The following is a 136,580-nucleotide window of genomic DNA, read 5'->3' on the forward strand; positions in this document are numbered from 1 at the left end:
TCCCACATGAGGGAAAAAAGTCACTTTTTGTGAGGAAGAAGTCCCTTTTTGTGAAGAAAATGTCCCTTTGGGGAGGAAAAAGTCACTTTTGGGAGGAAAAAGTTCCCTTTCTATGAGAAAAAAAAAAATCACTTGTAAGGAAAAAGTCACCTACAGTGAGGGAAAAGTTCCTGGTTTTGAAGAAAAAGTCTCTTTTTGTGACAAAAAAATCACTATTTGTGAGGGGAAAGTTCATTTTTATGAAGAAAAGTCCAATTTTGGAAAGAAAAAAATCACTTTTGTGACAAAAACATCACTTAATATGAGGAAAATACCAATTTTGTGAGGGAAAAGTTCCTTCTTGTGAGGAAAAGGTGTTTTTGTTTTTTTTTTCCTGTGAAATAAAATGTCCTGATGAAAAGGCTTTTGTGAGTAAAAAGTTACTTTTTGGAGGTGAAAAGTTGCCTTTGGGGGAAAGAGGCCACTTCTGGGAGAAGAAAAGTTACTTTTTAAAGGGAAAAGTTACTTTTTGGGGAGTAAAAGTTACTTTTCTGGGACAAAAGACACTTTTTCTGGGGAAAAAAAGCTACTTTTTTGATGGGGGGGAGTATTCTTTGTGGGGAAAAATCAATTTTAGGAGAGTAAGGATAATTTGGGGAGGAGAAAACTTGATTTTTGTGGTGGAAAGTTCCTTTTTTTATGGGCAAGTTGCTTTTTTGGGGGGAGAAAAATCAGTTTGGGGGGGACAAAAGACACTTTTGGGTGATGAAAAGTTGTTTTTTAGGGGGACAAAAAGTTGCTTTTTGGGGAGAAAAGACGGATTTTTGGGGGGGAAAAGCCTTTTTTTTTTTTTGGAGAGTGGTTGCTTTTTAGAGTAAAGTTGTTTTGGGCGAGAAGTAGCTCTTGGGAGGGGAAGTTTTGGGAAGAAAAGTGAATTTCGGAGGGGGGAAAAAGTCACTTTTTTTTTGCGGGGAGGTGCCATTGCTCGCAGAGGGAAGAAATCACATTTCGGCGGGGGGATGAGGTGGATTTCGAGGGGGGAAAAAACCAAAAAAAGGTTTTTTTTTAATGAGAAAGAAGCCTCCCGGCCGCACACAAAGAGCCGGGCGCTGGGCCGCATCCCGGCTCCCTCCGCGTGAGGGACCACCCAGCCCGAGCCGAAGGGAAAAAAATCTAAAAAAAAAAAAAAAAAAAAAACTAAAAACCCAACCCCCCCCCCCCCAAAAAAAAACCAAAACTCCACCCACGGGTTTGCGACAGCTCCGAGAGGCCGGGCCAGGCCCCTCAGCCGCTTTCCCCACCTCGTTTCGGGGGTGTCACGGCAGCACCGGGCCGCGGCGCGGCCTCCGTCCGTCCCCAGAGCCACCGCGCTGTGCCCGGCGCTCCGAGCGGCCGGCCTCGTGTCTTTGTGGCCCGGGAAAGGCAAAAAAAGGGCACAGCCCGGCACCCCCTCGTGTCTTTATGGCCCGGGAAAGCCAAGGAAAAGGCACAGCCTGGCACCCCCTCGTGTCTTTATGGCCCAGGAAAGCCAAGGAAAAGGCACAGCCTGGCACCACCTCGTGTCTTTATGGCCCGGGAAAGCCAAAAAAAGGGCACAGCCTGGCACCTCCTCGTGTATTTATGGCCCGGGAAAGCCAAAAAAAAGGCACAGCCTGGAACCCCCTCGTGTCTTTATGGCCCGGGAAAGACAAAAAAAGGGCACAGCCTGGCACCCCCTCGTGTCTTTATGGCCCGGGAAAGCCAAGGAAAGGGCACAGCCTGGCACCCCCTCGTGTCTTTATGGCCCGGGAAAGCCAAGGAAAGGGCACAGCCTGGTACCCCCTCGTGTCTTTATGGCCCGGGAAAGCCAAGGAAAGGGCACAGCCTGGCACCACCTCGTGTCTTTATGGCCCGGGAAAGCCAAGGAAAGGGCACAGCCTGGCACCCCCTCGTGTCTTTATGGCCCGGGAAAGCCAAGGAAAGGGCACAGCCTGGTACCCCCTCGTGTCTTTATGGCCCGGGAAAGCCAAGGAAAGGGCACAGCCTGGCACCCCCTCGTGTCTTTATGGTCCTGGAAAGACAAAAAAAGGGCACAGCCTGGCACCCCCTCGTGTCTTTATGGCCCGGGAAAGCCAAGGAAAGGGCACAGCCTGGCACCCCCTCGTGTCTTTATGGCCCGGGAAAGCCAAGGAAAGGGCACAGCCTGGCACCCCCTCGTGTCTTTATGGTCCGGGAAAGACAAAAAAAGGGCACAGCCTGGCACCCCCTCGTGTCTTTATGGCCCGGGAAAGCCAAGGAAAGGGCACAGCCTGGCACCCCGTCCCACGGGTCAGCCCCGCTGTGCCCTCGGCTGTCCCCACGGCCAGCGACACCGAGATGGACACCCGGCCATGGGGGCAACGTCCCTGGCCCCGCAGCCCGGCCTGGGCCAAGGAAGGCAGCTCGGTGCACGGACACACAGACGGACAGACAGACAGACAGACAGACAAACTGGGCTCAGGACCAGGGGTCTGCCCGGTGCTGCTGGTTGTAGAGCTGCAGCTTGATCTGGTCGCGGATCTGGTTGATGAGGAGCCGCGCCAGGACGATGCCCACCAGCTGGAGGGGAGGGAAACGAGACAGGGAGGGAGTGGGGAAAAGGGAAGGGATGGGGAGAGGAAAGGGGGATAGATAAGGAGACGGAGGGGAGAGGAGAAGGGGGAGATGGAGGAGAGGGACGGGAAAGGGGAAGTGAGATAAAGGGAAGGCAAAAGGGGAAGGAGAAGGGGGCAGGAAGAAGAAGGGGAGAGGAAGAGGGAGGAGAAGGGAAGAGGAAGGGGAACAGGGAAGGAAATGAGAGAGGAAGGGGGAAGGGAAGAGGAAGCAGGGAGAGAAAGGGAGAGGGAGGGAAGGAAGGGGAAGAGGGAAGTGGGAGAGGAAGGAGAGAAAAGCGAGAGAAAGGGAGAGAAAGAGCAAGAGGGACAGGAACGGGGAGGAAGAGGAAGGAGAGAGGGATGTACTGAGCGACGCCAGGCAGCGTCACCCCACGCCCCCTGTCCTGACATTTGCGTTACTCCCCCACCCCAAATCCCATCCCAACTCCCCCATGTCACAAGCAGCCACCATTAAGGTGGCTCCCCAAGAAAAGCCCACAAAGCAGAGCTTTGGGGCGGCCCTTGTCCCCCAGCCCCGTACCTGGGGCAGGGCCAGCCCCAGGGTGATGCCCCCCAGCAGGAAGAGGTTGCTGTGGGTCCAGTTGACCAGCTTGTCGATGCAGCCGTTGGTGTGGATGAAGGCGCTGGCCTCCAGGTAGCCCCTGGCCTGCATCCCGTGGCCACACATGGTGTTGATGACGGCCTGGGAGAGGGGACAGAGCGCAGAGGGGCTGGGGACGGAACACGCTGGGCTCCCTGCTCTTGGGGGCAGCCGTGGAGTGACCAGGAGCTCTGGCTCCTGCCTTGCTGGGGTGTCCCTTCCTCGGTGTCCCCGCGCCAGCCCTCCAGAGCCACCTGGCCCCAAAGAGCCAATTCCAGCTCTGCAGAGGGAGAATTCTCCCCCACCTCACCACAGCATTTCCACCCAGGAGTCCCCAAACCCAAAGGCTGGGATGGGGGAACCATACCCGGAGGGTGGAATTGGGGACACAAACCCAGAGGGTGGATTTGGGGACACAAACCTGGAAGGTGGGATGGGGAACCCAAACCCAGAGGGTGGGATGGGGAATCCAGACCCTGAGTGTGGGATGGGGAACCCAAAGGCAGAGTGGGGGAGGGGGGAAGCCAAACCTGGAAAGAGGGATGGGGAACCCAAACCCAGAGTGTGGGACAGGGAAACCCAAATCCTGAGGGTGGGATGGGGAACCCAAAGCCACAGTGGGGGATGAGGAACCCAAACCCAGAGGGTGGGATGAGGGAACCCAATCCCAGAGTATGGGATGGGGGAACCCAAATCCTGAGGGTGGGATGAGGAACCCAAAGCCAGAGTGTGGAACTGTGGACACAAACCCAGAGGGTGGGATGAGGAACCCAAACCCAGAGTGTGGGACAGGCAACCCAAAGGCAGAGTGGGGGATGAAGAACCCAATCCCAGAGGGTGGGATGGGGAACCCAAAGGCAGAATGGGGGATGAGGAACCCAAACCCAGAGTGTGGGATGGGGAATCCAGACCCAGAGTGTGGGACAGGCAACCCAAACCCAGAGGGTGGGATGAGGAACCCAAAGCCAGAGTGTGGAACTGGGGACACAAACCCAGAGGGTGGGATGAAGAACCCAAACCCAGAGTGTGGGATGGGGAACCCAAACCCAGAGTGTGGGATGGGGAACCCAAACCCAGAGTGTGGGATGGGGAATCCAGACCCAGAGTGTGGGATGGGGAATCCAGACCCAGAGTGTGGGATGGGGAATCCAGACCCAGACTGTGGGACAGGCAACCCAAACCCAGAGGGTGGGATGAGGAACCCAAAGCCAGAGTGGGGGATGAGGAACCCAAAGCCAGAGTGTGGAACTGGGGACACAAACCCAGAGTGTGGGATGGGGAACCCAAACCCAGAGGGTGGGATAAGGGAACCCAAACTCAGAGTGTGGGATGGGGGAACCCAAACCCAGAGGGTGGGATGAGGGAACCCAATCCCAGAGGGTGGGATGAGGAACCCAAACCCAGAGGGTGGGATGGGGAACCCAAACCCAGAGTGTGGGATGGGGAACCCAAAGCCACAGTGTGGGATGGGCTCCGTACGTTGCCATCATGCTGTTCCCTCCCCTCGGGCAGGGCTCCAGGCCCAGCACAGCCCCAGGGGAAGGGAGGACGGGCACAGGGCAGGGTCCCCTGAGGCCACCCCAGGACAGACCTGCTCGGCGTCGTGCAGGCAGCAGGAGAAGGGCACGGAGCAGCGCTCGCGGCTGGGGTTGGAGGCCGTGCAGTTGAAGTACATGTTCTGGGACCAGTCCTTGTAGGAGACACCCCCGCAGCAGCTGAACTGCGGGCAGGGCACGGCGCTCAGCGGGGAGGGGACCCCAGCCCACGGCAGGGGACGGGACACTCAGGGCTCTTTGTGTCCCCAGCCCTCCCCAGCCTCCCCCTGCCCGGGCAGGACATCACCATGAACATCTTGGAAGAGCCATCCGACGTCCCCAGCCTGTGCTACCCCACAGATTTAAGCCTGACACTGAAGTGGGGACATGTCCTCAAGCACTGGAGGGACACCCCGACCCCGCAGACCCCCCCCAGTCACCTCCTTCTGCCCGAAATCGATGAGGTTCTGCAGGTCCAGGTCATCCCGGTAATGCACGATGGCCCCGTTGATGATCTCGCTGACCTTCCCGCGGGCCTGGGGGACAAAGGGGGGCACGGCAGCGACGCTGCCACCCAGCAGGACAGAACTGGGGTCACCCAGCACCCCCTCTGCCCTCCCTTACCAGTACCTCATCAGAGAACACGAAGCCCAGCACGCCGGCCGCCAGCTGCAGGAGGAAGATGACGGTCAGGCAGACGGAGAACTGCGGGAAGAAGAAGGTGACGGTGAGGGGAAGAGGAAATGTGACAGCGAGGGGACCACCGAGGTGCCACCCCTGGCGGGACTCACCGTCTGCAGCAGGCAGATGTTCTCCCGCAGGGAGCCGACGCAGCCGCAGAAGGTGATGAGGAAGGTGAGGACGCCCACTGTGACGAGGAGGATGGCAGGGTCCACCGCCAGGCACGCCATGGCCGCCTCTGTCACCATGGGCGGGCTGTCACCAGCACTGCCAGCACCCCCAGGACCCCACGTGCCACCCCCACCCCCTCCCCGGCTCGGAACCAGCAGGGCTGGGGAGCCCCCGAGCTCACCTGCGTGCTTCAGCAGCCGGGCGTACACCCCCACGGCCACCATCACCATGGAGATCACCTGCAGAGGGACACGGGTGTCCCCTCAGGTGTCACCACCCCCCCTGCCACCTGCACACCTCCCCCCTGCAGCCCCCCAAAGTCAGGGATGCACCACAGCTGCAGCCGCTGCCTCAGTTTCCCCCCCGTGTCACACGGTGTCCCCTCCTACGGGGAAGTCACATCTGTCCCCTCCTCCTGGGAGGTCACACCTGTCCCCTCCCCCGGGGAGGTCACACCTGTCCCCACCTCCCGGGAGGTCACACCTGTCCCCACCTCCCGGGGAGGTCACACCTGTCCCCACCTCCCGGGAGGTCACTGGCCAGCCAGTGCTGTTCCTCTACGGGTGGCTGGACACAGGGACGTGGATTATAGGAAGTGAGAAACTTCCTCAAAAATAGGGTTGCAAACACGGAAATAACCCGCAAAAAAAAAAAAAAAAAAAAAAAAAACCCAAAAAAACCCAAAACAAAACAAAACAAAAAAACTGCAAAAAAAAAACCCACAAAAGCATTAAGAAACCCCCAAACATAAAAAAAAACAAACCCCAAACCTTCCAAGCAGTACAAAAACCTCCAAAACGTTTTTAAAAAGTTGCTGAAACATTAAAAAAATTCTCAATACATAAGACTTTTCAAAAACATAAAAAATCTCTCAAAACGTTAAAAAAAAAAAAAATCAAAACCAGCTCCCAAACATGGAAAACTGTGGCTTCCCTACAGGAGATTCCCCGGCAGTGGGCTGGGGACAAGAGGGGCCTCTGTCCCCCTCTCTGGGGAGTTGTCACCTGTGTGGGGCCAGGAAGGTGAAGTGGTGGGGACCCCAAAACCCCTCGGGGAATGGGGAAACCCCTTCTGCAGGTTCTGGAATGGGGGATCCCAGCGGGGTCCCGGGATGGGGACGCTCCCAGGGGCCAGGAATCCCTCAGGAATGAGGGGTCACGGTGGGGTACTGGGGTTGGGGGGCTCCAGGGATCCCGAGGAGAGCGGATTCCGGTGGGGACCAGGGGTGGGGACAGCTCCAGAGCCAAGGGGTTCCCAGTGGGGTCGTGGGGATGGGGGATCCCGGGAATGTGGGGTCCCAAAAAGGTCCAGGGGTGGAGAGAGGACTGGGGGTCCCTGGGAAGGGGGGATCCCAAAAGAATTCAGGGATGGAAATATTCCCAAGGCTGGGGGTCCCTGGGAATGGGGGATCCCAATGGGGATCAGGGATCAAGGGCTGGGGGTCCCTGGGAAGGGGGGATCCCAATCTGGATCAGGGATGGAGACATTCCCAAGGGCTGGGGGTCCCTGGGAAGGGGGGATCCCAATGGGGATCAGGGATGGAGACATTCCCAAGGGCTGGGGGTCCCTGTGGATGGGGGATCCCAATGGGGATCAGGGATCAAGGGCTGGGGGTCCCTGGGAATGGGGGATCCCACTGGGGATCAGGGATCAAGGGCTGGGGGTCCCTGGGGATGGGGGATTCCAAAAGGATTCAGGGATGGAGACATTCCCAAGGGCTGGGGGTCCCTGTGGATGGGGGATCCCAATGGGGATCAGGGATCAAGGGCTGGGGGTCCCTGGGAATGGGGGATCCCACTGGGGATCAGGGATCAAGGGCTGGGGGTCCCTGGGGATGGGGGATTCCAAAAGGATTCAGGGATGGAGACATTCCCAAGGGCTGGGGGTCCCTGTGGATGGGGGATCCCAATGGGGATCAGGGATCAAGGGCTGGGGGTCCCTGGGAAGGGGGGATCCCAATGGGGATCAGGGATGGAGACATTCCCAAGGCTGGGGATGCCGGTGGGATCCCAGGGCTGGAGGGTCCCGGTGGGGTGCAGGGATGGGGACAGCCGCGGGGTCCTCCGCGAACGGGGCGTCGCGGTGTCCCCGCACTCACCCAGAAGAGCAGGTTGAAGAAGAAGAGCACGTACTTGGCCACCGGGCTCACGAAGGAGAAATCGTCCCCGAGTGGCCCGGCGGCGACCGCCGCTCGCCTCGCCATGGCCGAGCGGTGCCGAGCGGGGCCGAGCGGGGCCGAACGGAGCCGAGCGGGGCCGAGCGGGGCCGAGCGGAGCCGAACCGGACCGGTCCCCGCTTCGCCCCGCTGCCAGCGCCACCGAGCCCCGCCCCCGCTCCCCTTCCGCCCGCTCATTGGCTGGCCTCTCCACACCCTGCCTTTCTATTGGGCAAACGCCCCGTCACTCATCCCCGCCGGGCCCGCCCCCGCGCGCCGCCGCACCTGTCCGTGATTTAAAGGGCCAGCGCAGCCCGTCCCCATCCCGTGCGGGGCCCAAATCCCGCCCGGGCCACCCCGGAACTGCCCGAACCCCACAAAACCCCTCTGTCCGTGCCCCAGAGAGCCCCGCGCCTTGGGGGGGGTTGCGGAATTTTATAACTCGTCATTGGTTTCTGCCCCGGTGACAGCGCTTGGAGGGACGCAGGGACACCGGGGAGTTCTCATCCCAGCTCCAGCTGAGGTGGTTCGGGGTTTTCCTGAAAGGACGTGGCGGGGTGTCTGACGCAAATTTGCTGAAATCAGCCCTGCAGCGCTGACTCTGTGTCCTAGGTGACCTCTCCAGCCCAGGGAAATGGGAGCCCGAACCGCACCCGCGCCCCTCTGCTGCCAAAACTGGGACACTTCGGTGACTCCCGGGACACCAGGAAGCACCAGGTCCCTTCCCCAGCAGGATCCAACCCTCAAATCCCATTTTCGGGATGAATTTTGCCCTATTTTTTTGGCCTCGCATTTCAGTTTTAGCTGGTGCGGGCAGAGCTGTCACCTTGTCCCATCACCCTTCGCTCGGCGGGAGCAGCTCTAATTTCATTTATTACCATTCCATCTTTTATCATTTCTCCCCTACGCCTGGGCTGGAAATCCCCCGGGAGCAGATGCTGGCACGGCCCTTTCCGGAGCAACGCGAGAGCTTCAGACAGAGGAACCAAAACCAAAAACCCCCTTTGTGCTTTTAGGGTCACGCAGGAGCCTGTCCCACCGCCAGAACGGCAATTTCCCTGGGGGCAGGAGCCCCCGTGACCCCCCCCAAAATGCTGGTGGGGTCCCTCAGACAGCCCACGAGGTCTTGGTGGGGTTGAACCTCACAAAAGAATTCCTGTCCCTACAATGAAGTGCCCACGGATGCCAGACTTGGATGTCCACCCTTCGGATCCACCCATCAGGTCTGTGCTCCCCAAAAATTCCATCTGTGCACCCATCAGATCTGCATTCCCCAAAAGTTCCACCTGTGCACCCCTGAGGTTTGGGTGCTCCCCAAAAATTCCACCTGTGCACCCATCAGGTTTGGGTATTCCCCAAAAATTCCACCTGTGCACCCATCAGGTTTGTGCATTCCCCAAAAATTCCACGTGTGCACCCATCAGATCTGTGTTCCCCAAAAATTCTAGGTGTGCACCCCTGAGGTTTGGGTATTCCCCAAAAATTCCATCAGGGCACCCATCAGATCTCTGTTTCCCAAAAAATCCACCTGTGCAGCCCTCAGGTTTGTGTGCTCCCCAAAAATTCCACGTGTGCACCCCTGAGGTTTGTGTGCTCCCCAAAAATCCAGGTGTGCACCCCTCAGGTTGGCGTGCCCACCCACCAGGTCCCCTCTGCCGGGGCCGTGTCCCCACCCTGTGTCCCCACGGTTGAGGTGGCCCCAGCTGACCCCACGGTGGTCACCACCCCCAGACCCCGGTGGCTCTGTCTGTCCCCGGCCCGTGGTGGCCGTGTGGCCCGCGGTGGCCATGTGGCCCATGGTGTCCGTGTCCCCAAACCCCGAGGATGGGGTGGGATCCGTGGGATCCACGGGGTGGGATGGGATGGGAATGGGGTGGGATCCATGGGACAGGATGAGAATGGGATGGGATGGGATGGGATGGGATGGGATGGGATGGGATGGGATGGGATGGGATCCATGGGATGCAATGGGATCTATGAGATGGGATGGGATCTACAGGGTGGGATCCGTGGAATGGAATGGGAGGGGATGTATGGGATGGGATTTGTAGAATGGGATCCATAGGATGGAATCGTAGGGGATGGGATGGGATCCATGTGATGGGATTTATGAGATGGGATCCATGGAATGGGATGGGATTTATGGGATGGGATCTACGGGATGGGATGGGATCCATGGGATCCATGGGTTGGGATCCATGGGATGGGATCCATGGGATGGGAAGGGATTTATGGGATGGGATCCATGGGATGGGATAGGATCTATGGGATGTGATGGGATCCATGGGATCCATGGGTTGGGATGCAATTCATGGGATGGGATGGGTTGGGATGGGATGGGATGGGATGGGACCCATGGGATGAAGAGGAGGGCACAGGGAAGGAGAAGGGAGGCTCTGGTGGCCCCCTGAGCCGCAGCGGTCGCCCCGGGAGGAGGAGGGGAGGGGGAGCAGCAGCCCGAGGAGCCCCGCGGAGCCCCCGGGATGCTGCGGGATCCCAAATATCCCAAATTTCCCGCCCGGCGCCTTTGGAACACCGCCGGGACAAGGGGCGTGGCCGTGGGCGAGGGGGCGTGGCCACGGGATGACTCGAACCGGCACATGACCATATATGGTGTGGTGGGGTCAGTGGGCGGGGCCAGCCTGGCCCCCCCCTCCGCCGACAGCGCCGCCCAGCGGCCGTGAGGGAACGAGCGCGCTTGGGGACCCCCGGGACCCCACAGCCACCCCTAAAGGGGGACACCCCCGTGACCCCACAGCCTGTCCCTAAACGGGGACATCCCCGTGATCCCACAGCCTGTCCCTAAATGGGGACACCCCCACAGCCACCCCTGAACGGGGACACCCCCGGGACCCCCACAGCCACCCCTAAACGGGGACACCCCCGGGACCCCACAGCCACCCCTAAAGGGGGACATCCCCATGACCCCACAGCCTGTCCCTAAACGGGGACATCCCCTTGATCCCACAGCCTGTCCCTAAACGGGGACATCCCCGGGACCCCACAGCCACCCCTAAAGGGGGACAGCCCGGTGACCCCACAGCCTGTTCCTAAACGGGGACACCCCCGGGACCCCGGGACCCCACAGCCACCCCTAAAGGGGGACACTCCCGGGACCCCACAGCCTGTCCCTAAACGGGGACATCCCCGTGATCCCACAGCCTGTCCCTAAATGGGGACACCCCCACAGCCACCCCTAAACGGGGACACCCCCGGGACCCCACAGCCTGTCCCTAAACGGGGACACCCCCGTGACCCCCACGGCTACCCCTAAAGGGGGACACCGCCACAGCCTGTCCCTAAAGGGGGACACCCCCGTGATCCCAGAGCCTGTTCCTAAACGGGGACACCCCCACAGCTGTCCCTAAACAGGGACACCCCTGTGACCCCCACAGCCACCCCTAAACGGGGACACCCCTGTGACCCCCACAGCCACCCCTAAACGGGGACACCCCTGTGACCCCCACAGCCACCCCTAAAGGGGGACACCCCCGGGACCCCACAGCCTGTCCCTAAATGGGGACACCCTGTCACCCTCACCTCACCCTCACCCTCACACCCCAGCCCTAAAGGTACCCCCCGTACCCCACATCCCAGCCCCCAAGCCCCCCTGACCCCTCGCGGGTGGGAAGGAGGGGTCACCCCACTTTGGGGTCTCAGGTATTTGTCTGTCCCACCCCCCCCCCCCCCAGCCATGGGGGGTTTGGGTGTCCCCTGGAGGGCGGGGGGACCCTGAGCTGTCCCCTGCCCATCCCTGGGGGTCCCAGCAGAGCCCCCCGCCCCAAACCCATCCTGCACCCCCACCCCGGAGCATTGCCCAGCCCTGTCCCCGCCATGGGGGCAGCCGGGGCCCCGTCCCGCCCCGGTGTCACTCGCGGACCTGTCCTGGCTGGGGGTGGCCTCAGGTGTTGGGACTCCCGAGGTCACCCGAGGCCACCTCTCCTTTTTGCGCTGGGCCCCGCGCTGAGGGGACAGCGGGTGGGGACACGGGACAAGCCTGGCCCCACACAGAGCTGTCCCCATCCTCGCCCCGCCACCATCTACACCCTTGTCCTCTTCCCTGCCCTCTCTTCATCACCATCCCATTCCCTCCTCATCCTCACCCCCATCCCGTCCCCTCCTCACCCCCATGCTCATCCCACCCTGTCCCATCCCATTCCACCCTCAGCCTCCTCCTCCTCCTCATCCCATCCCAGGGATCCCATCCCAGGGATCCCATCCCATCCCAACACCACAAGGGAGCTGGAAACCCCCTCCCCACACAGAATCCCATCCCCAGTGGACCAGGGGGTCTCCAACTGGCCCCATCCTACGGAATCTATGGGATGGGATGGGATCCATGGGATGGGATGGGAATGGGATAGCATTTATGGGATGGGATCTACAGGATGGAATCCGTGGGATGGAATGGGAGGGGATGTATGGGATGGGATTTATAGGAGGGGATCCATGGGATGGGATGGGAATGGGACCCCTCCTTTGTGCCCCCAGAACCACCTTTGGTTTATATACATAAATTTTAATATATAAATAAATTTTACTTATATATTGTTCCCCCCAGCACCCCCTTTGTGCCCCCAGCACCCACCTTTGTTTTATATACATAAATTGTAATATATAAATAAATTTTACTTATATATTGTTCCCCCCAGCACCCCCTTTGTTTTATATACATAAATTGTAATATATAAATAAATTTTACTTACATATTGTCCCCCCAGCACCCCCTTTGTGCCCCCAGCAGTGGCCCTGGCCACGGGCACACATCAGCACCCCGATGGCCACCACGGTGAAGACGGCCGTGAGGACACGAAGCACCCTGAACACGTCCGGCCCCGCGGCCCTGGGGACCTCTGAGGGGTGACACCGGCACGTGGGGACAGCAGCCGGGCCACCCCCTGCTCCCTGTGCCGTGCCAGGCAGGGGGAACCCCCAAACTGCCCCGGGGGAGCAGCCGGGGACAGACAGACACGCCAGGGACAAGGGACAGACACGCCGGGGACAAGGGACACGTCAGGGCATGTGGGGACCCCAAAGAGGGCAGGGGAACAGGACAGGGACACCTGGCACTGCTCAGGTGACACAAGGGACACGTCAGGGCATGTGGGGACCCCAAACAGGACAGGGGAACAGGGCAGGGACACCTGGCACTGCTCAGGTGACACAAGGGACAGACACCTTGTGGGGACCCCAAATAGGACAGGGGAACAGGGCAGGGACACCTGGCACTGCTCAGGTGACACAAGGGACACGTCAGGGCATGTGGGGACCCCAAATAGGGCAGGGGAACAGGACAGGGACACCTGGCACTGCTCAGGTGACACAAGGGACACGTCAGGGCATGTGGGGACCCCAAATAGGGCAGGGGAACAGGACAGGGACACCTGGCACTGCTCAGGTGACACAAGGGACACGTCAGGGCATGTGGGGACCCCAAACAGGACAGGGGAACAGGGCAGGGACACCTGACATCACCCAGATGGGGACAGAGCTGGAGGAGGTGACAGATGCGTCAGGGAACTGGGGACAGCCACCAAATTCTGGCACCATCCAGATGGGGACAGGGCTGGAGGAAGCGACAGATGTGTCAGGGAATGTGGGGACCCCAAACTGGGGTGAAGAGTGTGGGGGCACCACCCAGATGGGGACAGGGATGGAGCAGGGGACATCACAGGTGACAGACACACCAGGAAATGGGGACAACGCTGAATTCTGGCACCACCCAGACCGGGACAACACTGGACGCAGCAGAAAACTGGGGACACCCCCAAATTCTGGCATCGCCCAGATGGGGACAGGGCTGGGCCGGGGGACAGAGCAGGTGACAGGCACAGCAGGGAACTGGGGACACCCCCAAATTCTGGCACCACGCAGATGGGGACAGGGCTGGACAGAGCAGGGAATGAGCGGGACCCCGAAAGGGACAGTGCCACCCCCGCCCCACTCACCTGCCACCGCGGGCTGCAGCGCCAGGGAGCAGAGGAGCCGCGGGGCCGCGTAGCGGGAATAATTCCCGAGATGGGGATCGCTGGTGTCCCTCAGCAGCAGGGACACGCCGCTGTCCCCTGTCCCCTGAGCCCCTAAAGCGGCTGTGGGGCCGCACGGGCGGCTGCCAGCCCGGCTCGGGGCGCGGCCGGTGCCAGCCCAGGGTGGGTGGGTGCTGGTGGGTGCTGGTGGGTGCAGCTGAGGGTGGCCCCGCGCAGGTGCCGCAGGGCAGGCAGGCGTCCTGGCCGATGGCCGCTGTCACCGTGACGGTGACAGGAGGATGGTCTGGGAGGGGACACAGCGGGGTCACGGCGCGGTGACACCAGGGATGGGGTACCGCGGGCTAGAGGGGCCACCCCCGGGACAAGGGGGCTCTGCTGGGTCGGGGACAGGGGACATCTGTGGGGACACGGGCGGTGGCGTCAGCACCGAGGGCTCGGAGGTGCCAGGACCGTGTTCGGTGATGCCAGGTCCTGGTGCCAGCACCGAGGGTTTGGCGATGCCAGGACCATGTTCGGTGATGCCAGGTCCTGGTGCCAGCACCGAGGGCTCGGTGGTGCCAGGACCATATTCAGTGGTGACAGGTTCTGCTGCCAGCACCGAGGGCTCGGTGGTGCCAGCACCGAGGGTTCGGCGATGCCAGGAACGTATATGGTGATGCCAGGTCCTGGTGCCAGCACCGAGGGCTCGGTGGTGCCAGGTCCTGGTGCCAGCACCGAGGGCTCGGTGGTGCCAGCACCGAGGGTTTGGCGATGCCAGGACCGTGTTCGGTGATGCCAGGTCCTGGTGCCAACACCGAGGACTCGGTGGTGCCAAGCAGCCGCCCCCTGAGTCACGGCCCCGCCGGGAGCGGCTCCCCCGCCCTCCCCTCAGGGTCCCCGCCGCGGTCTCCGCTCAGGGGAGGAACGGGAGGGTTGGGAAGGGGGTCCCCGGGAAGCGGGGGCTCTGCCCGGACCCCCCACCCCGCTGCCGGTGGGTACCTGCCCGGGCGAGGAGGGGGCACAGCGACGGGGACCAGCGCCATCCTGCCGGCATCCGGAGCCGGGCAGCTCCTGGGGGACGGCACCCTCAACAGCGGGGCACCCCAAAACCCTGGGGGCGCCCCAAACACAGCCCCCCCACGGCGAGGGAGGGACCCCGGGCGTATCCAACCCCCCCACACCCGGAGAGAGCGAGAGGGGTTATGGGGCTGGGCAGGTGTAGGGCAGGGGGTGGGGGATTATGCGGCTGGGGACTGGGCAGTTATGGGGCGAAGAGCGGGGGGATTATGGGGCTGGGGGCGGGGGTTTATGGGGCTGGGCAGTTATGGGGCAGGGGGTGGGGGATTATGGGGCTGGGCAGTTATAGGGCATGGGGATTTTGGGGCTGGGGGCTGGGCAGGTATAGGGCATGGGGATTTTGGGGCTGGGGGCTGGGCAGTTATGGGACAGAGGGCGGGGGTTTTATGGGTCTGGGCAGGTATAGGGCAGGGGGCGTGGGGATTCTGCGGCTGGGGGCTGGGCAGTTATGGGGCAGGTGGGAGCCCCGGCCGCCCCCCGCCCGTCGCCGGCTCCGCCCCCAGCCCGGCGGTTCCAAGATTCCACCGCTCTGTGACATCACTGCGGCCCGGTGGCACCGGAGGTGACAGCTCTGCCCCGGCTCTGCCACCTGCGCTGGCACCGATGGCTTTGCTGGCGCTGCTCGTCCTGCTGGCCCTGGCCGGGCCCGTCTGGGCCACCTGGGACACCTGCAGGTCGGTGGCCCCGGGGGGCTCGGGGACGCTCGGGGGCTTCCCTGGCACAGCCCGGGCACAGAGGAGCCCCTCGGGGTCCCTGTCCCCGCTGTCCCCGAGCAGGGCAGTGATGGCTCTGTGCTTCCAGAGGCACCTGCGGGCTCCGGCCCTTGGCCTTTGACCACAGCTCGCTGGTTCGGGACTACGACCCCACAGACGGCGACTACGCCACCTTGGGCTCTTCTGATGTCACCTCCCTGGTCATGGACGGCCCCGGCGTCCCCTCAGGGACCTGGCCCGGCATCGTCAGCGTCCAGGCCACCCTGGAGAACGGCACGTGGCACATGTGCTCGGGGGCACTCATCCACCCCCAGTGGGTGCTCACGGTGGCCCAGTGCTTCGCCAGGGCCGGGTAAGGGGGAGCAGGGACAGGGGTGTCCCCTCAGCAGGGACAGGGGTGTCCCCACAGCAGGGTCAGGAGTGTACCCCCAAAAGGGAGAGGGGTGTACCCCCAAAACGGACAGGGGTGTCCCCTCAGTAGGGACAGGGGTGTACCCCCAAAAGGGTCACGGGTGTCCCCTCAGCAGGGTCAGGAGTGTACCCCCAAAAGGGAGAGGGGTGTCCCCTCAGCAGGGACAGGGGTGTACCCCCAAAAGGAACAGCGGTGTCCCCTCAGCAGGGACAGGGGTGTCCCCCCAAAAGGGTCAGGGGCGTCCCCTCAGCAGGGATAGGGACAGTCCCCAGAACAGGGTCAGGGTTGTCCCCACAGCAGGGTCAGCTGCTGGGCTGCCACATCCCGTGGCTCTGCTCCCTGTCACCCCTCTCTTCATCTGCTGCTCCTCAGGGACATCTCCATTTACGAGGTGGTGATGGGGACCGCGGATGTGGCCCAGCCGGGCCCCGAGGCTGCGGTGAGACGCATCCAGAGGCTCCTGGTGCACCAGAACTACGTGGCTGCCACGGCCAGGAACAACATCGCGCTGCTGGAGCTGGACCAGCCCGTGGAGTGCAGCGACTACATCCAGCTGGGCTGCGTGCCCGACAGCTCCCTGGCCGTGCCCGAGCTGAAGACCTGCTACATGGCGGGCTGGAGAGCCACCCCGGACAGCGGTCAGTGCCCGCCCGGGGCGCGGCCCGGGCCACGGACACGGCGGGCCGGGGGCTCCGCGGGGGCTCGGCCCGGGCCCGGCGCGGGGGATCGGCCCCGCGGGGCCCCGGGGGTCGCCGCTGAGCGCCCTCTGTGCCCGCAGCCCCCGGCCCGCGCCTGGTGCTGCAGGAGGCCAAGGTGCGGCTCATCGACGTCCAGCTGTGCAACAGCAGCCGCTGGTACGGGGGGGGCCGTGCACCCCCAGGACCTGTGCGCGGGGTACCCGCGGGGCGGCATCGACACCTGCCAGGTGGGGCTGGGCCGGGGCTGGGCACAGCGACCCTGAGCCAGCCACGGCCCCGTGGGACCCCCAGAGCCAGCACAGGGACCCTGAGCCCCAACACGGCCCCGTGGGACCCCCAGAGCCAGCACAGGGACCCTGAGCCAGCCACGGACCCGTGGGACCCCCAGAGCCAGTACAGGGACCCTGAGCCCAACCCTGGCCTGGCACCCTCTGGACCTGGCCCGGTGCCCTGCCATCCCTGTGTCCCCACCACTGACAGGTGTCCCTCGCCCATCCCTGTATCCCTGTCCTGTCCCATGTCCCCGGGCTGTCCTGCCCTTCCCCAGTTCCCAGGTCCCTCTCCTGTGCCTCTGTGCTGCCCTTCCCTTCCCCTTCCACCACTGAGTCCCCTCAGGCCCGGCCCAGGCTGGGACAGCCCCTGTGCCACCCCTGTCACTGCTCCCTGCCCGTCCCCATCCCCATGTCCCTGTCCTTGTCCCTGCCCCATGTCCAGGGGCTCCTGGTCCCTTTCCCATCCATGGATCCCTGTCCCATGTCCCAGGGCTGCTGCTCCCCGTCTGTGCCTCCCTGTCCCCGTGTCCCCAAATGCCATCCCGTGTCCCCATAACCCCGAGGTGTTATGACCCTGACCCCTCTCTCCTGGCGCAGGGGGACAGCGGGGGTCCCCTCGTCTGCAAGGACCACGTTGGTGACTACTTCTGGCTGGTGGGACTGGCCAGCTGGGGCAAGGGCTGCACCGGAGAGAAACGACCCGGGGTGTTCACCTCCACCCAGCACTTCCGTGGATGGATCCAAGTCCAGATGGGAATGGTCCCAGCAGACCCCACCCCTACACCGACAGAGCCCGCCCCGACCCCAGCCCCGAGCCCGATCCTGTCCCCGACCCCGCCTCTGACCCTGACTGTCATCGAGAAGCCACCAGAGCCGGAATCGCAGCCGTTCGTAACGATTTCATTCCCCAAAGCCATCCTGCTGAGCTTCCTGGGGAGTCTGCAGAGGTTCCTGGAGTTCCTGCGGGACAAACTGCGTTGAGCAGCGGATCCAGTCCTGGCTGCAGAGCATCTCCGGCAGCCCCGGGCGGGGCCGTGGCTGCGGGGCCAGGCCAGCGCCGGTGCCCGGGGCTGCTGTGCCCTGCCCACGCTCAGCCCTGCGCCCGCCCCGGCGCTGAATCCAGCCTGTGCTTGAATTAGAGTTGTTCCACTTCCCAGCCAGCCGCCTTGTCCAGTTCGCTCTCCCGGGGAAAACAAGGGTGGCACAATCTGGGGGAGAAGGGCGGGCTTGGGACTGGTTTGGGGGGACAGCCAGGGAGGGGAGGATGGGCCTGGAGGTGGAGAGAGGGAGAAACTTCTCCAGGCCAGGCTCCCCCGGCAGAGCCTCAGCTGTGCCGGCGCCGGGAAAAGCCCTCGAGAGGGACGGGAACGGGCACAGCTGGAGCTGCCACCCCGGAGCCCTGGGGAGGTGCTGGAGGTGCCACCCTGAGCTGCTGCTGCCACCCGCGGCTGTCCCCTCTGCCACCAGCTCGTGTCTCTGAGCCCCCCGTGCCACTCGCCCCGCTGTGCCCTCGGTGCCAGCTGGGATCCCTGGATCCGGGACGTTCCCTCTGCTCCAGAGGGATCCCAAAGGTCCCTTCGGCCCAAACCCTGCCCGGGCTCAGAGCTCTGCGCTGCCTCTGCCCCCAAACCACCCGAGGCCACCGTGCCTCGCACGTGGAACCGACCCTCTGTGACATCACCCCGGCCCGGTGGCACCGCGGGCACCGCCAGGGCCGTGGGTGGCACCGGAGGTGACAGCTCTGCCCCGGCTCTGCCACCTGCGCTGGCACCGATGGCTTTGCTGGCGCTGCTCGTCCTGCTGGCCCTGGCCGGGCCCGTCTGGGCCACCTGGGACACCTGCAGGTCGGTGGCCCCGGGGGGCTCGGGGACGCTCGGGGGCTTCCCTGGCACAGCCCGGGCACAGAGGAGCCCCTCGGGGTCCCTGTCCCCGCTGTCCCCGAGCAGGGCAGTGATGGCTCTGTGCTTCCAGAGGCACCTGCGGGCTCCGGCCCTTGGCCTTTGACCACAGCTCGCTGGTTCGGGACTACGACCCCACAGACGGCGACTACGCCACCTTGGGCTCTTCTGATGTCACCTCCCTGGTCATGGACGGCCCCGGCGTCCCCTCAGGGACCTGGCCCGGCATCGTCAGCGTCCAGGCCACCCTGGAGAACGGCACGTGGCACATGTGCTCGGGGGCACTCATCCACCCCCAGTGGGTGCTCACGGTGGCCCAGTGCTTCGCCAGGGCCGGGTAAGGGGGAGCAGGGACAGGGGTGTCCCCCCAGCAGGGACAGGGGTGTCCCCTCAGTAGGGACAGGGGTGTCCCCTCAGTAGGGTCAGGGGTGTCCCCCCAGCAGGGACAGGGGTGTCCCCTCAGTAGGGACAGGGGTGTACCCCCAAAAGGGTCAGGGTTGTCCCCTCAGCAGGGTCACGGGTGTCCCCACAGCAGGGTCACGGGTGTCCCCCCAGCAGGGACAGGGGTGTACCCCCAAAAGGGACAGGGAAGTCCCCACAGCAGGGCCGGGGTTGTACCCCCAAAAGGGACAGGGAAGTCCCCACAGCAGGGCCAGGGTTGTCCCCACAGCACAGGGAGGTGCCCTGAGCAGGAAGGGCGTTGTGCTGCCGCAGCCCCCGGCTCTGTCCCATCAGTTCTTCCTCCCTCTCCTGCTCCCCAGGGACACCTCCAGCTGGGAGGTGCTGATCGGGGCCACGGATCTGAGCCAGCCGGGCCCCGAGGCCGAGCAGCGCCGCATCGACAGGGTCGTGATGCACCAGGACTACGACGCCGACTCGGAGAGCAACAACATCGCGCTGCTGGAGCTGGACCAGCCCGTGGAGTGCAGCGACTACATCCAGCTGGGCTGCGTGCCCGACAGCTCCCTGGCCGTGCCCGAGCTGAAGACCTGCTACATGGCGGGCTGGAGAGCCACCCCGGACAGCGGTCAGTGCCCGCCCGGGGCTGGGGACAAGCTGGGGGCAACAGCGACGTGGCTGGGCTGGCCCAGGGCAGCGGCCAAAGCTGCAGGAGCCAAAGCTGCAGAGCTCTGGGCTGGGACACGGCGGGACAGGGGCACAGCCCGGGCCGGGGGCTCTGCCCTGCGAGGTGCCGGGTGCTCAGTGCCCTCTGTGCCCGCAGCCCCCGGCCCGCGCCTGGTGCTGCAGGAGGCCAAGGTGCGGCTCATCGACGTCCAGCTGTGCAACAGCAGCCGCTGGTACGGGGGGGCCGTGCACCCCCAGGACCTGTGCGCGGGGTACCCGCGGGGCGGCATCGACACCTGCCAGGTGGGGCTGGGCCGGGGCTGGGCACAGCGACCCTGAGCCAGCCACGGCCCCGTGGGACCCCCAGAGCCAGCACAGGGACCCTGAGCCCCAAAATGTCCCCGTGGGACCCCCAGAGCCAGCACAGGGACCCTGAGCCCCAAAATGGCCCTGTGGGACCCCCAGAGCCAGCACAGGGACCCTGAGCCCCAACACGGCCCCGTGGGACCCTCAGAGCCAGCACAGGGACCCTGAGCCAGCCACGGCCCCGTGGGACCCCCAGAGCCAGCACAGGGACCCTGAGCCCCAAAATGGCCCCATGGGACCCTCAGAGCCAGCACAGGGACCCTGAGCCCCAAAATGGCCCCATGGGACCCCCAGAGCCAGCACAGGGACCCTGAGCCAGCCACGGCCCTCCCTGTCCTTTATCCCTGCTTTATTCCCTTTCCCATCCATGGATCCCCAGCCCCGTGTCCTAGGGCTGCCACTCCCCATCCGTGGGTCCCTGTCCCCGTGTCCCCGTGTCCCCAGATCCCATCCCGTGTCCCCATAACCCCGAGGTGTGGCTGCGACCCTGGCGCAGCCCCTGACCCCTCTCTCCTGGCGCAGGGGGACAGCGGGGGTCCCCTGGTCTGCAAGGACAACGCCGGTGACTACTTCTGGCTGGTGGGACTGGCCAGCTGGGGCAAGGGCTGCGCCGGTGACAAGCGGCCCGGGGTGTTCACCTCCACCCAGCACTTCCACACCTGGATCCAGGTGCAGATGGGATTGGTCCCGCCGCAAACGGAGGCTCCACCGCCCGAGCCACCCGCCCCCACCACTGAGGAAGAGCCGCCAGAACTGGAACCCGAAGCAGAACTGGAACCAGAGCCTGAAGCAGAACCGGAGTCAGAACCCGAACCGGTACCAATACCGGTACCGATACCAGAACCGGAACCCATACCAGAACCAGAAGAAGAGGAGGAAGAAGAAGAACCAGAACCAGAGAAGTTTATAACAATTTCCTTCCCAAAAGCCATCCTGCTGAGGCTCTTCACGAATCTGCAGGAGTTCCTGGAGTTCCTGCGGGACAAACTGGATTGAGCAGGAGGGGGAGCAGATCCAGGGCTGTGCCCAAGCCGCCCCTGGTGCCCGGGTCTGCCCTGTCCTGCTCATTATCCCCCTTCCGCCCACCCTGGAGATGAACTTCAGTTTGTTCTTGAAATAGAGTTGTTCCCCATTACCCTCATTTTCAGTCTGCTGGGCACAACGAGGACGGGACAATCCGGGGAAAAAAGGGTGGGGTTGGCTCCTGGTTTGGGGGGGGATGAGGGGAGGATGAGCCTGGGTGTAACTGAGGGTTCTCCAGCACCTCCGGCACCTTCTGAGGAACTCCTGGGGTCAGAACTCCCACGCTGAGGGGCCATCCCTGCTCGTGGGCCACCAGGGATTCCAGAAATACCCGATAACTCACGGGGTTCCATCAGCCCACCGCGGAACTCCTCGCCCCGGGGGAGGTTCTGGACATTCCTGCCAGGACTTTAGGGGATGTCATCGCAAGGTTTGGGGATTTGGGACACAAACACCATCAGTGGACGCCTGGAGGAGGAGCAGACCAGCAGGGCCACTTCAACAGCGCTGCCACCACTGCTGGTCCTGACTGTGCCACCCACGGGCTGTCAGCTGCGCTCTGACTTTGTGGTTTTGAGCTAATTTTTTCTGTACTCAGTGCATTTATTGGACCCTCCCCTTCAAATTTCAACTCTGACTTCCAAACCCCCTGCACGGTGCGTGGGGTTCTGCGGGGAGGGGAATTCCTCCTGCGGGTTTCGCTCCGATCCAGCACAGCCTGGAGGTGGAGAGAGGGAGAAACTTCTCCAGGCCAGGCTCCCCCGGCAGAGCCTCAGCTGTGCCGGCGCCGGGAAAAGCCCTTGAGAGGGACGGGAACGGGCACAGCTGGAGCTGCCACCCCGGAGCCCTGGGGAGGTGCTGGAGGTGCCACCCTGAGCTGCTGCTGCCACCCGCGGCTGTCCCCTCTGCCACCAGCTCGTGTCTCTGAGCCCCCCGTGCCACTCGCCCCGCTGTGCCCTCGGTGCCAGCTGGGATCCCTGGATCCGGGACGTTCCCTCTGCTCCAGAGGGATCCCGAAGGTCCCTTTGGCCCAAACCCTGCCCGGGCTCAGAGCTCTGTGCTGCCACCGCCCCCAAACCACCCGAGGCCACCGTGCCCCGCACGTGGAACCGACCCTCTGTGACATCACCCCGGCCCGGTGGCACCGCGGGCACCGCCAGGGCCGTGGGTGGCACCAGAGGTGACAGCTCTGCCCCGGCTCTGCCACCTGCGCTGGCACCGATGGCTTTGCTGGCGCTGCTCGTCCTGCTGGCCCTGGCCGGGCCCGTCTGGGCCACCTGGGACACCTGCAGGTCGGTGGCCCCGGGGGGCTCGGGGACGCTCGGGGGCTTCCCTGGCACAGCCCGGGCACAGAGGAGCCCCTCGGGGTCCCTGTCCCCGCTGTCCCCGAGCAGGGCAGTGATGGCTCTGTGCTTCCAGAGGCACCTGCGGGCTCTGGCCCATGGTTTTGAACGAGAGCTCCGCCATTCCCGAGTTCGGATCCTCGCATTCTGCCGAGGGCACAACCCTCGATGTCAACCCGGGGGCCTGGCCCGGCATCGCCAGCATCCAGGTCACCCTGGAGAACGGCACGTGGCACATGTGCTCGGGGGCACTCGTCAGCCACCGCTGGGTCCTCACAGCCGCCAGCTGCTTCATCACGGCCGGGTAAGGGGGAGCAGGGACAGCGGTGTCCCCACAGCCAGGACAGAGATGTCCCCACAGCAGGGACAGGGTGTCCCCACAGCAGGGACAGGGTGTCCCCACAGCAGGGTTACAGGTGTCCCCATAACAGGGACAGGGTGTCCCCACAGCAGGGACAGTGGTGTCCCCACAGCAGGGACAGCAGTGTCCCCACAAGAGGATCAGTGTGGGCAGGGACATCCCCACAGCAGGGTCAGGGTTTTCCCCATAGCAAGGACAGAGATGTCCTCACAGCAAGGACAGAGATGTCCCCGCAGCAGGATTACAGGTGTCCCCACAGCAGGGACAAGGATGTCCCCACAGCAGGGACAGGGGTGTCCCCTCAGCAGAGGCAGGGATGTTCTCTCAGGAGGATCAGGGATGTTCCCACAGCAGGGATCCCCCAGGGATGTTCCCCAGCAGGGTCAGGGTCAAGGTCAGGGTGTCCCCACAAGAGGATCAGGGTGGTCAGGGACATCTCCACAGCAGGGTCAGGGTGTCCCCACAGCAGGGTCTGGGGTATCCCCACAGCAAGGACAGAGATGTCCCCAGAGCAGGGTTACAGGTGTCCCCACAGCAGGGACAGAAATGTCCCCTCAGCAGAGGCAGGGACGTTCTCTCAGGAGGATCAGGGATGTTCCCACAGCAGGGTCGGGGGATCCCTACAGCAGGGTCAGGGTGTCCCCACAAGAGGATCAGGGTGGTCAGGGACATCTCCACAGCAGGGTCTGGGGTATCCCCACAGCAAGGACAGAGATGTCCCCACAGCAGGGTCTGGGGTATCCCCACAGCAGGGACAAGGATGCACCCACAGCAGGGACAGGGATGTCCCCACAGCACCGAAGTCCCCTTGGCAGGGTCAGGGAGGTGCCCCATCATGGTCAGGGATGTTCCCTCGGCAATGCCAGGGATGTCCCCAGAGCAGGGCCAGGTGCCAGGCCTGCCACCACCACGTGCTGCCCCATTGCTGTCCCTGCTCCCTGCTGTGGCAAGCAGAGGCCCGGGAGCTGCAGGGCCGTGCCAGCCCTGTCACTGCTCCCTGCCACTCTCCACGGCCTCCAGGGATGTCCTCAAGTGGAAGGTGGTGGTGGGGGCCACGGATCTGGCCCAGCCGGGCCCCCAGGCCGAGGCGTTCCAGATCAAGCAGCTCCTGAAGCACCAGGACTACGACCCCGCCACGGCCAGGAACAACATCGCGCTGCTGGAGCTGGACCAGCCCGTGGAGTGCAGCGACTACATCCAGCTGGGCTGCGTGCCCGACAGCTCCCTGGCCGTGCCCGAGCTGAAGACCTGCTACATGGCGGGCTGGAGAGCCACCCCGGACAGCGGTCAGTGCCCGCCCGGGGCTGGGGACGAGCTGGGGGCAACAGCGACGTGGCTGGGCTGGCCCAGGGCAGAGGCCAAGGCTGCAGGAGCCGGGCCCTCGGTGCCCAGAGTTCTGGGCAGGGACACGGCGGGACAGGGGCACAGCCCGGGCCGGGGGCTCTGCCCTGGGAGGTGCCGGGTGCTCAGTGCCCTCTGTGCCCGCAGCCCCCGGCCCGCGCCTGGTGCTGCAGGAGGCCAAGGTGCGGCTCATCGACGTCCAGCTGTGCAACAGCAGCCGCTGGTACGGGGGGGCCGTGCACCCCCAGGACCTGTGCGCGGGGTACCCGCGGGGCGGCATCGACACCTGCCAGGTGGGGCTGGGCCGGGGCTGGGCACAGCGACCCTGAGCCAGCCACGGCCCCGTGGGACCCCCAGAGCCAGCACAGGGACCCTGAGCCCCAAAATGCCCCCGTGGGACCCCCAGAGCCAGCACAGGGACCCTGAGCCCCAAAATGGCCCCGTGGGACCCCGAGAGCCAGCACAGGGACCCTGAGCCCCAAAACGGCCCCGTGGGACCCCCAGAGCCAGCACAGGGACCCTGAGCCCCAAAATGGCCCCGTGGGACCCCCAGAGCCAGCACAGGGACCCTGAGCCCCAAAATGTCCCCGTGGGACCCTCAGAGCCAGCACAGGGACCCTGAGCCAGCCACGGCCCCGTGGGACCCCCAGAGCCAGCACAGGGACCCTGAGCCCCAAAATGGCCCCGTGGGACCCCCAGAGCCAGCACAGGGACCCTGAGCCCCAAAATGGCCCCGTGGGACCCCCAGAGCCAGCACAGGGACCCTGAGCCCCCAAAATGGCCCCGTGGGACCCTCAGAGCCAGCACAGGGACCCTGAGCCCCCAAAATGGCCCCGTGGGACCCCCAGAGCCAGCACAGGGACCCTGAGCCCCATCCCTGCCCTGGCACCGTCCGCTGCCCCCCCAGCCCCGTGTCCCCAGCACTGAGGGGTGTCCCTTTCCCCATCCCCGTGTCCCTGCCCAGCGTCCCCTCGTCCCCAAGGCTGGCCCCGTGCCCACAGCGCCCACCCAGCGCTCCCGGCAGCCCCAGGTGTGGCTGTCCCGGCCCTGCCCTTCCCTGCCCGGCCCTGCTGCCCACCCTGAGCCGGCCCCATCCTGCTCCCAGTGAGGTCTGGAGGCTCCAGCAGAGCTGGGAACGTGGGTCGGGCAGGGGCTGGGAGAGAGCATCCAACCCTGGCGCAGCCCCTGACCCCTCTCTCCTGGCGCAGGGGGACATCGGGGGTCCCCTGGTCTGCAAGGACAACGCCGGTGACTACTTCTGGCTGGTGGGACTGGCCAGCTGGGGCAAGGGCTGCACCAGGGCCAGGAGGCCTGGCATCTTCACCTCCACCCAGCACTTCTACTCCTGGATCCGTGCCCACGCCGGCCCCGGCCCGACAGGGCCACCACCAGCACCAAAGGCCACCCTGAACTCGCCGGAGCCTCCAGAACCGGAGCCACCAGAACCGGAGCCACCAGAACCAGAGAGCAGCGAGCCGGTCACGGACATTTCCTTCCCAAAGGAGACCCTGACAGGATTCCTCAGGAGGCTGCACGAGGTGTTGGAGCTCCTGAAGGACAGGACAGGGTGAGCAGGAGGGGCAGCGGATCCAGTTCTGGCTGCAGAGGATCTCCAGCAGCCCCTGGCTGGGGCCGTGGCTTTGGCCCAGGTCATTCCCGGTGCCCAGGGCTGCTGTGCCCTGCCCCTGCTCCCGCCCTGAGCCCACCTCACGGATGCTCAGATCGATTTAATCCTTGGATTAAAGTTGTGTTGCCCGTGGCGGGGGTCTAGGGGTGGAATTCTCCAGTTTAGGGATCCTAAAACCAAGCCCGCGCTCCTGCCCCTTCCACAAAAGGCAAAGATCAGGGGTTAGAAACAATTTACTGCACACAGCCACGAGATGAGGAATCAGACAATTATTTGCAGCAATGTTAATTGGAAAAGGTGTAAGACAAAGCAGTGATTTACATGGAAACCCTCTGAGAACACCCCACCGTGTTTTATCCCGGAAATAATCCCCTTGTCCATGGAAGTGAGAGGGGGGCACAGTGCCAGTGTCGTTGCCCTGGGTCCTGGACATGCCCCACTCCCAGCTGCTGCAAAAAAAATGATCCCCGTGGCCAAAATCACACACCCCTTATCCACATTTTTGCTCTCCCGGGGAAAACAAGGGTGGCACAATCTGGGGGAGAAGGGCGGGCTTGGGACTGGTTTGGGGGGACAGCTGGGGAGGGGAGGATGGGCCTGGAGGTGGAGAGAGGGAGAAACTTCTCCAGGCCAGGCTCCCCCGGCAGAGCCTCAGCTGTGCCGGCGCCGGGAAAAGCCCTTGAGAGGGACGGGAAGGGGCACAGCTGGAGCTGCCACCCCGGAGCCCTGGGGAGGTGCTGGAGGTGCCACCCTGAGCTGCTGCTGCCACCCGCGGCTGTCCCCTCTGCCACCAGCTCGTGTCTCTGAGCCCCCCGTGCCACTCGCCCCGCTGTGCCCTCGGTGCCAGCTGGGATCCCTGGATCTGGGACGTTCCCTCTGCTCCAGAGGGATCCCAGGAGCTGTCCTGGCTCTGGGGGAGGTGCTGGAGCGTGGTGACCCTCCTGGAATGGGTCAGGGATCCTGGAACGGGTCAGGGATCCTGGAACGGGTCAGGGATCCTGGAATGGGTCAGGGATCCTGGAATGGTTCAGGATACTGGAATGGGTCAGGAATCCTGGAATGGGTCAGGGATCCTGGAATGGGTCAGGGATCCTGGAATGGGTCAGGGATTCTGGAATGGATCAGGATACTGGAATGGGTCAGGGATCCTGGAAGGGGTCATGGATCCTGGAACGGATCAGAGATCCTGGAATAGGTCAGAGATCCTGGAACTGGTCAGGGATTCTGGAATGGTTCAGGATCCTGGAACGCATCAGGGATCCTGGAACAGGCCAGGGATCCTGGAATGGGTCAGGATCCTGCCCAAGGCTTCCCCTGGAACGTCCCACACGGATCATGGAGCATCGCTTTTTTGGGGTCTCCCTGCTCCTCTTCCACCGCAGCTCCCCGTGAATCCCAGGGGTCCCCGAGCCGTGGGGCAGCCCCGAGGCTGAGCCGGGTCATTTGGGACGGGGCCGGGCGCCTTTGGGGCGTCACTGCGGGGAGCAGCGGCAGCAGGAAGGTTTGGGGCTGCAGTTGGGGGCGCAGCAGGGCTGCAGCGCGGGGTCCTGGCCCTTCCCGATCTGGCTCTCCCCGAACTGCAGGCGCTGCTCCAGCAGCACCTTCTGCAGGGTGATGTCCTTGAGCGCCTGCAGCACCTCGGGGCCCGGCCGGCCCTGCAGCAGGTCGTAGTTCTCCGCGGGGTCCGCCTCCAGGTCGAAGAGCAGCGGGGGCAGGTGCGGGGTCAGCGGGGTCAGCCCGTGGCACGCCTGGTCCGGGGTGGTGTCGCTGTGGAAGGAACCTGAGCCACGCCGGCAGGCTGAGCTCGCACCCTGCTCCCGGAGCTCCGCGCAGCCGGAGCCCTTCCCCAAAACCCCCCGTTAAAAAAATCCCCCCCCAAAAAACCCCCCCAAAGGCAAGCGCTGACCTTGGGTGAAGTAGTGCGCCTTGTACTTGCCCAGGCGGACGGCGAAGGGGCCGTACAGGGGGTCGGGGGCCGGCGGGAAGAAGAACACGGCGCGGCGGGGGCTCTGCGGACAGCGGGGTCAGCGCCGCCGGCAGCCCCGGCGGACCCGGTAGCCCCGGCAGTGCTGGCAGCCCCGGCAGTGCTGGCAGCTCCGGTAGCCCCGGCAGTGCTGGCAGCTCCGGTAGCCCCGGTAGCCCCGGCAGTGCTGGCAGCTCCGGTAGCTCCGGTACCTCCGGCAGTGCCGGCAGCTCCGGTAGCCCCGGCAGTGCTGGCAGCCCCGGTAGCCCCGGCAGTGCTGGCAGCTCCGGTAGCTCCGGTACCTCCGGTAGTGCTGGCAGCTCCGGCAGCTCCGGTAGCCCCGGCAGTGCTGGCAGCTCCGGCAGTGCTGGCAGCCCCGGTAGCCCCGGTAGCCCCGGCAGTGCTGGCAGCCCCGGCAGTGCTGGCAGCTCCGGTAGCCCCGGCAGTGCTGGCAGCTCCGGTAGCCCCGGTAGCCCCGGCAGTGCTGGCAGCTCCGGTAGCCCCGGCTGGACCCGGCCACAGCCCCGACACCGCGGCCGGGACCGGGCTGGCAGCGGACACGGAGCCCGGGCACGGCTGGAGGAGCTGCCAGCCCCGGGTGCGCCCCGTCCCGGCTGCTGCTGCTCCTCCAGGTTATGTTATATCGTGATATATTGTATCGTATATCGTATGATGTGATATATATAATATAATATAATATAATATAATATAATATAATATAATATAATATAATATAATATAATATAATATAATATAATATAATATACAATATGGTATGATATATAATATTATATAATATGGTACAATATGGTATAATATGGTATAATATAATATTATATAATATAATACGATATGATATAGTATGATATGAGATGATAAAATACGATATTATTATATTATATTATATTATATTATATTATATTATATTATATTATATTATATTATATTATATTATATTATATTATATTATTTTTAATTGATTTTAAATATACTACTAAAAATCAGCTTTTCTGCACGGAAAAAAGGGAGTTTTATTATTATTATTATCATTATTATCATTATTATTATTATTTAAAATTTTATTAATTATTTTAAAAAATATTATTCTATATTATATATTATATATTATATCTTAATTAAATATTTTTATTTATTATTAATTATTAATTATTTTTAATTATTTTAAAATTATTATTGTTATTATTATTATTATTACTATTATTACTATTACTATTACTATTACTATTATTATTATTTAGCTATTATAATTACTCACAATTTAAATACATTTAAATTTCTCGCGCTAGCTGTAGTTGAGCAGCCAAGCGGCCGCCTTTGTGCACTGCACAGGACTCACCTTGGCCTGGCCGAGGAGCAGCGGGCTCAGGTCGAAGCCGTCCAGGGCCACCTGGGGCAGGGCAGCGCCGGCCAGCGCGGCCAGCGTGGGCAGGATGTCCAGCGTGCTGGCCAGCTCGTGCGTCACCCCTGCCGCGGGGACAGCGTCACCCGCTGGCCCGCCTTTGGCACGGGGCTGGCACGGCTTTGCAACGGGTTTGTCATGGGTTTGGCCTGGGTCTGGCCCGGGTTTGTCCCTGGGTTTGGCCCTGGGTCTGGCACGGGTTTGGCCTGGGTTTGGCCCTGGGTCTGGCCCAGGTTTGTCCCTGGGTCTGGCCCGGGTTTGTCCCTGGGTTTGTCCCTGGGTCTGGCACGGGTTTGGCCCGGGTTTGGCCCTGGGTCTGGCCCAGGTTTGTCCCTGGGTCTGGCCCGGGTTTGTCATGGGTTTGGCCCTGGGTCTGGCACGGGTTTGGCCCGGGTTTGGCCCTGGGTCTGGCCCAGGTTTGTCCCTGGGTCTGGCCCGGGTTTGTCCCTGGGTTTGGCCCTGGGTCTGGCACGGGTTTGGCCCGGGTTTGGCCCTGGGTCTGGCCCAGGTTTGTCCCTGGGTCTGGCCCGGGTTTGTCATGGGTTTGGCCCTGGGTCTGGCCCGGGTTTGGCCTGGGTTTGGCCCTGGGTCTGGCCCGGGTTTGGCCTGGGTTTGGCCCTGGGTCTGGCCCAGGTTTGGCCTGGGTTTGGCCCAGGTTTGTACCAGGTTTGTCCCAAATTTATTCCGGGTTTGTCCCGGGTTTGGCCCTGGATTTGGCCCTGGGTTTGTCCCGGGTTTGTCATGGGTTTGTCCCAGGTTTGTCCCTGGGTCTGGCCTGGGTTTGTCATGGGTTTGGCCCAGGTTTGTCCCTGGGTCTGGCCTGGGTTTGGCCCGGGTTTGGCCCTGGGTCTGGCCCAGGTTTGTCCCTGGGTCTGGCCTGGGTTTGTCATGGGTTTGGCCCAGGTTTGTCCCTGGGTCTGGCCTGGGTTTGTCCCTGGGTTTGGCCCTGGGTCTGGCCCAGGTTTGTCCCTGGGTCTGGCCCGGGTTTGTCATGGGTTTGGCCCTGGGTCTGGCCCGGGTTTGTCATGGGTTTGGCCCTGGGTCTGGCCCAGGTTTGTCCCTGGGTCTGGCCCAGGTTTGGCCTGGGTTTGGCCCAGGTTTGTACCAGGTTTGTCCCAAATTTATTCCGGGTTTGTCCTGGGTTTGTCCCGGGTTTGGCCCTGGGTTTGTCCCAGGTTTGTCATGGGTTTGGCCCAGGTTTGTCCCTGGGTCTGGCCTGGGTTTGGCCCGGGCTTGGCCCTGGGTCTGGCCCAGGTTTGTCCCTGGGTCTCGCCCGGGTTTGGCCCTGGGTCTGGCCCAGGTTTGTCCCTGGGTCTGGCCCGGGTTTGTCATGGGTTTGGCCCAGGTTTGTCCCGGGTTTGTCCCCAGTGTATCCTGGATTTGTCCCAGGTTTATCCTGGATTTGTCCCAGGTTTGTCCTGGGTTTATCCCCAGTTTATCCTGGATTTAGCCCAGGTTTATCCTGGATTTGTCCCAGGTTTATTCCCAGTTTGTCCCCAGTTTATCCTGGATTTAGCCCAGGTTTATCCTGGATTTGACCCGGGTTTATCCCAGATTTGCCCCGTTTGTCCCGGGTCTATCCCGGCTCTGTCCCGGCCCAGCGCGGCTCACCTGGCGCGATCCTGCCGGGCCAGTACGCCAGGGCGGGCTCCCTCATGCCCCCCTCGTAGGTCGTGCCCTTGCCACACCTGAGGTGGCCGGCGCTGCCCCCGCGTGCCATGCGCAGGGTGGAGGGGCTGGGGACAAGGACACGCCGTCACCGCGCGCCAGGGCCAGCTGGGGGTGGCACCCTGGTGACCCAGACCTCCGGGGACATCTGGGGTGTCACACACCTGACCCAAACCTCCGGGGACATTTGGGGGGGTCACACGCCTGGCACAACCCCTGGGTGACATTTGGGGGTGCCACCATGGTGACCCAAACCTCCGGGGACATTTGGGGGTGTCACATGCCTGGCACAACCCCTGGGTGACATTTGGGGGTGTCACACTGGTGACCCAGACCTCCGGGGACATCTGGGGGTGCCACCCTGGGGACCCAGACCTCCGGGGACATCTGGGGGTGCCACCCTGGTGACCCAGACCTCCGGGGACATCTGGGGGTGCCACCCTGGGGACCCAAACCTCCGGGGACATCTGGGGGTGCCACCCTGGTGAGCCAAACCTCCGGGGACATTTGGGGTGTCACCCAGGTGAGCCAAACCTCCGGGGACATCTGGGGGTGGCACCCTGGTGACCCAGACCTCCGGGGACATCTGGGGGTGTCACACACCTGACCCAAACCTCCGGGGACATTTGGGGGGGTCACACGCCTGGCACAACCCCTGGGTGACATTTGGGGGTGTCACACTGGTGACCCAGCCCCAGGGTGACATTTGGGGGTGTCACACACCTGACCCAAACCTCTGGGGACATTTGGGGGCGTCACTTTGGTGGAACAACCCCTGGAGGAAATTTGGGGGTATCACATTGGTGACCCAACCCCTGGGTGCCATTTGGGAGTGTCACACTGGTGACCCTAACCCGGGGGGGACATTTGGGGGTGTCACACACCTGACCCAACCCCTGTGACATTTGGGGGTGTCACACACCTGACCCAACCCCAGGGTGACATTTGGGGGTGTCACACACCTGACCCAACCCCAGGGTGACATTTGGGGGTGTCACACACCTGACCCAACCCCTGTGACATTTGGGGGGTGTCACACACCTGACCCAGCCCCAGGGTGACATTTGGGGGGTGTCACACTGGTGACCCAACCCCTGGGTGACATTTAGGGTGTGTCACACACCTGACCCAACCCCAGGGTGACATTTGGGGGTGTCACACACCTGACCCAACCCCTGGGTGACATTTGGGGTGTGTCACACACCTGACCCAACCCCAGGGTGACATTTGGGGTGTGTCACACACCTGACCCAACCCCTGTGCCGTTTGTGTCCCACAGCACCGAGCTCACACCCCGTGTCCCCTCCAGAGCAGCAGCGGGGGTGACAGCGGGCGGTGCCACACGGGTGCCCCGCGCCCCCCCTGCCCCGTGCCAGCCCCTCACCCGTTGTCAGAGGTGACGAAGACCAGCGTGGAGTTCTCCAGGCCGTTGTCCTGCAGGGCCTGCAGCAGCTGTCCCACCGCGCCGTCGAACTCGGCCAGCGCGTCCCCGAAGGGTCCCCGGCGCGTGGCGCCCGCGAACTCCCGGCTGGCAAACTGCGGGTAGTGCGTGTGCTGCCAAAGGGACGGGGCACCCGGGTCAGCCAGCCCCGCGGGGACAGCCAGCACCCCGGGAGGTGACAAAAGCCACCGGCCGAGAGGAGGTTTTGTCCCCGAGTCTCAGCGGTGGCGCAGCGGGGAGGTTTTCCCCCGGGCATGGCGCAGGGAAGGGGGGAAAGGTCCAGGGAGCAGCAGCTTGGAGGCACCGTCCCAACAGGATTGGGAGTAGCAAGCCCAGGTCACCCAGGAGCAGATTTTGGGGTGGCAGGAGGGGAGATGCTTCCCTGTTCTCCCCATGGGACTTGGGCTCCCTCCCTTTTCCCGCTCCCCTTTTCCCTCCCCTTCCCTTTTCCCTTCCCCTTTCCCTCTCCCTTTTCCCTTCCCATTTCCCATTTCCCTTTTCCCTTTCCCCTTCTCCCTTTCCCTCTCCCTTTTCCCTTTTCCCTTCCCCTTTCCCATTTCCCTTTTCCCTTTCCCTTTCCCCTTGCCCCTTCCCTCTCCCTTTTCCCTTTCCCCTTCCCTTTTCCCTTCCCATTTCTCTTTTCCCTTCCCATTTCCCTTTTCCCATTTCCCTTTTCCCTTTCCCCTTTCCCCTTCTCCCTTTCCCTTTCCCCTTTCCCCTTTCCCTTTCCCCTTCCCCTTTCCCTCTCCCTTTCCCCTTTCCCCTTCCCCTCTCCCTTTCCCCTTCTCCCTTTCCCTTTCCCCTTTCCCCTTTCCCTTTCCCCTTCCCCTTTCCCTCTCCCTTTCCCCTTCTCCCTTTCCCTTTCCCTTTTCCCTTTCCATTTCCCATTTCCCCTTCCCTCTCCCTTTCCCCTTCCCCTTCCCCTCTCCCTTTCCCCTTTTCCCTTTCCCTTTCCCCTTCCCCTTCCCCTCTCCCTTTCCCCTTTTCCCTTCTCCCTTTCCATTTCCCCTTTCCCTCTCCCTTTCCCCTTTCCCCTTTCCCCTTTCCCTTTCCCCTTTTCCCCTTCCCCTCTCCCTGTCCCTCTCCCCGCCGCTCCGCACGTGTGACGCGTAGTAGAGCAGGAAGGGCCGGCGCAGGCGGGCGCAGCGGGCGATGAAGTCGCGGCAGAAGCGGCCGTAGAGCGGCGCCAGCGCGGGCAGGGACACGGGCTGCTGCACGATCCCGCGGCCGCGCAGCAGCGGCACGGCCACCGCGCCCTGCTCGCACGTCCCGAAGCACTTGGTGTCCGGCGGGAAGCACGTCAGGTTCTGGCACGGGCCCTGCGGGACGCGGCGCTGAGTGCGCGCCCCGCCTGCGGCTCCTTAGCGCGCAGGGGCGGATTTAGCGCAGGGCGAGGGGGAGCGCGGCGGGCTGAGTGCTTGTGTGCTTACTTTGGAACGCGAGCTACATTAATCGGGTATTGTTAGATTAAAATCATGGTGATATATTGTTGATGTAATAGATATAATATATATAGCACATTATAGAAGATATAAGTTATAATATACATTTTATATATAAAATAGATTATATATAACATAGATTATATATAATATAGATTATATATAATAAATATAATATAATATAATATAATATAATATAATATAATATAATATAATATAATATAATATAATATAATATAATATAATGTATAATATACCAATAATGTTTTAATTATATATATTATATAATGTATAATATATTATATTATTATAATACTATTATATTATATTACTATTATATTATATTGTATTATATTATATTGTATTATAATATATATTATATTGTATTATAATACTATTATATTATATTATATTATATTATATTATATTATATTATGTTTTTTCTTTTTAAAAATATTTTGCCTTTTAAATATGTTTTATATTAATATTTAAAATATTAATTTATTTTCATATAATGTCTAATTAATATTTAATAATATATATTATATATCTTATATGTATTATATGTAATATACAGAATATATTATATATTATAGATATTATACGTATTATACACAATATATCATAGATCGTATAATATACAATATACAATATCATATATTTTTTATTATATATTATATATTATATATTATATATTATATATTATATATTATATATTATATTTATATGTTATAATAGAATATATTATATAATATTACATATTATATTATATCCATATACATATAATATATTATATTACATAATATATAATATATAATATATAATATATAATATATAATATATTATATATTATATATTATATATTATATATTATATATTATATATATCATATGCGCATTTTAATAATATTTATAACATTTCATTTATATATAGTTCATCTCTAACATTATTTATTTATTTACTTAATTTATTCATTTTTTTAAACATTAGGCGTCTCACATCCAATCCAAGTTAAACATTTCGCAATGTATCAATATCGAATATTAAAATTTCTCCGCCCCCCCGAGGGCGCCGTGCCCCCCGCAGCCCCTGGGGCCGTGCCCCCCGAATCCGCGCTCACCTGGTCGTGGGAGTAGGGCACCCCCAGGAAGTCATCGAAGCCCTGGTGCACGGGCAGGAAGGAGCCGTTGTTGCCGTAGCCCAGGTGCCACTTGCCCACCATGGCCGTGGCGTAGCCCCGAGCCTTGAGCAGCTCGGCCAGCGTGACCTCGGCCAGCGGGAGCCCGCCCCGCGAGCCCGGCTCGAACACGCCCGGGTAGATCCCGGAGCGCACCGGCAGCCGGCCGGTCAGCAGCGCGGCCCTGCGGAGCGGCGACACGGGCACGCTCAGCGGGGCGTGCCGGGCACCGCGGGGACACCGCGGGGACACCGCGGGGACAGCACCGCCCCTTTATCCCGGGACACCGCGGGGACACCGCGGGGACAGCACCGCCCCTTTATCCCGGGACACCGCGGGGACACCGCGGGGACACCGCGGGGACAGCACCGCCCCTTTATCCCGGGACACCGCGGGGACACCGCGGGGACACCGCGGGGACAGCACCGCCCCTTTATCCCGGGACACCGCGGGGACACCGCGGGGACAGCACCGCCCCTTTATCCCGGGACACCGCGGGGACACCGCGGGGACACCGCGGGGGCAGCACCGCCCCTTTATCCCGGGACACCGCCCGTCCATCCCGGGACACCGCGGGGACACCCCGGACACCGCGGGGCAGCACCGCCCCTTTATCCCGGGACACCGCCCGTCCATTCCGGGCACCGCGGGGACACCGCGGGGACACCTCGGGCTCCGCCCGTCCATCCCGGGACACTGTGGGGAGATCCCGGACACCGCGGGGACATCCCGGGACACCGCCCCTTTATCCCGGGACACCGCGGGGACACCGCGGGCACCGTGGGGACAGCACCGCCCCTTTATCCCGGGACACCGCGGGGACACCCCGGGCACCGCGGGGACATCCCGAGGCACTGTGGGGACATCCCGGACACCGCGGGGACACCCCGGGCTCTGCCCGTCCATCCCGGGACACCGCGGGGAGATCCCGGGACACCGCGGGAACACCCCGGGCACCGCGGGGACAGCACCGCCCCTTTATCCCGGGACACCGCGGGGACAGCCCGGACACCGCCAGTCCGTCCCGGGGCACCGCGGGAACATCCCGGGACACTGTGGGGACATCCCGGGCACCGCGGGGACATCCCGGGACACCGCCCGTCCATCCCGGGACACCGCGGGGAGATCCCGGGACACCGCGGGAACACCCCGGGCACCGCGGGGACAGCACCGCCCCTTTATCCCGGGACACCGCGGGGACATCCCGAGGCACTGTGGGGACATCCCGAGACACCGCGGGAACATCCCGGGACACCGCCGGTCCGTCCCGGGGCACCGCGGGAACATCCCGAGACACTGTGGGGACATCCCGGGACACCGCGGGGACAGCACCGCCCCTTTATCCCGGGACACCGCGGGGACACCCCGGGACACCGCCCGTCCGTCCCGGGATACCGCGGGGAGATCCCGGGACACCGTGGGGACATCCCGGGACACCGCGGGGGCAGCACCGCCCGTCCGTCCCGGGACACGGAGGGTTTATCCCTCCGTCTCTCCCGGGCCACGGCGCGGTCATCACTGCCCGTCCTTGCCGGGACACGGTGGGTTCCCTCCATCTATCCCGGGACACCGCAGGTCCATCACTGCCGGTTTATGCCGGGATACGGCGGGTTCATCACCACCCGTCTATCCCGGGACACCGCAGATTCACCCCTTTGTCCCGGGACACGGTGGCTTTATCCCCTTGCCTCTCCCGGGACACGGAGGTTTGTCCCCCCATCCCTCCCGGGACACGGCGGGTCCATCACCGCCCGTTTATCCCGGGACACCGCGCGTCCATCCCCGCCCGTTTATCCCGGGACACCCCAGCTCCGTCCCCGCCCGTTTATCCCGGGACACCTCAGCTCCAACCCCGCCCGTTTATCCCGGGACACCGCGCGTCCATCCCCGCCCGTTTATCCCGGGACACCGCAGCTCGGTCCCCGCCCGTTTATCCCGGGACACCCCAGCTCCATCCCCGCCCGTTTATCCCGGGACACCGCAGCTCGGTCCCCGCCCGTTTATCCCGGGACACCCCAGCTCGGTCCCCGCCCGTTTATCCCGGGACACCCCAGCTCGGTCCCCGCCCGTCCCCGCCGCAGGGGCCGTACCGGGACGGGCTGCAGACGGCGGCGCTGCTGTAGAAGTCGGTGAAGCGCAGCCCGCGGGCCGCCAGCCGGTCCAGGTGCGGCGTGGCGGACGAGGGGTGCCCGTAGCTGCCCAGGTCCCCGAAGCCCAGATCGTCCGCCAGCACCAGCACGAAGTTGGGCCGGGCGGCGGCGGCGGCGGCGGCGGCGGCGGCGCGCACGGGCGGCAGCGGCAGCAGCGGCGGCAGCAGCAGGAGCAGCAGGCAGGGGCGGTGCCGGCCGTGCGGCCCCATGGCGCTGTCCTGGCCGTGTCGCCCCGTGTCCCGGTGCTGTCCCGGTGCTGTCCCGGCGCTGTCCCGGTGCCGTCCCGGGGCGGTGCCGGCAGTGCCCGAGCCGCTCACGTGATGCACATGGCGGCCGCGCGGCCGCGGGGCGTGCCGGGAGTTGTAGTCCCCGAGCGGCCGCGCCATGCGCGGCGTGGGGCAGCTGGGAATGGGGCGCGGCAGGGAGGGACGTGGCAGAGCGCGGGGTGGCCTCGGGGCAGCTCGGGGACATCCCCAGGGAGGAGGCTCCACCCCGCTCTGGGCTCCGCTCAGGGCCGGGCACTGCCCGGGGCAGTTCTGCCTCCTGGCATCTGTCCCTGCCCGTTCCTCCGGTGGCACCGCCGGGACCGCCGGGGCAGAGCCCGGGTCCTGCTCCTACAGCAGGAGCAGCGGGAGGGGTCCCGGCAGCTTCAGAGACACGAGCTGGTGGCAGAGGGGACAGCCGCGGGTGGCAGCAGCAGCTCAGGGTGGCACCTCCAGCACCTCCCCAGGGCTCCGGGGTGGCAGCTCCAGCTGTGCCCCTTCCCGTCCCTCTCAAGGGCTTTTCCCGGCGCCGGCACAGCTGAGGCTCTGCCGGGGGAGCCTGGCCTGGAGAAGTTTCTCCCTCTCTCCACCTCCAGGCCCATCCTCCCCTCCCCGGCTGTCCCCCCAAACCAGTCCCAAGCCCGCCCTTCTCCCCCAAATTGTGCCAGCCTTGTTTTCCCCGGGAGAGCGAACTGGACAAGGCGGCTGGCTGGGAAGTGGAACAACTCTAATTCAAGCACAGGCTGGATTCAGCGCCGGGGCGGGCGCAGGGCTGAGCGTGGGCAGGGCACAGCAGCCCCGGGCACCGGCGCTGGCCTGGCCCCGCAGCCACGGCCCCGGCAAGGAAAGGTGGCCACAACTGGATCAGCTCATCCCGCTGCTCAGGCTTTGTCTCCCTTCAGGAAATGCAGGAGCTCCAGCAGCAGGTTCAGGAATTTCCCCAGGATCTGCTGTTGGAATGAAATCCCCGTGTAATCCTCCGAGTCGTCGGGGTTGGGATTCACCTCACGGCCCGAGTCCGCCTCGGGCTCTTCCTCTGGGCTCGGGAAGGGCTCGGGTGCAGGAGCGTCAGCTTCTGGTGGCAGCAGCCCCATCTGCACCTGGATCCAGGTGTGGAAGTGCTGGGTGGAGGTGAACACCCCGGGCCGCTTGGCCCCGGCGCAGCCCTTGCCCCAGCTGGCCAGTCCCACCAGCCAGAAGTAGTCACCGGCGTTGTCCTTGCAGACCAGGGGACCCCCGATGTCCCCCTGCGCCAGGAGAGAGGGGTCAGGGGCTGCGCCAGGCCGGGCCTGGCCCTGCCCATCCCGACCCCTCCAGAGCTCCATTCCTGGGGGCATTCCCATGGCAAGGCCCCCGCTCCGGGGCTGGGGGCTCCGGGCTGGCAGCGGCTCAGGGTGGGCAGCAGGGCCGGGCAGGGAAGGGCAGGGCCGGGACAGCCACTCCTGGGGCTGCCGGGAGCGCTGGGTGGGCGCTGTGGGCACGGGGCCAGCCTTGGGGACGAGGGGACGCTGGGCAGGGACACGGGGATGGGGAAAGGGACACCCCTCAGTGCTGGGGACACGGGGCTGGGGGGGCAGCGGACGGTGCCAGGGCAGGGATGGGGCTCAGGGTCCCTGTGCTGGCTCTGGGGGTCCCACGGGGCCGTGGCTGGCTCAGGGTCCCTGTGCTGGCTCTGGGGGTCCCACGGGGGCATTTTGGGGCTCAGGGTCCCTGTGCTGGCTCTGGGGGTCCCACGGGGGCATTTTGGGGCTCAGGGTCCCTGTGCTGGCTCTGGGGGTCCCACGGGGCCGTGGCTGGCTCAGGGTCCCTGTGCTGGCTCTGGGGGTCCCACGGGGGCATTTTGGGGCTCAGGGTCCCTGTGCTGGCTCTGGGGGTCCCACGGGGCCATTTTGGGGCTCAGGGTCCCTGTGCTGGCTCTGGGGGTCCCACGGGGCCGTGGCTGGCTCAGGGTCGCTGTGCCCAGCCCCGGCCCAGCCCCACCTGGCAGGTGTCGATGCCGCCCCGCGGGTACCCCGCGCACAGGTCCTGGGGGTGCACGGCCCCCCCGTACCAGCGGCTGCTGTTGCACAGCTGGACGTCGATGAGCCGCACCTTGGCCTCCTGCAGCACCAGGCGCGGGCCGGGGGCTGCGGGCACAGAGGGCGCTCAGCGGCGACCCCCGGGGCCCCGCGGGGCCGATCCCCCGCGCCGGGCCCGGGCCGAGCCCCCGCGGAGCCCCCGGCCCGCCGTGTCCGTGCCCGGGGCCGCGCCCCGGGCGGGCACTGACCGCTGTCCGGGGTGGCTCTCCAGCCCGCCATGTAGCAGGTCTTCAGCTCGGGCACGGCCAGGGAGCTGTCGGGCACGCAGCCCAGCTGGATGTAGTCGCTGCACTCCACGGGCTGGTCCAGCTCCAGCAGCGCGATGTTGTTCCTGGCCGTGGCGGGGTCGTAATATTGGTGCACCAGGAGGGTCTGGATGTGGCGCAGCTCGGCCTCAGGGCCCGGCTGGCTCAGATCCGTGGCTCCGATCACCACTTCCCACCTGGAGATGTCCCTGAGGAGCAGGAGATGGGGAGAGGGGTGACAGGGAGCAGAGCCGGGGGCTGCGGCAGCACAACGCCCTTCCTGCTCAGGGCACCTCCCTGTACTGTGGGGACAACCCTGGCCCTGCTGTGGGGACATCCCTGATCCTCCTGAGGGGACACCCCTGTCCCTTTTGGGGGTACAACCCTATCCCTGCTGAGGGGACATCCCTGACCCTGCTGAGGGGACACCCCTGCCCCACTGAGGGGATACCCCTGTCCCTTTTGGGGGTACAATCCTGTCCCTGCTGTAGGGACACCCCTGTCCCTGCTGAGGGGACATCCCTGTCCCTTTTGGGGGTACACCCCTATCCCTGCTGTAGGGACACCCCTGTCCCTGCTGAGGGGACATCCCTGATCCTCCTGAGGGGACATCCCTGATCCTCCTGAGGGGACACCCCTATCCCTGCTGTAGGGACACCCCTGTCCCTGCTGAGGGGACATCCCTGTCCCTTTTGGGGGTACACCCCTGACCCTGCTGAGGGGACACCCCTGTCCCTGCTGAGGGGACACCCCTGACCCTGCTGAGGGGACACCCCTGTCCCTGCTGTGGGGACACCCCTGACCCTGCTGAGGGGACACCCCTGTCCCTGCTGTGGGTACACCCCTGACCCTGCTGAGGGGACACCGCTGTCCCTTTAGGGGGTAAACCCCTGTCTCTGCTGAGGGGACACCCCTGTCCCTGCTGGGGGGACACCCCTGTCCCTGCTCCCCCTTACCCGGCCCTGGCGAAGCACTGGGCCACCGTGAGCACCCACTGGGGGTGGATGAGTGCCCCCGAGCACATGTGCCACGTGCCGTTCTCCAGGGTGGCCTGGACGCTGATGACACCGGGCCAGGCCCCCGGGTGGACCCCGGCGCCACCCTTGTCCAGGGAGGCGCCATCGGAAGAATCCAAGGGCTCGTAGTCGCTGTCCTGGGAGTATTCGGCAGCCACGGAGCTGTGGTCGAAGGCCATGGGCCGGAGCCCGCAGGTGCCTCTGGAAGCACAGAGCCATCACTGCCCTGCTCGGGGACAGCGGGGACAGGGACCCCGAGGGGCTCCTCTGTGCCCGGGCTGTGCCAGGGAAGCCCCCGAGCGTCCCCGAGCCCCCCGGGGCCACCGACCTGCAGGTGTCCCAGGTGGCCCAGACGGGCCCGGCCAGGGCCAGCAGGACGAGCAGCGCCAGCAAAGCCATCGGTGCCAGCGCAGGTGGCAGAGCCGGGGCAGAGCTGTCACCTCCGGTGCCACCGGGCCGCGGTGATGTCACAGAGCGGTGGAACCTTGGAACGGTTGGGGCGGGGCAGGGACCGCAGCGAGCGCGCGGTGCCACCCGCGCCGCGGGCAGGGCCACCTCCCGCCGTGCCCGGGCCACCCCAGGTGGCCAGCGGCGATTCCCGGGATGGGGCAGGCGCAGCTCCCCTGGAATTGGGGCGTTTCCAGCAGGAGGGATCAGGGAAGAGCGGCCATGGAGGGGCTGTGTCCCTTTGGGACCGCTCCGGTGTCACCGCCTCTGCCTGATCCCAGCTCTGATCCCGAAGATTTGTGTCCCCTCAGGGGCAGCTCCATCGTCACCGCCGCTCCCCGGATCCCAGCTCCGATCCCAAATCCTTCCCCGCCTCCCGCAGGGGGCCGGGCAGAGCCGGGATCGCTCCCCACGGGAAGCTCCGGGGCTGGGGGCGGTTCTGGGCAGGCTGCGGGTGACAGATGGCTCCGGGATGTCCCCGCGCAGCCGCCGCCACCCCGCAGGCGCCAGCTGGAGCTGTCCCCGGGCGTGTTCCCGACGCCACTTCCCACAGACAGCGTCTGCTCCGCTCCATCTGCGCCTCGGGCGGCGCCAGCGGCACGGGGAGGATGCGGGGACGCTCCGGGAGCGGCAGGAATTGGCCCGGGATCACCGGGGCTTCAGGCTGGAGCTCGCCCGGGCCAATCCCGGGGGCAGCTCGGACCCCTGAATCCCGGGATAGCCCCATCCAGCTGGGATAACCCCATACAGCAGTTCCCATAAATCCCGGGATAACCCCATACAGCTGCCCCCTAAATCCCGGGATAACCCCATACAGCTGCCCCCTGAATCCCGGGATAGCCCCATCCAGCTGGGATAACCCCATCCAGCTGCACCCCAAAATGCCAGGATAACCCCATCCAGCTGCACCCCTAAATCCTGGGATAACCCCATACAGCTACACCCATAAATTCCGGGATAACCCCATCCAGCTGCACCCCTAAATCCTGGGATAGCCCCATACAGCTGTCCCCTAAATCCCGGGTTAACCCCATCCAGCTGGGATAACCCCATCCAGCTGCCCCCTAAATCCCGGGATAACCCCATCCAGCAGGGATAACCCTATCCAACTACCCCCTAAATCCCGGGATAACCCCATCCAGCTGCCCCCTAAATCCCGGGATAACCCCATCCAGCTGCCCCCTAAATCCCGCACGAGCAGGATTTTGGCTATTCCCGAGGATTTTGAATATCCCACCATTTCTCTGTGTGCCTGTACTGATTTCTTGTGTTGCTGGTGGTGTTTTGGGGTGGATTTTTTTTTTTTTTTAATTTTGGGGCGGTTTATTTTAACTTCTGCCACCACTGGGCAGCGCTGAGAAGAATTTTTCCCTCTTTTCCCATCCTGCTATCTACGGCTAAAATCCCCCTGAGCCTCCTCTCCCCCGGGGCCGACCGTTCCCACCTCCTCCCAGGAGGGATTTTGGCGGATCCTCTCCCGCATTTCCAGGTTTTCCTTGCCCAGGGAAGCCTGGGGCGGGCACGGCATCCCTTGTGCCGGGAGTTTGGTGGCGGCCAGAATTCCCAAATCCCTTTGGGAAGAGCCGCTTTCCATCCCGATAATTCCCGGCGCTGGGAGGTTTTTCCTGCCCGGGTGCGGGGCTTGGAATTCCCTGAACTTCCCGAGGTTCCCGCTCCGGTGCCCGCTCTAGGGGGCAGCAAATCCATGGCTGGGCGCGTTCCTCCTCCCCGTTTTGGGGCAGAATCCCGGGATTTCGGAAATGCCGAGCTGGAAGGACCTGAGAGGATCAGAATCCAACTCCCGGCCCTGCGCAGACACCCCGAAATCCCGCCTGGAGCTCTGGCAGCCTTGGGAATGTCGCCATTCCCTGGGGAACCCGGGCAGCGCCCCCGGGGGAAAATCCAGCCCGGGATCCAGGGGAGCGGCTGGATGGGGTTATCCCGGGATTTTGGGGTGCAGATGGATGGGGTTATCCCAGCTGGATGGGGTTATCCCGGGATTTAGGGGGCAGCTGGATAGGGTTGTCCCAGCTGGATGGGGTTTTCCCGGGATTTAGGGGTGCAGCTGGATGGGGTTATCCCGGGATTTATGGGTGCAGCTGGATAGGGTTATCCTGGGATTTATGGGAGCAGCTAGATTGGTTTATCCCAGGATTTAGGGTGCAGCTGGATGGGGTTATCCCAGCTGGATGGGTTTATCCCGTGATTTAGAGGGGCAGTTGAATGGGGTTTTCCCGGAATTTAGGGGGGCAGCTAGATTGGTTTATCCCGGGATTTAGGGGTGCAGCTGGATGGGTTTGTCTCAGCTGGATGGGGTTATCCCGGGATTTAGGGGGCAGCTGGATGGGGTTATCCCGGGATTTATGGGAGCAGCTAGATTGGTTTATCCCAGGATTTATGGTTACAGCTGCATGGGGTTATCCTGAGATTTAGAGTGCAGCTGGATGGGGTTATCCCAGGATTTAGGGGTGCAGCTGGATGGGGTTATCCCAGGATTTAGGGGTGCAGCTGGATGGGGTTATCCCAGGATTTAGAGTGCAGCTGCATGGGGTTATACTGAGATTTAGAGTGCAGCTGGATGGGGTTATCCCGGGATTTAGGGGTGCAGGTGGATGGGGTTATCCCAGGATTTATGGGAGTGGCTAGATGGGGTTTTCCCGGTATTCCCGGCATTCAGGGCAGTGCGGGGCTGCCCGTGAAGGGACACGGGCTCTGTCCCCGTGTGTCACCTGGTGAGGGCCACCTGCGTGGGGACAGCCTGAGCCAGCCCTGCACGGGTTGGTGGCAACCTGAGCCGAGCCTGCCTGGATCTTCCCTGGGTCCTGCCCCAAACCCTGCCTGGATCTTTCCCAAATCCTGACCAAACCTTGTCCAAACCCTGTCCCAAACCCTGCCTGGATCTTTCCCAAATCCTGACCAAACCTGTCCCATACCCTGTCCCAAACCCTGCCTGGATCTTTCCTGGATCTTTCCTCAATCCTGACCAAACCTGTCCCAGACCCTTCCCAGAACCTGCCTGGATCTTTCCTGAATCCTTCCCAGAACCTGCCTGGATCTTTCCTGGATCCTTCCCAGAACCTGCCTGGATCTTTCCTGAATCCTTCCCAGAACCTGCCTGGATCTTTCCTGGATCCTTCCCAGAACCTGCCTGGATCTTTCCCGAATCCTGACCAAACCCTGTCCCAGAACCTGCCTGGATCTTTCCCAAATCCTGACCAAACCCTGTCCCAGAACCTGCCTGGATCTTTCCTGGATCCTTCCCAGAACCTGCCTGGATCTTTCCTGAATCCTTCCCAGAACCTGCCTGGATCTTTCCTGAATCCTGACCAAACCCTGTCCCAGAACCTGCCAGGATCTTTCCTGGATCCTTCCCAGAACCTGCCTGGATCTTTCCCAAATCCTGCTCAGGTCCTGCGCAGACACTTCCCAGAACCTGTGCGGACTCTGCCCAAATCCTGCCTGGATTTTTCCCAGATCCTGCCTGGACCCTTCCCGGCCCTTTTCCAGCCAGGCAACAAGGGAACGCCAGGAATTCTCCAGAACAGGAGCTGGGAACTTGGGATATGGGCATGGAAGGGGGATTTTCCTGGGAGCTGCCAGCCCTGTCTGCGTGCCCGGGCAAGATCCAGGCGGGATCAGAGAGATGCCCAGTGGGATCAGAGGGATCCCAGTGGGATCAGAGGAATGCCCAGCAGGATCAGAGGGATCCCAGCAGGTTCCAGGTGGGATCAGAGGGATCCCAGTGGGATCAGAGGAATGCCCAGCAGGATCAGAGGGATCCCAGCAGGTTCCAGGTGGGATCAGAGGGATTCCAGTGGGATCAGAGGAATGCCCAGCAGGATCAGAGGGATCCCAGAGGAATCCAGGCAGGATCAGAGGGATCCCAGCAGGTTCCAGGTGGGATCAGAGGGATTCCAGTGGGATCAGAGGAATGCCCAGCAGGATCAGAGGGATCCCAGAGGAATCCAGGCAGGATCAGAGGGATTCCCAGCAGGTTCCAGGTGGGATCAGAGGAATGCCCAGCAGGATCAGAGGGATCCCAGAGGAATCCAGGCAGGATCAGAGGGATTCCCAGCAGGTTCCAGGTGGGATCAGAGGGATTCCAGTGGGATCCATGCTCCCAGCAAAGCCCTGGCTGCCAGCCGGGAAGGATCCAACATTCCCGATCCCACAGCAGCTGCTCCGGCACCAGGAGCTCCAGGAGGAGGCGGCTGCACCTCCTGCTGGGGGAACACCGGAGCCCAGCCTGGTGTGGCCACTTCAGGGCTGGTTTGGGCCACCAGGTGGGTGCTGGATGTGCAGGAATGGCCATGGAGGGACAGCAGGGATGCAGGATGTGGAACGGGCAGGGAATCCTGGAAAACATCCAGGTTTTCCTATGGACAGCCAAGTGGGATTGGGTGCAGAGGTGTGAAATGATGGCTCCAAGGAGATCCCAAATCCGGGCCCTGATCCCAGCTGGGCTCATCCCAGCTCTGTCCTCCTGTCCCCATATCCCGCTGGATTTTGGGATCCTCCTTCTCTGCCAGGGCCATCCTGGCTCCTCCTTTCCATGGGCTGAGCGCCTGTGGAGCCCCCTTGGCTCCGTTCCTGAATTTGGGATATCCTGGTGTTCCAAGGAGAAACCTCCCCCGGCTCCGGGCGGCTCTGGCTCCTTTCCCACTTCCCTGGCCGTGCCTGGGGGACTCCCAGGAAGTCAGAGATCCTGCCTTTGGGATTTTCCAGCGGGATGGGATGGGCTGGAAGGAGCAGCTGGCATCATCCCATATTCCTGGCGCTGCCCCATATCCCTCTTTTCCTCTTCTATCCCATTCCCTCCCCGTTGGGCTGTTTTCCCAAGCAGGAATTCCCAGGGCTGGGAGCCACTCCTGATCCCATTCCCGATCCCATTCCCGGTCCCGTTCCCGATCTTGCTCCTGATCCCATTCCTGGTCTCATTCCCGATCCTATTCTCAATCCTGTTCCTGATCTCACTCCCAATCCTGTTCTCCATTCCCACTCCCAATCCCGTTCCTGATCCCGTTCCCGATCTCACTCTCAATCCCATTCCCACTCCCAATCTCATTCCCAATCCCATCCCTGATCTCATTCTTGATCCTGATCCCGTTCCCGATCTCACACCCCATCCCATTCCCACTCCCATTCCTGTTCCTGATCCCAATCCCACGTGAGGGTCTGGCCCCGTTCCCACCATCCCAGCGGGATTTGTTCCCAGCGCCGTGGGGCCGCTGGAATTGTCCCGGCTCCTTGGAGAACTCCTGGAATTTGGGGGACAGGGCAGCCTGCGGAGAACGGCGCCTCCTCGGCCCTCCCGAAGGAAATCCGGGACATTTCCCCTCCGCGAGGTAAGAAATCCCAAAAAAAATCCCAACGAAATCTCCGGATCCAAACCAGGCCAAAGGACAAACCCGGGCGCTGTTCCTGAGCCCGGGGGTGACAACGGTGACACGGACAGAGGAGGAAGGGACACAAATCCCCGGGAATGCTGGAGAGCTGTCCCAGGGGTGGACGTGTCCCCTCTGTCCCCGAGCCCCGGGACAGCTCCGGTGACAGGAGAGGGGACAAGTGTCAGGCAGGGCTGGGGCGGGAGGGAGGGTGGGTGGGGACAGGCATGGGGACACGCAAGAGGGACAGGGACACGTATGGGGACAGGATGGGGGGACAGGGACACACATGGGGACACGCAAGAGGGACAGGGACACGCATGGGGACACGCAAAAGGGACAGGGACAGGCATGGGGACACGCAAGAGGGACAGGGACACATATGGGGACAGGATGGGGGGACAGGGACACACATGGGGACATGGAAGAGGGACAGGGACACACATGGGGACACGCAAGAGGGACAGGGACACGCATGGGGACATGGAAGAGGGACAGGGACACACATGGGGACAGGGTAGGGGGAGAGGGACAGGCATGGGGACAGGGTGGAGGTGATGGGGACACAGAGGGGGGACAGGGACACACGTGGGGACAGGGGAAGGGCGCAGACATGTGAGGATATTGTGGGGGACAGGGACACACATGGGGACAATGTGGAGGGGATGGGGACACACATGGGGAAGGGGAGGGGCACAGGAACACAAATGGGGACATGATAGGTGACAGGGACACATGGGGGGGGAGCAGGAACAGGAGGTGTGGGGACACGTGAGGGGGCAGGGGACAGCTGGAGGGGCACACCAGGGCAGGGAGGGCTTGGGGACATCGGAGACGGCAGGAAAAGGGAATGGGGACAGGAAAAGGGGGGATGGGGACATCCAGGGGGGACAGGAAAAGGGGGATGGGGACAGGAAAAGGGGGATGGGGACAGCCAAGGAGGGCAGCTGGAGGGGTCTGGGGACACGCAGGGGACAGGGGGAGGGGACACGCGGGGCGGGCAGCGGTGTGGGAGGGGGCGAGTCCCTCCTTCCGTGCCAAGGGTGACAGCGCCGTGAGCTGGCCCCGTGCCCGGCAGGAGCTGTGACCTTGTCCCCTTGTCCCCGCCCAGCTCCGGCACTGCCCCATTGTGTCCCCAGCCACGCCTGGCCGGGGCAGTGCCACGGCGAGCGCCACAGCCAGGGCACCGCCTGGCCCCGTGTCCCTCTGGCCCCGTGTCCCTCTGTCCCCGCCGTGCTGTCGGGTTTGTCCCCGTGCCGGGTCCCGCAGGAAGGGACAATCCCGGTCCCGCCAAGGTGTTTCCTGCACTCCCGATAGGGCCGGGCAGCGCGTCCGGAGCTGGGAGTGACCCCGGAGCCGGGCACTGACCCCAAAGCTGGGCACTGACCCCGGAGCTGGACACTGACCCCAAAGCTGGGCACTGACCCCGGAGCCGGGCACCGACCCCAAAGCTGGGCACTGACCCCAAAGCTGGGCACTGACCCCACAGACCCCAGAGCCGAGCACCGACCCCAAAGCTGGGCACCGATCCCAGAGCCGAGCACCGACCCCAAAGCTGGGCACCGATCCCAGAGCCGGGCACTGACCCCAAAGCTGGGCACTGACCCCAAAGCTGGGCACTGACCCCACAGACCCCAGAGCCGGGCACTGACCCCATTGACCCCAAAGCTGGGCACCGACCCCAAAGCTGGGCACCGACCCCAAAGCCGGGCACCGACCCCAAAGCTGGGCACTGACCCCACAGACCCCAGAGCCGGGCACTGACCCCATTGACCCCAAAGCCGGGCACCGACCCCAAAGCCGGGCACCGACCCCAAAGCTGGGCACTGACCCCACAGACCCCAAAGCTGGGCACCGACCCCAAAGCTGGGCACTGACCCCAAAGCTGGGCACTGACCCCACCGACCCCAAAGCTGGGCACTGACCCCGGAGCTGGACACGCCACCTCCCCCCTGTCACCCGCAGTCGCCTGTGCCCCCCTGTGCCCACTGGCTGTGCCCCGCGGCCGGGGGACGTCCCGGGCTGTCCCCCTGGGTCTTGGTGGGAGCTCCGGACTGTCCCGGTGGGTGTCCCTGGCTGTGCTCGGGATGTCACCCCTGTCCGGGTGGGTGCCCCGGGTGTCCCGGGCTGTCCCGCTGTCCCCTGGGTGCCCAGGCTGTCCCCGCTGTCCCCTGGGTGGCCGGGCTGTCCCTGGGTGCCCTGGGTGGCCGTGCTGTCCCCTGGGTGTCCGGGCTGTCCCCGCTGTCCTCTGGGTGGCCGGGCTGTCCCCTGGGTGTCCCCGCTGTCCCCTGGGTCCCCTGGCTGTCCCCTGGGTCCCCTGCCTGTCCCCGGTGTCCCCTGGGTGGCCGGGCTGTCCCCGCTGTCCCCTGGGTGCCCGGGCTGTCCCCGCTGTCCCCGGGGTGCCCGGGCTGTCCCTGGCTGTCCCCGCTGTCCCCTGGGTGCCCGGGCTGTCCCGCCGGCCGGGCAGGACGCGGCCGGGGGCGGTGGCCGGCGGGGCCGGGTGTCCCTTCCTGGCAGGAAAGGGGCCGAGCGGAGCCGGGAGTTTCCTGCGGGATCCGGCCCCGCGGGCGCCAGCAGCGGAGCGGCCGCCGGCCGAGCAGGGGCACCGAGCCAGGTAACGGCACCGGGCCGGCCCGGGGCGGGGGAGGGTGGGGGTCCGGCCGCCCCCCGAGCGCGGGGCTGGGGCTGCCCCGCTCCCCACCGCGGCTCTGGGGCCGGGACCAGCGGGGCAAGAGCGCCCGGTGCCCCCCGAGGGGCCGGGGCGGTGCCGGTGCCTCGCCCCGGGGTCACCGGGCGGGTCGGCCCCGGGGTTCGGGGGGGTTCGGGGGGCACCGAGGGAGGGAGCGGCGCTGCTCTCGCCGCCCGGCGCGGGGGTCGGCGCTGCCCCCCCCGCCCCCGCGGCTCATCCCGGGGTGGGGAGGGGGGGAGAGAACCCCGCTGGCCGGGGGGGTGCCGGGGGACAGCGAGAAACGGGGGGTCCGGGATCGGCTGCGCAAGAACCGGCGGGGGGGAAGGGGAGGGGGGGGAAAGCGGCGGGAGCTCGGGGGGGGGGGGGGGGGGGGGTACCGGGACCCCCGCGGAGCCGCCGAAGTTTTCCGTGCGCCCGCCCCTTCCGCGCGCACCGGGCTGGCCGTTGCCATGGCGACTCCTAAAACTGAGCCCCGCTGCCGGCGGCGGGGGCCGAGCCCGCGGGGGATCCGCCGTGCGCGCCGCTCCCCGCCCGGCCCCGCCGCCGCCCCCGCCCCGCAACGCTCCCGCAACGCTCCCGCCCCGCTCCGCCGCCGGCGGCCGCCGCGGCGATGGTGGCTCGGGCCCGCAGCCCCGCAGGTACCGGGAAGGCACCGCGGGGGCGGCGGCGGGGGAGGCGGCCGGCGCACGATGCGCGGCCCCCGGGGCTCGGGGGCGGCGGCGCGGGGGATGCTGCGGGACGCGCGGGGGCGGGGAGGGCGCGGGGGCCGCGGGCCGTGGGTGCCCCCCGGGTGCGGGGCCGGCCCCGGGAGCGGCGGGGACGGGCGGGGGCCGCGGGCTGGAGGCCGAGGCTCGGCGTTGCGGGGGGCTGCGATGTGCCCGGCGCGCGTGGGCTGGTTTTTTTTTTTTTTGGGGGGGAGGAAAGCGGGGAACGGGGTTGGCAGCCACGGGCTCGTGCCGGGATTTTGGGAGAGGGGGGGAGCGGATTTTGCCGGGAGCCGGCGGCAGGCAGGGAGGGTGCGGCGGGAGAGTTTGGGGTGGCGGCGGTGGTGGTGGGGGGGTTTCTGGCCGAGGCCTGGTGTTGGTTTTGTGGCTCCCCCCCGTTGCGGTTTGGGCGGAATTGAGTGGATCTCCCCTCAAAAAAAAAAAAAAAAAAAAAAAACGAGAAAAAAATCCGATTTTCCGGGTGTGGGAGTTCTGCCCGGCCAGGCTGGGACGGGTCAGGAGCTGTTCCCGGCACTCGGGGGGTGCTGGACAAGCCCCGAGCAGGGCGTTTATGGGATTTGTGGGGCTCTGTTCCTTTCTGGGCCTCAGCCGGTAAATTTGCCTTGGGAAAAGTGAATTCACCCCTCTCTGCTCCTCCCAGCCCGGGTTCGAGGAGGGAGATTCCAGAGCTGAGCAGGTGCAGGGCCCCTCTGGGTTTCCCCTGGATAAACTTCCCTAAAAACTTCTGTCCTTCTGTCCAGCGGGGGATGGAGGCAGCAGATTCCCAAAATTCCTCCTCAGAGCTGCTCTTACATAACTCGGGGGGCTCCCTGTGCTTCCTGCACCTGCACGGGAGCCCTGGCCGAGGCCAAAGGGGCAAAAAAAAGGCGCCGAGGAGGGGCCTTTTATTCCCGGACAATTATCCTGGAATGCTTTGGGTGGAGTTTAAAGCTCATCCCGATCCGTGGGCACTTTTCACTCTCCCAGGTTGCTCCAGCCTGGCCTTGGGCGCTCCCAGGGATGGGGCACCGCTGTGATTTGGGTTTTTTTTTTTTGGTGTCGCTGAGCAGCCTGCAAGCCCTAAATATCCCGGCTCACGGATAATTCCTGAATATTCTCAATATCGCGGGAATGCTGGCCGCGTTTGGTGCCGCGCTGCCCGTTCTGGGGAGGGGGGGGGGGGGGGGGGGGGACGACACAAAACCACCCAAAACCACCCGAACAGCCCCAAAACCGCTCACGAGCACTCCCAGAGCCCAGCAGCCGGAGCAGCCTTACACTACGGAACGTTCTGCCGAGATTTCCAGCCCCTAAAAATTCCCAGCGCTGCCTCCCCCGCGCGGCACCACGTGCGGGCGGCGAGGCACGTGTGGAGCGCGAGTGCGGGGAGGGGACGCGGCCGGGGGGGGAACACGGCCTCCTCTTCCTCCCTCCTGCATTCCAGGGATGCGGCCCGGGCTCCTCTTCCCATCTCCTGCATCCCAGGGATGCAGCCCGGGCTCCTTTTCCCATCTCCTGCATCCCAGGGATGCAGCCCGGGCTCCTCTTCCTCCCTCCTGCATTCCAGGGATGCGGCCCGGGCTGCTTTTCCCATCTCCTGCATTCCAGGGATGCAGCCCGGGCTCCTCTTCCCATCTCTCAGTGTTCCAGGGATGCAGCCCGGGCTCCTCTTCCCATCTCTCGGTGTTCCAGGGATGCAGCCCAGGCTCCTTTTCCCATCTCTCAGTATTCCAGGGATGCAGCCCGGGCTCCTCTTCCCGTCTCCCGCATTCCAGGGATGCAGCCTGGGCTCCTTTCCCCATCTCTCGGTGTTCCAGGGATGCAGCCCGGGCTCCTTTTCCCATCTCCCGCATTCCAGGGATGCAGCCCGGGCTCCTTTTCCCATCTCTCAGTATTCCAGGGAAGCAGCCTGTGCTTCCCTTTTCCCTCTCTCAGTGTTCCAGGGATGCAGCCCAGGCTCCTTTTCCCTCTCTCAGTATTCCAGGGATGCAGCCCGGGCTCCTTTTCCCATCTCCTGCATTCCAGGGATGCAGCCCAGGCTCCTTTTCCCATCTCCTGCATTCCAGGGATGCAGCCCAGGCTCCTTTTCCCATCTCTCAGTATTCCAGGGAAGCAGCCCGGGCTCCTTTTCCCATCTCCCGCATTCCAGGGATGCAGCCCGGGCTCCTTTTCCCATCTCTCAGTATTCCAGGGAAGCAGCCTGGGTTCTTTCCATGTTCCAGGGAGCAGCCTGGGTTCCCTTTTCCCTCTCCCAGGGTTCCAAGGGAGCAGCTTGGACTCCCCTTCTCCTCTCACAGTTTCCAGGGAAGCAGCCCAGGCTCCTTTTCCCATCTCTCAGTATTCCAGGGAGCCATCCTGTGCTTCCCTTTTCCCTGTCTCAGCGTTCCAGGCTCCTCTTCCCTCCTCTCCTGCATCCCAAGGGAACAGCCTGAACTCCCCTTCCCCTCTCACATTCCGGGGAATCAGCCTGAGCTTCCCCTTCTCCTCTCACAGTTTCCAGGGAGCCATCCTGTGCTTCCCTTTCCTTTCCCAGTGTTCCAGGCTCCTCTTCCCTCCTCTCCCGCATCCCAAGGGAACAGCCTGAACTCCCCTTCCCCTCTCCCGTGTTCCAGGGAGCAGCCTGGGCTCTCCCAGTGTTCCCAGGAGCAGCTGGTGCTTCCCTCTCTCCTCCCTCAGTGTTCCTGGGAGCCATCCAGGGCTCCTTTTCCCATCTCTCAGTGTTCCAGGGAAGCATCCTGGGCTCCTTTTCCCTTTTTCCATGTTCCAGGGAAGCATCCTGGGCTTCCCTTCCTCCTCCCTCAGTGTTCCAGGGAAGCATCCTGGGCTCCTTTTCCCTTTTTCCATGTTCCAGGGAAGCATCCTGGGCTTCCCTTCCTCCTCCCTCAGTGTTCCAGGGAAGCATCCTGGGCTCCTTTTCCCTTTTTCCATGTTCCAGGGAAGCATCCTGGGCTCTTTCCATGTTCCAGGGAAGCAGCCCGGGCTCCTTTTCCCATCTCTCAATGTTCCAGGGAGCCATCCTGTGCTTCCCTTTCCTTTCCCAGTGTTCCAGGCTCCTCTTCCCTCCTCTCCCGCATCCCAAGGGAACAGCCTGAACTCCCCTTTCTCCTCTCCCGTGTTCCAGGGGGAAATCCTGGGCTCCCTTTCCCATTTTTTGGTGTTCCAGGAAAAACCTGGGCTCCCTTTCCCATCTTTTGGTGTTCCAGGGGGAAATCCTGGGCTCCCTTTCCCATCTCTCGGTGTTCCAGGGAAATCCTGGGCTCCCTTTCCCATCTCTCAGTGTTCCAGGCTCCTTTTCCCTTCTCTCCTGCATTCCCGGGATGCAGCCTGGGCTCCCCCTCCCCTCTCCTGTATTCCAGAGGGGAATTCTGTTCTTCCCCTCTCCCACCGTGATGGGATTTGGGGTGGAGCTCAGCCGGGACAGGGATTTGTGTGCAGTGCTCCTGGATTTTCCAGGGAAAAGCCGTGGCTGGAGGGTCCTTGGAGCTCTCCGGGCCCTCTTGGCACGGGAGGTGAGGAAAATTGGGAATTGGGATGAGCAGAGCCGGGGAACAGGGACAGGGTCCCGTCCTCTTCCCGCTCCGTGCCCGGGTGGGATGTGCTGCTCCAGCTCTTCCCAGCTGGAGCTCTGGGGTTCAGTGGGGACCCGTGGGGTGGAATCCCCTGAAATCCTGAATCCCCACATTCCCTGAATCTTTTGAATCCCCTGAATCTCCCGAATTCCTGAACCCCCCAAATTCCCTGACTCCCTAAATCCTCTGAATTCCCCAAATACCCTGAATCCTCAAATCCCCTGAATCCCCCAAATCCCCTGGATCCCCTGACTCCCTCAGTCCTCTGAATCCCCTGACTCCCTGAATCCCCCAAATTCCCTGAATTCCCTGAATTCCCCAAATCCCCTGAATCTCCCAAATCCCCTAACTTCCCTGACTCCCCCAAATTCCCTGAATCCCTGAATTCCCCAAATCCCCTGAATTCCCTGACTCACTGAATCCCCTGACTCCCCCAAATTCCCTGAATCCCTGAATTCCCCAAATTCCCTGAATTCCCTGACTCCCCCGAATCTCTGAATCCCCCAAATTCCCTGAATCCCTGAATTCCCCAAATCCCCTGAATTCCCTGACTCCCTGAATCCCCTGACTCCCCCGAATCTCTGAATCCCCCAAATGCCCTGAATCCCTGAATTCCCTCGGAGCTGGAGCACAGGGACAGGGTCCCATCCTATTCCTGCTCCGTGCCCGGTGGGATGTGCTGCTCCAGCTCTTCCCGGGCTCCAGGACCACCAGGAGCTGTGGGATGGAATTCCCTGAATCCCCCGAATTCCCTGAATCCTCAATTTCCCTGACTGCCCTGCATCTCTGAACTTCCATAATCCTTGGATCCCCCGAATCCCCCAAATTCCCTGAATCCCTCAATCCCCAAATTGCCCGAATCCCTCAATCTCCAAATTCCCCAACTCCCCCAAATCCCCGAATTCCTTGATTTCCCCACATCCCCGAATTCCCTGACTCCCCATAATCCCCAATTCCCCTGACTCCTCTGATTTCCCTGAATCCCTCAATCTCCAAATTCCCTGACTCCCCTGAATCCCTGATTTCCCGAATCCCCAAATTCCCAAATTCCATGATTTCCCCAAATCCCCAAATTCCCTGAATTCTCAACTCCCCCGAATCCCTGAATCCCTGAATTCCTTGATTTCCCAAATCCCTGAATTCCCCGAATTCCCTGAATTCCTGACTCCCCCGAATCCCTAAATCCCCAAATTATCTGAATTCCCTGAATCCCCGAATTCCCTAAATCCCCGAATTCCCTGATTTCCCCAAATCCCCGAATCCCCAAATTCCCGAATTCCCGACTCCCCTGAATTCCCCGAATCCCCAAATTCCCTGACTCCCCCGACTCCCCTGAATTCCCGACTCCCCTGAATTCCCGACTCCCCCGAATCCCTAAATCCCCGAATTTCTGAATTCCCTGACTCCCCTGAATTCCCGACTCCCCTGAATCGAATTCCCTGAATTCCCGACTCCCCCGAATCCCTAAATCCCCGAATTCCCTAATTCCCGACTCCCCTGAATCCCCGACTCCCCCGACTCCCCTGAATCCCCGACTCCCCTGAATCCCCGACTCCCCTGAATCCCCGAATTCCCTGAATTCCCGACTCCCCCGAATCCCTAAATCTCCGAATTTCCGAATTCCCTGACTCCCCTGAACCCCCGAATTCCCTGCATTCCCGACTCCCCCGAATCCCTGAATCCCCGAATTCCCTAATTCCCGACTCCCCTGAATCCCCGACTCCCCTGCATCCCCGAATTCCCTGCATTCCCGAATTCCCTGCATTCCCGACTCCCCGCGTTGCCGCCCCCCCGGGCAGGGCGGAGCGGGAGCGGGGAGGCCGCAGCTAAAAGGAGCACAAAGAGTAAATTGCCACCATCCCACTCCCGCGGGCTGGCACCGCTGGCACCGCTGTCACCGTGACAACGGGCACGGCTCGGGGCCCGCGTGGGCCGGGCGGGCGGTGCCACCGCCGTGCCAGTCCCTCCGCGCGGCCAGGGGGACAGCGGGGGACAGCGGGTGCCAGGCCTGGTGGCAGAGGGTGGCACTGGCCAGGCCTGGGGACAGCGGGGGGGCAGTGGTGGCAGCAGGTGGCAAAGTGGCCGTGGGTGGCAGAATGTGGCAGTGGGTGGCAGTGGCTGCCAGGCCAGGTGGCAGCAGGTGACAGAGAGTGGCAGAGGATGGCACTGCCAGGCCTGGTGGCAGTGGGTGGCAGTGGGTGGCAGAGGGTGGCAGAGGTTGGTACTGGCCAGACTTGGTGGCAGTGGCTGACGGAGGCTGGCAATGGGTGGCAGTGGCCAGGCCTGGTGACAGCGTGTGGCAGAGGTTGGCACTGGCCAGGCCGGGTGGCGAGGGTGGCCGTGCCAGGCCTGGTGGCAGTGGGTGGCAGTGGGTGGCAGAGGATGGCAGTGGCCAGGTTGGGTGTCAGCAAGTGACAGAGGGTGGCAGTGGGTGACAGCGTGTGGCAGAGGTTGGCACTGGCCAGGCCGGGTGGCAGAGGGTGGCCGTGCCAGGCCTGGTGGCAGTGGGTGGCAGCAGGTGGCAAAGTGGCCGTGGGTGGCAGAATGTAGCAGTGAGTGGCAGTGGCTGCCAGGCCAGGTGGCAGCCGGTGACAGAGAGTGGCAGAGGATGGCACTGGCCAGGCCTGGTGGCAGTGGTGGCAGCAGGTGACAGAGGGTTTCAGAGGGTGGCAGCAGGTGGCACTGCCAGGCCTGGTGGCAGCAGGTGGCAGAGGGTGGCAGTGGGTGACAGCGGGTGGCAGAGGTTGGTACTGGCCAGACTTGGTGGCAGTGGCTGACAGAGGCTGGCAATGGGTGGCAGTGGCCAGGCCTGGTGACAGCGGGTGGCAGAGGATGGCACTGGCCAGGCCGGGTGGCAGAGGGTGGCCATGCCAGGCCGGGTGGCAGTGGTGGCAGCAGGTGGCAAAGTGGCCGTGGGTGGCAGAATGTGGCAGTGGGTGGCAGTGGCTGCCAGGCCAGGTGGCAGCCGGTGACAGAGAGTGGCAGAGGATGGCACTGGCCAGGCCTGGTGGCAGTGGGTGGCAGAGGGTGGCAGTGGGTGGCAGAGGGTGGCAGAGGTTGGTACTGGCCAGACTTGGTGGCAGTGGCTGACGGAGGCTGGCAATGGGTGGCAGTGGCCAGGCCTGGTGACAGCGGGTGGCAGAGGATGGCACTGGCCAGGCCGGGTGGCAGAGGGTGGCTGTGCCAGGCCTGGTGGCAGTGGTGGCAGCAGGTGGCAAAGTGGCCGTGGGTGGCAGAATGTGGCAGTGGGTGGCAGTGGCTGCCAGGCCAGGTGTCAGCAGGTGACAGAGAGTGGCAGAGGATGGCAGTGGCCAGGCCGGGTGGCAGTGGTGGCAGCAGGTGACAGAGGGTTTCAGAGGGTGGCAGCAGGTGGCACTGCCAGGCCTGGTGGCAGTGGGTGGCAGTGGGTGGCAGAGGGTGGCAGTGGCCAGGCTGGGTGTCAGCAAGTGACAGAGGGTGGCAGAGGTTGGTACTGGCCAGACTTGGTGGCAGTGGCTGACAGAGGCTGGCAATGGGTGGCAGTGGCCAGGCCTGGTGACAGCGTGTGGCAGAGGATGGCACTGGCCAGGCCGGGTGGCAGCGGGTGGCCGTGCCAGGCCGGGTGGCAGTGGTGGCAGCGGGTGGCCGTGCCAGGCCGGGTGGCAGTGGTGGCAGCGGGTGGCCGTGCCAGGCCGGGTGGCAGCGGGTGGCCGTGCCAGGCCGGGTGGCAGTGGTGGCAGCGGGTGGCCGTGCCAGGCCGCCCGGCCGGCGCTGGGGACAGCAGGGACGCGCTCCGGGGTAACCCGAGCAGGGAGCGGCCGATTCCTCTCTCATGAAATATTGAGGCCGCGGCGGCTCGGTGACACCGGGGTGGCCCCGGCGCGTGACTCGGGGACAAACGGGGCCCTGCGGGGCCCGGGGGTGGCAGGGCAGTGCCAGCAGGGCTGGGCCCCGGGGGGGCACCCCACAGACCCCCCCTGCACCCCACAGACCCCCCTGCACCCCACAGACCCCCCCTGCACCCCACAGACCCTCCCTGCACCCCACAGACCCCCCTTGCACCCCACAGACCCCTCTGCACCCCACAGACCCCCCTGCACCCCACAGACCGCCCTGCACCCCACAGACCGCCCCTGCACCCCACAGACCCTCCCTGCACCCCACAGACCGCCCCTGCACCCCACAGACCCTCCCTGCACCCCACAGACCCCCCCCTGCACCCCACAGACCCTCCCTGCACCCCAAAGATACCCCCTGCACCCCACAGACCGCCCTGCACCCCACAGACCCCCCCCTGCACCCCACAGACCGCCCCTACACCCCACAGACCCCCCCCTGCACCCCACAGACGCCCCTGCACCCCACAGACCCCCCCTGCACCCCACAGACCTCCCTGCACCCCACAGACCGCCCCTGCACCCCACAGACCCCCCTGCACCCCACAGACCCCCCTGCACCCCACAGACCCTCCCTGCACCCCAAAGATACCCCCTGCACCCCACAGACCGCCCCTGCACCCCACAGACCCCCCCCTGCACCCCACAGACCCCCCCCTGCACCCCACAGACCGCCCCTACACCCCACAGACCGCCCCTACACCCCACAGACCCCCCCCTGAACCCCACAGACGCCCCTGCACCCCACAGACCCCCCCTGCACCCCACAGACCTCCCTGCACCCCACAGACCGCCCTGCACCCCAAAGATACCCCCTGCACCCCACAGACCGCCCCTGCACCCCACAGACCCCCCTGCACCCCACAGACCCCCCTGCACCCCACAGACCCTCCCTGCACCCCAAAGATACCCCCTGCACCCCACAGACCGCCCTGCACCCCACAGACCCCCCCCTGCACCCCACAGACCGCCCCTACACCCCACAGACCGCCCCTACACCCCACAGACCCCCCCCTGCACCCCACAGACGCCCCTGCACCCCACAGACCCCCCCCTGCACCCCACAGACCTCCCTGCACCCCACAGACCCTCCCTGCACCCCACAGACCCCCCCTGCACCCCACAGACCCCCCCCTGCACCCCACAGACCGCCCCTGCACCCCACAGACCCCCCCTGCACCCCACAACAGGGCTGAGGGGGTCACGGTCCCGCACAGCCCTGGCTGGGAGGGGATGGTTCCAGGAATCCCAGAATCCCCAAATCCCAGAATCCCCAAATCCCAGAATCCAGGGTTTCAGAATCCCAGCACTCAGAATCCCAGAAATCCAAATGCCAGAGCCCCATAATCTCAGAGCCTGAGAATCCTGGAATCCTCAGATCCTAAAATCCCAGAATCCAGGATTCCGGAACCCCAGATTCCCAGAATTTCAGAATCCAAAATCCCAGGTTCCATATTCCCAGAATCCCACAGTCCAAAACCCCAGAACCCTGTAATCCCATAATCCAGAACCCTAGATTTGAGAACCCCAGAATCCCAAAATCCCAGAATCCCACAGTCCAAAACCCCAGAACCCTGTAATCCCATAATCCAGAACCCTAGATTTGAGAACCCCAGAATCCCAAAATCCCTGAACCCCAGCATCCCAAAATCTCCGAATGCAAAATCCCGTATTCCCACAGTGCAAAATCCCATAATCCCACAATCCAGAACCCCAGATCCCAGAATTATTTATGTTGGAAAAACCCTCCAAGGTCACCGAGCCCGACCCGTGCCCGGTCCCCACCTTGTCCCCATCCCAGACCCCCGAGTGCCACATCCAGGAATTCCCAGGGGTGGGGACTCCAAACTTCCCTGGGAATCCCATCCCAAATTCCAATGGAATTTTCACGCCGGGATTAGAAGAACCAAGAGAACCCGATGGGTTTGGGTTCGGTGCCGGGCACCAAAAACCCCAAAAGCGGAGTTTGGGGTCTGAGCTGGCTCCCGCCTCGCCCCTTGGGAAGGGCTGGCATTCCTGCTTTATTTTTTTGGGAATGATTTCATCTTCCAGGCCTGGATCACTCTGCTTTTTCTGGAAACCCTCCGGGGAGCGGCAAGAATGGCCGGAAGCGCCGTCGTTCCCTCCCGGAGGAAACGGCCCTTCCCGGCCCCGCAGCCGTGTCCTTGGAATGTTTCCCGGCTGGAAAAGGGACCGCAGCTCCCGGAGCGCCCGGGAATCCGGGATGAGGCCTATGGGGCCCTTCCCGATCCTTCGGAGGATCCCGTTGGGATGGGAGATCCCGGAGCTCTCCCCAGTGTCACCGGCAGCCCGAGGTGACCTTGGGGACAGTGGGACGGCAGCGGGAGGTGACGATTGTTCCGCATCCGCGGATGAGTTTGGTTTTCCCAGAAAAACTGGGCCTGGTTTGGGCTTGTTTTTTCCCCCTGGGAATTTCCTGGGAAAATGTTAGGGTTGGGATGGGAACGAGAATCCCAAAACCCAGAATCCTCGGGGATGTGAAGGTTGGATTGGGAACAAGAATCCCAGGATCCTTTGGGAATGTGAGGGTTGGGATGGGAACAAGAATCCCAAAACCCAGAATCCTTTGGGATTTGAGGGTTGGGATGGGAACAAGAATCCCAGGATCCAGAATCCTTGGGAATGTGAGATTTAGGATGGGAACGAGAATCCCAAAACCCAGAATCCTTTGGGATTTGAGGGTTGGGATGGGAACGAGAATCCCAAAACCCAGAAACCTCGTGAATGTGAAGGTTGGATTGGGAACAAGAATCCCCGGATCCTTTGGGAATATGAGGGTTCAGATGGTAACAAGAATCCCAGGATCCAGAATCCTTGGGAATGTGAGATTTGGGATGGGAACAAGAATCCCAAAACCCAGAATCCTTTGGGATTTGAGGGTTGGGATGGGAACAAGAATCCCAGGATCCTCAAGAATGTCAGGGGTGGGATGGGAACAAGAATTCCAGGATGCTCGGGAACGTCAGAGTTGGGATGGGAACAAAAATCCCAGAATCCTTGGGAATGTGAGGGTTGGGATGGGAACGAGAATCCCAGGATCCAGAATCCTTGGGAATGTGAAGGTTGGATTGGGAACAAGAATCCCAGAATCCTTTGGGATTTGAGGGTTGGGATGGGAACAAGAATCCCAAAACCCAGAAACCTCGTGAATGTGAAGGTTGGATTGGGAACAAGAATCCCAGGATCCTTTGGGATTTGAGGGTTGGGATGGGAACAAGAATCCCAGGATCCAGAATCCTTGGGAATGTGAGATTTGGGATGGGAACGAGAATCCCAAAACCCAGAATCCTTTGGGATTTGAGGGTTGGGATGGGAACAAGAATCCCAAAACCCAGAATCCTTTGGGATTTGAGGGCTGGGATGGGAACAAGAAATCCAAAACCCAGAATCCTTTGGGATTTGAGGGTTGGGATGGGAACAAGAATCCCAGGATCCTCAAGAATGTCAGAGTTGGGATGGGAACAAAAATCCCAGAATCCTTTGGGATTTGAGGGTTGGGATGGGAACTAGAATCCCAGGATCCAGAATCCTCGGGAATGTCAGGGTTGGGATCCTGCCGGCCCCAAACATCCCGGATCACCGGCACAATTCATCCCCTGGGCCGAGTTGAATTTCTTGGGGCGGATGAAAAAACTCTGGAATCTTCTCCTGCCCGTTCCCAGGAGGAGAATCTCCTCCCTGCCGCGTCCCATTTCTCTTCCGGCGCCTCTGGAATCGCTGGACGCGCATTCCCAGGGCTGGAATTCCAGCTGGGCCTCACCTGAGCCCTGAAGAAGGGCTGGAGAGCAGGAAAATCCCTCCCGGAGCCACCCGGGAGCGCCTCCCCCTCCGGAACCTCTGGATCCGGCTGGGAATTCTCTCCTTGGCGCTTCCTGCCAGGCAGGGAAGCGTTTCCTCCCCTTTAGCGCCGGATCCCACGGGATTTTCCGCTCCCGCTCAGGATGTCACGGCTCTTATCTCTCTCCTCTCTCCTTTCCCGAGTCCCGAGGTGGCGATTCCGCCTTTTCCTCCCCCTTCCCGCGAGTTTTCCTCGCCCTTTGGCCGCTCTTCCCTCCCGTGTCGGGTTTTCCTGGGATTTTGTGTTTTACGGGAAGCTCAGCCTGGCAAGGCCTGGGCTGCTCCCAGCCTTCGCCTGGCTCTGGAGCAGCCAAAATCCGGGATTTTGGGGATGTTCCCGGTGGGAGGGAGCCTGTGGGGGGTGTTTTGCCTCATCCCAAAAGCAGGATCCGCGCGGGGAGCTTGGCTGTCCCTGCAGGCGGAGCATTCCCTGGATATCCCCGGGAACCCCAGCGCCGCTTCCCCGTCCCCAGCAGCGTCCCCTGAGCTGGCCCGGGAGGTGACAGCGGCAGCCGCGGCCGCTCCGGCCCCTCGGGAATTCCGCCAGCGCCGTTTTCCACGCACGAGCCGCGACTCCTCCAGGTGCAGGGAAGGAGGAGACCTTGGGAAACATTCCCAGGATTCCGGCCAGGCACCTGCGCGGCGCTCCAGGAGTTTTGGGGCACAAAGGGCGCCCTGGGCGCGGCCTTTTCCCCCCCCCCCCCCTTTTTTTTCCCCCCCTTTTTTTCCCCCCTTTTTTCCCCCCCCCCTTCCCGGCTCCCAGCAGCTGCGGCGCTGGGAGAATTCCCAAGCCATGCATTTTTAATTCCCTAAGAAGCAGCAGCCATTTCAGCGCCCGCCCGGAGCGCGGCTTTGGCGGCGGCGAGCGGTGCCAGAGGCTCCCTGGATGTTCCCATGGCCTGGATGCCCTTCCCGAATTTCCGGGCTGGAGGTGGGCGCTGGCCCCGAGGAGGAAGGAAAAGGGGTGACCCCGACCCCCCACCCCCGAGTGGGGACGTTTAGGGCTGGTGGCACTGAGGGGAGGGTGGGAATGAGCCGGGAGAGGATCCCGCTGATCCGGGGTGGGAAAAGCGGAGGATCCTGCTGATCCGGGGTGGGAAAAGGAGAGGATCCCGCTGATCCGGGGTGGGAAAAGTGCTGGAGAATCCCGCTGATCCGGGGTGGGAAAAGTGCTGGAGAATCCCGCTGATCCGGGGTGGGAAAAGCAGAGGATCCCGCTGATCCAGGGTGGGAAAAGTGCTGGAGAATCCCACTGATCTGGGTTGGGAAAAGTGCTGGAGAATCCTACTGATCTGGGGTGGGAAAAGGAGAGGATCCCACTGATCCGGGGTGGGAAAACTGCAGGGAAAATCCCATTGATCCAGAGTGGGATTGGTGCTGGAGAATCCCACTGATCTGGGGTGGGATTGGTGCTGGAGAATCCCATTGATCCAGGGTGGGAAAAGCAGAGGATCCTGCTGATCTGGGGTGGGAAAAGTGTGGGAAGAGCCCCATTGATCCATGGTGGGATCAGTGCTGGAAGATCCCGCTGATGCAGGGTGGGAAAAGTGGAGAATCCCGCTGGTGTGAGGTGGGAAAAGTGCTGGAGAATCCTACTGATCCAAGGTGGGAAAAGGAGAGGATCCCGCTGATCCGGGGTGGGAAAACTGCAGGGAAAATCCCATTGATCCAGAGTGGGATTGGTGCTGGAGAATCCCACTGATCTGGGGTGGGATTGGTGCTGGAGAATCCCATTGATCCAGGGTGAGAAAAGCAGAGGATCCCGCTGATCCGAGGTGGGAAAAGTGCTGGAGAATCCCATTGATCCAGGGTGGGAAAAGCAGAGGATCCCGCTGATCCAGGGTGGGAAAAGCAGTGGTTCCCTCTGATCCAGGGTGGGAAACGTGCAGGGAAAACCGCATTGATCCAGAGTGGGATTGGTCCTGGAGGATCCCATGGATCCAGGGTGGGAAAAGCAGAGGATCCCACTGATCTGGGGTGGGAAAAGCGGAGGATCCCACTGATCCGGGGTGGAAAAAGTGCTGGAGAATCCTACTGATCCAGGGTGGGAAAAGGAGAGGATCCCGTTGATCCAGGGTGGGAAAATTGCAGGGAAAATCCCATTGATCCAGAGTGGGATTGGTGCTGGAGAATCCCACTGATCCAGGGTGGGATTGGTGCTGGAGAATCCCACGGATCTGGGATGGGAAAAGCAGAGGATCCCGCTGATCCAGGGTGGGAAAAGTGCTGGAGAATCCCACTGATCCAGGGTGGGAGAGGTGGAGGATCCCACTGATCTGGAGTGGAATTGGTACTGGAGGATCCCGCTGATCTGGGGTGGGAAAAGTGGAGGATCCCGCTGATCCAGGGTGGGAGAAGCATCCATGGTTCCCGCTGGGCCAGGGTTCCTGCATCCTCCATCCCTCTCCATGATCCCTGGGATGTTCCCTGGGGCTCTCACTGGGACAGCACGGAATAGGGATGGGCTCCTATGATGGGAATTCTCGGGAAAAGGATGAATTCCTGTGGCAGGAATTCTTGGGATAAGGATGGGCTCCTATGATGGGAATTCTCGGGAAAAGGATGAATTCCTGTGGCAGGAATTCTTGGGATAAGGATGGGCTCCTATGATGGGAATTCTCGGGAAAAGGATGAATTCCTGTGGCAGGAATTCTTGGGATAAGGATGGGTTTGTGTGTCAGGAGTTCTTGGGATAAGGATGAGTTCCTGTGGCAGGAATTCTCGGGATAAGGATGAGTTCCTGTGCCAGGAATTCTCGGGATAAGGATGGGTTCCTATGATGGGAATTTTCGGGATAAGGATGAGTTCCTGTGGCAGGAATTCTCAGGAAAAGGATGGGTTTGTGTGCCAGGAATTCTCGGGATAAGGATGAGTTCCTGTGGCAGGAATTGTCGGGAAAACGACGGGTTTGTGTGCCAGGAATTCTCGGGATAAGGATGAGTTCCTGTGGCAGGAATTGTCGGGAAAAGGACGGGTTTGTGTGCCAGGAATTCTCGGGATAAGGATGAGTTCCTGTGGCAGGAATTCTCGGGATAAGGACGGGTTTGTGTGCCAGGAATTCTCAGAGCACGGAATTTTGACTTCCCTGTGACACCAGAGGTGCCCTTCCCTGTCCCTGCTGTGCCTTTTCTGGGAATTCTCCCATTCCCGCCCTCCTGCCGCCCCAGGGTGCCCACGGATGCATTCCCAGCGTTCCCATTCCCGGGAATGCTCTGACGTGTCCCCTCTGTCCCCCCGCAGGTGGATGAGGAGGGAGCGCTGTGAGCCCGGCCCGTGACTCTCCTGCCAGGTGAGCCTTTCCCTGGGATCCAGCCGGGAATGTGGGCTGGGAGGTGGAGGATCCAGCCGGGAATGGCCCTGGGATGGGGAATCCAGCCGGGAATGTGGGCTGGGAATGGCCCTGGAGTGGGGAATCCAGCCGGGAATGTGGGCTGGGATGTGGAGGATCCAGCCGGGAATAGCCCTGGGATGGGAGATCCAGCTGGGAATGTGGGCTGGGATGTGGAGGATCCAGCCGGGAATGGCCCTGGGATGGGAGATCCAGCCGGGAATGTGGGCTGGGATGTGGAGGATCCAGCCGGGAATGTGGGCTGGGAGGGGGAATCCAGCCGGGAATGCAGGCTGGGAATGGCGCTGCAGCCCCTGGAATAGCTTGGGATGGGGAATCCAGCTGGGAATGCGGGCTGGGAATGGCCCTGGAGTGGGGAATCCAGCTGGGAATGCAGGCTGGGAATGGCCCTGGAGTGGGGAATCCAGCCGGGAATGAGGGCTGGGAATGGCCCTGCAGCCCCCGGAGTGGGGAATCCAGCCGGGAAACTCCTCTTGGGATCAGGGGTGTGGAGACGAGGGCGGGAATGGGAATGGGAAAAGCTGGGAAAGGCTCAGACTGGTCCCTGCAGGCAGGAACGGGAATGGGAGAAGTTGGGAAAGGCTGGGAAAACCAGAAAAACTGGGAATGGTTGGGAAAGGCTGGGAAGAACTGGGAAAAGCTGGAAAAGATTGGGATCAGAGCGGTCCCTGCAGGCAGGAACAGGAATGGGAAAAGTTGGGAAAAGCTGGGAAAACTGGGAAAGGGTGGGAAAGGCGGGCAGGGCTCAGAGTGATCCTGGCTCAGGTGTGGAGAGCTGAGGGCAGGAATGGGAATGGGAAAAGTTGGGAAAAGCTGGAAAAGACTGGCCAGGCTCAGAGCAGTCCCTGCGGGCAGGAATGGGAATGGGAAAAGGCTGGAAAAGTTGGGAAAAATTGGGAAAGGCTGGAAAAGACTGGCAGGGCTCAGAGTGGTCCCATTCCAGGAATGGGAATGGGAAAAGTGGAAAAACTGGGAAAAACTGGCAGGGCTCAGAGCAGTCCCTGTGGGCAGGACTGGGAGTGGGAAAAGCTGGGAAAGGCTGGGAAAACTGGGAAAGGCTGGGAAAGACTGGCAGGGCTCAGAGTGGTCCCATTCCAGGAATGGGAATGGGAAAAGGCTGGAAAATTGGGAAAAACTGGGAAAGGCTGGAAAAGACTGGCAGGGCTCAGTGCAGTCCTGTGGGCAGGACTGGGAGTGGGAAAAGCTGGGAAAACTGGGAAAGGCTGGGAAAGGCTGGGAAAGGCTCAGAGCAGTCCCTGCAGGCAGGAACAGGAATGGGAAAGGCTGGGAAAACTGGGAAAGGCTGGAAAGGCTCCCAGGAGCGGCTGTGGCTCTGGGATGTGCCAGGAAAATCCCATGGGAATGTGGCTGGGCAGGTCCCCCCGCAGCCCTGGGGCTTCTCCCGGACCCTTTGGAAGCGCCGGCTGTGCCCGGCACCGGGATGGGGACAGGGATGGGGACGGGTGTCCCATGGAGGTGACAAAGGAAAAGTGTCCGGATCCTCCTGATCCAAACCTCCCTCCAGCGGCTTTTTCCTTGGGATTTTCCCAATCTCTGCCCCGACCTCTTCCCGTGGCCCTCAGAGCTCCTCTGTTCCTGGCAAAGATCCCGATCCCAGTCCTGATCCCAATTCCAGTTCCAGTTCCAATCCCAATACCAGTCTGGATCCCAATCCCAATCCCAATCCTGATCCTGATTCCAATCCCAATCCTGATCCCAATTCCAATTCCAGTTCCAATCCCAATACCAGTCTGGATCCCAATCCTGATCCCAATTCCAGTTCCAATCCCAATACCAGTCTGGATCTCAATCCCAATCCCAATCCTGATCCTGATCCCAATCCCAATCCTGATCCCAATTCCAGTTCCAATCCCAATACCAATCTGGATCCCAATCCCTATCCTCATCCCAATTCCAGTTCCAATCCCAATACCAGTCTGGGTCCCAATCCCAATCCTGATCCTGATTCCAATCCCAATCCTGATTCCAATTCCAGTTCCAATCCCAATCTAGATCCCAATCCCAATCCTGATCCCAGTCCCAATCCCAATCCCAAACCAGCCCCAGGCCCTGCTGCTGTTCCCACCTGGATCCGTTCCTGGTGCTGGGAACCATCAGGATTTGGGATTCCAGCTCCTGTCCCTGGGCTGATCCCATCCCATCCAGGGATGAGCCGGGAATTCCCACAGGGACACCCCAGGAGCTCCCGGCCCCTTCCCTGCCCGTGCCAGGCTTTGGGATGAAATCCTGGGAACCGGGGATGAAACCAAGGAATGGGAATTCCGGCGGAGCCCAAGGGGCTTCTCCCAGCTCCAGCCTCATCCCAGAACCCCTGGAATGTGCTTCCAGTGCTTTATTCCCGGCCATTCCCAAACCCTTCCCAAACCCTTCCCAAACCCTTCCCAAACCATTCCCAGACCATTCCAAACCATTCCCAAACCATTCCCAAACCATTCCCAGACCATTCCCAAACCATTCCCAGCCATTCCCAAACCATTCCCAAACCATTCCCAGACCATTCCAGGCCATTCCCAACCATTCCAAGCCATTCCCAGGCCATTCCCAAACCATTCCCAGCCATTCCCAAACCATTCCCATACCATTCCAGGCCATTCCCAAACCATTCTCAAACCATTCCAGGCCATTTTCAACCATTCCAGGCTATTCCCCAACCATTCCAGGCTATTCCCAAACCATTCCAGGCCATTCCCAAACCATTCCCAAACCATTCCCAGCCATTCCCAAACCATTCCAGGCCATTCCCAACCATTCCAGGTCATTCTCAGACCATTCCCAAACCATTCCAAGCCATTCCCAACCATTCCAAACCATTCCCAGACCATTCCAGGCCATTCCCAACCATTCCAGGCCATTCCCAGACCATTCCCAGACCATTCCCAGACCATTCCCAAACCCTTCCAGGCCATTCCCAGACCATTCCCAACCATTCTAGGCCATTCCCAAACCCTTCCAGGCCATTCCCAAGCCATTCCCAAACCCTTCCAGGCCATTCCCAGACCATTCCCAACCATTCCAGGCCATTCCCAGCCATTCCAAACCATTCCCAGCCATTCCCAAACCATTCCAAGCCCTGTTTTGCCGCTCTGGGTGCTGCAGGCGCTTCCCTGCCGGCTGTGGGAGGGAATGCGGGGAACGTGGGAATGCGGGAAATGTGGGAATGTGGGAGCTTTCCCAAGCTGTTCTCCCTCTGGAATGCATCTGGAGTCTCCCGCTGGTGCCAGACTCGTGGCGGGGTGACAACGGCGTTCCTTGATTCCCTGGATTTCTCCCCAATTCCTGGGATTTTGCCCCAATTCCCAGAATCTCTCTGTGATTCCTGGATTTTCTCTGTGATTCCTTGGATTTCTCCCAGATTTCTGGGATTTCCCTCCAATTCCCAGAATTTCTCTGCGATTGCTGGGATTTCTCCCAGATTCCCAGATTTTCTCCCTAATTCCCATAATTTCTCCCCAGTTCCTGGGATTTCTCCCCAGTTCCTGGGATTTCTCTGGAATTTCTCTGTGATTCCCAGAATTTCTCCATGATTCCCACGATTTCTCCTAGATTCCTGGGATTTTGCCCTAATTCCTAGAATTTCTCCATGATTCCCAGAATATCTCCCCAATTCCCAGAATTTCTCCCCGATTCCTGTAATTCCTCCCCAATTCCTGGAATTTCTCTGCGATTTCCGAATATCTCCCCAATTCCTCAAAATTCCTCCCTGATTCCCGGAATTCCTCCCAGATTCCCGGAATTTCTCCGCGATTTCCAAATATCTCCCCAATTCCCCAAAATTCCTCCCCGATTCCCGGAATTTCTCCTCGATTCCCGGAATTTCTCCGCGATTTCCAAAATCTCTCCAATTCCCAGAAATCCCCCCCCGGACTCCCAGAATTTCCCCGCCGTTCCCGGGATCCCCGCGGCGTTTCCCGGGATCCCGGCGGTGGCAGGTCGGGATTAGGGCCGCGGCCGCGCCGAGCAGATGGAGCGGGGCTGATCCCATTAGCGGGGCCGGCCGGGGGGCGGGGGGGCCGCGCCGGCTCCCGGATTTCCCGGGATGTTTTTCCCGGCTGGAAAAGCCCGGATCCAGCTCTGGCCGGCTCCAAGCCCTCGGGCAGCGCGGAATTCCCGGGAGCAGGTGAGATCCAGCTGCCGGGATCTGCTCTGGCGGGATTTCCTGGGATGAGAGCGGGAGTTGTGGGAGCTGCCAGGCGCTGTCCCCGCGTCCCTGGTGGCATCTGGGCGCTCTGGAATTGTCCCTGCGCGGCTCCGGGGCTGATCCATGGGAATGTTGGTGCTCCAGGCGGAGCTGCTGCGGGACAGGGGGGGCTGTCCCCATCCAGGGGATCTCTGGGATCTCTGGGATCCTGGAATGCTCCAGCCCTGGCAGGGATTTCCTGTGTCCCGTACAAGCACAGCTCTGTCCCCTTTGTCCCCTCTGTCCCTGTCCCCATTCCTGTCCCCATTCCTGTCCCCTCTGTCCCTGTCCCCCTGTCCCTCTGTCCCCATTCCTGTCCCCTTTGTTGCTGTCCCCTCTGTCCCCTCTGTCCCCTCTGTCCCCTCTGTCCTCTCTGTCTCCATTCCTGTCCCCCTGTCCCTGTCCCAGTTCCTGTCCCCTTTGTTGATGTCCTGTCTGTCTCTCTGTCCCTGTCCCCATTCCTGTCCCCCTGTCCCTCTCCCTCCTGTCCCCCATTCCTGTCCCCCTGTCCCTCTCCCCCGTCCCTCTCCCCCTGTCCCCCATTCCTGTCCCCCATTCCTGTCTCCCATTCCTGTCCCCCATTCCTGTCTCCCATTCCTGTCCCCCATTCCTGTCCTCCTGTCCCTCTCCCTCTGCCCCCATTCCTGTCCCTCTGTCCCCTCTGTCCCTGTCCCCATCTCTGTCCCCTCTGTCCCTGTCCACCTGTCTCTGTCCCTCTGTCCCCTCTGTCCCTGTCCCCATCTCTGTCCCCTCTGTCCCTGTCCACCTGTCTCTGTCCCCTCTGTCTGTGTCCCCCCGTTGCTGTCCCCTCTGTCCTTGTCCTCATTCCTGTCCCCCTGTCCCCTCTGTCCCTGTCCCCATTCCTGTCCCCCTGTCCCTCTGTCCCTGTCCCTCTGTCCCCATTCCTGTCCCCTCTGTCCCCTCTGTCCCTGTCCCTCTGTCCCCATTCCTGTCCCCTTTGTTGCTGTCCCCTCTGTCCCCTCTGTCCTCTCTGTCTCCATTCCTGTCCCCCTGTCCCAGTTCCTGTCCCCTTTGTTGCTGTCCTGTCTGTCTCTCTGTCCCTGTCCCCATTCCTGTCCCCCTGTCCCTCTGTCCCTGTCCCCTCTGTCCCTGTCCCTCTGTCCCTCCGGGCCCGCAGGTCCCGCGGTGGCGCGCGTGGCGCTGCGGTTTCCATGGCGACGGTGCCGGGAATGTTCCCATGGATACGGAGCGGGATGGGGGAGCCCCGGAACCGGGGGGACAGTCCCGGATCAGGGGGACATTCCCGACCCATCCCTGATCCAGAGGGACATTCCCGGCATGGGGGAGGTGACGGGGGAGGCCCCAACATCTGTGTCCTGTCCCCAGATCTGTCCTGTCCCAACATCTGTGTCCTGTCCCCACATCTGTGTCCTGTCCCCAAATCTGTGTCCTGTCCCCAAATCTGTGTCCTGTCCCCAAAATCTGTGTCCTGTCCCCAGATCTGTCCTGTCCCCAAAATCTGTGTCCTGTCCCCAAATCTGTGTCCTGTCCCCAAATCTGTGTCCTGTCCCCACATCTGTGTCCTGTCCCCAAATCTGTGTCCTGTCCCCAGATCTGTGTCCTGTCCCCAGATCTGTGTCCTGTCCCCAGATCTGTCCTGTCCCCAAAATCTGTGTCCTGTCCCCAAATCTGTGTCCTGTCCCCAAATCTGTGTCCTGTCCCCAACATCTGTGTCCTGTCCCCAAATCTGTGTCCTGTCCCCAACATCTGTGTCCTGTCCCCAGATCTGTCCTGTCCCCAACATCTGTGTCCTGTCCCCAAATCTGTGTCCTGTCCCCAACATCTGTGTCCTGTCTGCAAATCTGTCCTGTCCCAAAATCTGTGTCCTGTCCCCAAATCTGTCCTGTCCCAAAATCTGTGTCCTGTCCCCAGATCTGTCCTGTCCCCAAATCTGTGTCCTGTCCCTAGATCTGTCCTTTCCCCAAATCCCTCTCTTGTCCCCAAATCTCCCTCCTGACCCCAGATCTGTCCTGTCCCCAACATCTGTGTCCTGTCCCCAAATCTGTGTCCTGTCCCCAAAATCCCTCTCTAGTCCCTAGACCTCCCTCCCGTCCCCAAATCCCTGTCCTGTCCCCAAATCTTCTTCTTGTCCCCAAACCCCTGTCCCATCCCCAAATCTGTTCTGTCCCCAAATCCCTCTCTTGTCCCTAGACCTCCCTCCTGTCCCCAAATCTCTGGCCTGTCCCCAAATCCCTCTCTTGTCCCCAAATCTCCCTCCTGACCCCAGATCTACCCTGTCCCCAAAATCTGTGTCCTGTCCCCAAATCTCTGCCCTATCCCCAAATTCCTCTCTTGTCCCCAAATCTCCCTCTTGTCCCCAAATCTCTGTCCTGTCCCCAAATCCCTCTCTTGTCCCCAAATCTCCCTCCTGTCCCCAAATCTGTCCTGTCCCCAAAATCTGTGACCTGTCCCCAAATCCCTCTCTTGTCCCCAAAATCTGTGAGCTGTCCCTAAAATCTGTGAGCTGTCCCCAAACCTGTGAGCTGTGCCCAGACCTCCCTCCTGTCCCCAAACCCCTCTCCAGGGGCTGGGTCTACCAGGAATTTTGGGGATTTTGTGGCACCAAACTCTGGGATCATCCCGGAAGGGCTGGGCGGGGATGGAGCGGCTCTGGCAGGAAAACTGGGAATGTTCTCCTGGAACACAGGAGCTCTGGGAAAATCGGGAACACAGGAGCTCTGGGCTGACCCAGTTTTGGCTTCCAGCGCCTGAAGGAGCTGCGGGAAACCGGGAGAGGGAAAAATCCCAAAGGATGGAGGGACAGGACACAGGGAATGGCTCCCACTGCCAGAGGGCAGGGATGGATGGGATCTTGGGAATTGGGAATTCCTGGCTGGGCTGGAATTGCCAGAGCAGCTGGGGCTGCCCCTGCATCCCTGGAATGTCCCAGGAAAGGCTGGAGCAGCCTGGGATGGTGGGATTGGAATGGGATGGGATTTGAGGTCCTTTCCCACCCAAACCATTCCAGGATTCTGGGATCAAGGAGGCTCAGAATCCATCCCGAGGGATTTTTATGGAAGTTGGGGGTGGAAAAGGGAAGGGAGACCCTTCCTGGAGCCCCGAGCTTCCCAGTGAAGCCCCCGGATCCCAAAATTCCTTCCTGGAGCAGAGTCGGGGTGGGGCTGGATCCAATCCCAGGCTGGGAGAGCTGGGAATGGAGGGAATTCCCTGGGAAAGGGAGATTGGGGTGGGATCTTGGGAATTGGGAATTCCTGGCTGGTCTGGAATTCCCAGAGCAGCTGGGGCTGTCCCTGGGTCCCTTGGATGGGGTTTGGAGCAGCCCGGGACAGTGGCAGGTGTCCCCAGGTGGTGGCACTGGGTGATTGTTAATGTCCCATCCCAAACCACCCCTGATCCTATTCCAGAAATCTGGAGAATCCCAAAAAACTCCGCCCGGAATTCTTCCCACGGGATCGCTGAAATCCCCCCCAGCCCGGCCCTGCTCAGGGGTGGCCCTGTCCCCGTGCCGGCCATGTGGGCACCCTGATGTCCCCGGGATGTCCCCCCGTGTCCCGCTGGTCCCCAAGGGGGTGGCGCTCGCCCTTTGATGCCCGGCCCCTCCGCGGTGTCCCAGTGCCCCTGGAAGAGCGGGAGAGGAAAAATCCATGGAATTACCCGGCAGGCGCTGGGGACACTGCGGGGACACTGCGGGGACACTGCGGCCACCCGCGGGCGATCGATGCTCCCCGCGCTGTCCCCGTGTCCTGGCACGGGCGGGGACTCCGGGGGGGACAATCCTGATCCTGTCCCTGCTCCTGCTCCTTCCCCCTGTCCCCTGTCCCTGTTCCTGTCCCTTCTCCTGCTCCTGTCCCCTTTTTCTGCCCCTGCCCCGGTCCCTGTTCCTGTCCCTTCTCCTGCTCCTGTCCCCTTTTTCTGTCCCCTGCCCCTGTCCCTGTTTCTGTCCCTTCCCCTTCTGTCCTTTCTCCTGCTCTCATCCCTGTCCCTTTCCCTGTCCCTTCCTCTTCTGTCCCTTCTCTTGCTCCTGTCCCCTGTCCCTGTCCCTTTTCACTTCCCTGTCCCTGTCCCTGTCCCTTTCCCTGTCCCTTCTGCTCCTGTCCCTGTCCTCTCTTTCTGTCCCTTCTGTCCCTTTCCCTGTCCCCTCTTTCTGTTCCCTGTCCCCTTTCCCTGTTTCTGTCCCTTCTTCTGCTCCTGTCCCCTTTTTCTGTCCCTGCCCCTGTCCCTGTTTCTGTCCCTTCCCCTTCTGTCCTTTCTCCTGCTCTCATCCCTGTCCCTTCTCCTGTCCCTGTCCCCTCTTTCTGTCCCCTGTCCCTTTCCCTGTCCCTTCCTCTTCTGTCCCTTCTCTTGCTATTGTCCCCTGTCCCCTGTCCCTGTCCCTTTTCACGTCCCTGTCCCCTGTCCCCTGTCCCCTGTCCCTTTCCCTTTCCCTGTCCCTTCTGCTCCTGTCCCTGTCCCCTCTTTCTGTCCCTTCTCCTTTCCCTGTCCCCTCTTTCTGTCCCTGTCCCCTTTCCCTGTCCCTTCTGCTCCTGTCCCTTCTCTTGCTCCTGTCCCCTGTCCCTGTCCCTTTCCCTTTCCCTGTCCCTTCTGCTCCTATCCCTGTCCTCTCTTTCTGTCCCCTCTTTCTGTCCCTGTCCCCTTTCCCTGTCCCTTCTGCTCCTGTCCCTTCTCTTGCTCCTGTCCCCTGTCCCTGTCCCTTTCCCTGTCCCCTCTTTCTGTCCCTGTCCCCTGTCCCTGTCCCCTCTTTCTGTCCCTGTCCCCTCTTTCTGTCCCTGTCCCTTTCCCTGTCCCTTCTGCTCCTGTCCCCTCTTTCTGTCCCTGTCCCTTCCCCTGCTCCTGTCCCTGTCCCCTCTTTCTGTCCCTGTCCCCTCTTTCTGTCCCTGTCCCCTCTTTCTGTCCCTGTCCCTTTCCCTGTCCCTTCCTCTCCTGTCCCTCTTTCTGTCCCCTGTCCCTGTCCCCTTCCCTGTCCCTTCCCCTGCTCCTGTCCCTGTCCCCTCTTTCTGTCCCTGTCCCTTTCCCTGTCCCTTTCCACTCCCCTGTCCCTTCTCTTGCTCCTGTCCCCTGTCCCTGTCCCCTGTCCCTGTCCCTTTCCCTGTCCCTTCTGCTCCTGTCCCTGTCCCCTCTTTCTGTCCTTGTCCCCTTTCCCTGTCCCTTCCTCTCCTGTCCCTTTTCCCTGTCCCCTGTCCCTGTCCCCGCGCTCTCCCCGCCCGGGTTTGTCCCCGAGCCCCCCCCGCGGTGACAAAGGACACGGCGGGGCTGGCCCGGCCCGCTCGGTGTCCCTGTCACGTGCCTTGGGGACAGCAGCGGTGACCTCGCCGTGCCCAGATAAGCGCGGGGACAGCCGGGCAGGGCTGGCACGGCCCCGGTGGCACCGCCAGCCCCGGTGGCACCGCCAGCCCCGCGGGGGTGGCACGGCGGGGACGGAGCAGGACAGCGCGGGACAATCCCCGTGTCCCCGTGTCCCCATTCCCGAGGGTGCCGGGGTCACTCCGGAACCGCCCCGAGGGTGACAAACGGCACCGATTGTCCCCGGGCCCGGCCCGAGCGACATTCCCGAGCCTTCCAGGCAGGGACTGGATCCCTGATCCTTCCAGGGCAGGGACTGGATCCCTGATCCTTCCCAGAGCAGGGATTGGATCCCTGATCCTTCCCAGGGCAGGGATTGGATCCCTGATCCTTCCCAGGGCAGGGATTGGATCCCTGATCCTTCCAGGGCAGGGATTGGATCCCTGATCCTTCCCAGGAGGGACTGGATCCCTGATCCTTCCAGGCAGGGATTGGATCCCTGATCCTTCCCAGGGCAGGGACTGGATCCCTGATCCTCCCCAGGGCAGGGATTGGATCCCTGATCCTTCCAGAGCAGGGATTGGATCCCTGATCCTTCCAGGGCAGGGATTGGATCCCTGATCCTCCCCAGGAGGGACTGGATCCCTGATCCTCCCCAGGAGGGATTGGATCCATGATCCTTCCAGGGCAGGGATTGGATCCCTGATCCTTCCCAGGGCAGGGATTGGATCCATGATCCTTCCAGGGCAGGGACTGGATCCCTGATCCTCCCCAGGGCAGGGATTGGATCCCTGATCCTTCCAGGGCAGGGACTGGATCCCTGATCCTTCCCAGGGCAGGGACTGGATCCCTGATCCTTCCAGGGCAGGGACTGGATCCCTGATCCTTCCAGGGCAGGGATTGGATCCCTGATCCTCCCCAGGGCAGGGATTGGATCCCTGATCCTTCCAGGGCAGGGATTGGATCCCTGATCCTCCCCAGGAGGGATTGGATCCATGATCCTTCCAGGGCAGGGATTGGATCCCTGATCCTTCCCAGGGCAGGGATTGGATCCATGATCCTTCCAGGGGAGTGTCTGGATCCCTGATCCTTCCAGGGCAGGGATTGGATCCCTGATCCTTCCAGGGCAGGGACTGGATCCCTGATCCTCCCCAGGGCAGGGATTGGATCCCTGATCCTTCCAGGGCAGGGACTGGATCCCTGATCCTTCCCAGGGCAGGGACTGGATCCCTGATCCTTCCAGGGCAGGGACTGGATCCCTGATCCTTCCAGGGCAGGGATTGGATCCCTGATCCTCCCCAGGGCAGGGATTGGATCCCTGATCCTCCCCAGGAGGGACTGGATCCCTGATCCTTCCAGGGCAGGGATTGGATCCCTGATCCTTCCAGGCAGGGACTGGATCCCTGATCCTCCCCAGGAGGGACTGGATCCCTGATCCTTCCAGGGCAGGGACTGGATCCCTGATCCTCCCCAGGGCAGGGATTGGATCCCTGATCCTTCCAGGGCAGGGATTGGATCCCTGATCCTCCCCAGGAGGGACTGGATCCCTGATCCTTCCAGGGCAGGGACTGGATCCCTGATCCTCCCCAGGAGGGATTGGATCCCTGATCCTTCCAGGGGAGTGTCTGGATCCCTGATCCTTCCAGGTGAGGGATTGGATCCCTGATCCTTCCAGGGCAGGGACTGGATCCCTGATCTTTCCAGGTTTCATTCCCCTGATTTTTCCAGGATCCCTGATCCAGGGGAGGGGTTTTGTCACCCTGATCCTTCCACATTCCCTGATCCAGGTGAGCCTTTGGCTCCCTGATTTTTCCAGGTTTGGTTCCCTTGATCCTTCCAGGATTCCTGAGCCAGGCGAGGCTTTGGCAGCCGGAGCCACAGGGTTGGATCTGGCCCTGGAAGAGCGGGAATTGTTTGGGATCTGTGGAATGAAGGACAGGAATTGTTTGGGATCCGTGGAAGGGCGGGAATTGTTTGGGATCTCTGGAAGGGCGGGAATTGTTTGGGATCTCTGGAAGGGCAGGAATTCTTTGGGATCTGTGGAAAGAAGGGCAGGAATTCTTTGGGATCTGTGGAAGGGCAGGAATTGTTTGGGATCCGTGGAAGGGCAGGAATTCTTTGGGATCTGTGGAAGGGCAGGAATTGTTTGGGATCTGTGGAAGGCTGGGAATTGTTTGGGATCTGTGGAAGGCTGGGAATTGTTTGGGATCTCTGGAAAGAAGGGCAGGAATTGTTTGGGATCTATGGAAGGGCAGGAATTCTTTGGGATCTGTGGAAGGGCAGGAATTGTTTGGGATCTCTGGAAGGGCGGGAATTGTTTGGGATCTGTGGAAGGCTGGGAATTGTTTGGGATCTCTGGAAAGAAGAGCAGGAATTGTTTGGGATCCGTGGAAGAGCGGGAATTGTTTGGGATCTCTGGAAAGAAGGGCAGGAATTGTTTGGGATCCGTGGAAGGCTGGGAATTGTTTGGGATCTCTGGAAAGAAGGGCAGGAATTGTTTGGGATCTCTGGAAGGGCAGGAATTGTTTGGGATCCGTGGAAGGCTGGGAATTGTTTGGGATCTCTGGAAAGAAGGGCAGGAATTGTTTGGGATCTATGGAAGGGCAGGAATTGTTTGGGATCTCTGGAAGGGCAGGAATTCTTTGGGATCCATGACCCCTCTCCCATGTGGCTGGGCAGTGACAATTCCAGGGCTGGAAAATCCCAGTTGGGATTTTCCCAGTTCTTCCTGGGCGCATTCCCAGTGATCCCAGCAGGACGCCAGGTGTCCCTGTCATTCCCGGCTGGTTTTCCCAGGAGAAGCTCGGGAACGGCCTCACCTGGGCACACACCGAGCCAGGTGCTTCCCAAAAACCCTGTTCCCAAAGGATCCCGGATTTTCTGGATCGGGATGTGGGCATGAGGAGGAGGCAGCAGCTTCCCAGCCCTCCCTGGGCTTGGGGAAAGTGGGAAAGCTGGGAAAGGGAGGGAATTTAACCCTGATTCCAGCAGGGAGAAATTCCAATCCCAGGGAGAAATCCCATTCCTTGGGAAAAGCTTCAATGCCAGGAAAAAATGCCAATCCCAGGGAAAAAAAAATCCAATTCCCAGGGAAGAGCTCCAATCCCGGGGAAAAAAAATCCAATTCCCAGGGAAAAGCTCCGATCCCAGGGAAAAGCTCCAATCCAATCCAAAAAAACTCCCAAAAATCCCCCAAAAAAATCCCCAAAATCCTTTCCAGGTCTCCCCATCCCGCTGCCCTTTTCCCAGAGTTCTCCCAGCTAGATTCCCTCTGGAATTTCCCTCTGGAATTTCTGTTCCCTCTGGAATTGCTGCTCCCAGCGCTGGAATTCGGGAAAGGCTCTGGATTTATAATCCCAAAATGACGGGAAGAAGGGTGGGAAATCTGGGAATTCTGTTCCCACAGGAAAAGGTGGGAGGGCGGCTCTGCTCTGACCTTCTTGGGAATGCTCAGAAATCCAAGGAATTTTCAGAAATCCAAAGAAAACGCCACTGCAGGGGGAAAAAAATCTTGGAATATTTTTCTAGCTCCCTTGGATGCTTTTCCAATTTTTTTTTTTTTTCCCTGCTGTTGGAATGAAGCTCTTTGGGTTGTAATTCCTAAAAGATTCCATGGATTCATTGGAAAAAAAAAAAAGTGGATTTTTTTTTTTTTTTTTTTGAGTTTGCGAGCAGAGAAGTCAGTTTAAGGAATGGAATTTGGGGAATTATTCCGCTGTGGAATTTTTTCCAACCTTTCTCAGCCGGGGCCTTAAAATTATTGAGGGAATTAATGAGGGATGGAACAAAAAAAAAAAAAAAAAAAAAAGGGAAAAAATCCCAGGGATCGCCATCTGGAGCGCTCCATTTGCGGGATAACGAGGCAGAGAGAGGGGAAAAAATGGGAATAAATCAAATCCAGGATTTGGGAAAGGGGGGAGGAGAATTTGGGATGGGATCAGGGCGTGGATGCAAAGGGATCCAAAGGGTTTTCCCGTCTATCCCAGGCCACGGGGCGGGAGGATCCCGTGGTTTTCCCTGTTTATCCCGATTTTTCTCCTTCCCAAGTGCGTTTCCCCGGCTGGAATTTTGGGGTTCTCCTGCTCTTTTCCCTCATCCCTCAGGGTGGGATCCCAAAGTTCCTTTGTGGGGGTGCCTTTAGGGCATGGATCCTACAGGGAGAATTCCATGGAATTCCTGGGGAGATTCCAGGTTTGAAGTGGAGCTGATCCCAGAAAACTCAGGAATGGGCCCTGCTGGGGGAATTCCATGGAATTCCTGCAGAAGATCCCATGCAGGAGCAGGGCTGGAGTCCCAAAATCCCTTTGTGGGGTCCCTTTAGGGGATGGATCCTCCTGGGGGAATTCCATGGAATTCCTGAGGAGATTCCATGTGAAAAGTGGGGCTGATCCCAGAAAACTCCCGGGAATGGGCCCTGCTGGGGGGAATTTTTGGGATGCAGGGGTCCCTTCCAGGAAAGGGCCCTTCCTGGGGATATTCCAGAGGGTCCCTGTGGGAATGTCCATGCACATCCTGGGGATCCCTTCCCAGGGGATGGACGCTCCCTGCTGAGGGTGGGAATTCCAGGAGTCCCTTCCCAGATTTCTCCTGAGGAATGGTCACTTTTTAGGGACAATCCCTCTTGGGGGGGGTTGTGGGATCCTGTGGGAATATCCATGGGGAGAGTGGGAATTCACTCCTGGACCTTTCCTGGGGAACGGCCCTTCCTGAGGATGCTCCGAGCTGGGAGTGGGAATTCCAGGAGTCCCTTCCCAGATTTCTCCTGGGAACAGGCAGGAGAAGGAAAGGCCCTTCCTGGGGGGACATTCCAGAGGGTCCCTGTGGGAATGTCCCTGTCCATCCTGGAGATCCTTTCCCAGGGGACGATCCCTGCTGGGAATGGGGGTTCCAGGGTCCCTCCCCGGGTTTCTCCTGGGGAATGGCCCTTCCTGGGGACACTCCCAGCTGGGGATGGGAATTCCGGGAATCCTTTCCCAGATTTCTCTATCCTTGGGAATGCCCTTCCTGGGGGGGACATTCCAGAGGATCCCTGTGGGAATGTCCACGTGGGGAGCGGGAATTCACTCCTGGACCTTTCCTGGGGATCCGGCCCTTCCTGGAGGGGGGGACATTCCGGAGTGTCCCTGTGGGAATGTCCACGTGGGGAGTGGGAATTCACTCCTGGACCTTTCCTGGGGACCCGGCCCTTCCTGGGGGGGACATTCCGGAGTGTCCCTGTGGGAATGTCCACGTGGGGAGCGGGAATTCACTCCTGGACCTTTCCTGGGGACCCGGCCCTTCCTGGGGGGGACATTCCGGAGTGTCCCTGTGTGGGGGGGGGTGTCCATGCCCATCCCGGGGGTCCCTTCCCGGATTTCCCCATCCTTCGGGAGCTCCGCTTCCTGCGGGCTCTCCCACGCGGCTTTGCCGCTTCCCGGGCTCCCTCCCGGCGCTCCGGGATGCCTCTCCCGGGGCTGTCCCGCCGCTCCGCTGACCCCTGGCTTCCCCCCGCAGGGCCCCGGGCGGGCGCTGAGCGCGGCCCCGGCGCGGTGCGGAGCCCGGTGCGGGAGCGGAGCGGGCGCGGGCCGCCCGCCGCGGCGCACGGAGCATGCCTCTGAGCCCCGCGGGCAGCAAGCATGAGAGCCCCGAGTCGCCGCCGCCGGAGCCGCCGCCGGAGCGCCAGCCCCGCTCCGCCGTCAGCAGCGGGGAGCCGAGCCCCGGCCTGCGGGAGGAGCCGCGCCTGGAGCCGGCCCGGGGCCCCGGAGGGCCCCGCTCGCCCAAGCTGGCGGCCCCGGCGCGCATGGAGGAGCCCGCGCCCGGCGCCATCGTGGTGCGCATCGGCATCCCCGACCTGCAGCAGACGGTGAGTGCGGAGGGAGGCACCGGGGACACCGGGAGGGAGAGAGGGAGGGAGGGAGCCCCGAGCGCCGGGACCGCCGCCGAGCCGGGATGCGCAGCGGGAGCCGCACCGGGAGCGCCACCGCGAGCCAGGCGCGCCGGGATGCGCAGCCCAGAGCGGCCCCGATCCGCACCCAAATCGGCCCCGGTCCGCACCCAGAGCAGCCCTCACCCTCGCTCACATCGGGCCCGATCCGCGCCCGGATCCGCACCCCGAACCTCGCTCAGACCGGCCCCGATCCGCACCCCGAACCTCGCTCAGACCGGCCCCGATCCGCACCCCGAACCTCGCTCAGACCGGCCCCGATCCGCACCCCGAACCTCGCTCAGACCGGCCCCGATCCGCACCCCGAACCTCGCTCACACCGGCCCCGATCCGCACCCTGATCCGCACCCGCTTCGGCGCCGCACCCGCACTGGCCGCGACCCGCATCCCGCCCGCTCCCGGCCCCGGCAGCACCGGCAGCACCGGCAGCACCGGCAGCACCGGCAGCACCGGCAGCACCGGCAAACTTCTCCCCGCCACGGGCCCGGCTGCTCGGGTCCCATTGCCCGGGTCCCCACTGCCCCACTCCTCGGTGCTCCGGTTCTCCGCTGTCCCCGTCCCGGTGTCCCCATCCCGTGTCCCCGTCCCGGTGTCCCCATCCCGTGTCCCCCTGCCGCTGTCCCCCCGCTCCCGCAGTGCCCGGTGGCAGCGCTGCCATCCCGGGTGCCGCGGTGCGGCCGCAGAGCGGAGCCGCTCCCCGCTCCGGGGCCCGCACCCACCGGCAGCGGGCTGGGACCGGGATTGTGATCAACTCCGGGACCGGGACCGGGATTGGGACCGGCTCCAGAACCGGGATTGGGACTGGGAACGGGATTAGAACCGGGACCAAACTGGGAATGGGACTGGGAACGGGATTAGAACCGGGACCAAGCTGGGAATGGGCAGTGGGGGCGGCTCCAGCGCTGGCCTGGAACCGGGAGCGGCTCCGGGACCGGGATTGGGACTGGGATTGGGATCGGCTCCAGGACCGGCACTGGGACCGGGGCCGGGCTACGGGGCCATGTGGGTCTGATGGTCACTCGTGTCCAGGGTGCTGGGTGCTCTGCTGGACAGTGGTGGTGTGGTGGACACTGGAATGGCATGGAGGGGTGGACACTGGAATGGTGTGGGAGATGGACACTGGAATGGTGTGGGAGATGGACACTGGAATGGTGTGGGAGTGATGGACACTGGAATGGGGGTGATGGACGCTGGAATGGGGGTGATGGACGCTGGAATGGTGTGGGAGATGGACACTGGAATGGTGTGGGAGTGATGGACACTGGAATGGTGTGATGGACGCTGGAATGGTGTGGGAGTGATGGACACTGGAATAGTGTGGGAGATGGACACTGGAATGGTGTGGGGGTGATGGACACTGGAATAGTGTGGGAGATGGACACTGGAATGGTGTGGGGGTGATGGACACTGGAATAGTGTGGGAGATGGACACTGGAATGGTGTGGGAGTGATGGACACTGGAATGGTGTGGGGGTGATGGAATGGGGGGTCATGTGCCAGTGCCAGTGGTGAGATGTGCTGGAGTGACCAGGAGTGACCCCAGGGGTGACCCCAGGAGTGACCCCAGGGGTGACCCAGGAGGGCACAGCCCTGGTGAGGGCTCAGCCGGGCACAGGGATCTGGGAACCCGGAATTCCCTGGGACTGGGGGATTTGTAGGGAATGAGAAGCTGGAAAAGCTGGAGGGCTGCGGTGATGGGGTAATTAGCAGCCCTCATTAGGGGAGCGGGCAGCTGGAGGTGACAGAGAGGTGACAAGGGTGACAGACTTGGGGCAAGCAGAGGGCACCGAGGGTGGTCAGAGCCTCTTTGAGAGGAAAAATTCACCTTTGGGGCCTGGCGTGGGGTCCCCACGGGGACAGCGGGGTGGTGGCAGGGGACACAGGGCTGGCAGAGGCCGGTGGCACTGGGGACACTGAGCCTGTGGTGGCACTGGGGACACCGAGCTTGTGGTCAGTGGCACTGGGGACACAGGGCTGGCAGAGGTTGGTGGCACTGGGGACACAGGGCTGGCAGAGGGCATTGGGGACACCGAGCTTGTGCTGAGTGGCACTGGGGACACAGGGCCTGTGGTGGCACTGGGGACACCGATCTGTGTGTGGTGGCACTGGGGACACAGGGCCTGTGGTGGCACTGGGGACACCGAGCTGTGTGTGGTGGCACTGGGGACACCAAGCTGGCAGAGGCTGGTGGCAATGGGGACACTGAGCCTGTGTGTGGTGGCACTGGGGACACAGGGCCTGTGGTGGCATTGGGGACACTGAAGCTGTGTCTGGTGGCAATGGGGACACAGGGCCTGTGGTGGCACTGGGGACACTGAGCTGTGTCTGGTGGCACTGGGGACACAGGGCTGGCAGAGGCTGGTGGCACTGGGGACACTGAGCTCTCAGAGGCCAGTGGCACTGGGGACACCAAGTCTATGGCTGGTGGCACTGGGGACACAGGGTATCCATGGAATGTCCCACTGATCCCAGTGCAGCATTCCAGGGAATCCATGGGGTGTCCCACTGATCCCAGTGCAGCATTCCAGGGAATCCATGGAGTGTCCCACTGATCCCAGTGCAGCATTCCAGGGAATCCATGGAGTGTCCCACTGATCCCAGTGCAGCATTCCAGGGAATCCATGGAGTGTCCCACTGATCCCAGTGCAGCATTCCAGGGAATCCATGGAATGTCCCACTGATCCCAGTGCAGCATTCCAGGGAATCCATGGGGTGTCCCACTGATCCCAGTGCAGCATTCCAGGGAATCCATGGGGTGTCCCACTGATCCCAGTGCAGCATTCCCGGGAATCCATGGGGTGTCCCACTGATCCCATCACAGCATTCCAGGGAATCCATGGAATGTCCCACTGATCCCATCGCAGCATTCCAGGGAATCCATGGGGTGTCCCACTGATCCCAGTGCAGCATTCCAGGGAATCCATGGGGTGTCCCACTGATCCCAGTGCAGCATTCCAGGGAATCCAGCCGTGATCCAGGATCCGGGCTCAGCCTGGAGCTCCCGGTGTTTCCCATCCCAGAGCTTTTCCATAGGGCAGGGAGCTGACTTCCCTGAGCTCCGGAGATTTCCAGTTTGGGAATTTGAGAACCTGGGTCACTCCCTGAGCTGGGAATGTGATCCTGGCAAAAGGAGGATGCGGAAATCCCCGAGGATCCTTTGGATCCTGCTGGAGCTTCCCCGTCCCATCCCGGAGCCGCGGATCCTTCGGGAAGAGCCGTTCCCGCCTCCGGCTGCTCCGTGGGAAGGGTGGTGGAGACCCGGGATAAAATTATCCCAACCTCCCACGGGGTCCAGGAGCTCGGAGCCGGATTTTAAGGAGACAGGAACACGCCCGAGCTGGGGTTGGTTCCTCTGGAATAATTTATGGATCCTGCGCCGTTAAATCCCGTGGGAAAACCCATTCCCGAAATTTGGCGGGAGCGCTTTGGGAGCAGCCTCCCGGTTTGGTAGGGAAAAAGTGGCAAATCCAGGAAAAATCCCGGGAATGTGCCGAGTTCTCCTCTCTGTCGGCAGTGCTGGAATCCTGGAGGTGCCGGAGCAAAGCTTGGGATCGTCCCATGGGAATGGGCTCTGTGGGGGCCGGCTGTGATTCCAAAGGTTTTCCTTTCGTTTTTCCTCTGGAAGCGGGGGAAAACTCATTCCGAGGAATCACAGGCTCGGCGCATCCCGGAAAAACCGGGATGTGGAGAGGTGGGAGGCTCCTGCAGCTGCCAACATTCCCAGGGCTGGAATTTATGGGAACAGCTGGGAAAGATCAGGGACGTGCAGCCAGGGAGGAATTTTCCGGAATTTTCCAAAGGTTTTCCTTCCCCGTTTTGTGCTGGCAACTCTTCCTCTTCCCTTTTAAACCATGGAAAAGCCGGAATTCAAATAAAATCCCAACTGGATTTATCCAGGAGCAGCTCCCGGCATTGGATGGCCCGGGAGTGTCCAGCTGGAATTCCAGAGGTTTTTCCTGATGTTTTCCAGGGTGTGTTGGGAGCTCCCACTCCTGATCCCTCAATCCTTGGAATGTCGGAGTGGGAATTCCCACATTTTGTCCCTTCCGTGGCGGTTTTTAACCGGGAGCATCCCAGTTTTCCTCCGGCTTTGCCAAGGAGATTCCTCGGTGTTCCAAGGCTGGGCAGGAATGGGAATTCTGGTTGGGAATTCCTTTGGGATGAGGAAGAGGAGGCTCCTGCCCATCCCATGTGGCCGATTCACGGGAAGGGAAAGGAGAACGTGGAAAAGTGAGGGATGAGAGTGGAGATCCCACGGGAATGTGGATTCCAAGGGATGGGAGAAGGTGGAAATGGCAGGAATGAGGGTGGAGATCCCACAGGAACGTGGATTCCAAGGAATGGGAACTTTTCCCACTGGAAAAGCGAGGGATGAGAGTGGCAATCCCAGTGTGGGAATGTGGATTCCAAGGGAAGGGAAAACCTGGAAAAATGAGGGATGAGAGTGGGAATGTGGATTCCAAGGGAAGGGAGAACATGGAAAAGTGAGGGATGAGGAATTGCTCCTCTTCCCAATTCCCTGCCTCCATCCCAAAGCTTTTCCATTCCCTGTTTTCCCAGTACTTAGATCCCGAAATTCCTCTCTCCATTCCCTGCTGTCTCAGCCATGGGAACACCAAAAAAAAAAAAGGGAAAATCGGGAGAATTCGGTTCCTGCAAAGGGAAAATCGGAATGTCGGGAATGGCCCCAAACCTTCCATCCTTCCCTGCTTTCGCACTGCGGCAAAAACCCTTGGATGCCGAGAATTCCAATGGAATTTTCCCCCTTTCTAGGGTGGAATCAAAGCGCTTCCAAGCAGGCCGGGAGCTGCTTTTTGCCTGGAGCTTCCCATTGTTTTCCCATGGAAATGCGGCGCCTTTCAGATCTGCCGGATCGCGCTCCGTGAATGGAGCAGCTGCTCCGCTTTTTTTTCCCTCTTCCCCATTTCCATTTTTCCCGTCCCCGTTCCTGCAGGTGCTGCCTGCGGATTTTTCCAGGCTTTTTTTGTGGCATGTTTTCTTTTTTTTTTTTTTTTTTTTTTGGGAGCTGTTTTCCCGTGGCGGCCGTTGGAGGATCCGGATGGAGCGGAGTGCGAGCGTCCCAAAAACCGGTGGGAATCAAACGAGTGATTCCCAAAAATCCCCTGGAAGGATTCAGGTGCTTCAACCATAAATCCCGGGATCCCTGAGCTTGGAATTCCAAGAATTCCAAGATCAAATCCAAGCTGGGCCTGATCCCAGAGCCCTGAGAGCCACATTCAGGAATTCCTTGGATTCCTCCATGGATGGTCATCCTGGATTTCCAGCCCCATCCCAGCTTTTCCAGCCCTATCCCGGCTTTTCCAGCCCCATCCCAGATTTCCAGCCCCATCCCGGATTTCCAGCCCCATCCCAGCTTTTCCAACCCCATCCCAGCTTTTCCAACTCCTGATCCAGAGGAAACTTTGGAAAGCTGCAGTTCCACCACATTTAAGTGGCTTTTCCCACCCCAAATCCGAATAATTCCATGGAAATAAATCCCATTTATCCCAAACAATTCCCCCCAGCACATTCCAGCAACAGAACCTCCCAAAACATTCCGGCACAACCGCAAATCCCGGGAATCGCCCCGGGGGCAAAGTCGCCCTCCATGAGCTCAATCAAACCAAGTGGATCGATCGGAATCCGAGCAATTCCCGATTTGATCCGGGAGAAATCCGCCGGCAGCAAAATCCGCCCGCAAACAGCCGGGGCTGCTGCGCGTTCCCCATCCACGGCTTTTTCCAAGGAAAATCCGACTCGGATCAACCCCTGACCGGCACATTTGTGATTTAATACATTTAAAAGATTTTACGACCAAAATTCCCTTTTTTTTTGTTTTTTGTCCCTCCCAAGGGGATTTGCTGGAACTGGATGCATCCATTGAAGCAATTTTCATGGAAAACGTCAATCCCATCTTTTCATTTTCCACCCCTTTTTTTTTATCGGGAAGAGCACATTCCGTGCTTAATTAAAGAGGAATTTTGAGTCGTTTGAGGCGAGGGAAAATTGGCGTGAAAAGAAAATTAGTTGAGCACTTGGAAATATTCCTAAAAAAAAAAAAAAATCGGGAATAACAGCTCTGAATTCCATCTGGTGGATTCCTTGGGAATGTGGGAGCAACCAAAGAGCACCCACCAGGAAAAGAAAAAAAAAAGGGATTTTTTTTTCCCCAAGAATTCCTTAAATCGAGGGTTTCTTGTGGCCATCAAAATCTTGGAGTCGGGGGTTCTCAAATTCTGGGAATTGCCTGGAACGACGGGAATGGGGAAGGAAAAGGAACTCTTTTCCTGCCCTGATTCCCACTGAGGATCTGCAAGTTCTGGGAATGCCCTGGAGGGGCTGGAAAATCCCACAGATCCTGCTGGGAATCCCAAGAATTCCAGGACTCCCTCATTCCCTTGGGATGCAGATGGGATTCCCAGAGGACAGTGGGAATTATAACATTTAAGGAATGCCACAGGATCGGGTCTGGAAACCCCATGGATACAAATGCTGGAATTCCCTGTCCGTGGCCAGTTTGTCCCGGCAGGAAATCATGGAAAAGGGGCTGGAATTCATGAGGGAATTAAGGAATGCCCGGGATCCAGAGCGGGAAAGAAGCAACAGGAGAAAGTTTTGCACATTCCATGGGGAAATTCCAGATCCTTGGGATAAGGAGGGGCTGGAGCATGGCCAGGGAAGGGAACGGCCATGGCACGGGCTGGAAAACTCCGGAGGGATTTGGGAAAACTCCGGAGGGATTTGGGAAAACTCTGGAGGGATTTGGGAAAACTCTGGAGGGATTTGGGCTGGAAAACTCCCGAGGGATTTGGGAAAGGTCTGGAGTGGTTTGGGCTTTGGGCTGGAAAGCTCTGGAGGGATTTGGGATTTGGTCTGGGAAACTCCAGAGGGATTTGGGATTTGGGCTGTGAAACTCTGGAGGGGTTTGGGATTTGGGCTGGAAAACTCCAGAGAGATTTGGGATTTGGGATTTGGGCTGGAAAGCTCCGGAGGGGTTTGGGATTTGGGATTTGGGATTTGGGCTGGAAAGCTCCGGAGGGATTTGGGATTTGGGCTGGAAAACTCCAGAGGGATTTGGGATTTGGGATTTGGGCTGGAAAGCTCCGAGGGGTTTGGGATTTGGGATTTGGGCTGGAAAGCTCAGGAGGGATTTGGGATTTGGGATTTGGGCTGGAAAGCTCAGGAGGGATTTGGGATTTGGGATTTGGGCTGGAATACTCAGGAGGGATTTGGGAAGGTGCTGGAAAACTCCAGAGGGATTTGGGATTTGGTCTGGAAAGCTCGGGAGGGATTTGGGATTTGGGCTGGAAAGCTCCGGAGGTGTTTGGGATTTGGGATTTGGGATTTGGGCTCAGCCTGGCGCAGAGGCGGCTCCGGGGCTCCTTTGGGACGGGCTCTGGCTCATCCCGGGATTCTCAGGGAAGCTTCTGGAAGCCCTGGCCCGGCCCCGGGGCTCCTCATTCCCGAGGGATTTCCCTTCCCAGATTTCCATCGGGGCCGGGCCGGGCCGTGCCGGGCGCTGGCGGATCCGGGATTTCCCGGCTTTGGCTTTTCCTCTTCCCAAGGGAAATTCCTTCTGTGGCCGCTGCAATCTCAGCTCCGGCCGCCGCTCCGGGAGCCGCCGCTCGACATTGGGCTGGGAAGCGGCGGAGGTTGGATGGGGGAGAGGGGCCGGGATTTGGGGATTTGGGGATTTGGGGATTTGGGGATGAGGAGAGCCCGCGGCTCCGTGGGAAGGACCCGGCTGGAAGTGAGAGGGATGGGGGAAAACTCGGGATGAGGAAGGCGGGAAGGATTGAATGGATGGATTTTCCTCAGGCTGGGTTGTCCCAGCGGGAATTTCTCCCGTTTTTCGGAGCTTTGGCGAGTCCGGGTGGATCCTCGGGATCCATTCCGGGAGCTGAAGGTTTGGGATCAGCCCGGGGTGGAATTGACGGATCCTGGGAACGGAAACGCTTGGAAAACTTCCTGGGCTGTGCCCGTGGGATCTCCTGGATCCCGGGGATCCTCGGGATGGGCCGGGGGGTCCTTCCCACCCAAACCAGGCCAGGATTGGGGAATTGTGGGATCCTTGCCCATGGAGGTGTCCAAGGAATTCCCGGAATTCCACTCAGGGCTGGGATCGGGCCCAGCTGGGACTCTGTGACCTTGGAATTCTTTCCTAACCCCACTGATCTCAGAATTCCGGGATTCTCCAGGAGCACCACAGCTGCTGGAATCTCTGGAGCTTCTCCCACTTTTTTATGGGATTAATTCTGGGATTGCTGCTCCGAGGGGAGCTGAGCTGGAGCTGGATTCGCCTCACTCCTCTCCCCTTTTCCTTGGATTTTCCTCCACTTTTCCCTCCTTTTTCTCCCCCACCCCCTGCTATTCCCGGGAAATCCATTTGGAATTTGCTGCCTCATGGAAGCCATTCCCAGGCCAAATGTTCCCTCCTCTGCCGAGCTGGAATTTGTGGGAATTTTGACAAAACCCGAGGAATTTTTGCTGAGTCTCCTCTGATTTCCTGGGAATATTTTATGGAATAATTCTCTTTGGGATCTGCTCCCGGATTTCACGTCCTGCTTATTTCAAATTCCACCTTTTTTTTTTTTTTTTAGTGGATTCTCCCTAATTTTTGATTTCTTTGCTTAATCCCAGATCCCATCCCACATTTTTTATTATCCCTTTTCCAGCTTTTTCCACAGTGATATCCATGAGAATTTTAATTAATTAATTAATTAATTCAAACTGCCCCAGCCATTCCCACGCTCCAGGAATTTGGCTTTTCCATGGCAAAATTCCTCATTTTTCCGGATGATCCCGGTTGGAATCCAACATTCCCGAGCCGCTTTTGTCCCGGATCTTCAATTATCCCGACATTCACGGGTCATTGATTAATTAATTAATTATGGTTGATTAATTAGCCAATCAAATCCTCCCTTCTGCTTCCATCGGGGATCAATGGAAATTCCGACTTTTTTTTTTAATCCCGTTTTTTTTACGGGATGAGGGAAGCCTGGAGCGAGGAGCAGGAGAAGGAACAAACTCGTCCTTGGGAATGATGGATTTCTTTTTTCCCCTGGAAAACGATTTCCGGGAGGTTTTATCGGGAATTTGGGAAAATTTGGGTGGGAAAAATCCATAAAGAGCCTCAGATTCCAATGGGGATCCGGGATGATCCAAGCTCACCCAGCCCCGCCAGGAATTGGATAAAAATTCCCTAAAAAATTCAAAAATGAGGAATTATCCAAGCCCACTTCTATTAATTAGCAATAAATAAATATTAACTGATTAATGATTTATTTATTAATCCTTTATTAATTACTGTTTCCTGCCCAATTCCTCCTTTTCCCTCCCTTCCCATTAAATCCCCCTTGGAATTTCATAGCATTCAAATCCCGATTTGATTTTGCATTAAACAAAATCCTAGCATTTATTATTCAGCTTTCCCACGGTTAATTCCCGTTTTTCCAGCAAAAAGTTGGAATTTTTATCCACACCGTTTTCAATCCACGTTTTCCCCGATTTTTTTTTTGCACAGATCCATCAAATCCTTATTTTTTTTCTTGGCTGGTTCGGAGTTTTCCCAACAATTTTTTTTTTGGTGCTGTCGCATCCTAAATAATCAGATCCTTGTTTTTTGTGGGAAGCAGGAGAGAAAATTCCATAGGAACGTGCAGGATTCCAATTCAAGCTCGGAATTAACAGAAGGAAAATCCCGATTTTAGCCGGATAAAACACGGATAGGAGGGAAAATTCCCTCTTTATTCCCCTTTATTTCCCAGCTCAGAATTCCGGGTTTTTTTCTGGGAATCTGAGCGTGGAGATGGAGGCTGGAATTTCCTGGGAGCGGCCCCTGGAAGCGTCAGACCAATCCCGACGGGATTGATCCAGAGGGGAGTGGTTGGATACATTTGTCAACATTCCCGGGATTTCTTTGGATTCAAAGCTCCGGAGCGGCCGCTTCCAGAGGATCCATGGAAAACAGGGATGCCCCATCCATGGGATTTTGTCCCCTTGGAGCATCCGCGGGGACGCAGAGGGAGGACAAGGAAAAGGCGGAGCCACCAGTGGGAAAAGTTGGGAATTTTCGCTCCGGGATGGAGCAGCCGGTGAGTGCTGGAGTTTCCGAGGAATTCCTGTGGGAATTCCTGCCGGGAATTCCCACCTGGATTGGAGGGATGGAGAGGATGAGGAGGGAGGAATGATGGCATTCCAAGTGGTGATTCCATAGGGAAAAGGAATTTTTGGGAAGGAGCCACCGTCAACGCCTAAAGAGCAATTAATGGATCCAGGATTTTCCATGGAAAACCGGAAAATCCAGGAAAGGATTCCAGGGAAGTTTAACCGTTGAGTTTCCTGGGAATGTGGCAGCCAAACAGGTTTGGAATCTTGAATAGGATTGGATATAAAGGATGGGAATTCTGAGAAATTCCAGGATTTATTTGGATTGAATTAAAAGTTCCGGAGCGGCCACTTCCAGAGGCTCCCGCTGGAGCTGAATTCCAAGAATTTCTGGAAGGGCTGGAGCTGCTCCAGGGGGAAGGGATGGAGCTTGGAATGGGAAAAATTCCTGAGGCAGACTTGGGGTTTTTTTTGGGAAAGCGCTGAGGAAAAGAGGGAGAACATTCCAAAGTGAAGGTGTTCGAAATTTGGGAAGGAATTTTGGGAAGCAGGAGAGGGCGGGAGCAAAGATCCAGCAGATCCTGGAATTCCTGCCGGATCGGGAAAAATCCCAGAAAAATCCTGGAAAAGTGAGGCAAGGGCCACGCTGGTGCTGCTTCCCAAGGGAAAATTCCAGCCTCAATCCGTTGGATCAGGAGCTGCCAGGGATGGACTGGGAAGGCTTTTCCAGGGAATTGTGGGGTGTCCTTGGAATTCCTGACAGTTTTCCTTGTGGGCAACCTTTATCCCAGAAAACTGATGGAGCAAATCCCATGGGAAGCCCTGGGTGGGATAGGGGGAGCGGATTCCCTGGAAACATTCCAACACTCTTTGGGAATATCGGGGTGACCGGGGCTGTCAGTGCTGCGGAAAGTTGGGAATTCTGGGATTTTTGGACGGAGTTTTGAACCATGAGTCACCGGAGGGGGTTTTGGGATTGGGTTTTGTGGGATGACACAACATCCAACGCCCTTCCCGATGGATCGGCCCCGATTCAACGGAAAATCCCAAATCCTTTGTTTTTCTGGCTCCAGGAACTCCAGGTGCTTCCTGGATCCTCCCTCCCACCCTTATCCCATTTTTTTTTTTGCTGGAAGCGGCTTCTCCCAGCATGGAATTAAACTCCAGGAATGGCAGGGCCGGAATTTCCCTCAGGAGATGATCTAAGCCCCAAAATTCCTGCTTTTTTTTTTTCCCCAGCTGGCTCCGCCAACTGGTCCCAGTTTGACTTTGGAGGGTGGAAAAAAATTCCTGTGGATTCCTCCTCTCCTCCAGGATTGCTTTTCCCTGGATATCTGAAAATCCTTCCCAGGATTGTGGTCGGGAATGATGGGAATGATGGGAATGGTGACATCCAGCCTGGCCCAAGGTGGGATTTGGGATCTCCAGGTGGGAATTCCCATGGATATTCCCAGTCCTGTGCCTCTGATCCCTTCTCCCTCCAACCCACGGAAACCCAGGAGAATCCCATGGGATTTTCCACCCTGTGAGAATGGGAATGCTGCTGGAATGGCTCGGAAGGAGTAATGGGGAAGGAAAAACCAGGATCCTGGGAGAAATCCAAAGAGAATCCTTGGAGGAAAGCTGGGAATGTTCCCTGGGCCTGGACCAGGGCTGGAACTTTGTCCCGGTTTTAGGAGGATCCACGTCAGGATCCATTCCCGAATCCCTGTACGGATCTGTGCCCAGATCCATTCCCGGATCCACGTTGGGATCCACTCCCGGATCCACATTGGGATCCATGCCTGGATCCATTTTGGGATCCACGCCCAGATCCATTCCTGAATCCGTGTTCAGATCCATGCCCAGATCCATGTTTGGATCCATGTCCAGAACTGTCCTTGGATCCATTCCCACCGAATCCCTGTACGGATCTGTGCCCAGATCGATTCCCAGATCCATGTTGGGATCCATTCCTGGATCCACATCGGGATCTGTGCCTGGATCCGTGTTGGGATCCATGCCTGGGTCCATTTTGGGATCCACGCCCAGATCCATTCCTGAATCTGTGCCCAGATCCATGCCCGGATCCATGTTTGGATCCATGTCCAGATCTGTCCTCAGATCCATTCCCAAATCCATGTTGGGATCCATGCCCGGATCCATTCCCAAATCCATGTCGAGATCCGTGTTGGGATCCATGTTGGGATCCAAATCCCAAATCCAATCCCAAGTCAGGATCCATGTTGGGTTCCTTTCCTGAATCCATGTTGGGATCCATTCCCAAATCTGTGTCGGGATCCATGTTGGGATCCATTCCTGAATCCATGTTGGAATCCATGCCCAGATCCATTCCCAAATCCGTGTCTGGCTCTGTGCCCAGCGCGTGGCAATTCCTCAGGGACAGACACGGATCCATTGTCATTTTTTTTCTTCATTTTAAAATTTAAAATATCAGGAAAACTCGGGAATTCCCCATTTCCCATAGATTTCCCTCTCCCAAAATCCCACAGACCCCAACTCCCCCCTTTCCCTCCCTCCTTCCCCCATTCCCTGAAGAACAATATGGCAAATTCCCATTCTCTCCCTCTGTTTCCCTTTGGAATCCACAGTGGGAATGCCCATCTTTTTAAATTAAAAAATCAGGAAAACTTGGGAATTCCCCATTTCCCATGGATTTCCCCCTCCCAGAACCCCCAAACCCCAACTCTCCCCTTTCCCACCCTCATTTCCTGAAGAACAATACGGCAAATTCCCACTTTCTCCCTCTGTCTCCCTTTGGAATCCACAGTGGGAACACCCAATTTTTTGGGTGTTTTTCAATAACGTAGCCATAAAACCTTGGGAATTCCTCATTTCTGATCCCTCTACCCCTTCCAAACCCCAACTCTCCCCTTTCCCATCCCTCATTCCCTGAAGAACAGCACAGCAAATTCCCATTCTCTCCCTCTGTTTCCCTTCTTATCCACAGTGGGAACACCCAATTTTTTGTTTTTTTGTTTTTTTTTTTTTTAATAATTCAGCCATAAAACCTTGGGAATTCCTCATTTCTGATCCCTCTGCCCCTTCCAAACCCCAACTCTCCCCTTTCCCTCCCTCCTTCCGTCATTCCCTGAAGAACAACATGGCAAACTCCCACTTTCTCCCTCTGTTTCCCTTCTTATCCACAGTGGGAACACCCCATTTTTTATTGTTTTTTTAATAACGTAGCCATAAAACCTTGGGAATTCCTCATTTCCGATCCCTCTACCCCTTCCAAACCCCAACTCTCCCCTTTCCCACCCCCATTCCCCATTCCCTTGTGAACCCAGTGAATTTCCATTGTCTCCCTTTGGAATCCACAGTGGGAACACCCAATTTTTGGGGTGTTTTTCAATAACGTAGCCATAAAACCTTGGGAATTCCTCATTTCCGATCCCTGTGCCCCTTCCAAACCCCAACTCTCCCCTTTCCCACCCTCATTCCCTGAAGAACAACACAGTGAATTTCCATTCTCTCCCTCTGTTTCCCTGTGGCATTTGCAGTGGGAACACCCAATTTTTTTGGGTGTTTTTTAATAACGTAGCCATAAAACCTTGGGAATTCCTCATTTCCGATCCCTCTGCCCCTTCCAAACCCCAACTCTCCCCTTTCCCACCCTCATTCCCTGAAGAACAACACAATGAATTCCCACTTTCTCCCTCTGTTTCCCTTCTTATCCACAGTGGGAACACCCAATTTTGGGGTGTTTTTCAAGAACATAGCCATAAAAACTTTGGGAATTCCTCATTTCTGATCCCTCTACCCCTTCCAAACCCCAACTCTCCCCTTTCCCTCCCTCCTTCCGTCATTCCCTGAAGAACAATATGGCAAACTCCCATTCTCTCCCTCTGTTTCCCTTTGGAATCCACAGTGGGAACACCCAATTTTGGGTGTTTTTTCATAATTCAGCCATAAACCTTTGGGAATTCCTCATTTCCGATCCCTCTACCCCTTCCAAACCCCAACTTTCCCCTTTCCCACCCTCATTCCCTGAAGAACAACACAGTGAATTTCCATTCTCTCCCTCTGTTTCCCTGTGGCATTTGCAGTGGGAACACCCAATTTTTTTGGGTGTTTTTTAATAACGTAGCCATAAAACCTTGGGAATTCCTCATTTCCGATCCCTCTGCTCCTTCCAAACCCCAACTCTCCCCTTTCCCTCCCCCATTCCCCATTCCCTTGTGAACCCAGTGGATTTCCATTGTCTCCCTTCGGAATCCACAGTGGGAACACCCAATTTTTGGGGTGTTTTTCAATAACGTAGCCATAAAACCTTGTGAATTCCTCATTTCTGATCCCTCTACCCCTTCCAAACCCCAACTCTCCCCTTTCCCTCCCTCCTTCCGTCATTCCCTGAAGAACAATATGGCAAACTCCCATTCTCTCCCTCTGTTTCCCTTTGGAATCCACAGTGGGAACACCCAATTTTGGGTGTTTTTTCATAATTCAGCCATAAACCTTTGTGAATTCCTCATTTCCGATCCCTGTGCCCCTTCCAAACCCCAACTCTCCCCTTTTCCCACCCTCATTCCCTGAAGAACAACATGGCAAACTCCCATTCTCTCCCTCTGTTTCCCTTTGGAATCCACAGTGGGAACACCCAATTTTTGTTTTTTTTTTAATAATTCAGCCATAAAACCTTTGTGAATTCCTCATTTCCGATCCCTCTGCCCCTTCCAAACCCCAACTCTCCCCTTTCCCACCCCCATTCCCCATTCCCTTGTGAACCCAGTGAATTTCCATTGTCTCCCTTCGGAATCCACAGTGGGAACACCCAATTTTTGGGGTGTTTTTCAAGAACGTAGCCATAAAACCTTTGGGAATTCCTCATTTCCGATCCCTCTGCCCCTTCCAAACCCCAACTCTCCCCTTTCCCACCCTCATTCCCAGAAGAACAATATGGCAAACTCCCACTTTCTCCCTCTTTTTCCCTTTGGAATCCACAGTGGGAACACCCAATTTTTGGGGTGTTTTTCAATAACGTAGCCATAAAACCTTGGGAATTCCTCATTTCCGATCCCTGTGCCCCTTCCAAACCCCAACTCTCCCCTTCCCCACGCTGACCCCGCGCCCATCCCGCCGCCCCGCCCGCTGACGCGGCGTTCCGTGCGCGTCCCCAGAAGTGTCTGCGGCTGAACCCCGACGTTCCCGTGTGGGCGTCCAAGCAGCGCATCCTGTGCACGCTCAACCACAGCCTCAAGGACGTGCTCAACTACGGCCTCTTCCAGCCCGCCTTCAACGGCCGCGCCGGCAAGTTCCTGGACGAGGAGCGGCTGCTGCGGGAATACCCGCTGGGCCCCGGCGCGCCCCTGCCCTACCTGGAGGTCAGCCAGCGGCACGGCCGCCTCGCCTCGCTAACCCCCTTCAGTTCATTCCATTTCTTTAATCTAATTTCATGTCAGTTCATGTCAGTTCCGTTAATTGCAGTTTATTTCATTTCATTTCACGTCATTTCATTTCAGTTCAGTTAATTTCATTTCATTTCATTGAAGATTTCATTTCATTTCATTTCATTGAAGTTCATTTAATTTCATTTCATTTCATTCAGTTAATTTAATTTCAGTTAATTTAATTTAATTTCATTTCATTTAATTTCATTTCATTTCATTTCATTTCATTTCATTTCATTTCATTTCAGTTAATTTCATTTCATTTCATTTCATTGAAGATTTCATTTCATTTCAGTTAATTTAATTTAATTTAATTTAATTTAATTTAATTTAATTTAATATCAGTTAATTTCATTTCATTTCAGTTCAGTTCATTTCAGTTCAGTTCATTTCATTTCAGTTAATTTCAGTTAATTTCAGTTAATTTCATTTCATTTCAGTTCATTTCATTTCAGTTAATTTCAGTTAATTTAATTTAATTTAATTTAATTTAATTTCAGTTAATTTAATTTCAGTTAATTTAATTTCAGTTAATTTCAGTTAATTTCATTTCATTTCATTTCATTTCATTTCATTTCATTTCATTTCAGTTAATTTAATTTCATTTCATTTCATTTCAGTTAATTTCAGTTAATTTCAGTTAATTTCATTTCATTTCATTTCAGTTAATTTAATTTCAGTTAATTTCAGTTAATTTCAGTTAATTTCATTTCATTTCATTTCATTTCATTTCATTTCATTTCATTTCAGTTAATTTAATTTAATTTCATTTCATTTCAGTTAATTTCAGTTAATTTCAGTTAATTTCATTTCATTTCATTTCAGTTAATTTAATTTCAGTTAATTTCAGTTAATTTCAGTTAATTTCATTTCATTTCATTTCATTTCATTTCATTTCATTTCATTTCAGTTAATTTCATTTCATTTCATTTCATTTCAGTTAATTTCAGTTAATTTCAGTTAATTTCAGTTAATTTCATTTCATTTCATTTCATTTCATTTCAGTTAATTTAATTTCAGTTAATTTCATTTCAGTTCATTTCAATTAATTTAATTTAATTTCATTTCATTTCATTTCATTTCATTTCATTGTATTGGATTTTATTTTACTTTATTTTACTTAATTTTATTGTATTTTATTGTATTTTATTTTTATTGTATTTTATTTTAATTTTTTTACCTTACTTTATTTTACTGTACTTTACTTTTATTTTATTTTATTTTATTTTACTGTATTTTATTGTACTTTATGTTACTTTATTTTACTTTATTTCACTTTATTTTATTTTACTTTATTTTACTTTATGTTACTTTATTTTAATTAAATTTAAGTCAATTGTATTGTTTAATTTAATTTAATTAATATAAATTTATTTTATTTCATTTTATTGTATTTATTTTATTTTATTTTATATTTTATTTTTTAATTTAATTTTATTTTACTTTATTGTTATATATAATCTCTTATCTTTGCATATCTCTTATCTCTTCTCTCATCTCAATTTATTTCTGTATTGTATTTTTATGTCTCTTATCTCTTCTCATCATATAATTAATTAAATTATTAAGAATAGAAAGATCAATTATTAATTTATTAATAATTAACTAATAATTATTAATCTATTATTTACCTATAGTATTAATTTATCTTTTCTCTCACCTCTCTTATCTCCATTTCTCTCTTATCTTCCTCATTATCCATTAACTCCTATTGATCTCTTATCTCTCCTCTCTTATCTCTGTTTATCTTACCTCCATTTATTTCTTATCTCATATTTTATATGTACACCATCTTTATATCTTATCTCTTATCTCCATTTAATATGATATCTTATCTTTGTACGTCCTTATCTCTTATCTTTATACCACATTATCTTGTACCTCTTATCTCTTAGCAAATTCAATATTTTATGTCTGATCTCTTATCTCTGTTTATCTCTTATCTCTGTTTATCTCTTATCAATGTTTTCTCTCTTATCTCTTCTGCCCTCTCCTTATCTCAAACTCATTTATGTCTTTTCTCTTGTATCTCCTCTCTTATCTCTGTCTATATCTTATCTTTCACTCTTATCTCTTATCTTTGTATGTCCCTTATCTCTGGCCTTTATCTCATATTAATTTATCTCTTATTTATCCTCTCTTATCTCAGTTTATCACTGATCCCTTATCTCATATTAATTTATCGGTTATTCCTTATCTCCCCTGTCTTATCTCTGGTTATCCTTGGATGTATCTCTATCTTTATCTCTATTTTTATCTCTATCTTTGTATTTTTATATTTTATCTTTTTATCATATATTTATCGTATTTTTATCATATTTTTATCATATTTTATCATATTTTTATCATATTTTATCATATTTTATCATATTTTTATCTTTTTATATTTTATATTTTAACTTTTATTCTTTTTATCTTTTTATCTTTATCATCTTTATCATCTTCATCTCCATCTATCTTTATCTCTGATATTCATTTATCTCTTATCTCTTATCGTTCTATGGCTCCATTCCCTCTTGTCTTTATCTCTTATCTCTCATCTCTTATCTTTTTCTCCCTTAACCCTCTTATTTAATTTACCTGATATCTCTTATCTTTGTGCGTTTCTTCTCTCTTATCTCTCTCTTTTTATTTTCCTTTTATCTCACATTCATTTGGCTCTTCCCTCTCTTTATCTCTTATCTCCGTTGATCTGATACCTCTTATCTTTGGAGGTCTCTTATCTTTATCTTTATCTTTATCTTTATCTTTATCTTTATCTTTATCTTTATCTTATATTCATTTAGCTCTTATCTGTCATATCTTTATCATTTAACCATTATTTTCGTTTATCTGATACCTCTTATCTTTGTAGGTATCTTATCTCTCCTCTCTCATCTTTATCTTTATCTTTATCTTTATCTTTGTCTTTTGTCTTTGTCTTTATCTTTGTCTTTATCATCTTTATCTTTATCTTTTTATCTTTATAATTTTATTTTTATCTTTATCATCTTTATCTTTATCTTATATTCATTTAGCTCCTATCTCTCATGTATCTTTTAACCCTTATATTATTTTATCTGATATCTCTTATCTTTGTATGTCTCTTATCTCTTCTCTCTTGACTTTATCTTTATTTCTCTTTATCTTTATCATCTTTTTCTTTCCCCTTTCCCCTTTTCCTTTTCCTTTCCCTTTTCCCTTTTTTCTTTCCCCTTTCCCTTTCCCCTTTTCCTTTTCCTTTTCCTTTTCCTTTTCCTTTTCCTTTTCCTTTTCCTTTTCCTTTTCCTTTTCTCTTTCCCCTTTCCTCTTTCCTTTCCCCTTTCCCCTTTCCCCTTTCCCCTTTCCCCTTTCCCCTTTCCCTTTCCTCTTTTCCCTTTCCCCTTTCCCCTTTCCCTTTTCCCTTTTCCCTTTTCCCTTTTCCCTTTTCCCTTTTCCCTTTCCCTTTTCCCTTTTCCCTTTTCCCTTTCCCTTTCCCCTTTCCCTTTCCCTTTCCCTTTCCCCTTTCCCTTTTCCCTTTCCCTTTCCCTTTTCCCTTTTCCCTTTTCCCTTTCCCCTTTCCCTTTTCCCTTTTCCCTTTCCCTTTCCCTTTTCCCTTTTCCCTTTTCCCTTTTCCCATTTCCCTTTTCCCTTTTCCCTTCCCTTTTCCTTTCCTCATATTCATTTCTCTCTTATCTCTGTTTATTTCTTATCTCCACCCACCTCCCCTCTCTTATCTAATATATCTCCCGTATCTCCATTTATCTCTTATGAAATATTCTCTTATCTCCTATCCCTTATCTCCCATCCCCTTATCTCTGGTCCCCGTTTATCTCCCCTTATCTCCGATCAATCTCTTATCACTCTCTTATCTCTTATCACTCTCTTATCTCGGCAGTTCCGCTACAAGCGCCGCGTCTATTCCCAGCCGCTGCTGGACGACAAGCAGTTCGCCAAGCTGCACACCAAGGTGAGCCCCAATCCCGCGGGAATTCCCACGGAATTCCCACGGGAAAGCCCTGGAGAACCCCCCGGGAAACCCGGCCGGCCCCGGAATTCCCGGGTATCCCAAGGAATCCCGGCTTTCAATCGAAGCTCCGCCAAAACCAGGACGGGAGCGGAGCTGAGCCCGGAATTCCCGTGGAATTCACCTGGAAAACCCTGGGGAAACCCATCCGGCCCCGGAATTCCAGGGTATCCCAAGGAATGTGGGATTTTGGGAAGGACCTTTCCCCCTTTTTTCCCCCTTCTTTCCCCCTTTTTTCCCCCTTTTTTCCCCCTTTTCCCCCCTTTTCCCCCCTTTCCCCCCCCTTTTCCCCCCCTTTTCCCCCCTTTTTTTCCCCTTTTATTCCTCTTTTTCCCATTTCCCCCCCTTTTCCCCCTTTTTTCTCCACTTCCCCCCCTTTTTCCCCCTTTTTTCCTCTTTTTCCCATTTTCCCCCCTTTTCCCCCCTTTTTTCCCCCCTTTTTCCCCCTTTTTTCCCCTTTTTCCCCCCTTTTTTTCCCCTTTTCCCCCCTTTCCCCCCCTTTCCCCCCCTTTTTCCCCTTTTCTCCCCTTTTCCCCCCTTTTCCCCCCTTTTCCCCCCTTTCCCCCCCTTTTTCCCCCTTTTTTTCCCTTTTCCCCCCTTTTTCCCCTTTTTTCCCCTTTTATTCCCCTTTTCCCCCTTTTTCACCCTTTCCCCCCCCTTTTCCCTCCTTTTCCCTCCTTTTCCCCCTTTTCCCCCTTTTCCTCCTTTTCCCCCTTTTTTCCCCCTTTTTTCTTTTTTCCCCCTTTTTCCCCATTTTCCCCCTTTTTCCCCCTTTCCCCCCTTTTCCCCCCTTTTTTCCCTTTTCCCCCCTTTTCCCTTTTTTTACGTTTCCCCCCCTTTTTCCTTTTCCTTTCTCCCTTTCTCCCTTCCCTCGGGCTGCTCCTTTTCCAGAACCTGTGGGATTTTGGGAAGGAGCCTTTCCTTGGCCTTTTCCATTCCCGTGGATATTTGGGATGCCGGATAGGAGCCGAAGGGACAATTCCAGCCAATCCATCCTCATTCCGTGCCCGTTGGAGCGCCGCCGGCGCAGCGGGCACGGATCGACCTTTCCCGGGAAAAGCTGGGATTGGAGCAGCTCCCGGGAAAAAAGGCTGGGATTGGAGCTGGATCCAGAGGGAGCGGGAGCAGGGATGGGATCCTGGCTGGCACGGGGACACCGGGACACCCGGAGAGCCTCGGGAACGGTACCGGATCCGGGGGAACGTCGGGATAACGGGCAGGGATCATTCCCTGAGTCGGGAATGGGGCTGGAATTCAGCACGGAGATTCCGTGGGAACGTCGGGATAACGGGCAGGGATCATTCCCGGAATGGGGTCATCCAGGGAACAGCTGGAATTCAGCACGGATATTCCGTGAGATTTGGCAGCTGGGGAATTCTGGTTTCTGTTCCTGTGGAATTCTGGTTTCAGTTTCTGGGAATTCCTCCTTCAAATCCTGGGAATTCCTCCTTCAGTTCCTGGGGAATTCCTGAGCTGGTTTTGGAGGAATTTCTGCTTCAGTTTCTGGGGATTTTTCCTTTGGTTTCTGAGAATTCCTGCTTTGGTTTTTGGGGAATTCCTGCTTCAGTTCCTGGGGAATTCCTGCTTTGGTTTTGGGGAATTTCTGCTTCAGTTCCTGGGGAATTCCTCCTGTGGTTTCTGTGGGATCTCTGCTTCAAATCCTGGGAATTTCTGTTTTAGTTCCTGAGAATTTTTGCTTCAGTTTCTGGGAATTCCTGCCTCAGCTCCTGGGGGGGGGGGTTTCTCCTTCAAACCCAGGGAATTTCTCCTTCTGTTTCTGGGAATTTCTCCTTCAGTCGCTGGGGAATTCCTGCTCCAGTTCCTGGGAATTCCTGCTCTTCCATGTGTTTATTGTTGAGATTTTCCTTGGAAAAGTAGAGGCGCTGCCTCTGTGTCCCAGGGTGGAGATTTGTGGCTCTGTCGGGTTCCTCGGGCAAGGAAATGTTGGATTTTCTGGGATTCAAAAAAGGGATTGACAGGATTCCTTGGGAAAGGGAACTTGGGGTGGGATCTTGGGAATTGGGAATTCCTGGCTGGGCTGGAATTGCCAGAGCAGCTGGGGCTGCCCCTGCATCCCTGGAATGTCCCAGGAAAGGCTGGAGCAGCCTGGGATGGTGGGGTTGGAATGGGATGGGATTTGAGGTCCCTTCCCACCCAAACCGTTCTGGGATTCTGGGATCAAGGAGGCTCAGAATCCATCCCGAGGGATTTTTATGGAAGTTGGGGATGGAAAGGGGAAGGGAGACCCTTCCTGGAGTCCCAAGATTCCCAGTGAAGCCCCCGGATCCCAAAATTCCTTCCTGGAGCGGAGTCGAGGTGGGGCTGGATCCAATCCCAGTCTGGGAGAGCTGGGAATGGAGGGAATTCCCTGGGAAAGGGAGATTGGGGTGGGATCTTGGGAATTAGGAATTCCTGGCTGGTCTGGAATTGCCAGAGCAGCTGGGGCTGCCCCTGCATCCCTGGAATGTCCCAGGAAAGGCTGGAGCAGCCTGGGATGGTGGGGTTGGAATGGGATGGGATTTGAGGTCCCTTCCCACCCAAACCATTCCGGGATTCCCAGTGCCATGGCTCTGGAGATTCCTGCTGGGAGGAATTGTGCAATTCCAGAGGCTCCGCGTTGTCCCGGCGCGGCAGCAAATCCATAATTCCCTGTTTCTGAGGGATCAATGAATCCATTTGCTGCTGCCTGGCAGCGGGAGGCGGATCCATGGATTTGCTCCGGCCTCTCCCGGCTCCAAGGGCACGGCCGGCCTGAATTCCAGCTCTTGGGATTTTCCAGGACTTTTCCCAGATTTTGCGTGGTCAGATTGGAATAAACTCCCAAAAATATCCTCCAATGAAAAGTCTGGGAATGTGGGAGCTGGGATTTTCCCACTGGAGCCATTCCTACCTCTGCAATTCCTGGAATCTGGGAATTTAATAATGGCTTCATCCAGCCAGAAAAAAAAATAATGGGAAAAATCCCAACAATTTGGGAATTTGAGGCAAATCACTGAGAATTCCAGCCTGAGGAAACAAAATTCCAATCCCAAAATTTGGGATAGAGGGGAGGCACTGGCAGCCTGAATTCCCATGGGATGATCCAGCAGTTCCAAGGAATCCTCAGCTGCCTCATCCCTGGAATTGTTGGAATAACCTGGGATAGTGGGAGGAGTCCGTGCCCTCGGAATGGGATGGGATTTCGGCTCCCATCCCACCCCAACCATTCCAGAATTCCCAAATTCCCTTCCAAACCTTTTCCTCATCCCGCTTGGCATTTCCAAGGTTTTTTTTCCCCCCAAATTTTCCAACTGGAAACCATCCAAATACAAATGGAAACGTGGCATTTTTGGGATTCATGCCTCCTAAAAAGGATCATTTTCCCGTATTTCCCATATTTCCCATATTATTCCCATATTTCCCATATAATTAAGGCGGGAAATGCTGGAATTGGAATTTTTTTCCCTTGGATGTGAAATCCGGCTTCACCTTCTCCGTTTCCTTGGAGCTCTTCCCAACCTTTCCCCTCATTTCCCGACATTCCCACGTGGATTTGCGTCCCATCCTGATGGAATTCAGTCCCGTTATCTCGATTTTCCTTGGATTTTCGCGATGGGGATGCTCCCCCGGTGGCTTTCCCTGGAATTTCGGGATGTTAACGCGGCGGTTTTTCCCGAATCCAGGCGAACCTGAAGAAATTCATGGAATACGTGCAGATGCTGAACTCGGAGAAGGTTTGCCGGCTGCTGGAAAAGGGGCTGGATCCCAACTTCCATGATCCCGACACCGGAGGTCAGTTCCATGTTTTCCTCTGGATTCGGGAGCGCTTCCCGCAAGGAATCAGCTCAACATTCCCGATTCTTTCCCGGAATTCCTCCAGGCTTTCCTCTGGAATTTCTTCCCGCTCTATCCCAGTCGTTTTTTGGGGTTTTATGGCACAATTCCCACTTTTCAGAGGATTTTGGGAATGCGGCATTCCTTAGGGATAACTCTTCCCTTCCCAGTCCCTTCTGGGGTTCACCGGGATACAATCCCACGTTTCTCCTCTTGGAATATTTTCCCTTCCTGTTCCCGTTTCCAATCCTGGCCTTTCCCAGCTGCGGTTGGATGAAGGGATTGGAATCTCTCAGAAATTCCTGGATTGGGAGCTTGGGGGTTTTTTTGGGAATGTTGGTTGGCTTCCCGTGGATTTTCCAGGAAGTCTGGGCTGGATGTTGGAAGAGCAGGCTGGGAATGAGCTGGGAATGAGCCAGCATTTTTCCTGATGGAATTTTTGGGATTGGATCCTTGGGGAATCCCGTGGGAATCTCCCCATGGAAAACTGGAAAATCCTGCTTGGAAAAAATGGTTTCCTGCAGGATTTAATCCCAAAAATGGACTGGGAATAACTGGGATGAGCCATAAAATCCCCTGAACTTCCTGGGACACCCTCAGCTGATCCCATGGATTCCAAACTTTGGGAATCTTCATTTCAATGGATTTTGGGAAAGGTTTTAAGCTGTGCCAAGGATTTATTCCCATTTTCCTGGCTCTTCTTGGATGGAAAAATAGGGGAAAATCCACTCTGGGAAGCAATTCCAGCCCCGTTTGCTGCCGTTCCCATTTCGGGGTTGCTGGGAAGATATTCCAGGAAAGATTCCTGGGATTTGAAAGGGATGAAAAAGCCCAAAAAATTCACAGTTGCTACCTGTGGGGACATTGAAAAAGTGGGAATGAAAAAAAAACCCGGATCCGGGCGAAGTTTCCGTTGTTCTGGAATGAAAGCCAAACCCCAGGGATGGTTTTGCCGGAGAAAAGAGGGGAAAAAAAAAATCCTCGGATATTTAACGTGGGATATTTAACGAGGGACAGCGGGAGAGGGAGAGGAGCCCAGGAAAACGTTGGAATTACAAAGGAGGATTCAAAATCCCTGAAATAACGTGGGGGGAAAATTGCTGCGGGAATCGGGAGTGGGGGAGGGAAAAGGACCCGGAGCCAGGCTGGGAAAGCTGGGAATGATCCCCTGGAGAAGGGAAGGCTCCAGGGAGAGCTTCCAGCACATTCCAGGCCCTAAAGGGGCTCCAGGAGAGCTGCAGAGGGACTGGGGACAATCCTGCAGGGACAGGACACAGGGAATGGCTCCCACTGCCAGAGGGCAGGGATGGATGGGATCTTGGGAATTGGGAATTCCTGGCTGGGCTGGAATTGCCAGAGCAGCTGGGGCTGCCCCTGCATCCCTGGAATGTCCCAGGAAAGGCTGGAGCAGCCTGGGATGGTGGGATTGTCCCTGCCCTTGGAATGGGATGGGAATGATTGCATACACAGGGATGAGATGACTTTGGAATGTCCCTTCTCCAAACCATGGAATTATTGAGGCTGGGAAAGAATTCCAAGGGCACCGAGTCCCAGCTGGGCCCGATCCCAGCCCTGAGTGGAATTCTGGGAATTCCTTGGACACCTCCAGGGATGGGCACCCCAAAGCTCCCCGGGCAGCCCCTGCCGAGGCCCGAGCCCCTTTCCATGGAAAATGATCCCAAATCTCCGAGCTGAGCCTGCCCGGCCCAGGCTGAGGCCGCTGCCTCTGTTCCCGGGGCTCATTCCCTGGAGCAGATCCCGATCCCCGCTGGCTCCTGGCAGGAGCTGGGCAGAGCCAGAAGGACATTCCCGATCCCTGCCCCGATGGCAGCAGAGCTGCCCTGGCCCCGATCCCGGGGCAGATCCCGCTTTTCCCGGCCTCTCCCCGCACGGATCCCCGGCAGCCCCTGCCCAGCCCAGGGGGGCTCGGGGGCCCTTCCCGAGGCACTGCCGGCATTCCATGGGCAGGGATCCCACAATTCCCCAATCCTGGCCTGGTTTGGGTGGGAAGGACCTCAGAGCCCATCCCGAGGATCCCCGGGGGCCTCCTCTGCGCCAGGCTGAGCCCAAATTCCTCTGGAGTTTTCCAGGCCTTTCCCAGCTCCGTTCCCTTCCCTGGCCATGCTCCAGCCCCTCCTTATCCCGAGGATTCAGAACTTCCCCATGGAATGTGCAAAACTTTCTCCTGTTGCTTCTTTCCCGCTCTGGATCCCGAGCATTCCTTAATTCCCTCATGAATTCCAGCCCCTTTTCCATGATTTCCTGCCGGGACAAACTGGCCACGGACAGGGAATTCCAGCATTTGTATCCATGGGGTTTCCAGACCCGATCCCGTGGCATTCCTTAAATGTTATAATTCCCACTGTCCTCTGGGAATCCCATCTGCATCCCAAGGGAATGAGGGAATCCTGGAATTCTTGGGATTCCCAGCAGGATCTGTGGGATTTGGAGCAGCGACCTCGAGGAAAGTTGGGAGCATCCAGTGGTTTCTCCTGATTGGAACCCACCCCTTATCCCGGGACAAGGATTTTCCCATTGGTAGCACCGGATATGGGAATTCCCAAGGGGCCAAGGAGAATCCATGGTTTCCCGGATCCCATTCCCAAGATATTTTGTCTGCTTTGCCGCCTAATCCCAGAATTTTCCATCCAATTCCCATTCCCGCTGCTCAGGAGATCCTTGGGAATACCCAGGAGCAAGCAGCTTCCCCCATTTGGCCTCCATTCCCATGGATCCGATCCCAAACCCCGAGGAGATCTCTGTGGGCACGTCCAGCCGGGATCCCACGGGGAGAGATTCCCGTGGATGTGCCGGGCATTCCATGGATCTCCCGCATTCCCGTGTCCTCCCAGAGTGCCCGCTGACAGCGGCGGCGCAGCTGGAGCTCAGCGCCGAGATGATCAAAGCGCTCCGGAACGGCGGAGCCCACCTGGATTTCCGGACCCGCGAGGGAATGACGGCGCTGCACAAAGCCGTGAGGTGTCGGAATCACGCGGCCCTGCTGGTCAGTGCTGGGATTTTCCATCTCCCTTCCCTTCCCTTCCCTTCCCTTCCCTTCCCTTCCCTTCCCTTCCCTTCCCTTTCCCTTTCCCTTTCCCTTTCCCTTTCCCTTTCCCTTTCCCTTTCCCTTTCCCTTTCCCTTTCCCTTTCCCTTTCCCTTTCCCTTTCCTTTCCCAGATTTTCCTTTTCTCCTCCCCCTCTGTCCCTCCTTCCTTCTGCTCCTTCCCTCCCTTCTCCTCTCCCCTTCCCAGATTTTCCCTCCTTCTCCCCCCTTTTTTTCCCTCCAGCCCTCTCCCCAGATGATTCCCCACGGATATGGGGCGATTCCCTCATCCCAGTCCTTCCCAAGGGACCATTCCCCATTCCCAAGAGGACATTCCCATTCTCAAGGGACCCTTTCCTGTTCCCAAGGGACCATTCCCTGTTCCCAAGGGACTGTTCCCTGTTCCCACGGGACCGTTCCCCATTCCCAAAGGACAGTTCCTCATTCCCAAGGGACTGTTCTTGTTCCCAAGGAGCCATTCCCCGTTCCCAAGGGGTCGTTCCCCATTCCCAAGGGACCCTTTCCTGTTCCCAAGGGACCATTCCCTGTTCCCAAGGGACAGTTCCCCATTCCCACAGGACCGTTCCCCATTCCCAAGGGGCCATTCCCTGTTCCCAAGGGGCCATTCCCTGTTCCCAAGGGGCCATTCTGCATTCCCAAGGGGCCATTCCCTGTTCCCAAGGGGCCATTCCCTGTTCCCAAGGGACAGTTCCCCGTTCCCAAGGGGCCATTCCCTGTTCCCAAGGGACAGTTCCCCGTTCCCAAGGGGCCATTCCCTGTTCCCAAGGGACAGTTCCCCATTCCCAAGGGGCCATTCCCTGTTCCCAAGGGACAGTTCCCCGTTCCCAAGGGGCCGTTCCCCATTCCCACAGGACCGTTCCCCATTCCCAAAGGACAGTTCCCCATTCCCAAGGAACACTTCCCCGTTCCCATGGGACTGTCCCCCGTTGCCAGCCCTGTCCCGAAGGACTGCTCCCCATTCCCAGGGGACAATTCCTAAGGGAATGTTCCCCATTCCCACGGGACCGTTCCCCGTTCCCACGGGATTTTTTTCCCCGTTTCCCGGGCAGACGCTGCTGGATCTGGGAGCGTCCCCGGATTACAAGGACAGCCGGGGGCTGACCCCGCTGTACCACAGCGCCATGGTGGGCGGGGACCCCTACTGCTGCGAGCTGCTGCTGCACGACTACGCCCGCCTGGGCTGCGTGGACGAGAACGGCTGGCAGGAGATCCACCAGGTGGGACAGGATCCGCGGGGATGGGATCCGGCCACGGGAATGTTCTCCTGGTGCTCATGGATGGGGTGGTTCCATCCCCGGGATTGAGGGCTGGACTTTGGGAATGTTCTCCTGGTGCTCATGGATGTGGTGGTTCCATCCCCCGGATTGAGGGCTGGATTTTGGGAATGTTCTCCTGGTGCCCATGGGTGGAGATCCACCAGGTGGTGGAGGGCAGGAGATCCACCAGGTGCATCGGGATCCGCGGGACGGGATCCGGCCACGGGAATGTCCTCCTGGTGCTCACGGATGGGGTGGTTCCATCCCCGGGATTGAGGGCTGGACTTTGGGAATGTTCTCCTGGTGCCCATGGATGGGGTGGTTCCATCCCCGGGATTGAGGGCTGGACTTTGGGAATGTTCTCCTGGTGCCCATGGGTGGAGATCCACCAGGTGGTGGAGGGCAGGAGATCCACCAGGTGGGACAGGATCCTCAGGGATGGGATCCGGCCGCGGGAATGTCCTCATGGTGCTCATGGATGGGGTGGTTCCATCCCCGGGATTGAGGGCTGGATTTTGGGAATGTTCTTCTGGTGCCCATGGATGGAGATCCACCAGGTGGGACAAGATTCGCAGGGATGGGATCCAGCCACTGGGAATGTTCTCCTGGTGCTCACGGATGGGGTGGTTCCATCCCCGGGATTGAGGGCTGGATTTTGGGAATGTTCTCCTGGTGCCCATGGATGGAGATCCACCAGGTGGTGGAGGGCAGGAGATCCACCAGGTGGGACGGGATCCGCGGGATGGGATCCGGCCACGGGAATGTCCTCCTGGTGCTCACGGATGGGGTGGTTCCATCCCCGGGATTGAGGGCTGGACTTTGGGAATGCTGTCCTGCTGTCCATGGATGGAGATCCACCAGGTGGTGGAGGGCAGGAGATCCACCAGGTGTGGCGCGATCCGCAGGGATGGGATCCAGCCGTGGGAATGTTTTCCATGGATGGGGTCATTCCATGTCTGAGGTTGAGGGTTGGGCTCTGGGAATGCTCTCCTGGTGCCCATGGATGGGGTGGTTCCATTCCTGGAGTTGAGGGTTGGGCTCTGGGAATGCTCTCCTGGTGCTCATGGATGGAGATCCACCAGGTGTGGGATGGGATCCGCAGGGGTGGGATGGGATCCAGCCGTGGGAATGCTCTCCTGGTACCCATGGATGGGATCATTCCATGCCTGCAGTTGAGGGCTGGACTCTGGGAATGCTGTCCATGGACAGGATTGTCTAGGATTGAAGGCTGAACTCTGGGAATGTTCTCCTGGTGCTCGTGGATGGGATCATTCCATGCCTGGACTGAGGGCTGGACTCTGGGAATGCCGTCCATGGATGGGGTTGTCCCATCCCTGGGATTGACAGCTGGATGGGGCCAGCTCTGCCTCCATCCCAGATTTTCCGGCCTCTCCCCTTGGTTGGGAACTTCCAACCAACCTTCCAACCTTGGAGGCTCCAAGGAGAACACTTTGGGATCCCGGATCCAAATCCCAGTTCTGCCTATCCCTGTTTTTCACGTGGAACCCCTTTCTCCAAGGGGATTTGGAGAAACACTTGGATTGGGAGTCGGGAATCCCGAGCCTTGTGCTTCCCGATCCCTTGGGAGAAGGAGGGATGGGATCCCATTGGAACATCTCCCACAACACCCAGCTGGGGATAAAGAATCCAGGGATGTGTCCTTGTGATCCCGGTTTATGGATCCGACCCTCCCTGCTGCCTCCATCCTCCTCGGCTGATCCCTGAATCCCGGGGTGGACCAAACCTGGAGGAGAACATCCCAATTTTCCAGAGATTCGGGGCGCTGAGTTCATCCCGAGCCACCACCCAGCTGGAGGAGCCTCCGGATCCGGGATGATCCAAACTTTTCCCGTTGATCCGGAGCTGATTTCTCCCATGGGTATCCAGGCGGAGCTGTGAGGAGCCACACCCATTCCCAACCGAATTCCAGCTTTCTGAGCCAGGCTGAATCCAGACGGGGATTTTTTCCCGAGGGGGTTCCCCCGCCGCTGCCTGATTCCCGCTTTTCCGTGTTTTCCGGAGCAGGCCTGTCGCTACGGGCACGTGCAGCACCTGGAGCACCTCCTGTTCTACGGAGCGGACATGACGGCGCAGAACGCCTCAGGAAACACCGCCCTGCACATCTGCGCCCTCTACAACCAGGTGGGACGGGGACGGGACAGGGACGGGGACAGGGACACCGCGGGGGAGGTGGCACCAGCCCAGGACACTCCCGGATCTCCCCATTCCCAAATCCAGAGGTGGGATCCATCCCTGTCCCGGGATGAGGCTGTTTCTCCTTGGAGCTCCAGGGTTTGGTTCCACAGGAGCTCCCAGTTTTAGGTCCCACAGGAGCTCCAGGGTTTGGGTCCCAGGGCTGAATCTGTGGGATTTGGGGACAGGGACATCATGGAGGAGGTGGCACCAGCCCGGGACACTCCCGGATCTCCCCATTCCCAAATCCAGAGGTGGGATCCATCCCTGGCCCTGGATGAGGCTGTTCCTCCTTGGAGCTCCTGATTTTGGGTTCCACAGAACATCCCGTGGTGGAATCTGGGAACAGAGATTTGGGGACAGGGGTCATCATGGGGGAGGTGGCACCAGCCCGGGACACTCCCGGATCTCCCCATTCCCAAATCCAGAGGTGGGATCCATCCCTGTCCCAGGATGAGGCTGTTCCTCCTCGGAGCTCCAGGGTTTGGGTCCCACAGGAAAACATCCCATGGTAGAATCTGTGGGATTTGGGGACAGGGGACATCATGGGGGAGGTGACACCAGCCTGGAACACTCCTGGATTTCACCATTCCCAAATCCAGAGGTGGGATCCATCCCTGGCCCTGGATGAAGGTGTTCCTCCTCGGAGCTCCAAGTTTTGGGTCCCACAGGAGCTCCAGGGTTTGGGTCCCAGGGCTGAATCTGTGGGATTTGGGGACAGGGACATCATGGAGGAGGTGGCACCAGCCCGGGACACTCCCGGATCTCCCCATTCCCAAATCCAGAGGTGGGATCCATCCCTGTCCCGGGATGAGGCTGTTTCTCCTTGGAGCTCCATGGTTTGGTTCCACAGGAGCTCCCAGTTTTAGGTCCCACAGGAGCTCCAGGGTTTGGGTCCCAGGGCTGAATCTGTGGGATTTGGGGACAGGGACATCATGGAGGAGGTGGCACCAGCCCGGGACACTCCCGGATCTCCCCATTCCCAAATCCAGAGGTGGGATCCATCCCTGTCCCGGGATGAGGCTGTTCCTCCTTGGAGCTCCTGATTTTGGGTTCCACAGAACATCCCGTGGTGGAATCTGGGAACAGAGATTTGGGGACAGGGGTCATCATGGAGGAGGTGACACCAGCCCGGGACACTCCCGGATCTCCCCATTCCCAAATCCAGAGGTGGGATCCATCCCTGTCCCAGGATGAGGCTGTTCCTCCTTGGAGCTCCAGGGTTTGGGTCCCACAGGAGAACATCCCATGGTGGAATCTGTAGGATTTGAGGACAGGGGACATCATGGGGGAGGTGGCACCAGCCCAGGACACTCCTGGATCTCCACATTCCCAAATCCAGAGGTGGGATCTATCCCTGGCCCTGGATGAGGCTGTTTCTCCTCGGAGCTCCAGGGTTTGGGTCCCACAGGAGAACATCCCGTGGTGGAATCTGTGGGATTTGGGGACAGGGGACATCATGGGGGAGGTGGCACCAGCCCGGGACACTCCTGGATCTCCACATTCCCAAATCCAGAGGTGGGATCCATCCCTGGCCCTGGATGAGGCTGTTCCTCCTCGGAGCTCCAGGGTTTGGGTCCCACAGGAAAACATCCCATGGTGGAATCTGTGGGATTTGGGAACAGGGGACACCGCGGGGGAGGTGGCACCAGCCCGGGACACTCCCGGATCTCCACATTCCCAAATCCAGAGGTGGGATCCATCCCTGTCCCAGGATGAGGCTGTTCCTCCTTGGAGCTCCAGGGTTTGGGTCCCACAGGAAAACATCCCATGGTAGAATCTGTGGGATTTGGGGACAGGGGACATCATGGGGGAGGTGACACCAGCCCGGAACACTCCTGGATTTCACCATTCCCAAATCCAGAGGTGGGATCCATCCCTGGCCCTGGATGAAGGTGTTCCTCCTCGGAGCTCCAGGGTTTGGGTCCCAGGGCTGAATCTGTGGGAATTGGGGACAGGACAGGGACAGGGACACCGCGGGGGAGGTGGCACCAGCCCGGGACACTCCTGGATCTCCACATTCCCAAATCCAGAGGTGGGATCCATCCCTGTCCCGGGATGAGGCTGTTCCTCCTTGGAGCTCCAGGGTTTGGGTCCCACAGGAAAACATCCCATGGTAGAATCTGTAGGATTTGGGGACAGGGGACATCATGGGGGAGGTGGCACCAGCCCGGGACACTCCCGGATTTCACCATTCCCAAATCCAGAGGTGGGATCCATCCCTGGCCTGGGATGAGGCTGTTCCTCCTCGGAGCCCCAGCCTGGTTTGGGATTTCCCAAGAGAACATTCCATGGTTTAATCCATCCCATTCCCAAAATGTTTTGCTGGGACAGAATCCTTGGGGAAGGGGGAGAATGCTTGGAAAAGGGGCAGAATTCCTTGGAAAAAGAGGAGAATCCTGGGTGAAGAGGCAGAATTTTTGGAAAAGGAGAATCCTCCTTTGGAAAAGGAGAAGAATCCTTGGAGAAGGAGAAAACTCCTTGGAAAAGGGGAAGAATCCTTGGAATTTGGATCTGGGTGCTCCCAAAGATTCCTTCCAACCCAATCCATGCCGGAATTCCATGATTCCATAATTTGCTCCCTTTAGGGTCAGGAATACCAAATCCTTAGGGAATGCTCATTCTCCTTCTTCCCAAAGAATTTTCCGGATCTGTTGCTCCCAATCCTGGTCTAATTCCCGTTTTCCCTGGTTTATTTTTTTCCCAGGAAAGCTGTGCCCGGGTTCTCCTCTTCCGAGGCGCCAGCAAGGAAATCCGGAATTACAACAGCCAGACGGCGTTCCAGGTAAGCAGAATTCCCGGGAATCCCATGGAGCTTCCCGGTATTCCTGGGAATTCTGTCACACAGCCAGGGATTTTTCCAGGTGGGATTTGTCCCACCGGGGCGGGATTTGGGATGAGCGTTCAGCGCCGGAGCAGAAGGGAGGAAAAAGCAATTGGAATTCTGGAAAAAGGATGGGAATGTGGGGGTTTTGTGGGATACGGACGTGGGAAGGGGAAGTTGTTGATGTTTTTTGGGATGGGAATGTTTGGGATGGAGGGGAATCCTTGGAAAAGGAGCAGAATCCTGGGAGAAGGGGCAGAATCCTTGGAAAATGAGCAGAATCCTTGGAGGATTTGGGGACTTAGGGATTTGAGGACTTAAGGATTTGGGGATTTGAGGATTTAGGGATTTAGAGCTTGGGGGATTTGGGGATTTGGGGAATTAGGGAATCAGGGATTTGAGGATTTGGGGATTTAGGGATTTGAGGATTTAGAGACTCAGAGAATTGAGGACTTGGGAATTTGGGGACTTGGAGACTTGAGGACTTCAGGATTTGGGGATTTGGGAATTCAGGGACTCAAGGACCCGGGGATCTGAGGATCTGGAGATTTGGGAATTTGGGGATTTGGAGAATTAAGGATTTGGGGACTTTGGGGCTTTGGGATTTGAGGATTTAGGGACTTGGGGACTTGGAGAATTAAGGATTTGGGGACTTGGGAATTTGAGGATTTGGGGAATTGAGGAATTGAGGACTTGGAAACCTGAGGATTTCAGGATTTGGGAATGTGGGGACTTGGGGATCTGAGGATTTGGAGATTTGGGAATTCGGCTGCTGGGAAATCCCCTCCCATCAGGAACAGGCTGCCCAGGGCACTCCCAATCCCTGGAAAACTCCCCAAATCCTTTGGATGTGGCCCTTGGGGACACATCCAGTGACACATCCAGCCGGACTGGCTGATCCCAAACCTCTTCCAAATTCCACGGTTTTATCCCGGATCCAAACCCAACACCCTGGGAGCATTCCAGGATTTGGGATGAATTCCAGGGGACAGGGATTGTCCCCAGGCCGGAGCCACCCAAACCCTCTCCGGCCGCTGTCCCGGGAAGGCGTCGGCACCTCGGAATTCCCGGATGATCCGAGGCAGAAGAATCCTTGGCTTTCCCCCACGGAAAGCAGCTGTTCCCATCCATATGGAAGCTCCGGAGCCGCTCATCCCGGTTTTCCGGCTCTTTTCCAGGTGGCCATCATTGCAGGGAATTTCGAGCTGGCGGAAATCATCAAAACCCACAAAGAGTCCGATGTTGGTGAGTTGGATTTTTCCCGGTTTTCCCATTTTTTATTTTTTCCTTTCCTCTGGATCCCAGGGATGGACTGGGGGGGGATTCATGGATTTTCCTGGTGTTTTGCATCCATGGATTTTCCCGGTGTTGCATCCATGGAAGCTGCAGCCACTTTGGATCTTGGAAGTGTCTGAGAGATTCCCATGGGATTCGGGCTGTTTTCCCAGCCTGGCTGACATTCCCAAGCTCTGGAATTATCCTGGATTTGCTCTTCTCTAAAATCCTGATTTTCCCTCTCTTTTTGCATTTCATTCCCAGAATCCTGGGATTTGGGGCAAGGAGGGAAAATCCTCTGGGAATAGGAGCAAAGTGGGTGCTGTTCTGGTTGGATTCACTTTTTTAAGGAATATTTTGGGAATTTTGGTCCCTTGGGTCACCTTTCCCATCCTTTCTATGTCCCCATGGGAGAAATTCCAGGGAAAGGTGGGTTTGGATCAGGAATAAAATCCACACTTGTTGCATTTCCTTGGATTATCCTGAGGGATTTACGGATCCAGAGCTGCCGATGGAGGGAGCAGTGGGAATTCCCAGCACACAGGAACGGAGTCATGGGATCAGCAGCTGGAAAAAGAAAAAAAATGGGGAAAATATAAAAAAAGCAAGGAAAAATTCCTGCCTGGGAGGGAATGGCACAGAATTCCCAGAAAATTCCTTGTGGCTGCCCCCAGATCCCTGGAATGTCCAGGGTTGGAGCAGCCTGGGATCATGGGAAGGGGTGGGATTGGATGGGATTTGAGGTTCTTTTCCCATCCAAATTCCTGGAATTCCATGAAAACACTGAAATGAAGGAACACAGGGATCAGTTCTTCCAGAATTTGCAGCAGGAATTGAGCTTGGCTCAATCCCAAAAATCCTTTCTCCCATTTTTTTTTTTTTCCCCCCCAGCTTCCTATTCCTGATAGCCAAAACTGGGAATTTGGGGTGGGATAGAAAAGTCGGGAAGGATTTTGGGAAGCGCCTGAGAATTCCTTTGCCTGCAAAGTCATGGAATTAATTAATGCAAGAAAAAAGTTTGGGAATAAACGACCTCCAAAGGTCCGGCCTAAATTCCCCTTGGGATGTGCACCTGGGACTGAGCATCTCCGTGATTTTCCTTGGGGAAAAAAAAGCAGGAAAACCAGCACGGAAAGCTGTCAGGAGCAATGGAAAGTCTGGGAATCAGCTCCGGATAAAAAATAGGTCAGGGAAGAATTCCAAACTAATTCCAAGCTGAGCAGCAGGTCCAGATGGTCTCGCCCGTGGCCGGGAGCTTCCCGGGGTTTGGAAACTGGGATTGGAAATTGGGGGTTGGAAAAATTGGGTTTGGAAATCAGGGGTTGGGAATCAGGGATTTGGGAAAATGGGGTTTGGAAATCGGGGTTGGAAATTGAGGTTTGGGAATTGGGGTTTGGGAATTGGGGTTTGGAAAAATTGGGTTTGGAAATCAGGGGTTGGGAATCAGGGATTTGGAAAAATTTGGTTTGGGAATTGGAATTTGGGAATTGGGGTTTGGAAAAATGGGGTTTGGGAATTGGGGTTTGGGAACTGGGTTTGGGAATTGGGGTTTGGAAAAATTGGGTTTGGAAATCAGGGGTTGGGAATCAGGGATTTGGAAAAATGGGGTTTGGGAATTGGATTTGGAAAAATGGGGTTTGGAAATCGGGGTTGGAAATTGGGGTTTGGGAATTGGGGTTTGGAAATTGGGGTTTGGGAATTGGGGTTTGGGAATTGGGGTTTGGGAATCGGGGTTGGGAATTGGGGTTTGGGAATTGGGGTTTGGAAAAATTGGGTTTGGAAATCAGGGGTTGGGAATCAGGGATTTGGAAAAATTTGGTTTGGGAATTGGAATTTGGGAATTGGGGTTTGGAAAAATTGGGTTTGGAAATTGGGGTTTGGGAATTGGGGTTTGGAAATTGGGGGTTGGAAAAATTGGGTTTGGAAATCAGGGGTTGGGAATCAGGGATTTGGAAAAATTTGGTTTGGGAATTGGAATTTGGGAATTGGGGTTTGGAAAAATTTGGTTTGGAAATTGGGGTTTGGGAATTGGGGTTTGGAAATTGGGGGTTGGAAAAATTGGGTTTGGAAATCAGGGGTTGGGAATCAGGGATTTGGAAAAATGGGGTTTGGGAATTGGATTTGGAAAAATGGGGTTTGGAAATTGAGGTTGGAAATTGGGGTTTGGGAATTGGGGTTTGGGAATTGGGGTTTGGAAAAATTGGGGTACGGGAATTGAGTTTGGAATTTTGGGTTGGAAATTGGGGTTTGGGAATTGGGGTTTGGAAAAATTGGTGTTTGGAAATGGGGGCTGAAAATTGGGATGGGAAATTGGAGTTCGGGAATTTGGGCTGGAAATTGGGGTTTGGGTTAGGATTAGGGTTTGGAAATTCGGTGGGAGCAGAGGAATTTTGTCGGAGCAGGGAATGGCTTTTCCCAGGGTTTTATGGGAATACTGAAGGAATTTGGTGGGATTGGGATTGGAGTGATGCTCGTGGAGGGATTTTCCCGTGGAATTCCCAGTGGGAAGCAGGGCTGGCTTGAGGTGGGATTTGGTGATCCCAGTGCAGAGCGGGGAAGGGTGGGAGCTTCCCAGGAGGATTCCAGGCTTATCCATGTTTTCTTTGGGATCTGGAGCGCTCAGCAGAGCCAGAACTTCCCTCTTGCCCTGGGAATTCTCCAGTTTGGAAAATGTGGGAATTCTCCAGTTTGGGAGATGACTTGGGAACGCTCCAGTTTGGAAAATGCCATGGGAATTTTCCATTCTTGGAAATGTGGGAATTCTCTAGTTTGGGATATTCCGTGGGAATTTTCCGATCTGGGAAATGCCCTGGGAATTCTGCAGGTTGGGAGATTCCGTGGGAATCCTCCAGTCTGGGATGTGCTGTGGGAATTCTCCAGTTTGGGAGATGATTTGGGAACGCTCCAGTTTCGAAAATGCCGTGGGAATTTTCCAGTCTGGTCTGGGAAATGCCCTGGAAATTCTGCAGGTTGGAAAGTGCTGTGGGAATTTTCCAGCCTGGGAAATGTGGGAATTCTCCAGGCGGGGAAGTGCCCTGGGAATTCTTCAGTCTGGGATGTGCTGTGGGAATTCTCCAGGCAGGGCAGTGCCAAGGGAATTCTCCAGTTTGGGAAATCTGGGAATTCTCCACTTCGGGAACCGCTTGTTCCCTTTTCCCCTCTGGGCCATTCCAGGCTCCTTCCCCACTTCCCTCTGGAATTTTCCAGGATTAAAATGGAACCGTGGCCTGGATGTGAGCAGACATTTGCACTCCTCGTGCTTTTCCATGAATATTTATCATGGGAGCAGCGAATCCAAACAAACCTCGGAGCGTTGATTGCGCTTCCCTTCCTCCAGCTGCCAGGAATTTTCGGGAGCCTCTGGAGGCATCTCCGGGCTGGGAATTCCTCAGGGAGCTTTGGGTGTGTCCCACTCCCCTCAGGGAGCATCCAGACCCCTTTGGAAAACAGGGATCCGTGTTTTCCTTTGGAAAACAGGGATCGGGCTGCTCCGAGCGGTGCTGTCATGGTAACGGACGGGATTCGTTTTGCCGGGAGAAACTCGGTAAACAAAGCTGGAATAAAGTCTGGGAAAGGTGTGGGAAGGAATATCCGGAGCTCGCTGCGGGAATTGCTCCGAGTTTTGTTCCTTTGTTGTCTCCTTCCCGGGATTTTCCCACTGGGAATTGTGGATTCCGGAGGGTGGGATGAGGAAATGTTCCGTAGAATTGGAAATCTGGGAATGTCCTGGTTCTGGATCCTGGAGTTTGGACTTGGTGGTGGTTCTTCTTCATCATCATCATCTTCACCACCATCATCTCTCCCTTCCCAGTTTTTCCCATTGGGAATTTTGGATTACAGAGGGTGGGATAAGGAAACATTCCGTAGAACTGGAAATCTGGGAATGTCCTGGTTCTGGATCCTAGAATTCCGGCTTGGTGGCTCTTCATCACCATCATCATCATCACCACCACCATCTTCTTTCCTTTCCTGTCCTTTCCCACTGGGAATTGTGGACTCCACAGGGTGGGATGAGGAAAACTTCCAAAGAATTGGGAATCTGGCAGGAGTCTGGGAATGTCCCCATTCTGGCTCCTGGAGTTTGGGCTTGCTGGTTCTTCATCCTCACCACCATCATCTTCATCTTCTTCGTCATTGTCTTCACCTTCGCCACCATCATCTCTCCCCTTCCGTCCCTTTTCCCCCTGGGAAATGTGGATTCAGGGGGATGGGATGAGGAAACATTCCCTGAGCTGGGAATCTGGCAGGAGTCTGGGAATGTCCTGATTCCAGCTCTTGGGGAATTCGTTCCCAGTGGTTCATCATCATCATCATCATCATTGATGGCCTCGGAGGGCCTTTTCCAACCCCTCTGGCTCCAAAATTCCATGTGCTCACCCAGCCAGTTTGCAACTCCAGAATCCCGGGATCACTGAGGTTGGGAAAGAATTCCAAGGGCACCGAGTCCCAGCTGGGCCCGATCCCCACCAGAGCCCCGAGTGCCACCTCCAGGAATTCCTTGGACACCTCCAGGGATGGGCACTCCAAAGCTCCCGGGCAGCCCCTGCCGAGGCCTGACCCCCCTTTCCATAGAAAAATGATCCCAAAAATCCAATCTGTCCCTTCCCTGGCACAGCTTGAGGCCGCTCCCTCTTGGGAAGTTCTTCAGGCAGGACTTCCGCTTCCCGGATTTTTTTCCAGGGATTTTCTGTAAGGAGCGATGGAGTCCCAAATGAAACATCTCCGGGAATGTGTCCCATGCCGGGGTGACACCTGGCCTTGGTGGGACATCCCTCTTCCGGTGGCTCCCGGGGACACGGATCAGGGGTGACCTTGCAGTGGTTGGATTCCATTTTATGGAAGGGCTTTCCCAACCCCTTTGTCACCAAAATTCCATACATTTTGGCCCGGCTTTCCCACTGGGATGGCCTTGGTGGGACATCCCACTTCTGGTGGCCCCTGGGGACACGGATCAGTGGTGGCCTTGCAGCAGTTGGGATTGATGGCCTTGGAGGGCTTTTCCAACCCCTCTGGCTCCGAAATTCCATCATTTTGGCCCAGCTTTCCCATTGGGATGGCCTTGGTGGGACATCCCTCCTTGCTGGTGGCCCTTGGGGACACGGATCAGGGGTGGCCTTGCAGCCATTGGATTTCATTGCCTGGGAGGGCTTTTCCAGCCCCTCTGGCTCCCAAATTCCATCATTTTGGCCCGGCTTTCCCATTGGGATGGCCTTGGTGGGACATCCCACTTCTGGTGGCCCTTGGGGACATGGATGAGTGGTGGCCTTGCAGTGGTTGGATTCCATTGTGTGGGAGGGCTTTTCCAAACCCTTTGGCTCAGAAATTCCATCATTTTGGTCCAGCTATCCCACTGGGATGTGGCCCCGAAATTCCATCGTTTTATCCCATTGGGATGGCCTTGCTGGGACATCCCTCCTTGCTGGTGGCCCTTGGGGACACAGATCAGTGGTGGCCTTGCAGCCATTGGATTTCACTGTCTGGGAGGGCTTTTCCAACCCCTCTGGCTCCCAAATTCCATAGTTTTGTGCATTTTCCCGTTGGGATGGCCTTGGTGGGACATCCCTCCTTGCTGGTGGCCTCTGGGGACACGGATCAGTGGTGGCCTTGCAGTGCTGGGAAAGGTTGGGATTGATGGCCTTGAAGGGCTTTTTCCAGCCCCTCTGGCTCCAAAATTCCATACTTTTGACCCAATTTTCCCATTGGGATGGCCTTGGTGGGACATCCCACTTCTGGTGGCCCTTGGGGACACGGATCAGGGGGTGGCCTTGCAGCGGTTGGGTTTCATTGCCTGGGGGGGCTTTTCCAACCCCTCTGGCTCCCAAATTCCATCATTTTGGCCCGGCTTTCCCATTGGGATGGCCTTGGTGGGACATCCCACTCCTGGTGGCCCTTGGGGACACGGATCAGTGGTGGCCTTGCAGTGGTTGGATTCCATTGTGTGGGAGGGCTTTTCCAAACCCTTTGGCTCTGAAATTCCATCATTTTGGTCCAGCTATCCCACTGGGATGTGGCCCCGAAATTCCATCGTTTTATCCCATTGGGATGGCCTTGCTGGGACATCCCTCCTTGCTGGTGGCCTCTGGGGACACAGATCAGTGGTGGCCTTGCAGCCGTTGGATTTCACTGTCTGGGAGGGCTTTTCCAACCCCTCTGGCTCCCAAATTCCATAGTTTTGTGCATTTTCCCGTTGGGATGGCCTTGGTGGGACATCCCACTTCTGGTGGCCCTTGGGGACACGGATCAGGGGGTGGCCTTGCAGCGGTTGGATTTCATTGCCTGGGAGGGCTTTTCCAACCCCTCTGGCTCCCAAATTCCATCATTTTGGTCCAGCTTTCCCATTGGGATGGCCTTGGTGGGACATCTGTCCTCGCTGGTGGCACTTGGGGACATGGATCAGTGGTGGCCTTGCAGCGGTTGGATTTCATTGCCTGGCAGGGCTTTTCCAACCCCTTTGGCTCGGAAATTCCAGAGTTTTGTCCGGTTTTCCCCTTGGGAATGGCCGGATGTGGGCGCTGAGGGCAGGGGGTGCCGACAGGATCCGGGAAGTGCCGCTGCCGGGAGAAATTCCCACACCCGAGGTTGGAACTCAGTGGAGAATGAACGCCTGGCGTTGCCACGGCAACGGGAAGAGTTCCAGGAGCCTGAAATCCTCGGACTTTGAACCTCAAATATTCCTCAGGAAAATATTCCGAGCATGGCCGTGCTCAGCCTGGACTGCTCCTTCCCCATCCCGGGATTTTCCTTCTCCTGGTGGCCGCGGAGCATCCTCAGGATTCACCTCTGGAAGGTGCCATGGGAGTGGTGACCTTGGAATGGCAGCTCTGGGAATATCCCAGATCCAGAGGCCTTGGAATTCCCTGTTCCCTGTCTCCTGTTCCACTTGGAGTGGGAGCAATCCGTGTTTCTCCCGATGTTTTGGCAGCAGGAATGGGCTGGATGTGGCCACATCCGGATTTCCCGCTGGATTTTGCCACAGGCACCAGACAAATTTTAGGGATGTTAAACTTTGGGATGGAATGAGCTCATTAAACAAAATATTGGAAAATCCCATTTTCCTGGAAGTTTGGAGTGCAGGGACCCCATGGTTTAACCTCTTCCCTTCCCGGAACATCCGGATCCGTTTCGTGGATCACGGAATTGTTTAGTCTGGAAAAGTCCTTTAAGACATTGAATCCAAGAATTCCCAGCCCTTCCAAGGCCACCACTGATCCATGTCCCCACATTCCACTTGAAATCCCTCCGGGATGGGGATTCCACTCCCGGTCCCTCAGTGGAGCTGGAGTTTGCACTTCCAGGTGGATCCGGGAGGTCACTTTTCCCCGGCATTCCCAAGGATTGGGAGGGAATTCAGAGCAGGGAGTCGTTGGTGATTTATTCCATGTGCTGGATATTCCCATCTTTCCCTTGGCACATTCCTGGAGCTATGGAATAAGGACTTGGAATAGGAGGAGCAGCCGGGATTTGCGGAAGCGCCGATCCCGGTGGCAGCTGGACTGTTGGAATTCCACTGGTCCTGGCTTAGTCCATCAGAGCTTCCAGCGATGCCACTTCCAAACCCTTCCCGGTGCTGATCCATGGTTGGATCCCATGGATTCCCAGGGCTGGGAGAGGAGCTGGGAGCAGATGGAGGCCATTCCCTTCTTCCCAAGCCAGCTCCACAGGAATTCCCAACCCAGCTCCACAGGAATTCCCAAGCCAGCTCCACAGGAATTCCCAAGCCTCCTCCTCCCCCACCCTCTTCCATCTTCTCCCACAACCACACTCCCAACACCTAATCCTGTATTCCCATTTTTTGGGGGGTTTAGATTCCCACCTAATCCCATATTCCCATTTTTTTAGTCCTTAGATTCCCACCTAATCCCATCTTCCCGTTTTTTTTCCCAGTGCCTTTCCAAGAAACTCCCGACCTTCTTCCCAACCCAACTCCACACCCATTCCCAACCTTCTCCCCCACCCTTTTCCATTTTTTCCCACAACTCCATTCCCAACACCTAATCCCATATTCCCGTATTTTCTGGGGTTTAGATTCCCACCTAATCCAATATTCCCATTTTTTCCCCAGTGCCTTTCCAAGAAACTCCCGACCTTCTTCCCAATCCAACTCCACACCCATTCCCAACCTTTTCCCCCACCCTCTTCCATCTTTCCCCACAACCACACTCCCAACACCTCATCCCATGTTTCCATCTTTTTTGGGCCTTAGATTCCCACCTAATCCCACATTCCCATTTTTTATTCCCAGTGCCTTTCCAAGAAACTCCTGACCTTCTTCCCAACCCAACTCCACACCCACTCCCAACCTTCTCCCCTACGCTTTTCCATTTTTTCCCACAACTGCATTCCCAACACCTAATCCCATATTCCCTTTTTTTTTGGACCTTAGATTCCCACCTAATCCCATATTCCCATATTTTCTGGGGTTTAGATTCCCACCTAATCCAACATTCCAATATTTTTTCCCCCAGCGCCTTTCCAAGAAACTCCCAACCCATCTCCACACCCATTCCCAGCCTTCCCCCCCGACCCTCTCCCATCTTTCCCCACGACTCCCAGCTTTCCACTAATCCCACATTCCCGCTTTTCATTCCCAGTGCCTTTCCGAGAAACTCCCAGCTACACCAAGCGCCGCCGGCTCCTCGGCTCCGGCGGGTTGGCGTCGCCGCGCGTCCTCCAGCGCTCGGCCAGCGACAACAACCTGAAAGCCGAGAGCCGCACCTCGTATTCCCCGGTGCCGTCGCTCCGGAGCCTCCCGCCGCAGCTCCTGGTCCAGATGCAGGAAGCGGCCGCCGGAATCGCGGCCTCGGGAATGGCGGCCGGGGACGGGAGCTTGGCCAGCTCGGGCAGCGCCCGCAGCGCCCACAGCCGCTCGCCCTCGCTGCAGCGCGTGCAGGAGGAGAGGGAGGCCGAGGCGCCCTCGCTGCGCCGGAGCAGCCGCGGGAAAGCCAGGTGTGGGATCGGGAATGGGATCCCGCGGATTGGGTTGGAGATGGGAATGGGATCCCGCGGATTGGGTTGGAGATGGGAATGGGATCCCATGGATTGGGTTGGAGATGGGAATGGGATCCCGCGGATTGGGTTGGAGATGGGAATGGGATCCCGTGGATTGGGTTGGGGTGTGGGAGGGGTTGGAGATGGGAATGGGATCCCATGGATTGAGGGGTGTGGGAGGAGCTGGAGTTGGGAATGGGATTCCATGGATTGGGTTGGAGATGGGAATGGGATCCCGTGGATTGTGGGGTGTGGGAGGAGTTGGAGATGGGAATGGGATCCCGTGGATTGGGTTGGGGTGTGGGAGGGGTTGGAGATGGGAATGGGATTCCGTGGATTGTGGGGTGTGGGAGGGGCTGGAGATAGGAATGGGATCCCATGGACTGGGGGGTGTGGAAAGAATTAGAATTGGGAATGGGATCTCATGGATTGAGCAGTGTGGGAGGAGCTGGAGTTGGGAATGGGATCCCGTGGATTGGGTTGGGGTGCAGGAGGGGTTGGAGATGGGAATGCGATCCTGTGGATTGTGGGGTGTGGAAAGAATTAGAGCTGGGAATGGATCCCATGGATTGAAGGGTGTGGGAGGAGTTAGTGATGGGAATGCGATCCCTTGGATTGGGTTGGGGTGTGGGAGGGGTTGGAGATGAGAATGGGATCCTGTGGATTGTGGGGTGTGGAAAGAATTAGAATTGGGAATGGGATCCCATGGATTGAGGGATGTGGGAGGAGTTAGTGATGGGAATGCGATCCCTTGGATTGGGTTGGGGTGTGGGAAGGAATTAGAGCTGGGAATGGGATCCGATGGGCTGGGAGAGTGTGAAAGGAATTAGAGCTGGCAATGGATCCCATGGATTGGGGGATGTGGGAGGTGTTAGTGATGGGAATGCAATCCCATGGATTAGGGGGATGTGGGAAGGTGGGAAGAGTGGGAAAAGTTTGTTGTTCCGATGAGGATCGCGGTTATGGTGGATCATTGGATTTTCCATGGGTTTTTCCCGCTATTCCGGGGTCAGATCCAGTTTTTCCCTGGATTTTCCCTGGGTTTTTCCCTCCATCCATCCCTCCTCATCCCCGTGACCCCAGTGTCAAATTTGGTTTTTCCCTGGGTTTTCGCTCCATCCCATGCTCAGATTCCATTGTTCCCTGGGTTTTTCCCGGGGTTTTCCTGCCTTTCCATGCTCGGATCATGGATACCGTGGATATCATGGATCCATGGATATTGTGGATATCGTGGATATCACGGATATTGTGGATATGGCATCCATTGGCTCCAATGGGATTGGGGTCGGGGTTGGATCTGGTGTTATCCCGCTGCTCCTCATCCCTGCCCGCCGTGTCCCGTGGGAACGTTGGTTTGCCTGGATTGGGAATGGTCACCAATTCCGGTGTCCCTGGCGTGTCCAGGGATTTTGGGACATCCCTGCGGTGCCCGCGGGGTCCGGATTTGGATTCGGAGGATTCTGTTGGAATTGTGGAATCCTGGGACGGGAAGGATCCTGAGGCGGATCCAATTCCACCCCATTCCAAGGGCAGGGACACCTCCCGCTACCCCAGGTTGCTCCAACCCAGCCTTGGAATTTGGGAATCTCAGGAATTTGGGTAGGAGTAGGATACAGAGGCATCGGGAGGTCAAAAATAGTGTGGGATTCTAAAATCCATAGTCTTGGAAATATTCCCAAAATTCCCTGGAGCAGCTCTGCCCAACTCCTTGTCCAAACTTCCCGAGGATTCCTGGAGCTTGCTCCGTGATTCCCAACCTTTTGCAGGGAAAAATATCCCTAGGAAAGAGCGTTTTGCTCCATTATTTCCAGGTTTTTCCAGGGATAGAAGGGTCACGGAATTCATTCCATGGAGCTGGGGCAGGAGAAATTCCCAGGTTTGCAATCTGAACAGTTCGAGTTGGGAAAAAAAAAACCTTGGAAGTTTTAATTCCCAACAAAAACTCCTTCACTCCACGGCAAGGGATATCCGTAATAACCGGAGCCTTCTCACATTTTCCTGGAAAAATCCTGGAGAAAAATGGATTCTGGGGCAGGTCTTCCAGGGAATACCAGGAATATTTAGTGTTGTCCCAGTTTTTTTATTCCAAGGGAGGTTTTCCAGCCCCTTTCCCAGCTCCCTTTTCCTGCTGCAGCGCTGCTCCCGGAATTCCAGGGGGTCCCTCAGCCATTCCCAGGAGCAGCAGGGCTGGGCCAGCAGGAACTTTTCCATGTGTTTTTTCCAGGTTTTAGTTGGATCCCTCCTCCCTCCCTCCCGGCCGTGACTCTGACTCATTCCCCGCGTGCCGGAGCCTCCGGAGCCTCCGCGCTTTTCCCAATCCCACTCCAACACCACGAGTTTCCCCATCCAGCTCCTCGTGCTGGGATCATCCCTCCGGATATTTCATTCCTTACATTCATCCCAGCCTCATTCCCAGTTTTTGGAGCCCTCTGCATTTGGGAAGGATCTTGGATCCATCCTGGTTTTCCTGCCCAGCTCCCGGCACATCCCAGATATTCCCATTTTGGGAAGGGAGGCTTCGGCGCAGGGAATCATCCTCTGGATCTGGGAAGAGCCGGGATTTTCGGGATCAGCTCCTTTTCCCACCTTTCCATGGCAATTCCCTCTGATCCCACATTTCTTCCATCCAGGCTTTGTTTGCTCCGGGCTTTTTTTCCCCCCAAGGGAATTCGGTGTCTGAATTCCTCCAGTTTTCCTTATTCCCATTTTTTCCCCTCTCCTGGACACACAACCGGAGTTTCCAATGTAATTCTTGGAATGCTTTAATCCCTCCTCAACATTCCCGATGTGTCCGGCCAGGCTCATCCCAAAATCCTTCCTTCATTCCTGCTGCTTCTTTCCAGGTGGGATCTTCCCAAAATGTCCCCGTTTATCCCAGATTTCAGCACCTTGGAATTTCCACATCCATAGGGAAGTTTTCCCTCTCTGCCATCGGCCAAAGGAACCCCAGGAATTCCCAGCAATTCCTGGGATATTTGTTTTTCCCTGCTGCTGTTGGATTTAGGGAATGAAATGAACTGTGGGATTTCCCGGTGGGATGCAGAGGTTTGGATTTGTCCGGGAACAATTCCAGGTTTCCAGGTTTGGAGTCAAATCCCACCCCTGGAAGTGCCCAAAGCCGGGTTGGATGGGGCTTGGAGCAACCTGGGATAGGGAAAGGTGTCCCTGTCCATGGAGAACAATCCCGGGAATGTTGGGAAGAGATCCCAGGAATGTTGGGAAAAGATCCTGGAAACTTTAGGGAATGGATCTTGGAAATGTTGAGAGAATCATCCTGGGAATGTTGGGAGAATCATCCTGGGAATGTCAGGGAAACCATCCTGGAAACTGTGGGGAAAAGGTCCCAGGAATGCTGGGGAAAAGATCCTGGAAACTTTAGGGAAAGGATCCTGGAAATGTTGGGAAAACCATCCTGGAAATGTTGGGAGAATCATCCTGGAAACTTTAGAGAAAGGATCCTGGAAATGTTGGGAAAACCATCCTGGAAATGTTGGGAGAATCATCCTGGAAACTTTAGAGAAAGGATCCTGGAAATGTTGGGAAAACCATCCTGGAAATGGGAAAACAATCCTGGAAATGTTGGGGAAATCATCTGGAAACTTTGGGAGAATCATCCTGGGAATGCTGGGAGAAGGATCCTGGAAATGCTGAGCAAAAAAATCCTGGGAATGTTGGGCAGAGGATCCCAGAAATGTTGGGAGAACGATCCTGGGAATGACGGGGAATCCCTGGGGCTGAAGTCGGATCCGCGGCCACCGGCAGCTCTGGGTGCCACCCCCAGATCCCACCAGCCTGGGAAAGAGGGGCTGGAAATCCCGGAAAACAGAGTTGGAAATCCCAGAAAACAGGCATCGGAAATCCCGGAAAACTGGGTCAGAAGTCCCAGAAAAGAGGATCAGAAATCCTGGAAAACAGGGTTGGAAATGCCGGAAAACAGGGTCAGAAATCCTGGAAAGGAGGCGTCAGAAATCCCGGAAAACAGGGTTGGAAATCCTGGAAAGGAGGGTTGGAAATCCCGGAAAACAGGGTTGGAAATCCCGGAAAACAGGGTTGGAAATCCTGGAACCGTGTCCAAGTGCAGGGATGGAGAATCCCAGGATGCTCCCAGAGAGAGGAATTCTAAGGGCAGGAATTTTCTCTAATTCTGTGGGAATTCAGGAATTCTTCCTAATTCTGTGTGAAAAATCAGGAATTTTCCCTGATTCTGTGGGAATTTGGGATTTTTTTTCCCTATTTCTGTGTGAAAATTCAGGATTTTTTTTCCCCAATATCCAGCCTAAAATTCCTCTGGCACAGCTCGAGGCTGTTCCCTGGGATTTCCTGGGAGCAGATCCCAAATCCCAGCCGGCTGCAGCCTCTGCCATGGAATTCTGGAGGGAGGAGGTCCCTCCTGATCCTCTTTTTTTCCGGGATGAGCTTCCTTCCAGATGCTCTTCCCGGGATTTGGGCTCCTTTCCCTGGGAAAAAGAGGGGTCAGGAATCCTGGAAAACAGAGCCAGGAATTGTGGGAATTCTGGGAATTCCCAAGGGAAGCGTTGTTTAAACCAATCTCGGAATCCTTCGCCTGGAGTTCACTTCTGATTGTTCCCCATGAAATCCCGTGGAAATGAAAACATCCTGGATTTTTGGGATCTTTGGATGCGTCGGAAGCGATTTTTGGGAATATCGTGGTCCGTTCGTCCACCTGGAATGGGAATTCTCTGGGCGTTTATTCCAAGTTTATTCCCAAGGAAGTTTTTCCATCCTGGAATGGGACAATTCCCCATGGAAGCACCACCAGGTGCCCAAGTCCAGCCGGACGCTTCCATGGGCTGGAATTCCCTGGAATCAGACATGGAATCCCATCAATCCCACCTGGAATTCCAACGGGACGGAGGCGATCCAGGACAAAAATTTCCATGGAACGCAAAACCCAAGGCGGGAGGAAGAGCTGCTGCTCCTTCCCAGAATTCCCTTTCCCTTCGGAATCCCGTGGGAATCCCGGCAGGAGGACGTGGGCACGGAGCGTGGAGAAATCCCGGATCCACCGGGAATTTTGGGAATCTCACGCTTAATCCCCGCTGTTGGATTTATCCGGCTGCCGCTCGGAAATCCGGGATGAGCTGGGGATTCATGGAATGCGGGCCTGGAGCCTCCTGGCACGGGGAGATAAAAGGGATGAAGGGAAAACTCCGCTGGAAAAACTCCCGGGAATTCGCTCCCATGGAAAAGCTCCAACCCCATCCCGGCAGCTTCGCTCCTGGAATTTTTTTCCTCGTGGAATTTTTTGCCGATGGAATTTTTTACTCATGGAATTTTTCCCTCCTCGTGGAGTTTTTTTTCCTTGTGGAATTTTTTTCTCCCCATGGAAAAGGGGTCAGGCCCCGGCAGGAGATCCTCAGGGAGCTTTGGAGCGCCCATCCCTGGAGGTGTCCAAGGAATTCCCGGAATTCCGCTCAGGGCTCAGGGTGGGCTCGGTGCCCTTGGAATTCTTTCCCAAGCTCTGGAATTCTGGGGTTGGTGCTGCGAGCCGAGCTCTTCCCACACTTTCCCCCTGGGAATTCCTGGGGCTCCTCCCGCCAGGAGAGAAGGGAGCGGAGCTGGGAAAGGCGGGAAAATTCCAGAGGGAGCCGGGAAAGGGCCCGGCCCGGGCACAGGTGACAGAGGGCACAGGTGACAATGGGACACAGGCTGGCACAGGTGACAGAGGGCACAGGGTGGCACAGGTGACAATGGGACACAGGGTGGCACAGGTGACAATGGGGTCAGGGTGGCACAGGTGACAGAGTGACACAGGGTGGCACAGGTGACAGAGGGCACAGGGTGGCACAGGTGGCACTGAGGCACAGGGTGGCACAGGTGACAATGAGGCACAGCATGGCACAGGTGACAGAGGGCACAGGGTGGCACAGGTGGCACTGAGGCACAGGGTGGCACAGGTGACAGTGGGCACAGGGTGGCACAGGTGACAATGGCAGCCAGGGATGGCACAGGTGGCACTGAGGCACAGGGTGGCACAGGTGACAGTGGGGACAGGGTGGCACAGGTGACAGAGGGCACAGGGTGGCACAGGTGACAATGAGGCACAGGGTGGCACAGGTGACAATGGGGTCAGGGTGGCACAGGTGACAATGAGGCACAGCATGGCACAGGTGACAGAGGGGCACAGGGTGGCACAGGTGGCACTGAGGGACAGGGTGGCACAGGTGACAGAGGGGCACAGGGTGGCACAGGTGACAGAGGGGCACAGGGTGGCACAGGTGACAGAGGGCACAGGGTGGCACAGGTGACAATGGGGTCAGGGTGGCACAGGTGACAATGAGGCACAGCATGGCACAGGTGACAGAGGGCACAGGGTGGCACAGGTGACAATGAGGCACAGGGTGGCACAGGTGACAGTGGGACACAGGGTGGCACAGGTGACAATGGCAGCCAGGGATGGCACAGGTGGCACTGAGGCAGAGGCTGGCACAGGTGACAGAGGGGACAGGGTGGCACAGGTGACAATGGGACACAGGGTGGCACAGGTGACAGTGGGGTCAGGGTGGCACAGGTGACAGAGGGGCACAGGGTGGCACAGGTGACAGAGTGACACAGGGTGGCACAGGTGACAGTGGGGACAGGGTGGCACAGGTGACAGAGTGACACAGGGTGGCACAGGTGACAGAGGGCACAGGGTGGCACAGGTGACAATGTCACGTGTCGCTGTGCGTGGCAGTGGGCACTGGCACCAGGGCACAGGTGACAATGGCAGCCAGGGATGGCACAGGTGGCACTGAGGGACAGGGTGGCACAGGTGACAGAGGGCCACAGGTAGGCAGAGGTGACAGAGGGCACAGGCTGGCACAGGTGGCACTGAGGCACAGGCTGGCAGAGGTGACAATGGCACCCAGGGATGGCACTGGGGCACGGGGTGGCACAACTGGTGGTGGCACAGGTTGGTACAGGTGACAGGGGGGCACAGGCTGGCACAGGTGACAGTGGCACTCAGTGTCACTGTGGGTGGCAGCAGGGCGCAGATTGTCACAAGTGGCAGAGTGGCACAGGCTGGCACAGGTGACAATGTCACGTGTCGCTGTGGGTGGCAGTGGGCACTGGCACCAGGGCACAGGTGACAGTGGCACCCAGGGATGGCACCAGTGGCACTGAGGTGACACCGGGGCATAGGTTGGTGCAGGTGACACAACTGGTGGTGGCCCTCAGTGTCACTGGGGCACGGGTTGGCACAGGTGGCAGTGGCACCCAGGGGTGGCATGGGTGGCACTGGGGCACAGGTGTGGCACAGGGTGGCACAGGTGACAGAGAGGAACACAGGTGACAATGGCAGCCAGGGATGGCACAGGGGTGGCACAGGTGACAGAGAGGAACAGGCTGGCACAGGTGACAGTGGCACCAGGGATGGCACAGGGGTGGCACCAGGGATGGCACAGGTGACAGAGAGGAACAGGGTGACACAGGTGACAGTGGCACCAGGGATGGCACGGGGGTGGCACCAGGGATGGCACAGGCAGGGGTGGCACAGGCTGGCACAGGTGACAGAGGCTCACAGGGGTGGCACCGGTGTCGCTGTGCCCGGGCGGGGCTCTGCCCCCCCGGAGCATTCCCGGGATTCCCGCAATCCCCGCAAATCCCTGGAATTCCCGCAATTCCCGCAGTTACCCCGCAAAAACTGGGGGGGGCGGGGGGGAGGTAAATACGGAATTGGGGTGGGAAAACAGGGAATTTTGGGGGCAAATATGGAATTGGGGGCACCGCGGGCAGCCCCGAACCGGGAATGGGACCTGGGGACCCTCCAGTCCTTCCTCCCGTCCTCTTCCCGTCCCGTTCCCATCCCATTCCCGTCCCGTTCCCGTCCTGTTCCCGTCCCGTTCCCGTCCTGTTCCCGTCCTTCCTCCCTCCCTGTCCCTCCATCCCGCTCCCATCCCGTTCCCATCCCGTTCCCATCCCGCTCCCCGTTCCCCGTGTCCTCCCCGCCCCGCAGCCGCTCCCTTCCCTGCCCCAATCCCAATCCCGATCCCGATCCCGCTCTCATCCCGATCTTGCTCCCACATCCGATCCCATTCCCACACCCATTCCCACACCCATTCCTACTCCCACTCCCACTCCCACTCCCATTCCCGTTCCCGTTCCCATTCCCGTTCCCATTCCCATTCCCACACCCATTCCTACTCCCACTCCCACTCCCATTCCCGTTCCCGTTCCCGTTCCCATTCCCCCTCCCATTCCCACTCCCATTCCCGTTCCCATTCCCGTTCCCATTCCCACTCCCATTCCCGTTCCCGTTCCCACTCCCATTCCCATTCCCATTCCCGTTCCCATTCCCGTTCCCATTCCCATTCCCATTCCCGTTCCCGTTCCCATTCCCACTCCCGCTCCCTCCCCGGGGCAGCGCCGGCAGCGGCCGCCAGGGGGCGACTCCGGACGGGCCGCACCGGGACCGGGACCGGGACCGGGACCGGGACCGGGACCGGGATCGGGATCGGGATCGGGATCGGCCCCGGGATCGGGATCGGGATCGGCCCCGGGATGTCTGTGGCATGGTCCCACACCCATTCCCGTTCCCACTCCCACTCCCACACGGGAATGCGGGTGCTGCTCGACAGTCCCGGGATCGGCCCCGGGAGCGGGGTCGGTATGAGCAGCGGGAGCGGGATCGGCCCCGGGAGCGGGATTGGGATCAGGAACCGGGAGCAGCATCGGGAGCGGGAGCGGGATTGGGATTGGGATCAGCAGCGGGAGCGGGATTGGGATCAGGACGGGGAGCGGGATCGGCCCCGGGAGAGGGATTGGGATCAGGAGCGGGAGCAGCATCGGGATCAGGAGCAGGAGCGGGAGCGGCGTTGGGATCCGGGAGCGGGATCAGGATCGGGAACGGGAGCGGGACCGGCCGCGGGATCAGGAGCGGGAGCGGGCTCGGCCCGGGGAGCGGGATTGGGATCAGGAGCAGGAGCGGGACCGGGATCGGCCCCGGGAGCGGGATTGGGATCAGGATTGGGAGCAGCATCGGGATCAGGAGCGGGAGCGGGATCAGGAGCGGGAGCCGGGGTCGGCCCCGGGAGCAGGAGCGGGATCAGGAGCGGGAGCAGCATCGGGATCAGGATTGGGAGCGGGACCGGCCGCGGGATCAGGAGCGGGAGCCGAGTCGGCCCCGGGAGCAGGAGCGGGATCAGGAGCGGGAGCAGCATCGGGATCAGGAGCGGGAGCGGGGTCGGCCCGGGAGCGGGATTGGGATCAGGAGAGGGAGCAGCATCGGGATCAGGATCGGGACCGGGATCGGCCCCGGGAGCGGGATTGGGATCAGGAGCGGGAGCGGGCTCGGCCGCGGGATCAGGAGCGGGAGCGGGATCAGGATCGGGAACGGGAGCGGGACCGGCCACGGGATCAGGAGCGGGAGCGGGGTCGGCCCGGGGAGCAGGATTGGGATCAGGAGTGGGAGCAGCATCGGGATCAAGAGCGGGAGCGGGCTCGGCCGCGGGACCAGGATCGGGAGCGGGGTCGGGACCGCGCCGGCAGCGGGGGCGGCAGCGGCGGCGGCGGCGGGAGCGGGGGCGGGGGCGGCCGGTGCGGCGGCGTCCCCGCCCGCCGTGGGAGGAGCCGCGGGCTCCGGCCCCACCTGCCCCGGGCCATGGTGCGCCGGAGGGAGCGGAGCGGAGCGCGGGGCGGGCGGCGCCGCTGCGCCATGGAGCCGGCGGTGGCGGGCGGCGGCCGCCCCGCAGCCGGTGCCGCTCCGGCCTCCGCCGCTGCCCGCGCCCGGGCGGCGCCGCCGGGGCCGCGCTGAGCCCCCCGCGGGGGCCACCCCCGGCCATGGCGCAGCCCGCGGGGCGCGGCGGGGCGAGCCGCGAGCTGCCGGGCATCAGCACCGTCACCTACGTGTTCGTTTACAGCCCCGCCGGCCCCGCCGGGCCCCCCGCCGGCCCCGGTGCCGAGCCCGCGCCCCACGCCGCGCCCGCCCCGCTGCGCGGGCCCAAGCGGAAGCTTTACAGCGCCGTGCCCGGCCGCAAGTTCATCGTGGTGAAGAGCTACGCGCCGCAGGGCGATGGCGAGATCCAGCTCAACCGCGGCGAGGCCGTCAAGGGTGAGCGGGGACACCGGGACGGCGGCGCGGACAGCGGGACGGCGGCGGGGAGCGGCCGGGGAGGGCGGGAGGGGCGGCGGGGGATGCTCCCGGTGCTGGATGCTCCCGGTGCTGGATGCTCCCGGTGCTGGATGATCCCGGTGCTGGATTTCCCCGGTGCTGGATGCTCCCGGTGCTGGATGCTCCCGGTGCTGGATTTCCCCGGTGCTGGATTTCCCCGGTGCTGGATGCTCCCGGTGCTGGATGCGGCAGTGGCGGGGCCGCGGCTGGGATGGATGGATGGAGGGAGGGAGGGATGGGATGGGATGGGATGGGATGGGATGGGATGGGATGGGGTGAAGGGATGGATGGGGAGCGCTCAGGTGTGGGGTGGAAGGATTGGGTTGTCCTGCCCACCTGTGGGGCTGCGGCTTTTGGGGTCTCCAGCCCACCTGTGGGGCTGAAGGGCTATGGGGTGTTCCAGCCCACCTGTGGGGGTGCAGTTTTTGGGGTCTCCAGCCCACCCGTGGGGCTGCAGCTTTTGAGGTCTTGAGCCCTCCTGTGGGGTCTGCAGGCTGCTTGTGGGGCTGCATGGCTGTGGGGTGTCCAGCCCACCTGTGGGGCTGCAGCTTTTGGGGTCTTGAGCCCACCTGTGGGGCTCCAGAACTGTGGGGTCTCCAGCCCACCTGTGGGGCTGCAGAGCTGTGGGGTCTGCAGTCTGGTTGTGGGGCTGCAGAGCTGTGGGGTCTGCAGTCTGGTTGTGGGGCTGCAGAGCTGTGGGGTCTGCAGTCTGGTTGTGGGGCTGCAGAGCTGTGGGGTCTGCAGTCTGGTTGTGGGGCTGCAGAGCTGTGGGGTCTGCAGTCTGGTTGTGGGGCTGCAGAGCTGTGGGGTCTGCAGTCTGGTTGTGGGGCTGCAGCGCTGTGGGGTCCCCATCCCAGGGGTGGGACTGCAGCTTTTGGGGTCTCCGGTCTGGTTGTGGGGCTGCAGAACGCTGGGGTCTCCAGCCCACCTGTGGGGCTGCGGTGCCTTGGGGTGTCCAGTCTGTTTGTGGGGTCTCCAGCTTGTGGGGTTGCAGCTTTTGGGGGGGTCCAGCCCACCTGTGGGGCTGCAGCTTTTGGGGTCTCAAGCTCAGTTGTGGGGCTGCAGCTCTGTGGGGTGTCCAGCTCGCCCGGCTGGTCTCCAGCCCAGTTATGGGGTTGCAGCTTTGTGGGGTGGTGCTGCAGCTTTTGGGGTCTCCAGCCCGGCTGTGGGGCTGCAGGGCTTTGGGGTCCCCTGGCCAGTTATGGGGTTGCAGTGCTTTGGGGTCCCCAGTTCGGCTGTGGGGCTGCAGCTCTGTGGGGTCCCCAGGTTGGTTTTGGGGCTGCGGTTTTGTGGGGTGTCCAGCTCACATGGCTGGTGTCCAGCCCAGTTACGGGGTTGCAGCTTTGTGGGGTCCCCTGCTTGGTTTTGGGGTCGCAGCTCTGTGGGGTGTCCAGTCTGGTTGTGGGGCTGCGGTTTTGTGGGGTCCCCCAGCCCAGGTGTGGGGCTGCAGCTCCGTGGTGTTTCCAGAGTGCCTGTGGGGTCCCCAGGTGGTTTGTGGGGTTGCAGTTTTGTGGGGTCCCCAGCCTGGTTTTGGGGCTGCGGTTTTGTGGGGTTCCCAGTCCTGTTGTGCAGTTTTGGGGTCTCCGTCCTGGTTTTGGGGTCCTCGTCCTAGTTTTGGGGCCAGAGCTCTGTGGGGTCCCCATCCTGGTTTTGGGGTCCCCAATCCTGTTGTGGGGTCCCCATCCTGGTTTTGGGGTCCCCAATCCTGTTGTGGGGTCCCCAGCCTGGTTTTGGGGCTGCAGCTTTGTGGGGTTCCCAGTCCTGTTGTGCAGTTTTGGGGTCCCCATCCTGGTTTTGGGGCCAGAGCTCTGTGGCGTCCTCATCCCAGTTTTGGGGTCCCTACTCCTGGTTTTGGGGTCCCCATCCTGGTATTGGGGCTCCCCTCCCGGTTTTGGGGCCGCAGTTCTGTGGGGTCCCCAGTCCCGGTTTTGGGATCTCCAATCCCGGTTTTGGGGTCCCCAGTCCCGGTTTTGGGGTCCCAAATCCCGGTTTTGGGGTCCCCAGTCCTGGTTTTAGGATCTCCAATCCCGGTTTTGGGGTCCCAAATCCCGGTTTTGGGGTCCCCTCCCGGTTTTAGGGTCCCCAATCCCGGTTTTGGGGCTGGAGTTCTGTGGGGTCCCCAATCCCGGTTTTGGGGTCCCAAATCCCGGTTTTGGGGTCCCAAATCCCGGTTTTGGGATCCCTAATCCCGGTTTTGTGATCTCCAATCCCGGTTTTGGGGTCCCCAGTCCCGGTTTTGGGGTCCTCTCCCGGTTTTGGGATCTCCAATCCCGGTTTTGGGGTCCCCAGTCCCAGTTTTGGGGTCCCCTCCCGGTTTTGGGGCCGCACTCGCGGCCGGCCCCGCTCCGGCTCCGTTCCCATTCCCGGCGTTCCCATTCCCGCCCCTCCGGGGCCGTGTCTCCCCCGCGCCCCTCCCGGCTCCGCTCCCAAATCCCGAATTCCCACATCCCGAATTCCCAACCCCCCTCGCCCATTCCGGCTTCTCCCGGCTCCGCTTCCAGAGCTGCGGCGGGAGCCGGGAAATTCTCCTGGATAACGGCAGGGAAAAATTCATGGATAACCCAGGGGAAGAATTTCATGGATAACGCCAGGGGAATTTTCGTGGATAACACCAAGGAAAATTTCATGGATAAAACCGGGGAAATTCTCATGGATAGCCCAGGGGAATTTTCCTGGATAACGGCAGCGCTGCCGTGGGGTTGGGCTGGGAATTCTGCTGGAAGCTCGGAATTCCAGCGGCCAGCTTCCCGAGGAAGGGAATTCCCTGCCAGCCGGAGAATTCCAGAGTTTTTCTCCCCCCACCCCCCGGAAAGTTTCGGGAGCTTCTCCTCCTCTCCCTCCTCCGCGGTTTTTTTGCGGATTCCTGGCACGACGCGGGGCTGGAGCCTCTGGAATGACGGGAGAGGGAGACCGGGAATATTCCCAGCTTGGAATTGCGGCTCCCACATTCCCGCTGCCCTTCCCATGGATTTGTTTTCCCTGCGGGAGAGCGGGAGCCGGCTGGGAAGGAGGGGCCGTGCTGAGGAATTCCTGCGCATTCCTTGGAATCCCAAGGGCTTCACGTGCGATTTCGGCATTCCTGGGATGCAGGTGTGGAATCCCAGGATCCGGGAAGGATTCCTGGGATGCGAAACGCTTTTCCCGATGTTTTTCCCACCCCCCCTCTCCCTCCTTTTCCCGGTGTTTCCTCGTGCTGCCGTGGAGTGGGTGGTCCTGGAGTCGCTGCCACAAAATCCTTGGGATTGGCTTCTCCATCCCAAAATTCCTGGCGTGTGATCTCCAGGGAAAAACAAGCCGTGGGAAGAGGGAGGAGGAGGAGGAGGAGGAGGACGTGGAGTGACCCCTGGGAGCGGGAATCGCTTCCCGCTGGATATTCCCGGAGTTCGGGAGGATGAGGAACTCAGAGCCAATCCCTTCCCTCGTGGAATTTCTCCAGGAGAGGCTGATCCGCGGAATTTTGGGAATCTTGGCAGCTCCGGAACGGCGCTGCTTTGTCATGTTCCGTGGATTTGGGAAAATCCCGGATCCAGGCGGAGCCCTGAGCTCGGGGGGGT

The 136,580-nt window shown here is 58.4% G+C and overlaps 9 protein-coding genes across 9 annotated transcripts in view; 4 read left to right on the plus strand and 5 right to left on the minus strand.

Annotated features, from left to right (window-relative positions):
- Positions 1 to 2,433: 2,433 nt before the first annotated feature.
- Positions 2,434 to 7,885, minus strand: TSPAN33 (tetraspanin 33). The gene is made up of 8 exons (XM_053978997.1): positions 7,678 to 7,885; positions 5,761 to 5,818; positions 5,519 to 5,646; positions 5,358 to 5,432; positions 5,168 to 5,263; positions 4,784 to 4,912; positions 3,133 to 3,294; positions 2,434 to 2,556 (listed from the first exon to the last, which is right to left on the minus strand). Exons 1-8 carry the CDS (start codon positions 7,780 to 7,782, stop codon positions 2,455 to 2,457), a joined length of 855 nt encoding a protein of 284 aa, XP_053834972.1. The 5' UTR covers positions 7,783 to 7,885; the 3' UTR covers positions 2,434 to 2,454.
- A 294-nt stretch (positions 7,886 to 8,179) lies between these two features.
- Positions 8,180 to 14,841, minus strand: LOC128807762 (uncharacterized). Its single transcript, XM_053978331.1, has 4 exons — positions 14,700 to 14,841; positions 13,683 to 14,004; positions 12,441 to 12,587; positions 8,180 to 8,273 (listed from the first exon to the last, which is right to left on the minus strand). Exons 1-4 carry the CDS (start codon positions 14,752 to 14,754, stop codon positions 8,180 to 8,182), a joined length of 618 nt encoding a protein of 205 aa, XP_053834306.1. The 5' UTR covers positions 14,755 to 14,841.
- A 488-nt stretch (positions 14,842 to 15,329) lies between these two features.
- Positions 15,330 to 18,028, plus strand: LOC128808147 (acrosin-like). Its single transcript, XM_053978991.1, is given in 6 exon segments — positions 15,330 to 15,451; positions 15,579 to 15,842; positions 16,275 to 16,540; positions 16,681 to 16,760; positions 16,762 to 16,827; positions 17,470 to 18,028. Coding segments are annotated over 6 exon segments (1,131 nt in total). The 5' UTR covers positions 15,330 to 15,380; the 3' UTR covers positions 17,854 to 18,028.
- A 508-nt stretch (positions 18,029 to 18,536) lies between these two features.
- Positions 18,537 to 21,349, plus strand: LOC128808152 (acrosin-like). The gene is made up of 5 exons (XM_053978996.1): positions 18,537 to 18,716; positions 18,844 to 19,107; positions 19,532 to 19,797; positions 19,993 to 20,138; positions 20,724 to 21,349. Exons 1-5 carry the CDS (start codon positions 18,646 to 18,648, stop codon positions 21,195 to 21,197), a joined length of 1,221 nt encoding a protein of 406 aa, XP_053834971.1. The 5' UTR covers positions 18,537 to 18,645; the 3' UTR covers positions 21,198 to 21,349.
- Positions 21,350 to 22,350: 1,001 nt separating this feature from the next.
- On the plus strand, positions 22,351 to 26,029 carry LOC128808158 (acrosin-like). Its single transcript, XM_053979002.1, has 5 exons — positions 22,351 to 22,516; positions 22,644 to 22,871; positions 23,949 to 24,214; positions 24,417 to 24,562; positions 25,478 to 26,029. The coding sequence occupies exons 1-5, from the start codon at positions 22,446 to 22,448 to the stop codon at positions 25,838 to 25,840; spliced, it is 1,074 nt and encodes a 357-aa protein (XP_053834977.1). The 5' UTR covers positions 22,351 to 22,445; the 3' UTR covers positions 25,841 to 26,029.
- Positions 26,030 to 26,239: 210 nt separating this feature from the next.
- Positions 26,240 to 37,402, minus strand: LOC128808135 (arylsulfatase A-like). Its single transcript, XM_053978971.1, has 8 exons — positions 37,098 to 37,402; positions 34,951 to 35,191; positions 33,489 to 33,707; positions 32,332 to 32,501; positions 30,891 to 31,015; positions 29,217 to 29,344; positions 27,803 to 27,905; positions 26,240 to 27,676 (listed from the first exon to the last, which is right to left on the minus strand). The coding sequence occupies exons 1-8, from the start codon at positions 37,364 to 37,366 to the stop codon at positions 27,369 to 27,371; spliced, it is 1,563 nt and encodes a 520-aa protein (XP_053834946.1). The 5' UTR covers positions 37,367 to 37,402; the 3' UTR covers positions 26,240 to 27,368.
- Positions 37,403 to 38,130: 728 nt separating this feature from the next.
- On the minus strand, positions 38,131 to 41,271 carry LOC128808159 (acrosin-like). Its single transcript, XM_053979003.1, has 5 exons — positions 41,088 to 41,271; positions 40,700 to 40,960; positions 39,687 to 39,952; positions 39,401 to 39,546; positions 38,131 to 38,667 (listed from the first exon to the last, which is right to left on the minus strand). Exons 1-5 carry the CDS (start codon positions 41,156 to 41,158, stop codon positions 38,302 to 38,304), a joined length of 1,110 nt encoding a protein of 369 aa, XP_053834978.1. The 5' UTR covers positions 41,159 to 41,271; the 3' UTR covers positions 38,131 to 38,301.
- An 8,105-nt stretch (positions 41,272 to 49,376) lies between these two features.
- Positions 49,377 to 63,650, minus strand: LOC128807764 (uncharacterized). The gene is made up of 4 exons (XM_053978332.1): positions 63,580 to 63,650; positions 55,778 to 56,984; positions 51,082 to 51,147; positions 49,377 to 50,171 (listed from the first exon to the last, which is right to left on the minus strand). Exons 1-4 carry the CDS (start codon positions 63,648 to 63,650, stop codon positions 49,377 to 49,379), a joined length of 2,139 nt encoding a protein of 712 aa, XP_053834307.1.
- Positions 63,651 to 79,685: 16,035 nt separating this feature from the next.
- The window catches only part of LOC128807765 (SH3 and multiple ankyrin repeat domains protein 3-like), a 75,642-nt gene continuing 18,747 nt past the window's right edge, over positions 79,686 to 136,580 (plus strand). The window contains 13 exon segments of the mRNA XM_053978333.1: positions 79,686 to 79,936; positions 95,245 to 95,448; positions 99,371 to 99,442; positions 103,162 to 103,270; positions 106,165 to 106,316; positions 107,426 to 107,593; positions 109,658 to 109,774; positions 112,533 to 112,610; positions 113,828 to 113,894; positions 122,516 to 122,703; positions 131,688 to 131,730; positions 131,770 to 131,777; positions 132,705 to 132,966. Coding sequence (XP_053834308.1) covers positions 79,874 to 79,936; positions 95,245 to 95,448; positions 99,371 to 99,442; positions 103,162 to 103,270; positions 106,165 to 106,316; positions 107,426 to 107,593; positions 109,658 to 109,774; positions 112,533 to 112,610; positions 113,828 to 113,894; positions 122,516 to 122,703; positions 131,688 to 131,730; positions 131,770 to 131,777; positions 132,705 to 132,966 — 1,531 coding nt within the window. The 5' untranslated portion in view covers positions 79,686 to 79,873.

The sequence above is a fragment of the Vidua macroura genome, chromosome 5, assembly GCF_024509145.1.
Source record: "Vidua macroura isolate BioBank_ID:100142 chromosome 5, ASM2450914v1, whole genome shotgun sequence".
Classification (NCBI taxonomy): Eukaryota; Metazoa; Chordata; class Aves; order Passeriformes; family Viduidae; genus Vidua; species Vidua macroura.

Bases quoted from the DNA above. Each gene is read 5' to 3' on its own strand.
- LOC128808159 (XM_053979003.1), bottom strand. From the start codon at position 41,158: ATGGCTTTGCTGGCGCTGCTCGTCCTGCTGGCCCTGGCCGGGCCCGTC. The intron at 39,953-40,699 runs GTAAGGGGGAGC...CCTGCTCCTCAG, and splicing joins CAGTGCTTCGCCAGGGCCGG to GGACATCTCCAGGTGGGAAG. The intron at 39,547-39,686 runs GTCAGTGCCCGC...CTGTGCCCGCAG, and splicing joins GAGAGCCACCCCGGACAGCG to CCCCCGGCCCGCGCCTGGTG.
- TSPAN33 (XM_053978997.1), bottom strand. From the start codon at position 7,782: ATGGCGAGGCGAGCGGCGGTCGCCGCCGGGCCACTCGGGGACGATTTC. The intron at 5,264-5,357 runs GTACTGGTAAGG...TTTGTCCCCCAG, and splicing joins GCTTCGTGTTCTCTGATGAG to GCCCGCGGGAAGGTCAGCGA. The intron at 2,557-3,132 runs GTACGGGGCTGG...CCTCCCCTCCAG, and splicing joins TGGGGCTGGCCCTGCCCCAG to CTGGTGGGCATCGTCCTGGC.
- LOC128807764 (XM_053978332.1), bottom strand. From the start codon at position 63,650: ATGGATGCTTCTCCCACCCTGGATCAGCGGGATCCTCCACTTTTCCCA. The intron at 51,148-55,777 runs GTACCAACCTCT...CCCCCTCCCCAG, and splicing joins ACTGCCACCAAGTCTGGCCA to AACGGGCAGCGCGGCACCAA. The intron at 50,172-51,081 runs GTGAGCCGGGAT...AAAAAAAACCAG, and splicing joins AGAATATTCAGGAATTATCC to CCCACGCGCGCCGGGCACAT.
- LOC128808152 (XM_053978996.1), top strand. From the start codon at position 18,646: ATGGCTTTGCTGGCGCTGCTCGTCCTGCTGGCCCTGGCCGGGCCCGTC. The intron at 19,798-19,992 runs GTCAGTGCCCGC...CTGTGCCCGCAG, and splicing joins GAGAGCCACCCCGGACAGCG to CCCCCGGCCCGCGCCTGGTG. The intron at 20,139-20,723 runs GTGGGGCTGGGC...CTCCTGGCGCAG, and splicing joins GCGGCATCGACACCTGCCAG to GGGGACAGCGGGGGTCCCCT.
- LOC128807762 (XM_053978331.1), bottom strand. From the start codon at position 14,754: ATGCCGGCAGGATGGCGCTGGTCCCCGTCGCTGTGCCCCCTCCTCGCC. The intron at 14,005-14,699 runs GTACCCACCGGC...GTCCCCTCCCAG, and splicing joins CCCCCTCCTCGCCCGGGCAG to ACCATCCTCCTGTCACCGTC. The intron at 12,588-13,682 runs GTGAGTGGGGCG...GTCACCCCTCAG, and splicing joins GCTGCAGCCCGCGGTGGCAG to AGGTCCCCAGGGCCGCGGGG.
- LOC128808158 (XM_053979002.1), top strand. From the start codon at position 22,446: ATGGCTTTGCTGGCGCTGCTCGTCCTGCTGGCCCTGGCCGGGCCCGTC. The intron at 24,215-24,416 runs GTCAGTGCCCGC...CTGTGCCCGCAG, and splicing joins GAGAGCCACCCCGGACAGCG to CCCCCGGCCCGCGCCTGGTG. The intron at 24,563-25,477 runs GTGGGGCTGGGC...CTCCTGGCGCAG, and splicing joins GCGGCATCGACACCTGCCAG to GGGGACATCGGGGGTCCCCT.
- LOC128808135 (XM_053978971.1), bottom strand. From the start codon at position 37,366: ATGGGGCCGCACGGCCGGCACCGCCCCTGCCTGCTGCTCCTGCTGCTG. The intron at 35,192-37,097 runs GTACGGCCCCTG...GCCGCTCCGCAG, and splicing joins GCCGTCTGCAGCCCGTCCCG to GGCCGCGCTGCTGACCGGCC. The intron at 27,677-27,802 runs GTCAGCGCTTGC...GGCGTGGCTCAG, and splicing joins GGCGCACTACTTCACCCAAG to GTTCCTTCCACAGCGACACC.